Source organism: Abramis brama (genome assembly GCF_963993115.1).
Source record: "Abramis brama genome assembly, chromosome: 6".
Classification (NCBI taxonomy): domain Eukaryota; kingdom Metazoa; phylum Chordata; class Actinopteri; order Cypriniformes; family Leuciscidae; genus Abramis; species Abramis brama.
In genome coordinates, this window is record NC_139968.1 from 13,547,002 (window position 1) to 13,691,180 (window position 144,179).

Sequence of the window (144,179 nt, forward strand, 5' to 3'; positions counted from 1 at the left end):
CAACATTCGACACCTCTACACTCCAGACAACAACCCAGAGATCCACCACTACAGCACCCCTGGACACCAGCACCTCAACATTCGACACCTCTACACTCCAGACAACAACCCAGAGATCCACCACTACAGCACCCCTGGACACCAGCACCTCAACATTCGACACCTCTACACTCCAGACAACAACCCAGAGATCCACCACTACAGCACCCCTGAACACCAGCACCTCAACATTCGACACCTCTACACTCCAGACAACAACCCAGAGATCCACCACTACAGCACCCCTGGACACCAGCACCTCCCTGAACACCAGCACCTCAACATTTGACACCTCTACACTCCAGACAACAACCCAGAGATCCACCACTACAGCACCCCTGGACACCAGCACCTCAACATTCGACACCTCTACACTCCAAACAACCCAGAGATCCACCACTACAGCACCCCTGAACACCAGCGCCTCAACATTCGACACCTCTACACTCCAGACAACAACCCAGAAATCCACCACTACAGCACCCCTGAACACCAGCACCTCAACATTCGACACCTCTACACTCCAGACAACAACCCAGAGATCCACCACTACAGCACCCCTGAACACCAGCGCCTCAACATTTGACACCTCTACACTCCAGACAACAACCCAGAGATCCACCACTACAGCACCCCTGAACACCAGCGCCTCAACATTCGACACCTCTACACTCCAGACAACAACCCAGAAATCCACAACTACTGCACCCCTGAACACCAGCGCCTCAAAATTCGACACCTCTACACTCCAGACAACAACCCAGAGATCCACCACTACAGCACCCCTGGACACCAGCACCTCAACATTCGACACCTCTACACTCCAGACAACAACCCAGAGATCCACCACTACAGCACACCTGAACACCAGCACCTCAACATTCGACACCTCTACACTCCAGACAACAACCCAGAGATCCACCACTACAGCACCCCTGAACACCAGCACCTCAACATTCGACACCTCTACACTCCAGACAACAACCCAGAGATCCACCACTACAGCACCCCTGGACACCAGCACCTCAACATTCGACACCTCTACACTCCAGACAACAACCCAGAGATCCACCACTACAGCACCCCTGGACACCAGCACCTCAACATTCGACACCTCTACACTCCAGACAACAACCCAGAGATCCACCACTACAGCACACCTGAACACCAGCACCTCAACATTCGACACCTCTACACTCCAGACAACAACCCAGAGATCCACCACTAAAGCACACCTGAACACCAGCACCTCAACATTCGACACCTCTACACTCCAGACAACAACCCAGAGATCCACCACTACATCACCCCTGAACACCAGCACCTCAACATTCGACACCTCTACACTCCAGACAACAACCCAGAGATCCACCACTACAGCACCCCTGGACACCAGCACCTCAACATTCGACACCTTTACACTCCAGACAACAACCCAGAGATCCACCACTACAGCACCCCTGAACACCAGCACCTCAACATTCGACACCTCAACACTCCAGACAACAACCCAGAGATCCACCACTACAGCACCCCTGGACACCAGCACCTCAACATTCGACACCTTTACACTCCAGACAACAACCCAGAGATTCCCCACTACAGCACCCCTGAACACCAGCACCTCAACATTCGACACCTCTACACTCCAGACAACAACCCAGAGATCCACCACTACAGCACCTCTGGACACCAGCACCTCAACATTCGACACCTCTGAACTCCAGACAACAACTCAGAGATCCACCACTACAGCACCCCTGGACACCAGCACCTCAACATTCGACACCTCTACACTCCAGACAACAACCCAGAGATCCACCACTACAGCACCCCTGAACACCAGCACCTCAACATTCGACACCTCTACACTCCAGACAACAACCCAGAGATCCACCACTACAGCACCCCTGGACACCAGCACCTCCCTGAACACCAGCACCTCAACATTCGACACCTCTACACTCCAGACAACAACCCAGAGATCCACCACTACAGCACCCCTGGACACCAGCACCTCAACATTCGACACCTCTACACTCCAAACAACCCAGAGATCCACCACTACAGCACCCCTAAAGACCAGCACCTCAACATTCGACACCTCTACACTCCAGACAACAACCCAGAGATCCACCACTACAGCACCTCTGGACACCAGCACCTCAACATTCGACACCTCTGAACTCCAGACAACAACCCAGAGATCCACCACTACAGCACCCCTGGACACCAGCACCTCAACATTCGACACCTCTACACTCCAGACAACAACCCAGAGATCCACCACTACAGCACCCCTGGACACCAGCACCTCCCTGAACACCAGCACCTCAACATTCGACACCTCTACACTCCAGACAACAACCCAGAGATCCACCACTACAGCACCCCTGGACACCAGCACCTCAACATTCGACACCTCTACACTCCAAACAACCCAGAGATCCACCACTACAGCACCCCTAAACACCAGCACCTCAACATTCGACACCTCTACACTCCAGACAACAACCCAGAGATCCACCACTACAGCACCCCTGGACACCAGCACCTCAACATTCGACACCTCTACACTCCAAACAACCCAGAGATCCACCACTACAGCACCCCTAAACACCAGCACCTCAACATTCGACACCTCTACACTCCAGACAACAACCCAGAGATCCACCACTACAGCACCCCTGGACACCAGCACCTCAACATTCGACACCTCTACACTCCAGACAACAACCCAGAGATCCACCACTACAGCACCCCTGGACACCAGCACCTCAACATTCGACACCTCTACACTCCAGACAACAACCCAGAGATCCACCACTACAGCACCCCTGAACACCAGCACCTCAACATTCGACACCTCTACACTCCAGACAACAACCCAGAGATCCACCACTACAGCACCCCTGGACACCAGCACCTCCCTGAACACCAGCACCTCAACATTTGACACCTCTACACTCCAGACAACAACCCAGAGATCCACCACTACAGCACCCCTGGACACCAGCACCTCAACATTCGACACCTCTACACTCCAAACAACCCAGAGATCCACCACTACAGCACCCCTGAACACCAGCGCCTCAACATTCGACACCTCTACACTCCAGACAACAACCCAGAAATCCACCACTACAGCACCCCTGAACACCAGCACCTCAACATTCGACACCTCTACACTCCAGACAACAACCCAGAGATCCACCACTACAGCACCCCTGAACACCAGCGCCTCAACATTTGACACCTCTACACTCCAGACAACAACCCAGAGATCCACCACTACAGCACCCCTGAACACCAGCGCCTCAACATTCGACACCTCTACACTCCAGACAACAACCCAGAAATCCACAACTACTGCACCCCTGAACACCAGCGCCTCAAAATTCGACACCTCTACACTCCAGACAACAACCCAGAGATCCACCACTACAGCACCCCTGGACACCAGCACCTCAACATTCGACACCTCTACACTCCAGACAACAACCCAGAGATCCACCACTACAGCACACCTGAACACCAGCACCTCAACATTCGACACCTCTACACTCCAGACAACAACCCAGAGATCCACCACTACAGCACCCCTGAACACCAGCACCTCAACATTCGACACCTCTACACTCCAGACAACAACCCAGAGATCCACCACTACAGCACCCCTGGACACCAGCACCTCAACATTCGACACCTCTACACTCCAGACAACAACCCAGAGATCCACCACTACAGCACCCCTGGACACCAGCACCTCAACATTCGACACCTCTACACTCCAGACAACAACCCAGAGATCCACCACTACAGCACACCTGAACACCAGCACCTCAACATTCGACACCTCTACACTCCAGACAACAACCCAGAGATCCACCACTAAAGCACACCTGAACACCAGCACCTCAACATTCGACACCTCTACACTCCAGACAACAACCCAGAGATCCACCACTACATCACCCCTGAACACCAGCACCTCAACATTCGACACCTCTACACTCCAGACAACAACCCAGAGATCCACCACTACAGCACCCCTGGACACCAGCACCTCAACATTCGACACCTTTACACTCCAGACAACAACCCAGAGATCCCCCACTACAGCACCCCTGAACACCAGCACCTCAACATTCGACACCTCAACACTCCAGACAACAACCCAGAGATCCACCACTACAGCACCCCTGGACACCAGCACCTCAACATTCGACACCTTTACACTCCAGACAACAACCCAGAGATTCCCCACTACAGCACCCCTGAACACCAGCACCTCAACATTCGACACCTCTACACTCCAGACAACAACCCAGAGATCCACCACTACAGCACCTCTGGACACCAGCACCTCAACATTCGACACCTCTGAACTCCAGACAACAACTCAGAGATCCACCACTACAGCACCCCTGGACACCAGCACCTCAACATTCGACACCTCTACACTCCAGACAACAACCCAGAGATCCACCACTACAGCACCCCTGAACACCAGCACCTCAACATTCGACACCTCTACACTCCAGACAACAACCCAGAGATCCACCACTACAGCACCCCTGGACACCAGCACCTCCCTGAACACCAGCACCTCAACATTCGACACCTCTACACTCCAGACAACAACCCAGAGATCCACCACTACAGCACCCCTGGACACCAGCACCTCAACATTCGACACCTTTACACTCCAGACAACAACCCAGAGATTCCCCACTACAGCACCCCTGAACACCAGCACCTCAACATTCGACACCTCTACACTCCAGACAACAACCCAGAGATCCACCACTACAGCACCTCTGGACACCAGCACCTCAACATTCGACACCTCTGAACTCCAGACAACAACCCAGAGATCCACCACTACAGCACCCCTGGACACCAGCACCTCAACATTCGACACCTCTACACTCCAGACAACAACCCAGAGATCCACCACTACAGCACCCCTGGACACCAGCACCTCCCTGAACACCAGCACCTCAACATTCGACACCTCTACACTCCAGACAACAACCCAGAGATCCACCACTACAGCACCCCTGGACACCAGCACCTCAACATTCGACACCTCTACACTCCAAACAACCCAGAGATCCACCACTACAGCACCCCTAAACACCAGCACCTCAACATTCGACACCTCTACACTCCAGACAACAACCCAGAGATCCACCACTACAGCACCCCTGGACACCAGCACCTCAACATTCGACACCTCTACACTCCAAACAACCCAGAGATCCACCACTACAGCACCCCTAAACACCAGCACCTCAACATTCGACACCTCTACACTCCAGACAACAACCCAGAGATCCACCACTACAGCACCCCTGGACACCAGCACCTCAACATTCGACACCTCTACACTCCAGACAACAACCCAGAGATCCACCACTACAGCACCCCTGGACACCAGCACCTCAACATTCGACACCTCTACACTCCAGACAACAACCCAGAGATCCACCACTACAGCACCCCTGAACACCAGCACCTCAACATTCGACACCTCTACACTCCAGACAACAACCCAGAGATCCACCACTACAGCACCCCTGGACACCAGCACCTCCCTGAACACCAGCACCTCAACATTTGACACCTCTACACTCCAGACAACAACCCAGAGATCCACCACTACAGCACCCCTGGACACCAGCACCTCAACATTCGACACCTCTACACTCCAAACAACCCAGAGATCCACCACTACAGCACCTCTGGACACCAGCACCTCAACATTCGACACCTCTGAACTCCAGACAACAACCCAGAGATCCACCACTACAGCACCCCTGGACACCAGCACCTCAACATTCGACACCTCTACACTCCAGACAACAACCCAGAGATCCACCACTACAGCACCCCTGAACACCAGCATCTCAACATTCGACACCTCTACACTCCAGACAACAACCCAGAGATCCACCACTACAGCACCCCTGGACACCAGCACCTCCCTGAACACCAGCACCTCAACATTTGACACCTCTACACTCCAGACAACAACCCAGAGATCCACCACTACAGCACCCCTGGACACCAGCACCTCAACATTCGACACCTCTACACTCCAAACAACCCAGAGATCCACCACTACAGCACCCCTGAACACCAGCGCCTCAACATTCGACACCTCTACACTCCAGACAACAACCCAGAAATCCACCACTACAGCACTCCTGAACACCAGCACCTCAACATTCGACACCTCTACACTCCAGACAACAACCCAGAGATCCACCACTACAGCACCCCTGAACACCAGCACCTCAACATTCGACACCTCTACACTCCAGACAACAACCCAGAGATCCACCACTACAGCACCCCTGGACACCAGCACCTCAACATTCGACACCTCTACACTCCAGACAACAACCCAGAGATCCACCACTACAGCACCCCTGGACACCAGCACCTCAACATTCGACACCTCTACACTCCAGACAACAACCCAGAGATCCACCACTACAGCACACCTGAACACCAGCACCTCAACATTCGACACCTCTACACTCCAGACAACAACCCAGAGATCCACCACTAAAGCACACCTGAACACCAGCACCTCAACATTCGACACCTCTACACTCCAGACAACAACCCAGAGATCCACCACTACAGCACCCCTGAACACCAGCACCTCAACATTTGACATCTCTACACTCCAGACAACAACCCAGAGATCCACCACTACAGCACCCCTGAACACCAGCGCCTCAACATTTGACATCTCTACACTCCAGACAACAACCCAGAGATCCACCACTACAGCACCCCTGAACACCAGCGCCTCAACATTCAACACCTCTACACTCCAGACAACAACCCAGAGATCCCCCACTACAGCACCCCTGAACACCAGCACCTCAACATTCAACACCTCTACACTCCAGACTGCAACCCAGAGATCCACCACTACAGCACCCCTGAACACAACAATGGCCAAACCCAATCTGGTGTGTGAAAACAAGGGTACCTTACTAAATGGGACCTGCCTCTGCCCAGATGACTGGACTGGAACTACCTGCAACATCTGTAAAACCTATTTAAAATTTTGCATGATATGTAGACTGAATAATCTTGCTTTAGTTCTCAAGGTTACTGACAGTCTTGTCTTTTTTTACAGCAAACTTCTGTCCTCAACAAAACCCCACACAAACTAGTAAATTCACCTTTCCAAAAACGGTCTTAGGCCATTTTGCTTCCTCAGTTGAGCGATGCCCATCACATACACCAAATGGTATTTCAGTCTACCTTTCTGTATTTACAATATACTCTCTACTTTAAATATCTCTTCATTTAACATGAATGTTTTTCAGCTGGAATCCCCAAAGCTTCAGCCCTCTGTAATAGATCTACTCACTTATTTGATCCTCCAAACACTCTAGATTGTGGTTTGACCCTGGACACCATTAATAATGATGTAAGTAATCAATGTCTAATGATTGTAATATATAGTCATATAAAACATGAATTTTCCTCAGATGAAAACAGAAAAGCTTGCATGATTGCATAATTGATGTATATATTTTTTGTTAAATGAAGCTTTCTGGAGGTCAAGCCGATGTCCTCAAATTAGCCTCCAGTACCCAGATCCTCACATCCATACCGGAACGGCTAACAGCCCACAACATCACAAATGCTGTTAAAATAACCAACATCCTGCTCTCCCGTGATGAAACTGCACAAAGCACGGTACTTATTAAACGGTCTCCTGTCATGAGGGACATTTCCAGATTTTCTCAGTTTAAACTGTGTGTGTGTGCAGAACCTGTTTGGAAGTTTGGAAACATTACCCTTTTTTATGTTTTTGTAAGAAGTCTCTGTAAGGACACTAGCTCAAATAAAGGGGATATTAATAATGAATCAGGGGTATGATTCATGTATCGCATATACAGTTACATCAAATTATCGAAGTTGAAAATAGATTGATTGTATATATGAATAATCAATCACAACGAATTATAATTCCTCATTCATATATCAATAGTCTTATTACATATCGATTATATGAGATGACCCTTAATGGAATTAATTTAGTTATCAAACAAACTGTTTGTCCCGCAAACTGGCCGTAAGATCCCTCTATCAATTCTCAGGAAAAGTGATCCTTTTATAGACTCTCACGAAAAGGCTATTTTTCTGGCCACGAAAAATAACTTCTCTGTTCTATAAAAATACTAATTAAAGTATCAACAAATGTAAAGCTTGTAGCTTAGATCTAACATTTAAGGGACTTCATAATGTGAGCAGCAGACAGAGACAATCAAGAATATAATGGGTTTTAATAAACGAAACTACAACCTACAATTACACACGGAATAAATGTATATACAGAGTACGACCAGTAACCCAATACAAGACAAATGAATAACGAATGAGAGTGAGAGAGAGAGAGAGAGAGTGAGAGAGGAATAGGGAGAGATCACAGAATGATCACAGTATGGCAAAATCACAGACAAGGTAACCTTTGAGAGACAACAAGAAATCAAATCACCTTAAGCAGGGGCAGACAATCTTAACGCATTAAAAGCTCGATAAGCTGATATTTGCATATAATCTTTTGTGTTGCTGAGGAAAGAAGGTGCATGTGTCGGTCTTTCGGAGCTGGGCGTGTTCTTTCGTTGCTTCCGGGGCGAGCAGACTCGCGGTAAGTTTAAAGGTTCTACTTAAAGTTAAAGTTGCCAGCTACGCTCACTTCACTGAAAGTAGGAAAAGTCCGAAGATGAAAATAAAGACAAAGATTAAAGAAAAGAAAAGAAAAACGTAGGAACTCCTTAAGGAGTTGTGGAACCGGAAACCTCTCACTGACGAAGTGCTCTGGAGAAACTTTCTGTGTCAGTCTCAAATGGAGAGTCTTAGTTTACGCCTACTTCACGTACGTGGACCAACCACCTTCAGAGATTTCGGAGTGGGAAAATTTCCTTTGTCCTGTCGGGACGGTTCATCTACATAGTTTATGACGGCGTTTAGAATTTGTCATTTCTACCCAGAAAGATGGTACACACAGAATAATACATTTTACTGTAATCTCCTATGTATGAGTGGCTCAGTCAAACTGAGACGGTTAAAGGGATACCAAGAACAACAAGAAAAGGAGGTGGGATTACAAAGTTATATAAGATATGCATATTATAAGCATTTAGAGTTTGATTAACACACGATAAAATCGTAGATACCCTAATATGACATGGTCATATAAAATGCAACACAGAAATATATCATAAACATTTGGTAATGTCTTTATATGAGTAAGTCAATGGAAAGTCCATGTGTGTGTGTATGGAATGCTCTGTGTGTGTGTATGTGTGTGTGTGTGTGTGTGTGTGTGTGTGTATGTGTGTGTGTCTGGAATGTCACATAGAAAGTTCCGTTATCTCTCTGGCTGAGAGAGAGAGAGAGGTGCATTGGAATTCTTTTGAAGCTTGCAAAGCCAGGAGAAGATGCTGTGTTGTTCTGGTAATACTCCAAGGTGCCATAAAGTGTCGGGAGAGCCATAAAAGTTGCCACCAAGACTATCCAGCGCAGACTGGTTGGTGCCTAACGCATAACTTGTATTTGGGAGTTCAGAGGCTAGAGCTTGGATTTTAAGAAGGAATGTGCATTTGTGTTCAGATTCAACGAGCCATGATTAATTAATTCAGAACCAATGAATGAATGATCTGCTCATACGCTACATCTCTTATGCTCAGTAAGGCTGCATTTGTAAAAAGGCTGCATCATGTAAAATATTGCAAAAATATTATTAGAAATTAAAATAACTGATTATTTATTCCTGTGATCAAAGATGAATTTTCAGCATCATTACTCTAGTCTTCAGTATCACATGATCCTTCAGAAATCATTCTGATATGCTGATTTGATGCTCAAGAAATATTTCTTGTTACTTCTTATTCATATATAAATGTTTATAATGTTTTATTATTAGCATTATTAATAATAATTATTATCAAAATAATTATATATTATATATTCATTGTATAATTATTATGAGTCAATTTTTAAATGTTAATTTTTAGGGTAACAATATAGCAAGACAATTTGTACTTGCTCTTGTGTCTTTTTTCTTTCTCTCTTTACTCTGCACAACTTGTTTTTCATAATTTACATGCTGTTATTTTCATATGCAGTGTAAACATTGCATATCAGTGCCGAATTTTCCAAACTTCACATGAAATAGACAGATATACTAAGTTGACTACTCCAGGTACACCACAAAACACTATACATAATCGACTGCGCAGGTCCAGTTTTAGATTCTGCGTATGCAACCATGCAAGCACATATTTGTTTTTTGCACTCCTTTGCTAAGGTTTTTCTACTCAGCACTCATATTGAGATAAATCACACCCTTCTCCCTCATAGAACCAAAAGTATGTCTGCAACATGTTTATAATATTACTGTACACAGATGAGCAAAAACATTATGACCACATGCCTAATCTGCTGTTGGTCCCTCCGCGTGCTGCCAAAACAGCGCCGACCCACCAAGGCATGGACTCTACAAGACCCCTGAAGGTGTCCTTTGGTATCTGGCACCAAGACATTAGCAGCAGGTCATTCGAGTTCTGTAGGTTGTGAGGTGGAGCTGCCGTGGATCGAACTTGTTGGTCCAGCACATCCCACACATGCTCAATTGGATTGAGATCTGAGGATTTTGGAGGCCAGGGTAACACCTTGAACTCTTCATCATGTTCCTCAAACCATTCCTGAACAATGCGTGCATTGTGGCAGAGTGTATTATCCTGCTGAAAGAGGCAACTTCCACCAGGGAACTCCACTGTCATGAAGGGGTGGACTTGGTCTGCAACAGTGTTTCGGTAGGTGGCACGTATTAAACATGAAAAGCCAAATCCAGGGTTTCCCAGCAGAACATTTTCCAGAGAATCACACTCCCTCCACCAGCTTGTCGTTGTCTCACAGTGCATCCTGGTGTCATTACCTGTAATTTTTTACATTATAATTTTATTATGTAAAAAAAAAAAAAGGGACTCATTGGACCAGCTGACCTTCTTCCACTGCTCCAAGATCCAGTTTCGACGCTCAAGTGCCCATTGTAGACTCTTTCGATGGTGGACAGGGCACTCTGGCACTCTGACACTCTGACATAGACACTCTGGTCTGATCTACGCAGCGAGTGTGATGCACTGTGTGTTGTAGCCAGCCTTGAGTGCCCAACACCCTGTTGTCGGTTTGTGGTTTATCACATCTCGGACCACTGTTGGTAAATTCTCACCACTGCTGACCGTGAGCAATCCACAAGCTTTGCCATTTCAGAGATACTTGGACCCAGTTGCCTTGCCATAACAATTAGGACCTTATCAAATTCGATCAGATCTTTATTCCTGCCCATTTCTCATGTATCCAACATGTTGATTACAAGAATTGTTATTGTTTGCTTACCATCTAATCTACCCAGACCTTAATATGATCAGCGATATTTGCTCCACCTGTGACCAGTCATAATGTTTTGGCTCATCAATGCTTATACAAACCAGAGTTGTTTTAAGAAACTCTTTGTGTTCATTGTTCAGGATATTGCAGTGTCAGCAGTCGCCACAGTCAGTCAGCTCCTGAACGCAAGTCATGGGATGTACTTTTCCGTCAACCAAACTGCAATAAATGAGTAACAAAACAATTCACACTCAATGCACTGACACTGACATACAGAACAATCTCAACCAAATTCATAAGCACTTTCTTTTTGACCTGCTGTCTGACTTTTTAATTGTGTTTGTTTAGACTAACACAGACTCTACAGAAACTCTCTTTGCGTGAGAAGTCAAATCCATTGCTGGTGCAACCGAACATGGCAGTGCTGTCACTGAAGGAGGAAACTCCAATCCGACAAGTGCAATTAACCTCTTTTAAAGGCAAGTTTGAAGCTTAAATATACAACAGAACTCTAAAGAAAAAAAGTGCATTCACGGCATGTCAAAATGACAAGATTCCGACTTGTAAAAAGTGTTCATGAACTTGTAGAACTTGCATTTGCAGTTCTACAAGGCTCCAAATTGTACCACCAGGCCACTGCAGATGAGTTTTGCCATTAATAGTGTTACCATAGAGATGCATAATTACAAATCTAAGGACATGAACAGATCTGAGTAGAAGGTCACATGTTGTCGACTTGACCTGGTGTGAATGCAGCAAAAGAGGAAGAGTCATGATGCAGTGTTTTTATTTATGTACACTGCGGGTCAAAAATGTTGAATATTTTAGAAATGTTTATGTTTTCATAAGAAGTCTCTTATGACTGCTGCCAAGGATGCCATTTGCCCCAGGAGCCTCTGAAAATATTTCAGTGGTACCGCTGTTTTGTGCTTGAACAGGTTTTGTGAAAGACGTCCTGTCATGGGGATTGAGTCCAACTTCACACAGAGAAAAGAGATGCTCTGCACCGGGGAGAGCTTGCTCTTTTCCCAGTTTACCCAAAGTCCCAGTCGGGTAGGTGCTTGAGGATCTAGTCCCTGTGCGCAAACAACAACCCTCATGAGTGGGCTAGGATTAGATACCATGGTAAGGGTTAACTTACCTTAACGGTGCAGGGGCAGCCTCTGCGACTTCGTGAAGATGCGAGGAGCCAGGGACAACCCGAAAGGGAAGACTTTGTACTGGTATGCCCCTCCCTCTAGGGTGAACTGTAGAAATGGTCTGTGCCAAGCAAGGATAGAGACATTGAGACAAGTACATGTCCTTCAGGTCTATCGTCGCAAACCAATCTTGAAGTCTGAAACATGAGAGCATGTCTTTCTGTGTGAGCATCATGAATGGGAGCTTGTACATGGTGTAATTCAGAACTCGCAGAGCTAAGATTGGTCTCAACCCACCCCCTTTCTTAGGTTCGATGAAGTAAGGGCTGTAAAACCCTTCTTCTCGGCTGGTGGGACAAACTCTATCATGTCCTTCGCTAAGAGGACAGCGATCTCCACCCGAATGACAGCAGCGTTCTCGCATCGTACAGAGGTAGAAAGAACACCACTGTATCTGTGTGGGCGCCTGAAGAAAAGAACACCGAACCGGACTGTTCTTATGAGCCAGCATGACGGGCTAGAAAGCGCTAGACAATGCGTCCAGACTCTGTACTAGCGATACCAATGGAGCCGCATTTCATGTGAGGTGGGTAGCGAGGGGGAGCAGTGGTTTCCACGTTGGGAGCTTTTGCATCCCTTGGCACTCATGGCACTCACAGGATCCGCTGTCGAGGGGACTGCCTCGTTGATTCTCTCACACTTACCTTTCTCTCTTGCAACAAATTGCGGGGAGGCCAAGTGTTTTCTCTCCACTAGGAGAGAACCAGGATACGTGGTACGTATCCACCAAGGTTCTGGTGCGAGTATTTGATGTCTGGCCATCGTAAAAAAAACAAGGGCCATGAACATTGTGTGTGTGTGACCCAGGGAAAGAGAAAATTGTTATTTTTCTGACCATGTAAATGTCCCTCCCCTTCCATGGGAGTGAGGCTCGCCCCAAGTCTGATGCTTGCGGAGGCCCAGGAAGTCATGACTGCCAACTCGATGTCAGCCACAGACTGAACTATGACACCCGAAGATGGAAGTTCAGACGAGTCATTCAACTCAGAAGGCATAAGCCCGCCCTCTGATGCTGTGATTGATAACTCATCTTCCTCATGAGCCCAGATTAAGAAATTAAGTTCATCCGTGGATGAGCAGCCTAACTCATCCAGAAACTCGACTGGGGGACAAGAGTGTGCTGAGGAACAGGGAACCCGCATTATCCCGGCAGAAGCTCTCCTATTGTAACCTCCAGATCGTCCTGAGCACCTGCCGCCAAAGCCTCGTACCCAGAGGTAGAAGGACAGGAGAGAAAGCAGCTGAGGAGACTCTATGCCTCTTGAAGAAGTATGAGAGTTGCGACTGCAACGTTCCTATGGGCATGCTCTAGTAGTGAGTGTATGACCTATCCATGAACGCCATTTCATCATCAGGGTTCGTACCCCTTTTCCAAGGTTAAATTCAAGCACTTTTCAAGCATTTTCAAGGTCTATTTAAAAAAAAATTCCAGCACCTTACACCACCGTAAATTACATACAAATACATAGTCAAAATTATTATTTCGTGTTTTTATCACATTAAATGAGATAATGCTATAAACAGCCAAAATTTGGTTTCGTAATAGCAGAAAGATCAGATATTTAAGCAAATCACAAATTTTATTTTTCAAAATGTATCACTAAGTAAATAATGCCTATGAATAATACTTTTCATTATATTAATGTCCAAATATTGTTCCCAGATAATGTGATTTTCAGGCTGTAAAACTGAAGTAATTTCAAGGGCTGAAAATATGAGGACATAGGATCTGAACAGAAATATTTTACAGGCCTTGGTTTTGGGACACATTCTTGATATAGACAAGGTTTGAACAAAATCTGAGACAGTGCGGACAACAACCTGTAATTCCATTTTAACCCAGAAGACACTGACAGTGCACAGGCACCTGCCTGATAAATAGCCTATATTAAAAAAAAAAGTAATTGCCAAGACATATAAATTTATCTACTGGAATAGAGCAGTGTAAATATTGCATAAGGCCATCCTCAACCTTACAGTAGGCTACTTGTATGACACTCCATCTGGCCCGATTTCTGTTCAGCAATCAACGATTGTTGTTATGCACTGGGTTAACGTTTGCAGGTTTTAAATTGCGGGTAGTTAACGTTACAGTTCCTGTGCTGTAACTTTGGCTATGTTCACTGCATATTCCACAAACGAACGTGCCATAACGGACATGCATTACAAACATTACATTATCACACCAAGTACTCTGTCACTAATGGCCCTTTCAGACAGAACACGGAATGTGCTGTGTTATGAAACCCATTTATTTCAATGGCTTGCGCCGTGCGAGGACGTTTTGTTGCTGCGTCTACCAAAGGGGAGTGCAGAATTGGTGAGCTCACGCGCACGCCGCGGTCAAAGTTAAAAATAGTTCAACTTTTGCCGCTGCACTCTGTGACGAATACCCGCACAGCCAAAAAAAAAACGGGGCATCCAAACAAGCGCGGAAATCAAAATGAAAACTCCGCCTGCTTTTGCTCTGGCCAGCGTAGCGCAAATCGCTCTGTATCTGAAGGGCTACATTTTATTTCTCCATTTAATCAACAAACTTCAGTCAGATAGGTATTTGTTGTGAAAGAAATACAGTTACATTTTCAAGCATTTTATCCAAAATTTAAGCACTTTTCAAACCTTGAAAACACAACATCAAAATTCAAGCATTTTCAAGGATTTTAAGCTCCCATACAAACCCTGCATCATGAGCGTGGCCCATACAGTAAAAACATCACTCGTGGCCGTCCGAGAGAGAGAGAAATCGTCTGCACCCAGAAGGACACGGACGGAACGGCATATTTTAAAAGAGGCGATCTGCCGTGCAGCTCTTTTAGAGGAATTCACTCTTTTATTAAGGAAATTGCCTCTTTCAGAACACCACTGATGTGAACTCCCTACACTTATCTCTGCAAACACTGAGAGAGGCCGCTGATGTTTGCTCTGGTTCCACATGCCATTTTCATTGACCTTTTCTGAATACATCAGAGGTGATTGGGGCTCCCAAGAGTGACCCCTAATATCTGTATTTCGACACAACGTCAAAAAGGGAACTATCAGTATACCTACAAGTTCACTTATGCACTAAAAAAGTGGGGCAATTTAGACCCAAGTAGTTTTGAAATAGTACACTCAAGTATACTACTAGTATATTGATATTATTATACTTATACATTAAGTAAAAATATACGTGAATAAAATTGAATTATACTTTTTTAAAAAAAAATTTTTTGTAAGGGTTTGGCATGTTAGAGTGCTCCTAACAGTCATGTTTCTCTTCATTTCTTCAGGGCAAAGTGATACTTTTTTACTTGACAGAATAAAACTGGATACGACAAAGGCTGAGATTTCCAAAGATAACATTGACCTTCAAATGAAAGTCAATTTCAGTGAAGGTCTACTTTCCCCCTTGTTTTATTTTGTGATTATTCCACATGAAATTATCGGTTGAAAGTGATATTTTAACTATAGTAACTTTTTTCACTCTTTCTGTAGATTTTAATAAAGTTGGGTTTGTCCTCTATGATAGTGATCAATTCTTTCAGTCAAAAAGCTTTCAGTCTTCTCTGGATACCAAGAGAAGAGTAATATCTGCTAACCTTCAAGAAAATCTTGAATTTGACCACATTGAGTTTGCAATCACACCATCGGTGAGTCCAACATCACACTTCCCACTGGGCCGCTTTTGTGGTTTGTACCTTGCTGTAGCTTATTAATAATGAAACTCTTAAAAATAAAGGTTCCAAAAGGGGGGTTTGGTTCCCTTAAAGAACCTTTCAGTATATAGTTCTAAACAATTTTTTTTTTTCTTAGTGTGACATTGACGGAGGTCGGCACAGGTATGGTGTTCATGAATTAATACACTGTTGAACTTTCAGGTCGATTCCACACTATCCCTCAACGACTTTGCATGTGTGTTTTGGAGTTACACTAAAAATGACTGGAGCCCAGAAGGCTGCTCCAAAACAAAGAACCCCTCAGGTCATGTAGGATGCAGCTGTCAACCGAAAAAATTTAAAAATGCAAACTTTGCCATTCTGATGGTAAGATATATTTGTAAAAGGATGTAAATATCATTGATATTTGACTTAAATGGGTCAGTACACTCTAAAAAATAAAGGTGGTTTTCAGAGCAATGCCATAGAAGATACATATTTGCTTCACCAAATAACCTTAACTGAACAATTCTTAAAAGAACCATTTTTTTCTTAGTGTAAAGAACATTTTTAATAATCAGAAGAACCGTTCTCCACTATAAACCTTCTGTGCAATGGAAATGTTCCATGGAATGCAAACGAACCAAAGATGCCAATAAAGAACCTTTATTTTTAAGAGTGTAAAGTCTATGATGCTGTGAATTAAAGTCCATTGGAACTTGAATTTTAGTGTAATTTTCTGCAGACATTTGATATCAACTATCAGTATTCTGAAGCCTTGCATTGGATGAGCATCACCGGCTGCGCTCTGTCTGTACTGGGTCTGTCTGTCACAGCTGGGTACCAAATCATAACCAGGTAAAGGCTTATAATTTACACTGTTAAGCATAGCCACAGCTATTTGAGTGGTGAAACTTTTATAACTTATATTCATGCACTTTGCCACAGGAAGTCAAGAGGAGGCAATCCTACTCTGCTAATGGTGAACATCTGCATGAGCATGACGGTTTTCTACCTTCTCTTCATCTTCGGCATAAAAAACCCTGTCCAACATCTGAGAGTGGCAAAGTTGTCTGGTCAGAACATAGTTCCTGAGTCAGACCATCACAAGTACCCAGACGAGGGTCCCTGTACAGCATTTACAGCTCTGCTTCAGTACTTCCTGTTGGCCACGTTCACTTGGAACACTCTGTACGGCATTAATGTGTTCCTCCTCTTCAAAAACGGAGTGTCTGGAACACCTCCATGGTTTCCAAAGGTCTCCCTGGCTATTGGATGGGGTAGGGGACATTGAACAAAACACTAATGTATTGTGTAGTTTGTGACTAACGTCTTGGTTTTCAGCATGGGTTAAAACGATATATGCGTAAATGCATCAACTGGTATAAATATTCAAATATTTTAGTGCCGTTATGCCAGTGTTACCTGTGCCACTTTTCTGCTGCTGAATCATTAGCGCCACAGCAAACTAAATCCTTTTTTTTAAATGTCAAGAAAGCTTTGCTTTCTGTCGAGTTTTCCTCAATCATTTACTCAAAATTTCTCATAATTTACTCACCCTGGTGTTGTTCCAATGCCGTATGCCCTTCATTCTTTTTGTGACCACAAAAGGAGAATTAAAAACAAAATGTCCTGCTCGTGCTCGTCCATACAATGGCAGTGAATAGCAACCAGCATCAAGCTTTTTAAAAAATATGCAAAAGCATCACAGAATGATCCCATGCGACTCATGCCATATATCCCAAGTGTTCTGGGAGTATACTATAGGGTTTGAAAAAACAAACAAAAAAAACAACCAGAAACTTGCAGAAAAATTCTGACCTTAGCTGTTGGTCTTCTGTGCACTACTGGGCGACGTGTGAGTTTGAGACTTCCCAGAGATATTTAACTTGGTTAAAATAGCACACAGATACTTTTTTTTTAGGGAAATTTCTAGGCATTTCATGTTGTGTTTTTGTTAATCTTGATTTCTCACAACTTGTGTGCTTTTTCTGGGCAAGACGGAGTGAACTGTGGCACTAATAGAATGCACACATTGGGTCTCATTCATGAAACATTTGTAAATATACGAGTAAATATGTGAGTGATTTGCGCGTAAAGAGACCTTCCCGAAAACTCTTCTCCTGATTCACAAATACTTCGTAAACGTCAGATGTGATAGTGAAATGTGTGTGTGTGTGTTAATGAATTCCAATCAGTCGTAAATAGGACGCGCGTGCACGCTCATTCTCAATTACCATAAATCCCGCCCATTAAATCCGACTGACAACTATATATGGGCATCATATTATGACACCAAACGAAGGATGGTTTGAAATCATGTGCTTTTCAACATGTCTTCTCAAAATCGAATGAAAAAGAGAAATTTCCCAGATGCAGAAATTGAAGTTTTATTATCAGAAGTTCATTCAAAACGCCACATTTTATTTTCAAGCATACATAGTGGCATATCAGGTCCTAAAAGGAAGCTTGGCAGCATATTACAGATGCAGTTAATGGAGTTTCATCTGTTAATCGAACAGTCCCAGAAGTAAAAAGAAAAACCGTATGTAATTACTATATATCATTTTTTTTCAAAAATATAATATAATATAATATGTTATATAACAAATAAAATATTTTTGCTGTGTAAATATGTACCCGATTAAGGTGAATTAAAATGCAGCCCAAATGAGCAAAATGTTCGGATGTTAAACGCACTATTTACGCGTGGCTGGGAGCAGGTGTAGATTTCTTTCGTACCAACTAACATTTGGAAAATACGAACATTTTAATGAATCCGAAAATTTACGCCAGAACCACTTTACACACGATTTACACAAAAATTCGTTCTGCTCGTGTTTCATGAATGGGACCCATTGCGCAGCCGTGCAGAGAAGACCAACTTCCAAGGTCAGGATTTTCATTTAAAAAATCATCTAAAGTAGTGTATGATTGTGTGGAATTGACCCTCACTGTGACGTTTTCTTACCAGCATGAAGAAGTGATAACGGTGAGGGAAGTACCTCAGTTATTATTAAAGGAGTAGTTCACTTTAAAATGAAAATTACACCATTATTTACTCACCCTCAAGCCATCCTAGGTGTATCTGATTTTGCTGATATTTACGCTACGCCATGCTACTTCTGTCGTCGTAAGTTGCGCTTTAGACGCAATTAGACTGCTTTTGGCTAGAGGCTAGAATTTTAATTTGTAACATGTTAAATTTGAATATTGTTCTTACACAAAGTCATAGTTTTTCTTCATTAGGCCTTTATAACCCCCCCAGAGCCATGTGGAGCACTTTTATGATGGATGGATGCACTTGCAATCCACTGCCATTATAAAGCTTGGAAGCGTCAGGGTGAGTAAATCATGGGGTAATTTTTCTTTTAAAGGCACACTGTGAAACGCATTCAAGACGGATTTGGATCCGATCACTCAAACCACTTCAGGAGGAGGTCTGAGACGCATTCCAGACGAAACTGGACAAGTGTAAATGCATCTGGTTGTTGAAACCACATATATAAATTGTACTTCTCTCAAAAATGCTAAAAATAAAAACGTGTGAGAGCGTGTTATAGGCTATATGTTATAGACAGATATGACGACGCTACTGGAACACGCATCACCGCAGATGAGCAATTGAGCATAGGCTATTCATCAAGAGAACGTGCAAACTATCGCAAATCAAAGTGAAAGTAAGTCGCAGACGCTTAACACACAATCATCATCATTAAAAGTAAAGAAATGAAGTGATCTTACCAGGGCTGTTGCCGCTCTCTCTTATTGCGGTCTTTGATTTTGAAATTTTAGCTGATGATCAATAAAATGCTGTTCATATCTGTTGCTTTCGGTGACGTGCACTCCATTAAATCTGCATACAGCGCGGGAATTGAAGATCGGATTTAAATCCGTTTCGCAAAAACACATTTATGTGACCAGGTGTAAATGGAATCGTTTTGATAAATCAGATAGCTATCCGATCTGAGAAAACGCATGAAGTGACCAGTAAATAAATCTCTTATTTGTAAACTTGTTTGCATTCTATGTTGTATGTTGTTGCGCTTGCTTGTAGTATGTTTTTTTATATGCTGTTCATTCATTTATTGCTGATAATTTGACCAGTCCAGTAATTTCCACATGTCTAGCTAGCTTTCGATTATCAGAGCTGTTAACAGACTTGCTAAAAAAACACTCATTTCTCTTACGTGTTTTTTGCGTTATGTTTTATTGCCTAGCTTGCCTCACGAACTAGTTTGCCAGCTGAACTCAGGTGTTGTGAGGTGTATTTATCACGTAGTCCTGAGGGATATCAGACGACGCTGTTGACGTTGATTCTTGCGATTATCATGAGAACAGTTTTTAATATCTCACATAATTATCAGGACATAAATAAGCCTAACGTAGAGGTTGTAAATAGTGTAAACGAGTACAATTTGCAAACTATTATGATAAATTGCAATAATCATGTCTTCGGAGTCTATCTGTGCCTATTCCATGCCCGATGCAGGTACCGGTGTACAGGGTGGGAGGTGGGGGGTGGAGGGGTATTTACGACAGTGCAAGTATTCCATAGCGACTCTAGGGGTCGCTGTTTGACAAAAACACAATTCCTTCACAGTGTGCCTTTAAAGTGAACTACTCCTTTAAGCATTATCATTTTGATAATGGAGTAACCATGCGTTTCGAGCATGTCAAGTATTAACATAGGCCTATATATAGTCGGCAAAAGGTTTTCAGTATGTTTTTGAAGATTACAAAGTTGAAGAGGCTTCAGAAATCACTCATCTTGCTTAAACTAAATATGAATAAGAAGTCTTGCTTGTATTGGGAAAAAAAACACTATTGACTCAGTGAGAAGATATTATAAAACTGTATTTCAAATGATTGTTTAGTTATATTGATCAAGTAGCTTTACTGGAGTTTACATGACTGTATTTTAATTAAAACGTTTTTCAGCATTTTTAATCACTTTTCCAAAAATGAAAGAAAGAAAGGTAGGTGTATACTTGTGTATATTGTTATCAACTAACATTTTTATGAATATTGGTAAATCATTTTTTCTTATTTCACCCACCCCTGCATCCTGGGTATTAACTGCAAAATCAAACATAAAACTAAACCCTAAATATGAAATAATACATCCAATATATAATGTCATTAAATGTCAATACATCTTTTTCTGTTTAGTTCTACCTGCTGTTATTGTTGGTATCTCATTGGGTTCCACCTACAGTGTGAAAGATCCTTTAGGTTATCGACAAGAAGAGTTGTAAGTATCAAATATTTCCATTTTTTTAAAACTCAACTTTATTACTTTTATGCCCAGACTCACAAACAAGGCTTACGCCTAGTCCCAGACTAAAATGCATGTTTGAGCTGTGCATGTCAGTGCCATTGTTTTGTCTAAAGATGCACACTAATGTTTTTTTATGGCACCATTAATTTTTTTTAAGATTTAAGACCTAACCCTGGCTCAATCTAAGCCCTGCCTGCGAAACCAGCCCTTAGGATAGTTCACCCAAAAAGGAAAATTCTGTCATCATTTACTCACCCTCACATCGTACCAAACCCGTAAGACTTTCATTCATTTTCAAAACCCAAAGATAATTTGAATGAAATCTAAGATATTTATGTCCCTCCATTGACAGTCTACGCAACAACCACTTTGACACTTTGAGCAAATTTAATCACTATATATGATGAACAGATTGAATTTAGGCTTTTATTCACATATGAACATTGTTCAGCGAACATAAACAGAAGCTCAAGCATCCTTGCTTGCGTCGCTGAGAGCGTCAGGCTCGAGTGAAATCCTCCACTGTGTCGCAAACGCTCAAGACTGGATGATTGGTATCTTGGGGTGGGGCATGCTGAACAGCAGCTTCCCACTCCAGTGCCTTTCCTCCACACCCTCGATGGTTGGGTGGGCAAGGGGTACATGGGTCTCCCCCCAGTGGAGTGTGCCGTTGCGATGCAGCTATGGCTTTAAAATGCTGCCATCTGGCGGGGTAATACGCATTTCCCATTCAAGGCCTGTAAGTTTTCGTCCATGATTATGGCCAAGGCTTACAGCAATGATGGACAGGCGTCTCTGCCTCTGCCCTGCACACCATAGCCCTCCTGCTAGTGTATCAGGCCAAGGCACTCAAAGAGTTGCACGAGAGTAGTTCTGACCCAGGTTGATGCAGGAACTGCACACAGCGACAGACCTCACCCTATGTGCGTGAATGAACCTCATTGGTGCTTGCTGAAGCTCAAACGTGCTGTGTAACACGAGAATGAACCTCACTGGTTCTTGCTGAAGCTTAAACGTGCTGTGTAACACGAGAATGAACCTCATTGGTGCTTGCTGAAGCTCAAACATGCTGCGTAACATGAGAATGAACCTCATTGGTTCTTGCTGAAGCTCAAACGTGCTGTGTGCATGTGCAAGCATGCTTGCTTCCATATACCATAACTGATGTGTACTTTGATGAATGTTTATATGTGAATAAAAGCTTAAATTCAATATGTTAATCTTATAAAGTGATCGAGTCATTTCAGGAAATTTGGACTGAACTGCTCAATTCATGTGGATTAGTTTCATGATCTCTTTATGAACTTTTTGAAGTGTAAAAGTGGTAGAGCATTACTGTCAACGGAGGGACAGAAAGCTCCCAGATTTCAGTAAAATATCATCATTTGTGTTTCGAAGATGAACTAAAGTCTTATGGGTTTGGAACGATATGAGGTTGAGTAAATGACAGAATTTTCATTTTTGGGTGAACCAACCCGTTAAATGTAAAATATCTTTTTTTACTTTATTTGTGTGTTTTTACATTGTTCTCTCTGGATTTTAGTAGTTCAGTTGTCACTCTTCTTTGATGCAGTTGCTGGCTGGCTTCACTGGACCACAAACAGAAGTTCAGTATGTGGAAACCCATGTTTTGGGGATTCTTGCTCCCATTAATGCTCATGCTGCTCTCAAACATGGCAATACTGGTGCACTTCTCTCACAACATCTGCAGGACCAACCCTAACTTAAACAGGTATGTTTATTTTGGGACCAGAAAAGCTCTATCAGTTATCAACCAAAAGGCATTTATGAGAATATATTTAACCAATAACACTGTTGCTGTTTAGTTCACGGAAAACTCCTCTAAAGAAGAAGATTTTGAGTAGTTTCTCTCTGGCAGTGATGCTCGGCCTGTCCTGGGTCACCGGCTACATTTTGATCATCACCCATGACAAAAATGTCAAACTTATTCTGAGTGTGGTTTTCTGTCTCTTAAACACAACACAGGTGTGTTAATGCACATTGCACAAAAATGCACAAAATCTTATAATGGATTATAAATGAAATCAGCAATGTTTCTGTTTTTCTTTCCATTTCTAAAGGGTGTTCAGATATTAATTTTATTCACTCTGAGGCCGTTATTAAACTCAAACCCAGCATTTCTGGACAGTCTGCGTGCATTAAACATAAGCTTTCACAGGAAGGCTTTCTTTTTATGGAAAAATAAGAAACCAGAAAGCAACGAAAGCTACAGATCCACTGATTATGAATTGTCCTGATGGGCCATCAAAGGTAATAACCAAAAGATGATTGTTTTGAGACTAATTCATTTCAATGAACTTGTGCAAAGTGCCCGTGAAAAATCTGTTTTTGTGTGTGTTTTTAGTAATTGTTGGTTTGGTGTGTTTGAGTGCTCATTGTTACAATTATACAGCAAAAGTTCAGTGGCATTTTTATTTGTGCATGAAAATTGAACTACATGGTTGAGGGAGAAGGCTACACAGTGAACTCAGAGAAAACGCTATGCTTGAGCAAACAGTTTGTGAATAGGCTACTACAAATGATGGCCGTGAAAGAGACTGTGAACGCATTGAATAGGATATGTTTAGTTGGTGAATAGCATAGGCTACTATTAAACAGTAGCAAGGGTGTAACTTTGGTTTGAGAAGTGGGGGGGACACAAAATGGGGGAAAATGTTTTCGCACTTTAAAAAAAGCTAATACTGCCGTACTAGCAATTTTATGTGTATGTGTGAATTTTGGGTGTATTTGTGTGTTTTAACAAAAAAAATGTTCTGAATTTAAGGTGTATGTGTGATATATTTAATGTATATATTTTAAATGTTTTATTGTATGTGCCATTAGGAGATTTTTGGGCTTTGTTCACACTGTACACAAAACTGATTTGGTTTTAAATTTCAATCTTTAGGACTTACTGTTGAAACATTTTTCAGGTTATGAAATCTGCCCTGCTAATTACAAAAGTAGTTATAGGCTTCTATTCACCACTAATGAATGTCATATAATTCACACGAAAATGTGCCACATTCCAAATGATGATTAAAAACTGCTCGAAATCTGATCTGAGGGAGAAAACAATCGAAAACAACAACAACAATAGATATAGCTTTGTTAACACCTGATTTCATTGGCTTTATAAATAAATTTCAGCTGCCAGTTCTGTTTTTTTTTTTTTTTTTTTGCAATGTTTGATTTGCTCTAATGTAAAATAATATAAATGTATTGTAAACACACCAATCTTCACACCAAGTTTGGCTCATTTCTTCTTTTTTACTAATCACTGTTGACATATATTAAACATTGATGAAATGACATATAGACTGTTGATCTTAATGAGATTATATGTATGAGTTTAGGAATTTCTTTACTTTACAGTAGTTACCATGGTCATTTTAGTTGATCATATTAGCGGTTAGGAAGTTTCTGTAAAGCCAAGTCAGGAGAACGTTTCCACCAGGGGGAGCCGTTTACAAGAACATACTTTTGTGATGCCTAGAAGATACATAAACTGTAGTTGACCTAGTTTGCATTAAGCACATACAGTGGCTATTTATTTCCACTGTATGTATTTATATCTGACGCAGATCAATTTTGTATTGAGACAAGGCAAGCTAAACAAATGGGAAGTTGCTGTCATGCAATTTATCAGAAAATAACATCTTCAACATTTTAAATGCTATATATTTAAAATTTTTAACTGATGTGAAGTGGTTACACACACACACACACACACACACACACACACACACACACACACACACACACACACACACACACACACACACACACACACAGAGACAGATAGGATAGTAGCTGAGGAGGGTGCAAAAGGAACTTAAAAAGAAAGTGAAAGAAGGAAAGGACAGATACAAGAGAAAGATGGAGGGGCAATTACAAAAGAGAAATACAAGGGAGGTTTGAAGGGGATTAAAAACAATATCTGGATATGATAGTAAGAGGGATCCTGAACTTGGAGATCAGGAGTGGGCAAATTAACTGAATCTATTTTTAATAGATTTGCCATCACCAGCCCATCAGAATTTAGAACAGTCTGTATCTCTGCCATGTCATTTCTCACTGCCAGTGTGACCGCCCTGTATATTTGGGTCACAAAAGTGTTTGTGTTTATATATATATATTAGGCTATTTTGTATTTATATATGTCTATTTCAATTTATTTACAGTTTATGTATGTTTTATTTAAACTATTATAATGAGTTTGCATTGGACAATTGCATTTTCTGAATTCGGAGTGGCAGTTGGAAGTTGAGAGTTGCCATGACGACTGTGGCATCCTCAAACAACACAGAGAGGACCACTGAAGTAACAGTTTTCGTCTCTCTCACTCTCATTTATTACTAAAGGGAGTACTACAAATTTTGGAGGCACCGCTGGGATGTTTATAGGGTGGTTCATCTTCTTGACCAGCAGAGCCCCATCCTGTAACATTCATACTTATCTACTGGAAAAGCAGCAGTGTGAAGCAGCTGAGTGAAGTGGTCATAGTTACAAAACTGATTGAGCAGCGCATGTGCTTGGAGTACAGTGATTACTAAAGGCAGCCTAAGTCAAGTCAGTGAGGTAAACATCCACTTTCCACATACTGTCAGCCACTGCAGATAGAGATGGATACACTCCAGAGCCTTCAAGAAGAAATAGGTGAACGACTATGCACACTAACACGAGGAAAGCTCATAGAACTCTGTCAATTCTTAAAAATTTCCTCAGGGGACATTGGAAATTCAACATACTTGTCTTTAGTAAATCTCCTCAGTAATCATCTATTAAGAAAATAATTAGAAGAACTGGAGGATGGAGGCATGTAGTGGTGCACGATATATCGGCCGCCGATATAATATCGGCCGATATGGTAATTTTTTTACACATCGGTATCCTTCCGATGTCAAAATATGGCCGATGTGAACAGGCCGATATTTGACGTGTGAAGTTGAAGATGAAGTTGACGATGCTGACTCGCGATCTTTGCAGTAGTGAACGCACCTGAGAGAAATACACATTTCATACAGATGACATAAGCAGAGAACAGTCTGTTTTCTTTCGTTTTGAATTATTCTGTTTAAAAATAGACATTTCAAGCTTTCTATATATGTCTCAGGTCTGTGAGGCAGGTAGGTTTCGTTTCATTTATGAGATGCGCTCCAGGTTCACGCACCGTCGTCTCCGTGTCCTGATTAAATATTTTCTACTATATTTACTTATTTATTAAATCCAGGCAATTGGTTGATGAAACATTGATCAAAATTAAGATACAATTAATACAAAACGAAATTAAATTTAAATACAGGCTTTGTGCTTTCTGTTTGAGGTCTCTGTGAAAGTTTTAAAGCAGTCTTTTAGTGCCGCTTTCAGAGCGCTCACGTCCATAAAGGAGAACTGTCCTGTCCGTAACATTGTTAGCGCAGTCCAGTGCGACATAAATATGTTTTTTTCCTCTTCATTTTTGACTGATCGTTTTTTGACTCGTAGATATTTGAATATATTGCTTGATATTTGATACCCGTTCGAATTTGATTTTTCTCAAAAGTGACAGCACGTGTGATTTGTGGATTACTGATAAGCGTGAGTGGAGAAACAGGCGTTTATTTATTCATTCTCAGTGTTGAGAAATGTAGCCTTCATGTGTTACGTTATTGTGTTAATAATAACTAAAGTAGCCTACCTAATTATGTTACATATTTATTTTGTATGAAAACTAGCGCGTTCGTTACTTAGGCCTATGGATTAAAAAGTAGGCTACCATTGTATCAGTGCTGCGCGAGCTCTCTCTCTCACAAACACAGACGCACGCACACAGAGAGAGAAGATCATTGTAAAATGAAAAATTGGTGGGCTAAGTTTAAATTTTGTTCTTGCTTGTTTTTTTTTTTGTCAAAATGTCAGAAAGCATTTTGTATTATCCATCCGTGTTTTTAAAATTCGTTAAATGACGGACGTTTTACTGTTAACACAGCCCATATGTCGGATTCGTCTTATAGCCTACTTGTTATTATTTTTAGAATAAGTGATTCGTTATGCTATTATTGGACTCCTGTCTATTCATTGTCAACTGTTTTCTATAAATATGTTTGTATTGGCTAACATTTATTCAGCTAATGCGTGTCCTGTTTAAAATGTGCAATGTTCAAACGCAAGACAGCACGTCACAAATAGAAGCCCTTTTCCCTGTGGTATTTTTTAGTATCGTATTTGGATATTGGAATAATAAATTAAGTAGCCTATCCTATACACAATGTTCCTATGTTTTTTTTTATACTGTTTTCTAGGGGTTTCTTAATTTTAGACAAGTTGACCAGCACACATTATATGCAATGCAATATATGTGTGTTTTGGAAAATAGATTTTTATTTGATTATCATAAAAATGTGTTTTCTATACAGAGATATATCGACATCAGTAAATATCGGTATCGGCCATAACAGCAATATTAATATCGGTTATCGGTATCGGCCACAATTTTCACATCGGTGCATCACTAGAGGCATGAGCTTCTCAGCATCAATGAGCAATGGGCTACTTGCACAACTACTTCCGCGTTCTACTTATTACATATCGGGAGATTCCGGTTAGAGCGTTCAGCGCACATACATACATGAGAATGCAGATTATCACTACGTTTTATGGATGCCAATTGATTAAAACAATGAATAATGATCTCTGTATTAATTATCTTGAGCCTGCTGAAATGTTCCTATAAATATATTTTCTTAACTGTTCATTCTGAATAATAAATAGGCTAAATATATTTATCCACTAACCTGCAGCAGTCCTATATGTCTTCTCATTAACAGAGTTTTTCTCTTAGCCTACTTATACCCGTTTAGTTTATATTTTTTAATGAATTTGACTAATAAAAAGGATTGCTTGTGTGCATTGGTGCTTTATTACAGTCTTTTTAAAATAGTTGAATGAATGAATGCTCGCGAGGTGCCTGTAACAATGTTAAATTGGCTAGGCTATTTAATTAATCTTCAACAGTAACGCACACAGCGTAGAGGAGAATGACAGTCAACTTCTTTGAATATTAATTAAGCATTTTGGGCATGAACATGTAAATAGTAAAAAGATTGACATTGAAAAATGACTCAGAATGTTTAAAATATTTAATCCAAATAAATAAATGTTGGTTTGTACTGATGTTATTCATCTGTTCTCACACACTTCAGGGTCGCGGTCACTAGTGTAGACGAACACTGACACCCTGTGGTGAAATAATGCGTATTTTTAACAGCCGCAGCTTTCTCAGTTTGGCTTGGTTTGGATTAAAACTTCATGTTCCGATGAGTTTGGAAAATTCTGCACATAGTAAACATCAGAAAATCCCTTCTTCTGTCAATAAAAATGTCCAAATTTTTAAATCTTATCGCAGACACTCATTTTAGGTGGTGTTTGTACAACTCATTGACCACAGTACATTGAAAGTAAACATAACCGGAAATAAGTGATATGTATTGTTTCCAAACGGAAGTGCGTCACGGAGTTCAGTGGTCCATAAAGTGTGATAATGACTAATGTAAATGGGACTGAGCGGAGGACAGCGTTAAGACCACCTGAAAAAGAGATAACGGTAGCTCAACGACAATTTCGACAACTTATGACTGTAAATTTCGAAAGTATGACTGAGTCTGCCTTGTACTTAAGCCCTGCTGTCTCACAGAGTACAACAACACGACAAGAAGCAACTGATCATACACTGGTGGATGCTCCACACGCATCATAGAGACAAATCGCACCAGCCATATGGCTTAAAGACTTAAAAATTTCAGGTCTCATTGGTGAGCCAGGTCAGAAGGATAAATTGTCATTCTCTAGTCTTGCACGTCAAATAGAGAGTGGGTTGAATAAGGGCTACCTCGAGCAAGACATTATGGATTCGGTCATTCAAGCGATCACACCTGGGCTTCAGTTACGTAGTTATCTCGATGGAAAAGCAGACCTCACGCTTCCAACTTTAAGAAGAATTCTCCGCTCTCACTATCAAGAGAAAAATGCCACAGAACTATACAAACAGCTTACTTCAGAGGCTCAGCGTGCTAAAGAATCACCACAAAGCTTTCTCATTCGTGTTCTTGATCTAAGACAGAAAATCCTGTTTGCTTCACAAGAAGATGAGTCCGGCTTAAAATATGACCCAGCTCTAGTCCAAAACATGTTCCTTCATACTGTTCTGATTGGCTTACAGAATGACCGTATTCAGAGTGACCTCCAGCCATTTCTGTCTGACCCCACAATTTCAGATGAAGTGTTGTTGGAGAGATTAAATGTTGCTTGTTCCCATGAGTCTGAAAGACAAAGCAAAAGGAAATCCGAACGTAGTGCTGCTGTTCATGTCACACAGTTAAATGAACCTGTTCATGAACCAAAACACCAAACGAAACAGACAAAGTTTGACCTGATGTCACAACTGAAAAGGTTAAGCGAGGAAATAATGCAAATTAAAGAAACAATTCAACAGCCCTCACCTATCCCTCAGTGTTTTGCAGTCAGTAATAAGACTCCAGTGACGATGACGATGATTCACCAGCACTCTTGCAACATCCAGTCTCAACACCAGTGTTGGGGTAGTTACTCAAAAAAAGTAATTAGTTACTAGTTACTAGTTACTTCTGTAAATTGTAATGAGATTACTTTACTAGTTACTGCATTTGAAAAGTAACTTCACTACTTGTCCACAAATGTCCGCGGTGGTAGACACATAATCAGGGCTGGACTGGGACCAAAAAATTGACCCTGGCATTTTGGCCATAATAATAATAGCACACTAATAGACATATATTGTAAAACAAATGCACTGAAAAATAAAGGAAACTTTCACAATTAGTTTTGTACTAATTTCTATACTTGAAAGATATATAAGCACATGATCTTTTATTTTGACGGAAACTGCATCAAGCTTTTATTTTGGCGGAAAACATGGTTTACAAATGCGTCTCATTAAATTTATAGTAAATTACGGTAATCGTCAACTATGCAGAAGTGGAAATAATGCATTACTGGGTAATGGGTTCCTACACTCATGACATAGCCTAAGTGTTTTGAAGTAACTGTTAGTTCTGCTTACCGCAGGCTCTACACTTTCTCATCTCTGTCCTGATCCTCCTCACTATCTTCATCATCAGCCACTGGAGCTGATGAAGGTCCTGCTGCTGCAGAAAAAATTTTGACACATTTTACAGCATCTGCTTGAAGGGCCTGTGTCTATTTTTCACGCTATTTCTCTGCACATTCCTTGCGACAAAAAACAGAAAAAGAAAAAAGTATGAGATGTCGGCCCAAAAGGCACGTCAGCCCACTGGGAATCTCCCGGTAGTCCCGATGGCCAGTACTTGCTGCCTGGGCATAGAGTGCATTTCACTGCATTTCACATAGAGTGCATTTCATTTCCTGCTTCCCTTTGCACCAGCAGCTACGTCACTCAAATCGATCTCTATGACAACGGTGCAAGCACACACACACACACACACACACACACACACACACAGGCATGCACGTACCACTTAAACAGATCAGAGCTTTACACGCAGGCAAACATGGCTTGGGTAACGCAGGAAAGCGCGTTCCTATAGTTTAGTAAAGTAGTGTAGTTACCGATATTTTTAGTGTAATGCGTTACTTTATTTCGTTACCTAAAAAAGTAATATCGTTACTGTAATCCGTTACTTTGTAACTCGTTACCCCCAACACTGCTCAACACAGTATGCGGCTCAACCATCACTATATGCCTCACCACAGTTTTACCCACCACAGCTGAACACAGCGCCCCAGCAATTTACATCAACAATACCGACACCACAGTACCCTCAGCAGTTTCGACAGCCACGTCCTCAACGGACAAGACAGTGCTTCCATTGCCAGCAAAGGGGACCAGAGGAACTATCTACTCATTGTTACTGTTGTGGTAGCAGTGAGCACTTTTCAGCAGGCTGCAGAACCAGAGGTGCAAGATTTCAAAATATAACTCCTTTAAACAGGAACGGGTTGCCTCCACGGGACAGGGACTGACCCAGACAGCCAAAATGTCCCACCAATGTTCAAGGCAACACTTGGAAAATTCACAGCAACACTCTAAGTTTCCTCCACTTGATAACATCTTAACAGCTTCATGTCAAGTCAACAAATACTCACCTGTAACTTCTCTCGTCGGCAAACAATGTCTGGTAACCTGCTACTTACAAGGGCACAAAACTGAGGCATTATGGGACACAGGTTCCCAAGTATGTATTGTAGACAAACAATGGAGGAACAAGTACATACCTGAGGTGAGACTGAAAGACATTTCTGAGGCAACAGATGCCCCAGATAGCCTGCAGCTTGTGGCAGCCAACGGGACCAATATGCCTTATGTTGGATGGGTAGAGATAACCTTCAAATTGGCTTCCCCTGTTGACAGTGTAAAAGAGTTAGTCATTCCTGTTCTTGTTTTAAAAGATCAAAGGTTATCCAAGCCAATCATTGGCTACAGCGTGATTGAACAAGTGATGAGGCAGAATGAAATTAATGAAAACAGTGAAGAGAGTAAAGGACATTTGCAGAAGATTGTTAAGTATGCCTTCCCTGGCATGAAGAAAAATAAGATACAGAGCTTCATTAAACTTGTAACTGCTGAGAATCCGAGTGAATACTTGGTGAAAACGATGAAAAACTCTGTAAATATACCAAAACACACAATTATGCAGATACAGTGTCAAGTTAAAGTGTCATATGTGAAGCAAGACGGTGTTCTCCTGTTCGAACCACATGTAAATCCACAGTGTCCAGATGGCCTTGAACCCATGGAAACTCTACTAACTCTGAAAAAAGGAAGTCACCCAGTGGTTAAGATCAGTGTGCAGAACATCATGGACTATGATATCAGGCTTGCAGGGAAAACTGAGCTTGGGACAATGCAGTCAATAAAGTCTGTACTACCAGCTGCAGCATCACATTGTGCAACAACTGCAATTATCAGTGATGGTAAAAAAGCCACCAGCACGGACATAGGTAACAGGAATTGTGGGACCCACCTGTTGATGTAAGTCACTTACCTATGCACCAGCAAAACAAAGTTAAACAGTTGCTGCGAGAAGAGTGTCAATCGTTTTCAAAGTCAGATGACGATATTGGATGCATCGAGGGTCTTCAACTAGGTATCTCCTTGACTGACAATACGCCTGTTGTCCGCATGTACACTTCAGTTCCTAAGCCACTGTTTCAGGAAATGAAGGACTACCTGCATGACTTGATTTCACCATTCGCTATCGCCCAGGTAAAGAGAATGTGGATGCTGATTCACTATCCAGAATGCCAACAGATGCAGAGACAGTAATGAGAGAATGTACGGAGGAACTCTCGTCGGAGTGTGTGGGAGCCACAATTCAAGCTCTGGATGTTCAGAATGATCCAGATCCACCCCTTACATTAGTCTGTCAGTGTACACCAGCATCACTGGAGATGGGTGATGAACCTTACAACTCATTATCAAAAAAAGGAGATACAACAAGCACAGAGGGACGACAAGAATGTCAAAGAAATTATAGACTACTTACAGTTAGAAAGTAGACCTTCTTCCAAACAGTGCCGGTCAGCCAATCCTACAGTAAGAAGTCTAATACGTGAGTGGGACAAGCTGGTGTTGGACGAGCATGGCATAATGTCCTGCAAAACAGCACAACGAATGCAGCTAGTGTTGCCTGCCCAGTTTAAGAGAACTGTCTTGAGAGAACTGCATGACGAGATGGACCAGCAAGGCCTTGACCGCACAACCAGCCTCATTAGAGATCGTTTCTTCTGGCCCTATATGCAAAAGGATATTGAACACTATGTGCTGAGAACCTGTTCATGCATAAAACAAAAAAAAACATGCAGAGAGACAAGGGCACCCCTCAAGAGCATTAAGACAACCCATCCATTTGAGTTAGTATCCATCGACTTCCTTCACTTGGATAAGTGCAAGGGGGGTTATGAGTATATCCTTGTTATTATCGACCATTTCACTCGATTCGTGCAGGTGTATGCTACAACTTCAAAATCAGGAAAAACTGTAGCAGACCGGTTGTTCAATGATTTTGCCCTGAGATTTGGGTTTCCCTCACGAATTCACCATGACCAAGGCAGGGAATTCGAAAATCAGCTCTTCGACCAACTCCAAAAATACAGCGACATCACTGCCTCCAGGACGACCCTGTACCACCCGCAGGGAAATGGACAAGTGGAAAGATTCAATCGGACTATCTTGGAAATGCTCAAAACTCTCACAGAGAAACAGAAATTGAATTGGAAAGAGACACTGAATAAGTTAGTTTTTGCCTACAATTGTACTAAAAGCAAAGTGACTGGATTCTCACCTTTCTACCTCCTGTTTGGTCACTCTCCAAGACTTCCAGTTTTGTAGCGATCCGACGCATTGTTTGGCCTCAATCCAGATAACAGTTCCATAAGTCAAAGTGAATATGTGGAGAGGTGGACAAAGGGTATGTAAGAGGCCTATGAGATTGCCAGAGAACATGTGAAAAAGAATACTGAGAGAAACAAAAGACATTATGACTAAAAAGTAAGGTGTACAATTTATATCCGAGTAAAGCCTTACCAGTTTAGGGCCCAACAAAATAGTCATAACCAGATAGAAGTGGAAACCACAGCACAACTGTTACATACCTGTGAAAAATCATCAGAACAGTCAGAGGAAATGTTTAACTCGAATGTGTTGCCACATCTAGCTGAATCGGAACAAGATGAACTAGCAAATGTCGAGTCACCTATTAAAGAACAAAAAACACCTACTGAAGAACAACAGTTACCTGAACAATACTTACCTGAACAACAGTCACCCACTAAAGAACAAAAAACACCTACTGAAGAACTACAGTTATCTGAACAATACTCACCTGAACAACAGTCACCCACTAAAGAACAAAAAACACTTACTGAAGAACTACAGTAATCTGAACGATACTTACCTGAAGAAAAATGTACCCGCTGAAGAGCAACATTTACCTGATCAACACCTAACTGTGCAGATGAATCCTGAAGAGGAACCATCTGGAGCTCGACAACGACGGCCACCAGAGAGATTCAGATATGAAAACTTTGGAACTCCTACATAACTTTAACCCACAACCTTTGAACTTTAACTCACACCTCATACACACATGGACACCAAATATGAATTCTTGGGTACCAATGTCAACTTACTACTCTCAGCCCACACTTATCTGTTATCCAGTCAAGGAAAGAAACTGAATGAACTTTCACTTAAACAGGTTTCAGATGGGATTGCAGGATTGGAATGACACAAATTGCCATCATACATTCACTGACTGCCTTAATTAATCGCAATTAACTTGCCAAAAAAGGGACTGTTGCACTCACACAGGATAAACTGTTGTTAGGCTGAGAGAACATGGACTGTTAAAAGCCAAGAGAACATGGACTGTTTAAAGTCAAGAGAACATGAACTGTTTAACGGCCTAACAAACTAATGAAATGAACACTTTGAATTTTCCTTGAACCTTTTTTTTTGTGAGGCATCGGCCTGGATAGGAGTACTTTTTGCGCTTGAACTTGACTGTTTCCTGTATGGACTTTTTCATTCTCAATGAACATTCTTTAGTGCCTTGATTCTGGGACTATAGTTTGAGGCACTAGCTCATCGGACTTAAACTCAGAGAAGCTGTTAATCAGCCAACAAGGACTGTCTGTAAAACAGGAATATGTCACGCATTTATGGAATACTGTATATGCATTTCTTAGAGAAAATATGCATTGCAAAACTATATGTGACCTGTTACTTTTATTTGAGAGTAAAGTGAAACTAAATTGGTGGATTGGTTTATGACTTTGTGTGTATTGATGTCGGGACGACATCTTAGTTTGTTGGGGAGAGTGTGACGGCCCTGTATATTTGGGTCACAAAAGTGTTTAAGTGTTTATATATATATTATTTTGTATTTATATATGTACAATTTATTTACAGTTTATGTATGTTTTATTTAAACTACTTTAATTATAATGAGTTTGCACTGGACAATTGCATTTTCTGAATTCGAAGTGGCAGTTGGGAGTTGAGAGTTGCCATGATGACTGTGGCATCCTCAAACAACACAGAGAGGACCACTGAAGTAACAGGCTGCGTCCGAAATCACGTACTATGTGAGTAGGTACTACATTTAAATTAGAACGTACTTCGCGACCGTTAAAAAAGTACGTTCTATATAGTATGAATACGGGTAGTATGAATGGAGTCCGGACGTACTACATGCGCCATGTTGGAAATGTCACGTGACATACGCTGTCAACAGAGCATGTCACGTGACATACGCTATCATAACAGCGCGAAAATTTAAAGAGCCCATTCCACTGACTGCATCAACTGCAAGCGATGTTTTTAGTTCTGCTTTCTGTTTTCATCAGCGTTTTTACGTCGTTCGAGCTTACAATCCGCGTCGGTCAGCTACTCGCAGATCACGCCTTCGTCGAGAGCCTTTACGGAATTTCTCAAATAACGTAAGTATCATCATTTATTTAGCTGATAAATTTTACCTCAGAAAAACACACAAACCTGTGAATGATGACAGATGTTGATATTTGGCAAGGAAAAAGTAATTTATTTGCTTGTGCTATTACCATCGATGAATAAACATGAATGAATCAATAGAGATAACGTTATGTAACTTATGTGTGTGTGTGTATCTCTATTGATTCATTCATTGATGGTAATAGCACAAGCAGTGTGCCTGTATGCGTGTATATATATATATATATACAGTAGCGTACCGTGGGGTTTCAGTCAGGGCCTTCAGTAACGATCTAACCCCCACCCCCACCCCAAATGCAAAATACAATCATGCACTGTATGCACTGCGTAACATCAACGACGAGACAGCTGATCTTCAACCTCAGCGCACACGCACACCACTGTACGTTATAAAAGCGGAGCTGAAACATTTTGCGCACGGATGTACCTAATACAAATAAATAAAACATCTCCGGTTAACCAGCAGGACATTAATTTTCGTTTGTTGAATAAGATGCATTCTAGCGCTGAAATGTGTTGTTCAAGCTGAGTGCTCGTTGCCGCTGTTATCAGTGGCGCGGATACAGTGTTCTCTTGTGGCTCGCGCACAGTTTTCACTTAGATGCGCGCTTCAATCTATCGGCGTTGCGTAGACTTTCTATTCGTTGAAATCTTACAAAACAAAATGTACACAAATGCCCTGCTTGATATACAACCACTGATGAACATATTCGGTAAAATAAAAATAAAAAACTATACGAGTGTGGATTCGAACCCAGAACCTCTGACACGCTTGGCAAAAGTTCTACCACTAGACCATCGCAGTACACAAAAGTTTTATAAGTATCAATGCATCTAGTCACGTGGAAATTCTCGGTACTAACAATATTAGTAGATCTAGAATGACAAATGTACCCAAAATGACCCAATGTACTAATGAAATTTATTTCTGGACATCGTAATGTTATTTTTACTGAAAATTGTTATTGTACACAAACATGTATTGTATCTGCCCACCCATGTCGATGACATCAGCGCGGGCTAGCCGTCGACACATCGCTGGGCCTCTGGGGCGTTCTGTCATACGCATCACAATTTGATTGGCTGATAAAACATGTCAGTCAAAGTTATGATCAAATGGAAAACGGCAGCTTCAACGGAAGGCTAGCTAACGTTATACTACTAGTGCTGGTCCACGGAGCTGCGTTTAGATGTAAAATCCAGCTCAGACTCACAAAAAATAACCATATTCTTTCTGGAAATATAATTGTAACGTACTGATAGACAGTAATTGAATTTAGACATGTTCAGACACACATTAATTTAATTATAGAAAAAATATCTATTTTTCTATTTTGACAGGGCCAGCAGAGAAGGCCCTGCTGGCTCTGACGGCACACTATATATATATATATATATATATATATATATAATGTACAGCTTGTGAAATTACCATCAATGAATGAATCAATAGAGATACATTTTTATTTAATTTTAATGGCAATTTTAAATTTAATTTTAATGGCAATAGCTCCTTTTCATTACCATTAGTGAAATTACTGAACATAAATATACAAGCTTGATAAAAATAATATTTTAATTTTTAATATTTTAATAATTTCTCCTATAATTCTAGGATAGAATTTCAATTGGCAGTTAGAGGCTTTTACATCTGATGTCTTCATTATATTTATAATATATACACATACATATATTCAAATACATCATGCATAAGAAATGGATTGTATACATATAAATACAGACATACTATATTTATAAATAAGCCAACACAAGAAACAAGTATCTTGTTAATTAAAATTGTATTCTAATATAAAACTATATACACGTTTACAGATTGTGACCCCTACAACCTACTGCCACCTGAATGCTGCTGTGCCAATTCTTCGGCTGTATTTTGAAGATGGAGCTGACCTCCGCCCCAACCTCCGACTTCCACGGCAGTCCATCCAGTCCTTGATTGCTGCAGTGAAGCCTGAATGCGACCATGGGTGGGAAAAGGACGTTGAGGTGCTGGTTTTCCTCTACTGGCTGGCCCATGCAGCATCATACCGGGTAGTGTCACTCGCCTTTGACATCCCGAAGTCTACTGTGCACGACATTGTGCACAGAATGAGCAAGGCAGCCATCGGCATTTTGAGGCAGCTCAATGCTTTCCCCAGTGCAGATGACCTGGAGGTGGTGGGAGCAGGTTTTGCTCAGCTGGCAGGGTCTCCAGCTTTCAGGGTAGTAGCTGGGGCAATAGATGGCTGTCACATCCGCATCAAACCACCAGCAAGTGACGTGCAGTGCTACTTCAACCGGAAGCTGTTTAATTCTGTACAGCTGCAGGCCATCACTGACCACCAGGGGAAGTTCCTTGACATTTTTGTTGGGTATCCTGGGTTGGTGCACGATGCCAGGGTGCTGAAGAACAGCCCTGTGTACACTGGCCGCCTGTTTCCACCTGCAGGAAAATGCATCCTTGGAGATGGTGGGTATCCTTGCCTGAGTGCACCCATCTGCCTCATGACGCCATACAGAGAGCCTGTACAGAATGCTGTACAGGCTCGCTACAACAGGAAGCATTCTCGTGCACGGAACATCGTCGAGAGGGCCTTCGGGATGCTGAAAACGCGCTGGCGTTCCATTTATTTCAAGGCACTGGAAGTCAGCCCTGCTTTTGTGCCAGATGTTGTTGCATGCTGCACGGTGCTCAACAACCTCTGTCTTCTAAATGGGGACATAGTTGATCCAGAAGTTGCAGAGGATGACGATGGCCCACCTGAACCCCGCAACACAGAAGCCAGCGCAGGAGAGCACGTGCGGGACAATTTAGCTGCAGCGGTGTCTGCACCAGGCAACTGTGTGCCTGCTCTTCATGAGCACGATTACCTGTAGGACAATTAACACAGGTTAAAATCAGTTCTTGTTCTTAGATTGACAGTGTTCCAGGTTGTCTGTTAGTTATGTTAGTTATTATGTAAATAGTTAGGTGTGTGTGTGTGGGCACAGCCCACGGGGTGCTGTGATGCGTACAGTGCAGTAGTAGTAGTTAGAGAGGTGCATGGCTATCTGTGTGCATCCCTCTGTCTTACAGCTCACTGCCGCTGGACAAATCCTCTCCATCACCAAGACTCCAGTCGGGCCACCTCGCGGCTGCACATGGTAACTGGGGATATTGCAGACCCAGGCTAATCGACAGGGGATCTCGGAGCTACAGTGGTCCCTAGAGGTGACACCCACCAACCACTGGCACACTGCCTTAGGCTGTGTGTGAATTTGTATACCAAATCTTTAAAATTATAACTACATATCACATACTTGAGCTTAATTACAAATTATTTACTTCAAATCCAAATCCAAAATTACCCAAGGTGTAAAGTCCTCATCTTGTACACATGCTTTGAAATAATCATATATTGAATTATTTTAAAGTGATGCCCTACAAATGAGATTGCTTGTATCAAAGTCCCTTTAGATCGTTAAGAAACCTGTGAAAATTACCTTACTGAAGCTGCTGAAGTTCATTTTCTTTCCTCATCATGACACTATAATAAAAATGTTATTTCCTTTTGGTGGTGCTTTAAGGTCTATTATACTACTTTATGCCAAAGTTGTGATTTTGTTTTATGCTTTGTATTCTGTATCCATTTAAAAGTTATATACACAAAAATAAAACAAATACACTTTAACAGTGTCTGGAGTGTGTGGGTATTTCTCTACAGTGTGGCACTTGTTTCAAAAACCATCTGGAATCTGCTACAAAACACACACACAAAACACCTAAAAAATATGAATTACTCAATGCCACATATTAAGCACTTTACAACTGACAATCTAGCTACTGTAAATCCCTGGGAATTAAGTGTTTTGTAATAAAACTAGCAAAAACAGCATGACACAGTGAACTTACTAACAAATAAATGAAAAGAGAGTGTGTACCATTTGATTCCTTTATTATTTTTTTTGCAATTATTTCTAACAGCTGAAGAAATCTTTCCTCTCTCTCTTTTGTCTCCCTTTCTCTCTCTCTCACTTTTCGGTCTCTTCGTTCTTCTCTTTCTCTGGCCTCCTGTTCTAGTCTCTTCTCATGCTCTCGTCGCTCTCTTTCTTTTCTTTCCTCCTTTTCCTCCATCTCTCTCCATCGCCTCTCCTCCCTTTCAGTGGCATCTCTTTCTCTTTCAGCTTCCCTCTCCTCCATCTCTCGAATCAACTCCTCAAAATCTTTCCTTTTCCTCCCTACTCTTTCCCGCTCTGACCTCACTGAGGGTGGAGAGGTAACAGCAACATCCGGGTCAGATGAGGCAATAAGGGTGGGTGGTGTGATGGAGGGTCTGCCCCCTATTGCCTCATCCATGGCAGAATACCATTTCCAGGATGCTGCTGTTACCCCCCCCCCATCCTCAGTGCTCACCCCAGTCTGTGGACATTTCAGATCCTACAAATATTTGAAAACAGAATATCAAGACAGTCAATTACATTGTAAAACATATGATTTGTTAAATGATTGCACTACAGGGCCAAACATGAGCATGATTCAATCATGACAGAATTCTCATTTTAGGGTGAACTACAATAATAATAATAAAAAATCTTACTTTATATTTCTGTTTAAGGTTCTCTCATTTCTTTTTAATCTGAAGAGCAGACATTTTGCCCTCTAGCCTCTGCTCTGTGATAAAAACTCTGCAATAAATGCACAGAAATCAAGCATAAAAGGAATGCAGTAAGAGCTTAAGTGAGTAGAAATGTTTACATCTACAACTAACTTACCATTGAATCTACACTTGAATAAATTAACATATTACATTTGTCTTGTATACTTACTCAAAACCTTTAAACGTACAGTATGGAATTTTTTCTCCACTAGGGGTCGCTAACCTATTTACAATAACAAAGGCGTAGTTTGATGACGCAACATTTGCTAAGAATTATGGATCTTGTTGTCAACGTCAAGCCGACCGATCTAATCATGTTTATGGGTAACTGAATACATCAATGTTTTTATCATGACTGTGATATGAAGCAGTTCGGGATTGCTAAGAGACAGCTATCAGCTCCACACGCGACGCGAGTCCCGCGGATATAAAAGGAATATGGACATTTCATTCTACCGAACTACATGTGAGTGCAGAATTACAACTCACAGGTCAGTTTATTAGACAAATTAAACTTGTGAGGTAACGCAGCGCTGTTTCACTTGGTCTAACATTACACTATCACACTAAACTGCATTTGAATGTGTTGAAATGTATGTGTTAGTTTGTCTGTATGAGACTAGCAGTAAACTAGATCAACATTAGAATAACATACAGATCATATTATAACATTTTATCATTGTTGAACTATATAACATTGATTAGTTTTATGTAAATGTGCTCACCTGTTTAATAAAGTACATGTAGGAGCGGTCAAAGTCTCGGACGTGGAACTCTCGGCATCTCGAAAACACCGCGCTGATATTGATTCTCGTTTTAGTTCTCCTTTTTTATCCAAAGTCTGCTTGCCATGGTCCATAATGTTTTAACGAAACAACAACAGCGTGCAGATAGACATTGCGAACTACAGTGGTCCACGTCTGTCTTCTTGGTTACCATCAGAGGGCTCTAGTTCATAGCTCTGGTTACCATGGCAGCACGAGCGGAAACCAGGGACAACGCGGATATGACGCCATTGACTGCGACAAAACGGAAATAAAGAAACGTGCCGTGTCTTCGAATTAAATTAAAATTTCTCCTGGTTTGAAAGTTGTTGGAAACAGTCGGGATAATGTAAGTAAACAACTAAAAAAAAATATATAACATAGATATAGTGATTTTTGCTATTTTTAAAGCAAAAAAGTTACATATTGTGCCTTTAATTGCAGCGTTTCTTTTTCCAGTGAAGAGGGCTTCATTAGCCTCTCTCCACTCAATGAGAACACGTGTGTGTTCATCAGCCCCTGCAAAATCAACACAAAATTGAACGTGATGAACCATGGTCAATCTATTAATACTGTTAACAAGTGTAACTTTACACTTGTTAACAGTAGCTTTCTATGTAACCAACAAATATTTCATAATATCAACACTGGTAAAGGAGAAATAAAATTGTTTTAATTTACTGTAGTTTTGTAACCATCTCATTAAACTGCTAAACAACGAACATCTTTGTTTAAAGAAAACAGTGTTAGCTAGCTGATTTACATTAGCTCGGACTATTCCGTAATAATAATGATAAAACTATATTTTTCTGAATTGGCTGGAAAAGAACACCCTCAATTTGCATTATTTAAACTTTTAACAAGTCAATAGTTTACTTAAATGATGTTAAAATAATACGATTTAACCACAAAGAAACAAAAACTGTTTTATAAAGTACTTACACTTGAAAACAGCCGCGTCTCCGCTTTCCGCCATTTTCAAATATAACTACGACAACTCCTCCCCCGTGGCATCATGGGATAGTAAAGTGTCCATCGTATGCGCACTTCGGAATCTCGCCGGATGTAGTAGGTCATGCGGGTACTTCTCGCCTACTGTTTTTCGAATTCTATGATTTCGGACATACTACTCTGCTCGCGTACTGTTTTTCGCATACTATATAGTAGGGAAGTATTCGATTTCGGACGCAGCCACACAGTTTTCGTCTCTCTCTCACTCTCATTTATTACTAAAGGTTAGTAAAAATTATAAGATTTCAGAAAAAGGACTGTTATTAAGATGTTTTGGCGTCTACTATTTTAGTTCAGTTGGATGTTTGTTTTATTAATGATTTTGGTTTAGTTCTATTATAGAAAATCTGTTAGTGTATTGATCATCTATGTGTGAAACAACTGTGAGAGAGTCTGGAATATTGTATTTATTATTATTATTATATTTGTTGTTTTCTTTGTGTGTATATTTGTTTACTTATTTATTGAGAATTACATTTGTTTCATGACATGGAAAACTATGATTAAATAATAAAAACAACACAGAGAGGACCACTGAAGTAACACAGTTTTCGTCTCTCTCACTCTCATTTATTACTAAAGGGAGTACTACACCAGCTTCATCCTTCTTTATAGCACCCATGACGTCTTCTGTGCCACCCTCATATGTCTACACCTCTCCATCCCACTGTGAAGTCGGGAGAATTACATATGCCTCACCTACCCTCCATCAGCCTGCCTCCTCATTATCCACCCTCACCTCTTCTACGAGTCTCTGTATAACTAAGGATCAGGTAAGAAGAGAACTACAGAGAATCAAGGTGAAAAAAGCTACAGGGCCAGATGGTATTGGCTCAAAAGTGCTCAGGGACTGTGCAGAGAAGCTTTGTCAGGTGGTTCTGTACATTATTAACAGTAAGCTGACTGCGTGGACCATTGACTACCTCACAAACAGACCACAGTACGTGAGGCTTCATGGCTGTGTGTCTTAAAAGGTGTTCTGCAGCATAGGGGCTCCACAGGGGACAGTGCTCTCTCCTTTCCTGTTTACCCTGTACACATCAGACTTCATTTATAACACTAGCAGTTGTCCTATCCAGAAGTTCTCAGATGACACAGCTATTGTTGGACGGGTATCGGATGGGAATGACCTGGGGCCTCATTTATAACCGTTGCGTACGAAAACAGGCCCTGAAAGAGGCGTACGCCCCTTCTGACGAATAATTTGTGATTTATAAAAACAAATTTGACGGGAAAATTTGTGCACCTGCACGCAAACTCTGACCCATGCGTACGAACATTTTGGAGACGGAGCAGTTTAGTGACACCGATGGTGAGCTGGAGTTATGTCTTTTTGGTCACTTTTAGACAGAAAATGTAAAGAAAATGATACATATACAGAAAGATAATACAAATATAATTTCACTCAGCAAGCCTATCACTTTGAAGCAAATATCCATCCCTTCTTAAATGTCCGCGCCAGCGAGTGCGTTGGGCCGTTTAGTGAAACTGACGTATATAGCCTACTATCTAACAGCAGATGAAGTAAAACCATAAATCTTCATTATGAGTCCTAATCATAATTACAATGCATGTTCACAATAAAAGTTTAAATAAATAAAATAATGATTTAAACTATGTTTTACTCCTGATATAAACATTCAGATTAAATATGCCATTCTCATTAATGGAGTTAAACACTTAAATTAGAAGAAGTTAATTTTTTTTAATATATTCAATCAATAGAAATATTTGTTGTGGATGCGATGCTCTGTGAACACCTTTCCTCTGGCATGCTGTGTTTTAATGTTTTAACTACAGAGAGAATTGCTTATCATGATAATAGCAGATTGTCTGAGAAAATATTTTCGTGGAAATAATGCACAACAAAGGCCTATCTGTTTCCATTAAAAATATAAATCAATTAAAAATACGATTTGGCCAGTGGAAAAGCTTGAGAAAAACTATATGAAATGTATTTTATACTATTTGATTTACTTGTTCAAAAACAAGGCAAGGATAGGCTACTAAATGATTTTTTATTAATGTAATGTGATGGTACATCCGTATCTCATGTTTTCCAAATGTATTGTAACGCTATGTTATCACGTGGATGAATATGCATATGCAAATTATATGCAGATGAGGATATGCATAGTAAAACTAGGCATTGTAAGCTCCATAGATGGTTATTTCGGGGTGGAGACGCATGTGCGCACAATCTTCCGCTGACAGGGATTTATAAAGTGAATTCTGCGCAGGTTCTGGCGTACGCACGGTTTTATAAGTCTGAATATCTGTTTGTGTACGCCATTTTTGGCTTTCGGGCACACGTACACTTAGTAAGGATCCTACGCACAGTTTTATAAATGAGACCCCTGGAGTATAAGAAAGTGATCATGGACTTGATTGGAGTGAATTTAATCACCTTCACATCAATGCTACCAAGACAAAAGAATTGGTGATTCTATGGTGACTTCCATAGAAAGGCCTCATATGCTGTACCGGTAAAACATCCAGGGGCTGGACATTAAGAGGGTGAATGTGTACAACTGTTTGGGTGTTCATATTGTTGTGGAAAATATGCAATTGTCCTGTTACAAGTATGCCTTTTTGTCTGTAGAACACTTCTGTATTGTGATCAACCACACTTGAAACTTGTTTATTAAGAAAGTGGTTTACGAAGTAAAACTCCACAAAAGTTATTGTAACTTGTTTATTAAGAAAGTGGTTTATAAAGAAAAACATACCACACTTAATGTGGTAAAGAACTGAATAAGAATGTAAAAATGTGTATGAAATGCAATGTCAGAAATGACATGCAGAAATTGAAATGCAATGTCAGTCGCTTTGGATAAAAGCATCTGTCAAATGCATAAATGTAAATGTAAATGTTTTAAGCATTTATTAAAAAGCATATGAACAAAACTTGTATTAGAAAGAGCTTTGCTAAAGAAAGAAAAAAAATGCAAGCATTACCATCGGATGTGTTGCGGACGAGGCACAGAATTCAACAAAGAAGAAAAAGTCTGAGAAGGAGGACGAAGAAGCCAAAGGCTTTATAGACAGGTTCGAAAGGAATGTCCAGAACTTACTGTATGACAGTTCAAGACTTCGGATTGGATAAAGACTAATGAAATATTGGGGGATTTCCAAAGATGACGACCTAAAGAATTCAGATTGTCTATAAAAGGCTGAAAGGAGAAGATGAAGGCAGACACCGATTCTTAGGAATGGCCTCTCCGGTGTTAGATTTGAAGCATCTGACAGACAATGCTTGTAAACTGATTGTAAAATGCAATGATTTACTTTTGATGTTGTTTTGTATTTTAATATATTAGTAGGCCCTACTTTATATGTAAATTAGTTAACCTGTAAATAATAAAACTATATTTAATTGAAACTAAGAAAGCTTGCCTGCCAAAAGTCTTTGATTTCTACAAAAGTGAGCTGAACAGACCACAGAGAAATCTTCTGACCTATGGATTGTGTGTATGAAAATTCAAATGCTTATGATTTAGGACAGATTTGACTTGCTTTACCTAACCTAAGAATAATCAAAATAAGGTTAAAGGTGTCTAGAAATATGCACCATAAAAAAAATAAAATAAACAATACATTGGACTGGTCAGACAACACGAGTGCTCTGTATAGGAAGGGCCAAAATTGCCTACATTTGCTGAGGAGACTGAGGTCCTTTGGGGTGTGTAGGACACTACTGAACTTTTTATGATATGACAGTTGCATCAGTCATTTTTTATGCGGTGGTCTGCTGGAGTGGTGGAATCACTGATGGATAAGAAAAGGCTTGAAAAAATGATTAGGAGGGCCAGCTCTATCGTGGACTGGCCTCTGGACTCAGTGGAGCAGGTGGGTGAGAGGAGGATGTTGGCTAAGCTATTGAACATCATGAACAACCCCTCCCAACCTCTGTATGAGACAGTTGGGGCCTTGGGTAGCTCTTTTAATCAGAGACTGTTGCTCCCCCGGTGTAAGAAGGAGCGCTACCGAAGATCCTTTGTTCCAATAGACTTTTTAATATGAGCATATCTTAGTATTGACACTACCATGGGAAAATATATATACCCATATAGTTATATTTAGGATATTAATTTATTTATGAAACTTTTTTCATTTATATTTAAGGATATATCTATTAATGTTTTTTTTTTGTCTCCCTACATAATTTATCTTCGGAATACAAAGTTTCCATATGTTTTTTTGTCTTAAAGGGATAGTTCACTTTGAAATTAAATTTTGGTATATTTTTTAGCTTACCTCAAGGGCATCCAAGAAACACGAAACGAGCGGTTTGTGTGAGAAAACGAACAGTATTTATATCGTTTTTACCTCTTGTACACAACCAAGTGTCTGGCTTAGTCTGCGCAAGTGCCAGAAAGCGCCAGAAGTGATCTCTCGCGCGTGTACATCACTCATTGTTTACACAGAGATTTCGGAAGTTACCTTTTCAGTTACCTTCACAGTTACCTTTCACTGTGAAGATCAAAACATATTTAGACGTACAGGAAATCCCAATGGAAGACGATTTCGATATATCAACAGACAACATTGAATTTTTGCGCAGACTAAGCCAGAACGTGCGCACACGTCACACACCAGGAAGCACGCGCACCCTCAGATCACTTGGATGTGGTTGTGTACAAGAGGTAAAAACTATATAAATACTAGGTAACACTTTATATTACGACCCGCAAACAACTGCGTAAGTAAACTGAAATTACGGTGTACGTTTCTGTAATTATAGTGTTCTTCCGTGTAGGTATAAGGGAACAATATGTTAAGTTTTGGGTAATAAAGGGGTAACAAGCAGATATACAACCTGCAAAGAACTTCGTAAGTAAACCAAAATTACGGTGTACGTTTCTGTAATTATAGTGTAGGCTACCTCCGTGTAGGTATAAGGGAACAATATGTTAAGTTTTGGGTAATAAAGGGGTACAACCAGATATACAAGCAAATTATTTATAATGTAATTATTTTAAAACTAACAGGTACCTATTCTGTTAATGTATTCCAGGCAAAAATTGTACGTCTGTTGTATATAAATGTTTTTTATCACATTTCTGGCAAAATATGTTCTTGTGCTTTGTCTCGTAATCGGTCCTCATTTATGTCCAAGAGATTCAATAATAATCTTTTTTCAATAATAATCATTTTAATCCTTTAATTTTTCATATTATAAAAAGGGTTGTGTGCGCATCCATGTGTGATAAGCAAACGCGCATTGTCGTCCCGTATGGTCCCGTATTACTAATGCGCTCATTAAATAACAAAAACAATATTGCGCCATTTACTTTAGACTTTAGAGCAGGTTTTAGTTGGTCAATGGCGTAGTCTATTTTAGTTGCCTCAAAAAACAACATGGCGCTAAACGTGAAAATGATCATTGCGCCCAGCTTCGGAAGAAAATTGAGGACATGAAAAAAGAAAATAAGCTGCTACCTATAAAAAATAAGTTTCGGCATTGATTATTTTTTTTATTTTTTTTTGTACAATTTGTTTAAACCAATTGTTTGTTTTCTCTGTTCATCTGTTGGCGATTATTGTTATTTATACACTTTGTACAGTGTGATTTCAAGATTATTTCTGTTCTGTTTACAGTTTGTACAGTGTTGATGTCATTTCAACAATGTGATTGTTTAATGTTAAACTTGTTTTAATAAATGGTTTAATTGTGCTACTGTTCTTTTACAAGTACTAATTTAGAAATTTGTTGATAATGCTAATGGTAAAGCTAGGTTTGTCTGTTTCAGCATACTGGTTTAATGTTGTATTTACCCTGTAACTACACAGAACAACCCCTAACAAGCGCCACTTTAATTTACAGCCCGCAGGAGTTACACTTACCCTGTAAATACACAGTTGAAACGGGTAACAAATACTACTTACTATGTAACAATACGAAACAACACTATTTGCACAGTAATTACAGAGAAAGGTACTCTTATTAAGAAAAAAAAAAAAAAAAAAAAAGTTTAATTTACAACCCACAGATGTCAAAATTACCCTGTAACAACATTGCACAAGAACATATTTTGCCAGAAATGAGATAAAAACTTTTTATATACAACAGACGTACAATTTTTGCCTGGAATACATTAACAGAATAGGTACCTGTTAGTTTTAAAATAATTACATTATAAATAATTTGCTTGTATATCTGGTTGTACCCCTTTATTACCCAAAACTTAACATATTGTTCCCTTATACCTACACGGAGGTACACTATAATTACAGAAACGTACACCGTAATTTCGGTTTACCTACGAAGTTCTTTGCAGGTTGTAGGCTATCTGCTTGTTACCCCTTTATTACCCAAAACTTAATTATTGTTCCCTTATACACGGAAGTACACTATAATTACAGAAACGTACACCGTAATTTTGGTTTACTTACGAAATTCTTTGCAGGTTGTATATCTGCTTGTTACCCCTTTATTACTCAAAACTTAACATATTGTTCCCTTACACCTACACGGAAGTACATAATTACAGAAACGTACACTGTAATTTCGGTTTACTTAAGCAGTTGTTTGCGGGTCGTAATATTAAGTGTTACCAAATACTGTTCATTTTCTCACACAAACCGCTTGTTTCGTGTCTTAGGCCATCAATGTGTAGGCTACTTACGATGGGGAATTGTTTAATTTGGACTTCTCTGTGCATGCTCTTTATCCAAGCTATTTCCTGTAACTGTGCAATACTTCTGATTCATTGATTGCTTAGCTATAGTTTAGCTTAACTAAAAGAATGACAAAGTGCAGAAACCCCCCCCCCCCCCCATTAAAACCATTGGTATTTGTGGTAGTTTTGCTACAAATTGTGTTTATGAATACAATAATACATTTTAAATGATATGACGAAGAACAGTTTGCGACATCAAGCTGCATAACAGACGTAGTGGATGTATTGTTCAAGAAACAACAAATAAAGATAAGAAGAATAGCTGGTACTTTATTCCATGTGGAACACAAGCATATGTCCATTACAACTACACTTCCTCTAGCAAATGCACATCATCTTATACAACACATTACTGTCATCTGCTGGAATCAATTAGTACTCATCACATAATAGATCTAATCATTACAGTGCACAGCCAAAATATGTGTAAGCGGAGCACATTCAAGTTACAAAAGTGCCATATTTGATTTTTAACAGGAAATAAAGCGAACTGTGAGCGATTGATATACATCTCTTCAGTGGGTTGTACTGTTACTGTTATGTTCTGCTGACGAAACAGCTGCAAAAAAATATCTTTGCAAAGAATTTCAGTAAACAAAAAAAAAAAAAAAAAAAAAAAAATCCAGACAACATCAGCTGTGGTAAATACAGGTTTCTGGTCCTCTTCAAAATTTATTTATTTTTTTTACAGCAAATGTTATTGAAAACACGGTAAGTGCGTCACAGCCATGGCACTGCTCTGAAGATCTATTAGTCTACATTAAAAACAAGGTGGATACCCCACATTAAAATATGAATTTTATTTGTAGTATAGGCCGCAAACTAAATATTTTTTAAATGTAGAACATTACACTTACACATCCCAGTATTTCTTGTTCTCTCTTTGTCCTGTTTTAGCTGTTGGCTGGCGTCTCTGGACAAGACGGGAACGTTTGATCCGAAGCGGCCGATGTTGTGGGGTCTCTTGCTCTCTCTAGCGGTCATGTTGTGTTTTAACACAGCTCTGCTTGTCTACTTCTCTCAAACCATCTGCTGTATGACGAGTGGATTGTGCCAGACTACCCTGAAGAAGGAGAAGGAGTAGTCTACCCTTGCGTCGCCGTCAGTCCATGTCTATTTTTGAATGGGATTAATAGAGACGGCAGACGAGACCGGCGGCGACGTTTCAGTAGGAATGTAACTGACGGCGACGTGGCGACGGCGTATGTGAGAAATGTTTACAAAAATCATGACATCTGCATGTCTTTCCAATAGGCTCTTTAATATGACTTTGCTATATATGGCGCTTACTCCGTGCCAAAATCAAACATCCGAACAACCGACCGACCGATCCAACGTCTATCCGAACTAGTGATGGGTCGTTCGCGAATGAGCCGGATCTAAGAGCCGGCTCTTGTAGGTGAACGACGGGAGCCGGCTCGCATATCTGAAGAGCCGACTCTATTTTTAAAAATATAGCCTATAGAAATTAAATCATTATGTAGGCTAATAATGAAATAATGAATGATTTTAAATGCATTTAAAATAATTGACTAATTCAAAAACCAACAAAAACAATTATATAGGCCTAAAGGCGCACACACATTTGTTTCGACTGTCTGATCAGCCTCACATTCTGTTCCTGTCAATCATACACGCGATGTCAACCAATTAAACTGCATGAGGGAGGGCCGAGCAAACTCACACACACACACACACACACACACACACAGAGAGATGCGGATAAACCGCGGATCAGGCGGATGACGTGACGAAAAATAATATTTTAATTAAATTCGGGCGGGTGGCGGTTGAACCAATCAAATGAAAAAAGTTTGCCACTAAGCAAACCTGCAAGCTATGCCCAGCTGTCAGTACTATTGGAGGAGGCCTAAACTTATCTTAGATGAGACCGCCTGGGTTATTTTGTTATTTTGTTTCGATATTAATTATATTTTACAGCCAATCGTAGCCTACTACCACTGTGGAATATGCATTTAAAAGAGAGACAGATTACGGTCTGATATGACTCAGAAATGACATCGGGCAATTGCAGAGCAAGATGTTCAGAAGAACGCAAGAGCTAAACTTCTACAAGCTCAATAATATCCACATTAAAAAGTAAAAAAAGAAGGTAAGAAAAATAGTCAGTCATAACTTTGCCCATTAATTAGATGTGCAAGGTAAGCAGGCTAGTTTTTGGGTTGTTATGGACAATTAAAAATGTGAATATTCACGTTGCACAGTTGTGTGATGGACTTTCAGCGAGTTAAAACATATATTTTTTAAAGAGCCGTTTGTGAGTCAAAAAGAGCCGGCTCTTTTCAGTGAGCCGAGTCAAATGAGCCGGCTCACGAAAAAGAGCCGGAATGCCCATCACTAATCCGAACGTCTTGAACTTTCAAACGGGTGACCCACGTGACGACCTGACGTGACGTCAGCGTCTTGAAATTTGCAGCTTTTTAACCATACAAGTATACAAGCTGATGTGTAAAGACTAAATGGACATGATAGGCAATACATACAAATATTGTACCCCAAAAACAACTTTCCTGAATCCTGTGCTTGTGGGGCTATGTGTTTTACTTACAAAGAGCAGAAATACTGCCTATATAGGCTACAGACATTCAATAGTCTTGACCAGTATAATCATTTTAACTATTGACTATTGATATTTTTTACTTTTTGATCCAGAAGGTTTTCATATTAGATTTATATATTTGGACTGAATGATCTAATGAATGCTCTGTAGTGTTTATGATATTGAGCTGTGTGTATGATCTGAAAGCATTGTTTGATTTTGAGCACAGATAAAATGGTTTTTAGTAAATTTCTTTATTTTGACAAGCGTCAGATGTTCTCTGAATGTAGTTTGAAGATTTGGTTTTGTGTTTAAGGTTTTGAGAAAGTGGGTGCATGATGGTTCCAAGAAATGTATTTTAGCAATTCAGGAAAACTGTATAGATTAAACCATGCATTATTTTTTTATACATAATATCAAACAAATAAAGTAATAAAAAGTAAATATAATCAAGCATGATTTTTTGTTTCAAGAACCTAGAGATCTCAACACTTACTCAATCTTAATACAATTACTAAATTATCATAATCTGTCACAAATAAACATCATAAATGTTAAAGTGGAAAGGTTTATTAAAAACATATGTATAATAGTTCTAATATTACATTTAGACAAGATCAGCTGAATTTACTTTACTTTGTAATTAAGGTTCGTTGATTTTCATGTCTGCCACATATAAACAATGAGCCAAAAAAAAATAAAATGTAATGATCATTTAAATAAAATCATATGTAACACGTTCCTACATGTGCTTAGTGTTGTTACCGCGTTCCCATGGCGACCGGTCGGAAGTGCGAGTAACTGATCGTCTTCCCAACGTGTTGTTTACGTGTGATGACACGTTGTAACACGTTTTTTATTTTTTTTTTACCTTAGTTTAACTTCTTATTCTTCGGTTGTATCCTCTAACTAGTCCGCATTTGATTACTGCATCAATGGCTGATTTAAAAAGTTATGTACGGTGTATTATTAAAGTTAAATAGGCTAGCAGAGGCTAAATATTATTGACAAACCTGACATGCTTAAACGGTTATTTTGGAAAAGCACAATATTCTACATAATTTTTCTCCTTCTCCCATTAAATCGGGAATAGATCTAATTTCGGAATGTGTCTTATTGTATAGAAATACACTGTATAGCGTAGGCTATTCAAATGCAGCAAAAACGGCAATCATAGGCTATCCCATCTGCTTTACCTAAATATAAAAATAATAGGAAATTAATTATATATAGTAGGCTACATAAAATATGCTAACCATTTATATCAGACAAATTGACATTTTAAATACAAAGCTGGCCTACATGTCTACGTTACTTTATGATACCCTTAAAGGGTTAGTTCACCCAAAAATGAAAATTCTGTCAGTAATTACTCACCCTCATGTTGTTCCAACCGCGTAAGACCTTCGTTCATCTTCGGAACACAAATTAAGATATTTTTGATGAAATCTGAGTGCTGGATCACTTCTCCATAGGCTGCTAGGTGACCGAAACTTGCTGGCCCAGAAAAGTTATTAAAGAGATCGTTAATATAGTCCAAGTGACTACAGTGGCTCAATCTTAAGTATATCAAGCGACGAAAATACTTTTTGTGCGCAAAAACAAACAAAAATAACGACTTTATTCCACTATTCATTTCCTTCTCTCTGGGCCTCTAGTTGGTTCACGTAGTCGTAGTGTTTTTGCGCAGCGCGTCTGTGTTGCACGTCACCACGTAGGCTCACTATTGGCCGACGCTGGTCATGTGTGTGATGCGTGTTGACATGTAACACAGACGCGCAGCGCAAAAACACTACGAGGCCCAGAGAGAAGGAAATTAATAGTGGAATAAAGTCGTTATTTTTGTTTGTTTTTGCGCACAAAAAGTATTCTCGTCGCTTGATATACTTAAGATTAAGCCACTGTAGTCACTTGGACTATATTAACGATCTCTTTAATAACTTTTCTGGGCCAGCAAGTTTCGGTCACCTAGCAGCCTATGGAGAAGTGATCCAGCACTCAGATTTCATCAAAAATATCTTAATTTATGTTCCGAAGATGAACGAAGGTCTTACGCGGTTGGAACAACATGAGGGTGAGTAATTACTGACAGAATTTTCATTTTTGGGTGAACTAACCCTTTAAGGAGTCTCTCGTCTCAGGGGGACATGAGGGAGGAAAGCATGCAATTCGAAAATCCTACAGGTTTTCTAATAATACAAAGCTTAATGCTAAATCCTGAAGTATCCCTTTAACTATCAACAAAAAAGGATCTTAATATGACAGTTTTTTTCTACTTGTTACATTTGTTAGAAAAGTATTTTTGCTTTTGTTTCTCTTTGTTTGCCCTGCCTATGTTTTGCCCCCTCATGGGTTTTGCTTTCCTTGTTTTCAACACTACAATAAACTGTTTCACCTAATTCTGTATGTGCTTGGGTTCGTATCTCAAAACCCTGACATATATGTATATGTATATGTATGTCTATTATTAGCACTCTTTAATGTTAATGCAATCTTACAGAAATCTTAAGAGTATAGAAGTAACAAGAGGCGAAACTCCGTTGCAGTTTTGACAACAATCGCTAGATGGCGCTGAAGTCGCGCCGTCGCAATTTTGGACTGAACCAGCGGCTTTACCGTTAGCAGAACTACCGTATACACTACAGCAGTAACATTATGTCTGTAAATTGGAAACAAAGAAAACAGTGTTCTGCCATCAACTGTAACAACTATCAGTGTACAACAAAGCAACTAGCATTTCATAGATTCCCCAAAGATTCAGAGAGGTAAAGTAGAAAAGTTTTTTATTAACGTTAAAGTGAGCTAACGTCAACGATAACAGGTGCTGTAACGTTAATGTAAGCTATCCCATAACCGCAGTAACAGTTTGCTAACATTATGTATTTGGTCGAAATTGAGTCAATACTCGAAATGGGCTTTTTAAATCGCATATTTTCAGAGATATATGAACACCTAACCTGGCAAATGACCGCTTCATTAATTCATTGTTATCACTAAATTAACCCTTTAACTGTCACCCTTTTTTCGCACAAACACGAAGATCACTATCCAAACTTAAATGGTTGTAATTCAAGAATGCTTTGGAATATAGACCTATGGTTGGTCTTGTTTTAAAGTAGACATTTGCCAGATTATTGTTGAAATAAATTATGACAGTGAAACAGAAAAAAAGTTATAGAAGTTTGAGTTTATTAAAATGTACAAATTAAAAAATATAATTATTTTTATTTTATATAAAATATATATATTACAAAATATATTTTACTCTATAACTGCAAGAAAATGAAAGCAAAAAAGTTGTGTTCCACATTTTAGGTAAAAAAAAAAAAGAGCTTTCAGTAAGATTTTATTTGGCCATAGTACCAAAACTTTTTCACTAGATGGACAGCCAAGCTTTCTTACTGACCATAAGGGCTCCTCTATTTTCATATATGTTTTGAGTGATCTGAACCATGTATTTCCATAATTTTCATACAATTTATGAAGTAGACATCCTATTCAGAGGTAGTATGGATGGTTTGGCAGTATTTGATTTGAATTCAACCTCTAATAAACACATAAAAAGAGCACATATGTGCAATATCCACTCTGACAACTTTATGATAATCCGATTTATGATCCCATTAGGGCTGGGTGATATATCGCATGACATTGTTAGGCGCATCTCGTCACTTGATTTGTAGTAAATCGCCATCACCTGCTTTCAGATGGAGCGGCATTTACAACACAGAGACAAGCTGAGCCATATCGCATTAATTATCACGGACGTATCGCCTGCGATAATTAATGCGATATGGCTCAGCTTCTCAGTGAACTACGGCTCTGTGTTGTAAATGCCGCTCCATCTGAAAGCAGGTGATGGCGATTTACTACTAATCAAGGAACCGGCTTTACTGACGAGATGCGCATAACAATGTCATGCAATATATCACCCAGCCCTAGATCCCATTGAAGTTTTTTCAGCTCCAGTAAAGTTAAAGTTAAAGTTAACGTTAACGTTACCAACAGTTAATTAGGTGCACCTCCGAAAAGTGAAATGAATGAAATTATGTACAACATTTTGAAGGTGTGCCAGATGGGTGCAGAACCTGAGGAATGCTACATTGACAGGGATAAGCTCCCAGCAGCTCCATCAGAGCTACAGGGTGTGCAGTGCACATTTCCACCCCAGCCAGTTTAAAAGGCCATCAGATGTGTATGTATAATTGAAAATACAGTAATAGTATAATCATAGAATACTGATATTGAAATGTATTTTATAAACATCAAAGATTTTATTATAAAAACAGCCATGCAGGATTGAAATGTAAGCTTAGCGTTAAGTTCTGCCAGGAAGACTCAATCAGCGCGTCATGAATTAACTCACTTCTAACCAATCATGTGTTAACACTCTCAGTATAAAAGAATGGTACTTAGAATGTAAGAATGGTCTGAGTTCGCAGATACTGACGGCGCCAATTACCTCCATCCTCCCCAACCACCTCCAAGATGGTCCTTTCCCTCCATCCTCCCCACCACCACCAGGATGGTCCCTTCCTTTACCACCAGGGGGTCGGCTGCGCCCCTGCCTTCATCTTCAGGCGGGATTTGCAGATTCCGTTACCCTCGCATTGCTTGCTAAGGACGGGGCCTACGCCAAAGACTTTATAAAATTTATGCTTGCTGAGCTATTCATAAATTTACTCTTGTTATATCATTTTATCTCCCGAGTCTTTCTGGTAGAACTGGAATGCAGTGCCCCTGGGTTAATGCCCCTTACCCACCGCCACCACTGGACATAGTGCACAAGAGAAAACCACCAAAGACACGCCAGGAGTTGCCACCAAAGAAACGTAAGAGTTTATATTATGTTACAGGTTGACTTATTCTCAGTCTTAATGTCTATCAAATAGTATCAACATCTTGTTCTGCTGTTGAATAATTTAATGTTTTTTTTTTTTTTTTTGCTGTAAAATTATTCAATTATGATCTAAGTTACAAATATTGTGCTTTTTATTTTTTACAGGGAAACAGAGTCACACCACTGGTTCATTTTTTGAGGAACATAGCTTGCCTGATGATGATGCTGTTGCAGGTCCTTCGTCGCCACCATCATCACCAGATAATAATGCTGTCGCAGGACCTTTATTACCACCACCAGTGCAACCAGACCTGACAGGCGCTACTAAAAAACATTCTATGAATATCAGGTCTCTGATGTCACAGATATGCAAGCTGAAGGCAAAAGTAAGGCACCTCACTCGCCAGAAGACCAGCAAGACGGATGTGATGAATGAACTGAAGAGACAGTTACCAGCCAAGTCTTATGCTTTTTTCAGCACTCAGTTACGGATGTGCCAGCGCAAGGCTAATGGTTTCCGTTGGACCGTTCAAGACAAAGCCGTTTTCTTGTCTCTCCTGCATGCCAGTCATGAAAGCTTTAGCATAAGTTCTGCCGGGAAGACTCAATTACTACGTCAACTATTGCTTCACTTCTATCCAATCATATTCTTATGCTCACTGTATAAAAGCTCGTTACTTACACATGTTTGAGTTCGCAGATACTGAAGCGACGATTACCCCCTTCCTCCCCACCACCACCACCAGGATGGTCCTGTCCATACCTCCCGGGGGGGTCGGCTGCGCCCCTGCCTTCATCTTTAGGCAGGAATTGCAGATCCGATACCCTCGGATTATGCACTATGGACGGGGCCTACGCCAAATGACTTTGTATATTATCAGCTTGCTGAGCTGTCAATAAATGTACGATTTGTTGAAATAATTCTCCCGAGTCTTTCTGGTAGAACTAAGTGTTATCGGCTACTCTGCAAAGTCTTTTCGATGCATCTGTCTGCACACTGCAGAAGGTCATTAAGTCTCTTGATTTCAAACCTGGTTTTAATCAAAGCATTCTGTCCACCATGAAGAAGGCAATGGAGACCATGACGCCCATGGACAAGGTATGTGCCATCATCACGGACAAGGTATGTGCCATCATCACCGACAAGATGTCCCTCAAACAGGCAGTCCATTATGATGAGCCTGCAGATAGAGTTAAAGGCTTTGATGATCTTGGAAAAAGTCATCGTAGTCCATTTGTGGCAAACTATGCCTCAGCATTTATGGTAAGAGGCCTTTACCGGAAGTGGAAGCAACTGTTTGGATATTGCTTCACAAGTGGGCCCATACCACATTCCCGCCTTCAGTCATTGCTGCTTGAGGGAATTTGTGAGCTGAGGAAGGCTGGAATGGAGGGCATAGTCTTCATTTGTGACCAGGGTGCTGGTAATCGTGCAATGCTTGCTCGCCTTGGGGTGACAAAGGAGCAGCCATACTTTGAGGTTGATAATATCAGAGTGTTTTGCCTGTGGGATCCACCTCATTTGATAAAAAACATACGCAACAACTGGCACAGCCACGGCTTTGCATTGGATGGAGATGAAATCACCTGGGATGTTCTGGAAGATCTATATGCTTACGACAGCAGACAGGAGATCCGATTGTGTTGCCGTCTCACAAAGAAGCATGTTTATCTCCATTCTTTTGCCGCCATGAGAGTAAAGTTAGCTGCACAGGTCTTGAGTCACTCAGTTGCTGCAGGAATCAAGACACTGGCACAGATAAAGCAGCTCAAAGCCCAACCACAGAGAAACTACATGGCCGCTGCCAAATTCTGCGAGAACTTTGATGGCCTCTTTGACTGCTTCAACTCCCAGCACCTCAAGGATTCTCGCAAGCTTAAATCTGCCCTCTCTGATGTATCCGCACATTTTCCATTCTTTGATCAATGTATGGAGTGGCTCCCTCGTCTGATGCTTATTGGTGCTCCCCCCGGAACCAAGCAGCTCCCATGTGTGGAAGCAGAGCCGTCGCAATGGGGTAGGCAAGGTAGGCAGCTGCCTAGGGCCCCCAGCTGAAGGGGGCCCCCGATGGCCGCACGGTCGTTTAGGTTGTGTATCTGCCCTCGTCAAACAGTATCAACCATTGTAAACAAACAACCACAGTGAGACAGCGCTATCACTTTCCAGTACTGCTCCGTGAGAGGGCCCCCCCAAACTAGAGGGATTCCCCCTATGCAACGACAAACACTATGAGTGCCCTAATCACTGTAATGTTGAAGTGACATCCATCGTCGCGCACCCCCCATCAGGTCCCCCACTAGCTGTCAGTGGAAGAGAAACACTCAGCGCTACGCGGGCATTTCAATTTAAAAATGTCATCATGAAGCGTTCATACCCTTCACGATTTTCCAAAACACAGAGAAAGAAAGAAGAAGAGGAAAAACGCCAAAGACACAGCGGCAAGTAAACCATTATTATCTCCAAATACAGCTGTCTGACGTGTTTTCACATCTCTGCGAACATAACCTTGACATCAGTGACCAAACACAACGGTAGATGTGAGCGTTGTTAGAGGGTGAAAAAGTTCAACTAATAGTCATACACAACTTTGTTCTGTTTGCAGAATTTAAGCATAAAATACACACTAGACAACTTCTCATCACTTCACTGTGGTAGCTAACGTTACAGCGTTCGAAAACTTCCTTTGAGCTAAATCCTCTTGATGCACGAGCCCAGATTACGATCGCATGAGATTTTTTGCCATGTAACTTATAAAGGCAAAAGCTAGAGAAGTGTTCTCTTGACGGCTGTGTCTGCCCGCGGCTGCGGTCACGGTAAAAACTTTGTCAATTCCAAACAAATAGAGCTGGTCCTATGACTCCCATGCAGTTAGGTCCAAACAAAATAATCCATCAAGTCCGGTTACATTTTAGATGTACGCAGGCTATCAATTTCCGTTGGTGGTGTTTCTATTCCATCTGGAGAAAAATGCCCTTTTTCCTTCGCGTTTGTCCTTCTATTCAAGTTCTTTTCCTGTAAAGTAAATATCGAATCCTCCACACTTCACTTTCATGATATGCTATGAGAATAACAATAAACGTATGGCTATTCACCAATTTTTTTTTTTTTTTTTTCTTTATTAGGTGCTTTGCTTAAATTTCTGTCTGTGCCAATTGATAATTCATGACTCTTAAAATGCACCAGAATACAAGAAACCCCATCTGAATTTTACAAATTTTCCTGAAGGAGGACTTGGGACCTCACTTCACTCTTTTGCCTAGGGCCCCCAAATATCTTGAAACGGCCCTGTGTGGAAGGATGGCAACATAACATCTTGTGCCTCAAAATGCTCTGGAGGGATATTCGTGAACGTCATCAGGTGTCTTACCTGTTGACCAATCGGCTGAATCAAGACTGCCTTGAAAATGCATACTCATCCATTAGAGGTATATAACATCAATGTTGTACTCAATATATACTATATATCAGTGCATTGTATTCACCTTGCCTTACATGTTATTTACTTGTAATCGGGGATGTTCTTCAAAAAATAAAAAACCACAACACTCATTAAGATTGAAGTGTATTCAGTAATATATATATAAATATATATATATATATATATATATATATATATATATATATATATATATATATATATATATAATGCTCTCAGTACCAAATTTAATTTACAATTTTGGTATTAGTTTGAATTGGGGAACACCTTTTTTAAAACACTTAGGAATTTAAAATTGTTGGAATATGACTATCTCACCGCTTAGATTGAGACTCGCTTACCTCAAGGGAGGTGCAGTCCCCTCGCCTATGCCCCGATCTAGCGTTTATTCTGAATAAATAGACCTAGACCTACAGAATAGACCGCAGAATAGACCTTACTTCGGTGCATGAATAGGGTAATCTGAGGATTACCGTGAGGGCTTCCCCGTCGAGTCAACCTCCCCTCACGCCTCAGAAGCGCAACAGAAAACTTTTAAAGCTAAGTCATCTGTAAATCTGTACATTAACTCTCTCTTTCTGTATCAAATGTAACATGTGTTGTACAAAATTTTTATCAGTCAAGATTAATTAAATTATAATAAAACTAAAGACTAAAACATATAGAACAGCTAATATACTTCCATTGTCATTCTATTTATAGTAAATGTGTGCACTTCACTTGCACGATGTTTGATTTGTTGTGCTTAATGCAGGCAGAAATGATGTGGTGATCTACTTACCATCACCATTTTTATTAGTTAATTTTGTTATGATCTTCTATTACTATTAAATATTCTCTCTTGACTAATGTGTTGTCCCTTTCACCTACTCACTGTTCATTGTGTTTTGGCTTTTTTAAGGAATTTGTCAATGATTTCATGAGGAACATGGGCTGTTGTTACTTGTGTTGTAAAATTGTGCTGTGTATGAAAATGGGAGTTATCCCCAAAAGTTATTTGGGTAAATAAGTAGCCCATTTGACAGCTTCATGCTCTATGACGAAATTGTTAAATTATAAACCGATCCATAAGCATTATTTTGTTGTACATTATTCAACACGCCGTTTTAGTTTAGGATATAATGCAAATGGGTTAATGCATATGATCCAGCATGTGTTCGGTCCAATATTTACCCAGCGCTGGGTTGCCAAATAGCCCATAAATGGTTATTTTGAACCCAGCATTGTTTAGTGTGTTTACAAGCTGTTAAAATTTTGATAAAACTATCATATTATGTTACAACCATTAATATACTCTTGCACTCCTCCTTTGAGAAATAATAGACCTCGTTTGTGAAGTGGAGTTATTTGTGATGTCGAGGAAAACCACTGACATGCTGACAGGCAAGGACGTAGATTTGGTTTGAACATTGGGGGGGTTGAAGTTTGGGTATGCCTCCTGATGCCTCCTTTTCATGTGGTCATGGTATAAATATTGGGGGGGTTGTAATGCATAGATTTAAATATTGGGGGGTTATCTCCCCCCAACCCCCCCACAAATTACACCCCTGCTGACAGGAAAATACTCATCTCGTCTGAATGTTCACGTAATCCAGCACGTGCATTTAGGCTACTAATTATTTCTGTACTATAAAGATGGAAATGTTTCTAAATTATGATAGTTTACTACTTTTGGGGTTTTTGCAGTATAGAGAGATTCGCCGTTAATTTGCCTGTTCAATGGCGTATCTGAAGTGCGTGAATGCTGACAATAATTTGCATCTTAACACAAGGCTCACTTTGAATAACAAAATTAAATTGAGAAAAAAGTAATAAATCTTTAAAAGTGTGACATACCTCAATCTTAACACAATGAAGTGTTTATTTGGACGTGAATTCAGTTTGTTTATCGTGACTGTGATTAATCGCGTGCGCCTGCTTTGAATCTCTCCATGTTCTACACAGATTTATTATTCTGCAAAGACATATAATGACGTGTATACAAATATTAAGTTATTCACATAATATCTGGCCCATCTAGGCACATTTGACATGTTAATTTAAAATCCTTAAAGGGATAGTCGACCCAAAAATAATAATCATTTACTGACCCTCATCCAGAGATGGATCTGACTTTTTCTTCAGATGAGGCTGGTCATCTGAAGAAAAAAGTCATTTATATCTGGGATGGCATGAGAATGAGTAAATAAGATGATTTCATTTTGGATTATATTTAGGCCTACATGACACTTTTATCCAAAATAGTTACTAATGTATGCCTTCTTATAGGTTCTCTTATTATTTTAGTTCAACAGTACATTGCAGTCATGTAAAATGCTATCACTGTCAGGTTTATTGGCACGTAATGATTTAAATAATTTTGCCATCCTGTATACTTAAAGCCAAGTAATGATACCACCTGCCTGACCCATGTTTCTTTTGTTTTTTGCAAAACATTGCCCATTACCGTGTCCATAGCTTTTCCCCCCCTTACAAATGCAAATATATCATGTCAAACTCAACATCTGAGATCCTCCTACATAAGTCATAACCAGGCATGCTCAAGAACCAGCTCATTAGTGGGGAGATGATGGATCGGAACGTTCTGCTGCTCGTATTTCTTGTAACATTCACTCGTAAGTTATTGTAACATTACAGATTAACTTTCAGAAAAATAGATGTAGTGCAGAGATTTTTACCTATACATATGGAGACCGTGCTCTATATAGCTCTCATTATATTTATATATTCTATATTAACATAGCTCTCATTAAATTATACACCTGTTTTATAAATGTGTAAAATGCAATTCAAATGTTTGGGATCGGTAAGATTTCTTCATGTTTTAAAAGAAGTCTCTTATGCTCAACAAGGCTGCATTTATTGTTTTATTAAAAACAGTGATATTGTGAAATATTATTACAATTTAAAATAACTCTTTTCTATTTGAATATATTTTAAAATGTAATGTATTCCTGCAATCAAAGCTGACCAACTTTTTATGTTGAAAACTGGTGTATAATTCTTTTTTTTTCAGGATTCTTTGATGAATAGGAAGGTCAAAATAATGTTTTGTAACATTATAAACGACTTTACTGTCAATTTTGATCAATTTAATGCATCCTTGCTGAATAAAAGTATAAATTTCTTTAAAAAAAAAAAAAAAATCTTACTGACCTGACTTTTGAACAGTACTGTAATGTTAAAAAACCTTTCTGTTTCAGAAAAATGCTGTTTTTTGTTGTTGTTGTTGTTGTTTTTTAAACACTTTCTATTCATCAAAGAATCCTGAAAAAATCATACTCAACTCATTTCAACATTGATAATAATAATAATAATAAATGTTTCCTGAGCAGCAAATCATCATATTAGAATGATTTCTGAAGGATTATGTGACACTGAAGACTGGAGTAATGATGCTGAAAATTTAGCTTTGATCACAGGAATAAATTAGTTATTTTAATAATATTTCACAATATTACTGTTTTTTATTTATTAATTAATTTTTAGTTAAATAAATGCAGCCTTGATAACTTCTTTTAAAAATATTTTTAAAAATCTCACCGATCCCAGTATGTTATGTTATATATTATTTTAGTATGCTATTGATTCAAGATCATGGCAAAAATTCCAGAGCTTAAAAAATTATATTGAATCATTTAACAAAAACATGTTAGTGTAAAAGCAGAACCATTTATTTGATTAAGGTTTAATCAATTTATTTGATTAAGGTTTAGGTGAGACGTACATAAATGTTAAGTTTTTTGAATGCCAAAACTTTAATAGCCCAAATAATTTTATGAAATATCCAGTTTGGCAGTGAAGGATTCAAATTTAAGAATCTATTTCAAATATGCTTCCTTACATAACATCACGGTAAATAATATTGTATTTAGTGTTTAAGGGTAAGATAATGATTCTGCTCAGCAAAGTTGCCTTTCCTGTTTTCTCCTCATTGTCTTTAATGGCTCTTTGAGTCCCAGTATCACTCAGACTGATGGGATTAGCACACGAATGATTCACTGAGAATCTCACCTTTTGTTCTGCAAATGGCTTTCAGACCCAAATGGCTCTTGGAGCCTTATGCTGATTGAATTAGGATTGGCCAGACCCTCACAGTCTAGGGTGTTACCTTAACCTGTATACTCATTTACATGCTTTGTTTGAATTTGTCTCCACCCCCAAAAGTCCCTCCCCCTTGGAAGGTATATAACTGTAAATGTATAATGTTTGAGTTAGATGTTGGACGTTTCTACAGCCGCGTACGGCGGAGTTCTCAATAAAGAATAACTTCCGTTGAACGCGATCCCAACTGTCTCACTGGTCTCTGCTTCGAACAAAGAAAAACTTTACAACAGATGGTGCCTTGTGACCCGGATGGAGAAGAAGGAAACTCAAAGAACTGAATCTTAAAACTTCAAGCTTCCTCCAGATTGAAAACTTCAAGCTCAAAGATCTCAACAAAGCTGACTGAGTTCCAGACGAATGTTTTCTGTACAACCAAAGACTCGGTGAGTTACACTCCATTCAAAGAACCAATGCAGACCAGTACAAATGTTTTCCTCTGCGCCGTTCAGAGAAGTAGTTAACAAACAGCTGTAGAGTTTGGTTAACTAAAGATAAGCCTCTAAAAAGTTTTATTTTAGAGATGAAATTGATCCTCTGTTGTTGGCAGGGAAGATTAACAGTTACATGTTAATATTGTGTGTATGCTCTTGCTAGAGAAGACCTATCTGTAAGCTAGAGAATTAGCTTTAGAATTAGATTTAGCCTCATGTGCTAATAAGATTGTACCCTCTGTTTGCAAGACAGTAGAGAGAAGGTTTTTTGTTTTTAGTGTTTTGTTTGTGGTAACAGAAATTCACAAAATGTTTAGGAAAAGTACTAAACAGATTACACCTTTTTGGACAGATAGCGAATTCAAGTCTTTGTTATCAGAGCACATGGACTCAATCGTGACTGAGGAAGTCAGATTGAATTTAACAAAGAAATTTAGCATTGATCCAGGCAAAGTTTGGTCAATCGAAGATTGTAAAAAGGTACTAGGAGAAAGTATTCGCAAGAACAGTGTCAAAGGCATTATCTTCTGTCACAGAGAATTCGGTTTAACCCTAGCTACAGAACAGTCTAAGCGCAACTCTGAGCTAGAGAAACAGATCAAAGAGCTCCATGCTAGAATATCTTCGTTGACTAAGAAAGTAAACCGCAACAAAGATGCAGAAAAAACTGATGTGGAAGAAGTTAGTCAGCCTGATAACAATTATCCTGCCTTAAAAGCTTTCATTGAAACAAATGTAGCCATCCAATCAGTAACTGATCAGCCTGTAGATTCAGTGCAGGTTTGTGGGGCTAGGAGAAGATCTCAGGGAACTAAAAGTGTTACTCCGAACTCTTCTGTTGTCCAAATACAAACGGTTGCCAAAACATCTTTAGGTCCTAAGGATATAGATAGACTCTCCCAGAGTTTACCCTCAGCACGCACAAATTTTTCTGAATTTAGAAGAGCATTGTTCAGTAAAATGCATCTTTACGACATGTCGTTGCCGGAAGTCACACAGCTGATGTCACAAATTCTAACTGAATCTGAATTCAACAATTTTGAGTCTGCTGTTACTTCCGAACTGCAACATGTCAGTAAAGGCGATTTGAGAGAAGGTGTTTTGAAAATCCTAAAGAATATCTTAGGACCCAAAATCGATTGGTCGAAAATTACCAATTGTGTACAGAAGAAGGGGGAAACTGTTTGTGAGTACACAGAAAGATTTTGCCAGACCGCTGCCGCTTACAGCGGAATCGCTGACACTTCAGAGCAGGTGCTAGGTGATAATGGTCCCCTAGTTTGCGCATGGTTTCAGGGTCTTCTGTCAGAACATAAAAAGGCCTTGCCTTACTTAGAACTAACATGGTCCAGTAGAACCCTGCAAAGCAACTTGGACAAGTTAGCTACTTGGGAAAGAGACTCTGATGTAAAGGCAAGAGTAAAAATTGCAGCAGCTTCCTTTAAGGTCAATTCAGAGAAACAGAAACGCAAAAGTCCTAGAGAAGCCAGTTGTTCTTACTGTGGCAAGCACGGACATTTTGGAAAAGAATGTAGAAAAAACAAAAATAACTTAAGACAAGTTAACAACGTTATGCAGATTGTACTACATTTGTTTGCTACTTTGAAGCAACCCCTCCACTCGTCATTGGACTCGTGGGTAAGCTTTTTGAGGTGTTAACCATTTGGGCTGTGATTGCTTAATCTCCCCAGTAACTCATAACAAAGATGAAAGACTTATTGACTGTCACAGCCTTTGTTTGGGGGACATTCAGTATACTCACAGCCGTAAATGTTACTGCAGAACACTACAATCAGACACCATCCTCTGTTAATGATGTTTATTAGGACTGATGTTTCACTGGAGAATGGAAATGTGCCAATGTTCTCACACACTGTACAGTGTGTACACAACACAGGGACAGAATAGGACACGGACAATGAGGAGCCCTGGGAAGAACTGACGCAACAGGCGTTCGGGGGTGAACCCAGGGTGAAGACACTACCTCATAGGCCTTTCCCGATTTAGTCCATCCTTACCTCACTGGTCCATAGGTGTCAAATAAATTAAGAAATAGGGAAAGAATGAAACGACAACAGTAGACTCTGAAAACGATAGAACCATAGTGTTTAAACTGCTACAACCGTAGTGTTTTGAAGAAATACTGCTCTCTGTTTTTCTGTTTTCTGTCTTACAGTGTGCAGATAAAACTTGATGGGTTTTTTTCGAGATCCATATGCAACGACCGTCTCACCTGCATATGAAGCCACAACCTCAAGAAAACAACTAGACCCACTGCAGAGCCAACCAACACAGAAGAAAAATACACAACGCAGAGACATACGAAACCTTCAGTCATCCATCGACATGATCAAGACTACAAGCCTGCACCATTACATGAGTGCTGCACCGGGTTAATGTCAAGTTAACCAACAAGCAATCTTGATCTTTCAACAAAATTACACACCAGATGACTGAAGATAATTCTTCATGGTTCAGAAACTTGTTCACGAGAAAATGAGTTCCAACCATAAAAGAAAATGAAAAATACACAACGCAGAAAATTCACGGAACCTAAATTGCATGTTTTGTTTCTGTGTCAGCATGCAATTACAGATGAACAACACAGAGCAAGTTATATGTGCCTGTAATTTACACCAGTTACAAGAATGAACTTTATGTGTCTAAATTTGTATTTTTGTGAGAGTTTTTAAGAACTCTCAAAGAGGGGACTGAAGGATTCAAATTTAAGAATCTATTTCAAATATGCTTCCTTACATAACATCACGGTAAATAATATTGTATTTAGTGTTTAAGGGTAAGATAATGATTCTGCTCAGCAAAGTTGCCTTTCCTGTTTTCTCCTCATTGTCTTTAATGGCTCTTTGAGTCCCAGTATCACTCAGACTGATGGGATTAGCACACGAATGATTCACTGAGAATCTCACCTTTTGTTCTGCAAATGGCTTTCAGACCCAAATGGCTCTTGGAGCCTTATGCTGATTGAATTAGGATTGGCCAGACCCTCACAGTCTAGGGTGTTACCTTAACCTGTATACTCATTTACATGCTTTGTTTGAATTTGTCTCCACCCCCAAAAGTCCCTCCTCCTAAAATGCCTATAAGATACCATGTAAAGTTATGTTAGATTAGATCATGTTGGAAGTTTCTACAGCCGCGTACAGCATAGTTCTCAATAAAGAATACTTCTGTTTGAACGTGATTCCAACTGTCTCACTGGTCTCTGCTTCGATGAAAGAAAACTTTACAACAGCAGTTTTTTAATTTTATTGGCTGGCATCCTAATTTGGATTGTCCAGGTTTGGCTGATTTGCATGTGTCATGGTCATTTAAAGAAGTATGTGCAGGAATTTCACTTGCAAATGACCTCGAGGTGCAGAGCTGTCATGGGGTGGTCTATCTCTATAGTATACGGCACTTATTGGGCCAGGGAAAAAGCGGCCCACCCATACAAATATTTTCTTGGCCCTATCTGGGTGCATTATGGCATATAAACGGCATAGAAACCGTCAATAGATAGAGCTTTCATTATTTAAAAGGGTTTACCAAACAATATTTGAAATCACATTGTACCAAACATTTTTTGCTGATCCTAATCAAATTGTTTCTTCTTTTTTAACAGCATTTACAAATGAGGAGTCACTGACTGCTGAAAACAGTGATGCAACACTGACTGCTGAAAAAACTGATACAACACTGACTGCTGAAAACACTGATGCAACACTGACTGCTGAAAAAACTGATACAACACTGACTGCTGAAAACACTGATGCAACACTGACTGCTGAAAAAACTGATACAACACTGACTGCTGAAAAAACTGATACAACACTGACTGCTGAAAAAACTGATACAACACTGACTGCTGAAAACACTGATGCAACACTGACTGCTGAAAAAACTGATACAACACTGACTGCTGAAAAAACTGATACAACACTGACTGCTGAAAAGACTGATTCAACACTGACTGCATCTACTACCACACCTACTACCAGTACTACCAATCCTACAACCACTACTACCATTCATACTACATCTACTACCACTCCTACTACCTCTACTACCAATCCTACAGCCACTACTACCATTCATACTACATCTACTACCACTCCTACTACATCTACTACCACTCCTACTACCAGTACTACCATTCCTACTACATCTACTACCACTCCTACTACATCTACTTCCAATCCTACAACCACTACTACCATTCCTACTACATCTACATCTACTACCACTCCTACTACATCTACTTCCAATCCTACAACCACTACTACCATTCATACTACATCTACTACCACTCCTACTACATCTACTACCACTCCTACTACCAGTACTACCACTCCTACTACCTCTACTACCACTCCTACTACATCTACTACCAATCCTACAACCACTACTACCATTCCTACTACATCTACTACCACTCCTACTACATCTACTTCCAATCCTACAACCACTACTACCATTCCTACTACATCTACTACCACTCCTACTACATCTACTACCAATCCTACAACCACTACTACCATTCCTACTACATCTACTACCAATCCTACAACCACTACTACCATTCCTACTACATCTACTACCACTCCTACTACCTCTACTACCAATCCTACAACCACTACTACCATTCCTACTACATCTACTACCACTCCTACTACCAGTACTACCACTCCTACTACCTCTACTACCACTCCTACTACATCTACTACCAATCCTACAACCACTACTACCATTCATACTACATCTACTACCACTCCTACTACATCTACTACCACTCCTACTACCAGTACTACCATTCCTACTACATCTACTACCACTCCTACTACATCTACTTCCAATCCTACAACCACTACTACCATTCCTACTACATCTACTACCACTCCTACTACATCTACTACCAATCCTACAACCACTACTACCATTCCTACTACATCTACTACCAATCCTACAACCACTACTACCATTCCTACTACATCTACTACCACTCCTACTACATCTACTTCCAATCCTACAACCACTACTACCACTCCTACTACATCTACTACCAATCCTACAACCACTACTACCATTCCTACTACATCTACTACCACTCCTACTACATATACTTCCAATCCTACAACCACTACTACCACTCCTAAACCTACAGGTACGCATTGCAGAGGTGTTCTCTGAAACCACATGTCAAACTCAGCTCCTGGATGGTCACTGTCCTGCAGAGTGTAGCTCTGACCAGCTCCAAAACACCTGCCTGGAAGTTTCTAGTAATCCCGAAGTCCTTGATTAGCTGGTTCAGGTGTGTTCAATTAAGGTTGGAGCTAAACTGATAGGAACCCTCCAGGAACTGAGTTTGACATCCCTGCCTCAAAACCAGGCCTGTAAAACCATGGGTGCGTCTCAATCAGCTCCCGAGTTGTGAATCAGTATATCATGTACAGAAATCCGGGCACTGGTAAGAACCCTAGTCACTACACAATGGGACAATGATTACTCAAAGTCCGGCGACGTGACTACGTGCAACGTCAACGTACAATGTTATAGAACGTTACCGCTGGTATTAATCAACAAAAGGCAGGACCGATATCTATGTGACGTAATTTCTAGTAAGGGAGAATAGTGAGCATCACTGCTCCCTGGTTTTTGCGGTATACATTGTGGGCTTTGTTAGGGAGCGAACTGGAAGGATTTTGCGAGTCGCGACTGAGACAGCCCTTATAATGACCAACTCCCTGGTCAGTGTCCTGCCTACTGAACTAGGGAGCTGATTGAGATGCACCCCATTTCAAGTTTTGGTCCAGGATGACGTTGACATAACAGTACCCAAAATGATTCTGTTGCAGGTACTACCTGTCCAGAGGAAACACTCAACGGTTTTACCTTTCCACTCACTGTGATCGGCCAGTTTAATTATTCAGCACAGCTATGCCCTCCAGGAACAAGCAGTGGTATGTTATATTATAAAGTAAATAAATAAGCATGGTGTATAATACATAAGAAACCCCAATATGTTTTACACTAACTGTTCCAAAGTGTGGGATCAAAAAGATTTTTTTTAATTTTTTTTTTAAAGAAATTCATACTTTTATTCAGCTAGGATGTATTAAATTGCAAAACTCAATAGTAGTAGTAATACATTTATAATGTTACAAAATATTTCACTTTCAAGTAAATGGCTGTTCTTCTAACATTCTATCCATCAAAGAATCCTGAAGAAAGTATCATGATGTCAAAAAAAAAAAAAAAAAAAAAAACTGTTTTCAAAATGTATAATAATAAATGTTTCTTGAGCATCAAATCATCATATTAGAAGGATTTCTGAAGGATCATGTGACACTTAAGACTGGAGTAAATGCATCACAGGAATAAATTACATTTTACAATAGAAAACACTTATTATAATAAAAAATATTTATTATTATTTATTTATTACACAAATTATTATAATATTTCACAATATTACTGTTTTTACTGTATTTTCTCTGATTGGTCAGATGGTCCAATCTGTTGTGATTGGTCTAATATGCTCTGATTATTTTTGGTCAAATAAATCCAGCTTTTGTGAGCATTAGAGACTTCTTTTTGAAAAACAATAAAAATCCACCCCCAAACTAATAAATGGTTGAATATGTAAAGCATATATGTCTGTGTGTGTATGTGGCTTATATCACTAATTATGATATAATGTTGACAAACTACACATTATTAGAAATGTCTTTTTTTGCAATAGAAACCGTATAACATCTGTACAGTGATTTAACTTAATTTGTGTCAGAAGTACATACAAAAATAGTTTAGGTTTGTAATTTTCTGTTTGTGTTCTTAAGTTAACCTGTTTAACCTGTGTTGTACGTCTTATATGTGTCCTTTAGCTGGTATTCCTATGGCTTCGGCTCAGTGTTTGAACTTCACACTCTTCCACGCATTTGGTGAACTTAAACTTCTGAACTGTGACTTGATCCTGGAGCTGTTCGAAAGCAAAGCCAACGTCTGTATTTACATCTTTGAAAAGTTTGAACAAATTCACAATCATTTTGAATGACAAAAGTTGATACTGCCGGTTTTGTTTTATGTTGGGAGCAAAGTTGCACTTTGTTAAATATTATATGATATACATTTTTCAGGTCAAAATTGCCCTCTATTCTATTTATTTGTTTGTATAAAATACAATTATTATATAATTAATATATTAATATTTTATGGCAGTTTAATGGTTTAACTAACAGTTTCATTACTGCTGGCAAACAAACATAGTCCATGAAGTGAAATGTAAAAAAAATATTCGGTTACACTTTATTTTAAGGTAATTACACATAAAGTACTAAGTAATAATAATTGGCTATGTGTACTTACTATAGGGTTAGTTGTGTGTAATTATGCATAATTTATAGTCATCACTACAGTAACTACATGTAACGTGTAACATGGACACTGTACATTAACTGCCTCTGCTTTACTGTAGTCATGATAGTCAATAGTTTGAACTCTGCCATTTTAATGTGCTTTTGATTACACACCAGATTGACACAGTGGTTTTGATTTAGTTAACTCTGGAAGAGAATATGCATGTTGCCTCAAGTGTCCAGATGTTAACATCCAAACCTGAGCAGCTGACGTCCCAGAACATCACCTCTGCTGCTACGATTGTCAATAGCTTGCTGTCCTCCACAGTGCTAAATGAGGCAAGAATCCTAGATGACTTTCAGCACATGTAGAAACATTAAAGTACCCCTATTATGCTATTTTAAAGGGTCCTAATTTTGTTTTGGAGGTCTCCTACAATAGGTTTACAAGCATCAAAGTTAAAAAATCACTTTGATGTTCTCAAAATTGCACATCACCACTTTTCTCAGAGTCTGTAAACAGTCATTCAAAGATTCAGTCTCTCTAAATCTCTTCTTTCTGATTGGTCAGACGGTCCAGTCTGTTGTGATTGGTCTGCTCTGCTCTGATTGGTTAGACGGTCCAGTCTGTTGTGATTGGTCTAATATGCTCTGATTGGTCAGACGGTCCAGTCTGTTGTGATCGGTCTACTCTGCTCTGATTGGTCAGACGGTCCAGTCTGTTGTGATCGGTCTACTCTGCTCTGATTGGTCAGATGGTCCAGTCTGTTGTGATTGGTCTACTCTGCTCTGATTGGTCAGACTGTCTAGTCTGTTGTGATTGGTCTGCTCTGCTCTGATTGGTCAGATGGTCCAGTCTGTTGTGATTGGTCTACTCTGCTCTGATTTGTCAGACGGTCTAGTCTTTTGTGATTGGTCTGCTCTGCTTTGATTGGTCAGATGGTCCAGTCTGTTGTGATTGGTCTACTCTGCTCTGATTGGTCAGACGGTCCAGTCTGTTGTGATTGGTCTGCTATGCTCTGATTGGTCAGATGGTCCAGTCTGTTGTGATTGGTCTACTCTGCTCTGATTTGTCAGACGGTCTAGTCTTTTGTGATTGGTCTGCTCTGCTTTGATTGGTCAGATGGTCCAGTCTGTTGTGATTGGTCTACTCTGCTCTGATTGGTCAGACGGTCCAGTCTGTTGTGATTGGTCTGCTATGCTCTGATTGGTCAGATGGTCCAGTCTGTTGTGATAGGTCTGCTCTGCTCTGATTGGTTAGATGGTCCAGCCTGTTGTGATTGGTCTACTCTGCTCTGATTGGTCAGACTGTCTAGTCTTTTGTGATTGGTCTGCTCTGCTCTGATTGGTCAGATGGTCCAGTCTGTTGTGATTGGTCTGCTCTGCTCTGATTGGTCAGATGGTCCAGTCTGTTGTGATTGGTCTGCTCTGCTCTGATTGGTCAGATGGTCCAGTCTGTTGTGATTGATCTACAGGAAGTGAGACTGGATTTACTGATGACTCGTTTCAGCAGTTCAAAATCAATTATTTCTTTTAGGAGACAAAAACTTTATTCATCGTGCACTTTGATCTTTGAAATTTTGCAGAACTTTTACATTCACAAACAGCTATATTACACATTGCATGAAAGGTAATATTCGAAAAAAGCATAATAGAGGCACTTTAAAACATGTTAGTACGTTTGTCTGACAATGTTTGACTACAGCAAAATCATTATGTATAGATGTAATATAAAATGTTTTTTATTGTACAGACAGTTGCAGTGTCAGCAATGGCCACCATCAGTCAGCTCATGCAAACTGATAAAGAACAACACTCTGAAGACACTTATGATTCCCTTGAGAGGTATTTACACACTACACTCTATGTAATACATTTTGATATTACAAAAAAATAAAAACAATAACCTGGTCAACCAAATGTAATTTTCTTGATCAGGTTAACCTCACATTTTAATGTTTATTTGAATTAAAGATATTGAAAACAATAACAATGTACCCAAAATAGTTTACGGGCAATTAATACACTCCTTGATAATAGGTCATTGGAGATAAAATATAGAGGATATTTACCATAATGTGTTCAAAATATAAGAAAATGATGCTGATCACATGGTTTTGGGTTAAAACATTATTATTATTTTTTCAGGGGGGGGGGGGGGGGGTGTTTGGTTAGTAACAAGACAATTTTTTGCAGACATTAATAACATGAAATATTTTCTTATTTGAAATTTTATTTAATCTCAATCTATTTTTAGATTGTAGAAAAAAAAAGATAATCTTGACTTGCTTTTAACTAAAGACGGACATTGAAAAAAAAAAAAAATTCATTTATTTACTTTTCATTAGGATGGATGTGTGTTTAACTTTTTCATGTGTATTATATCTGTAGACTCACTAAGACTTTGGAGGATTTTGCTTTGAATGTTAGTAGCATGAACTCTAGTGCACTGGTGCAGCCAAACCTAGTGGTGCAACACATCAAGTTGTCAAATTGGTCCCCGGAAGTGCAATTCTACGCTCAAACAGGTCAGAGCAGAAACATAAAGAGCAAATAAAGCTTCACATGTAATTGTTATATCTTTGTTGATATTAGAAAGACATTTCTACTTCCTAAACTAAGCTGCATTTCACTAGGACTGTCAGAGAAATTTACTCCAGAAGGAATAGGTCTGGGTGGAGGCGATGCTAACATGACATCCCCTTCAGGACATCCCGTTGATCTCATGTTATCTATCAAACTGCAAAACATTTCCCAGAAAGATTGGGGTACCGTTTATGTCTCTGTTGTTGTTGCTCTTGGTTTGAGGAGCATAATTAAACTCAAAGTTTTGAATACATTTCTCTCCTTCTCCTTCCCTGTAGGGAACAAAAATCTAAGTATCGGAATGGTGCTTTATGAAAACGACCGCTTTTTCAACTCAAAACAGTTTAATAGCCAACTAGATACGGAGAGAAGGGTGATCTCTGCAAGCCTCTCAGACAATAGCTTGCTTGATAATGTGGAGTTCGCCATAAGGCCCAAGGTGAGTGAGCGTAAACTCATAATAATTACATTACATATAGCGGCTTCTCTGAATCACTCATGTTACCAGTCAATAAAACACCTACACATGGAATAACTGTTCAGTTAGCCTTTCGTTATCACAAAATAAACCCTGTCAGGGTTATGAGGATCAGGAATGACCAGTTTGCATACTATCCTGCTAATTTTGCTTAGACTTGCCCAGAAAATATATCAATTAACATGAACTATGGATTATTTTCTGGTCAAATTCTGGTCTCCACCCAGAATTTGTAAAATTATTAATACACTACAAGTCATTGTTTGGGAAGAAGTCTCTTTTACTCACCTGAATTTATTTGATGAAAAATACAGAAAAAAAGTGAAATATTGTGAAATATTATTACAATTTAAAATGGCAGTTTTCTAGTTAAATACTGTATATTTTAAAATGTAATTTATTCCTGCAAATCTGAATTTTCAGCATCATTACTCCAGTCTTCAGTGTCACGTGACCCTTCAGAAATCATTCGAATATGATGATTTGCTGCTAAAGAAACATTTCTGATTATTATCAATGTTGAAAACACTTGTGCTGCTTAATATTTTTGTGGAAACCACAATACACTGCCATTCAAAAGTTTGAGTAATACTTTTCTTTATTTTACTGTGTCCCTGTTACACATATTACATGTACTTACTATAGTAATACCATTAAATTATGCATAATTACGCAACACAATTTATTGATGAATTGCATTATAAAATATATTAAAATAGAAAACATTTCTTTTAAATTGTAATAAAACTTTACAATATTACTGTATTTTTCATCAAATAAAGAGAAGAGACTTCTTCTAAAAACATGAAAAACTCTTAATTATTCCAAGCTTCTGATGGTAGTTTTTTTAAAATATGTTTATGTTTTCAGAATATATCCAGCTTGACACTTGGCGACTTTGCATGTGTGTTTTGGGACTACGCTCAAAGAGACTGGAGAACAGAGGGCTGCGTCAAAATACTAGATCCCAGTGGTGGCCAGTGTAAATGCAACCACACCACCAACTTTGCAGTTCTAATGGTTAGTTTAACATACGTGTGTTAAATAAACTCTTGAAACTTTGCTCTAAACCTATAGTGATCACCCTAGATAGGCTGAGTAACTAAAGTGCAACATGGCTTCCTGTGGAAACTTTCTAGTATACAATGCTCCTCAAGTAAAGGACACAGACGAGACTCATATTTGATGTCGTTAGCATGATGCTAAGCTAACACAATTTGTTATGTTAACTTACCTGTAATGTGGTAGTAAAAATACACAGTACACTTGAAAATGTGGTGAATCTAGGTGAACTATATTAACTATCAAGATTTCTCTCTCCTTTTTGTAGAGCTTTAGAGCAGACTATAATTATTCTGAGGCTTTAAACTGGATCAGTATTGTGGGGTGCAGTTTGTCTATTGTGGGTTTGATCCTCACTACAGTTTATCAAATTAAGACCAGGTACGTACTAAAGCACTATATTAATAATAGAGTAATATAGTAATAGCATTGTACTTTGATAACAAGTTACTATATAATCACCATATTCATATACTGTAATTTTCACATGGTAATCAAATGTACTTACATGTCCAAAGACCTTGGTATTTTGTCTTGTTTTTCAGCAAAAAACATACTTAAAACAAGGTAGATTTATTTTGAAACAAAATGCTATCTTGTTTTTGAGAGAGTATATCTTGAATCAAATATTTTGCTTATTTGGCAATTATGCATTTATTTTTTGTCAAATAGGTTTTTTATTCAAACATCAAATAGCCTTGAAATAATTACAGGTTCCAGGATTAATTTTCTTATATGCACAAAAATAAATAAACGTAATAAAATCGGAAAAAATAAATAAATAAAAAACATTACTATAACCAACACCCCATCCATGCATTTATTTTTTTACCGCACAAATCTAGCTCATTTTAGTAAAAATAACATTTTACCAATAAGATGAGAAAATTCTACAAAAATAAATTTAAATTAAATTAAAATACATTCTAGTTATATAGCATTGTTTTGCTTGATGTTATTTTTTGTTTTTGTTTTTCGTTTTGTAGATGCACAATATACTATATCCACATTATGAAGGAACCATTTTAGATTACAGCACCTTGGCATTTACCATTCACAGTCTGATCACCTTGTTGAACAGTTAACACAAACATACACCATCTGGCACTCTCATGTTTTTTCTCTCTTTTTTTATATAATTAAACTCCGTGAACAGAGTTAAAACAAAAACGAACTAGGAAGGTGGGTAGACTGCCATCCTTCCAGTGAGTCCCAGAGCACATTCTTGCTCTGACTTGAGGGATCTCACCACTATTTCACAAAGTCTTTCAGATAAGCAGGAGTCTGTCTTGTGCGCTCGGAACGGCACAACACAGGTAATGGATCTACTCCTGCTTTTGTCTGTTCAACAACTGAGGGGTGTGCTTGGGGCTGTCTCAGAAGCAGTCATTCTCTCTCTGACCGAAGTGGTGACAGCTGAGTCTGCAGGCGGGGCCTCCAATACTGTATCTGAGACCTGAAGACTGGTAGGCTCCTCCGTCCTCTCGGGCATGGGCGTTTCACCGTTCACTATTGTATGCCTTTTTCTGATTTGATCGACATGATGCCTCATGACTCGTCCATCTCCTGTCTGTATAGGATACAGGTCCTGTATTCTCTTCAATGACCGCTGGTACCCAACGGGGTCCATGACTGTAGTTTCGGGTGTACACATCATCCCCAGGAGAAAAACTCCTCCACTTACTGTGTGTGTCGTGTTGTTCCTTCTGTTGAGCGCAACCTCCTGGACATAAGCATTTCAGCTGGTGACAATCCAGTTGTTGTTTGCAGTGTGATTCTGTAATTAAACAAAAATCTAGCTACTTTTGTTTCCAAAGAGTCTCCCTTTATTTTCTTTATTCCTTGTTTGAGCGACTGTACAGCTCTTTCCGCTAGACCGTTAGACGCCGGGTGGAATGGTGCGGATGTTATGTGCTGTATGCCATTCTGTTTTAGGAATTTTTGAAACTCTTGGCTTGTGAAGAAAGTTCCATTATCTGATACTAAGGTCTGGGGCAGGCCATGTATGCTAAAGCACTGTCTGAGCTTTTCAATGGTAACTTGACTTGTTGCTGTACTTGCTGGATACACGTCAATCCATTTGGAGTGTGCATCTACAATGACAAGGAACATTTTCCCTAGAAAAGGGCCGGCGTAATCCACATGCAGTCTGCTCCAGGGTGTCTCCGGCCACTCGCATGGATGTAGCGGTGCCCCTGCTGGAGGATTTCTGCTTTCCTGACATGTATGGCAGGACTGCACTTTCTTTTCAATTTCGGAGTCCATCCCTGGCCACCAAACGTATGAACGTGCTAAGCCCTTCATTCTAGAAATTTCTGGGTGTGTGTGGTGTAACTGTTTTAAAATGGCTTTCCTACTCCTCTGTGGAACGACCACTCTAGCCCCCCAGAGCACACACCCATCTTTCACACTCAGCTCTCTGTGACTGTAGGGTTTGTACATTGTATCCACCTCCCTTGGCCATCCTTTCAGACACCAGACTAGCACTTGGGAGAGTGTTTCGTCCTTAGCTGTCCACTGTCTAACCTGTTTTGTCGTGATTGGTGGGTCCTCCATGACCTCCAACATGAGGACCTGGTCTGTCTCGTCCTCTTCCCCTGTTTGTGGCAGTGGTAACCTGCTCAGTGCGTCTGCATTTGCATGTTCCTGCCCAGGTTTGTATATGATTTTGTACTCATAAGCTCTGAGGAGTGTTGCCCACCTCTGCACTCTTGGTTACCCCATCTGTAGTCTCGCGTAGCCAGACCTTCAGACTGACGGCTGAAGGTCTGGACTCTATCGCAGCTTTTCTTGGCCAAGGACCGCCCAAGAGGACGTTTGACTGACATGTAACGCAACCAATCACAGTTCGCTTTGTTCCGCGTCATGTTTAGGGGCGTGGCAATATAATGTCGACGTCCCTACAATAACAGACCGGTGTGCACCTAATAAATTATTCATTCAAGAACGTTGTGCAAGTTTACTGCAACAATGGAGCCGCGAACTTCATATACTTTTTGAAAATCCAGCGTTTAATTGATCCTGGCAAGCGCTCATTGCCACAGTTGTAAACACAACGGCTTTCTTCTTCCACGAGGGGTTTTGGCATCACAGCATTTGTTTCCAGGCGGGCCGATAAAGAATGCGACACACACGTCTCCCGGACATCCTGTAGAATTCAACCAATCAGTTCGCGACTTCGAAACTCCTGAAGTGTTTCCAGAAAAGTGTGCCATATGCATCAGACGTTCAGCCAACGTTCCGTGGGCTGAACGTCACGTCTGAGGCTGAGACTACCCCATCTGTGGCACTGGCTTTTTTTCATGAAACCGTGATATCAGTGGCTTGTGGTCAGTGCTGATTGTGAATGTTCATCCGTAGATGTACTTGTGAAACCTCTTGATCCTGAAAATGATAGCTAATCCCTCCTTATCGAGCTGTGAGTAGCGCTTTTCTGCTGGTGTTAACGTGCGTGACATGAAGCCTAAAGGTTTTTCACTACCGTCTTCCATGACGTGACAGTATGGCGCATAAGTACGGCGAGGCATCACAGGCGAGCACTAAGTCTTTGTCTGCTGAACAGTGACCCAGGACTTTAGCTGACTTCAGCAACTGTTTTGAGTTCTGAAAAGCTTCTTCCTGCTCATTGTTCCAGGCCCATGAAACATCTTTCCTCAGCAGCTAGTGTAACGGGGCTAAGCGTGTAGCTAGACTAGGGAGAAACTTATTATAGTAATTCAAGAGACCTAAATAGGCCTTTAGCTCAGTCACTGTGGTTGGCGGTGGAGCTTCCTTGATGGCTCTCACCTTGCTCTGTACGGGATGTAAGCCTTCAGCATCGACTACATGCCCTAGGTATTCCACCTCATTTTGCATAAACGCACATTTGCTTCTGTGAAGGCGCAGGCCAGCGTCTTTCAGTCACCTAAGTACCTCCTCCAGAGTGCTCAGATGTTCGGCTTCGTCTCTCCCCATCAGAATTATGTCGTCTAAGTACACAGCTACTCTTGGAAGGCCTTGTAACAGGTTTTCCATCGTTCGCTGGAAGATGGCGGGAGCTGAAGAAACTCCGAAAGGTAGCCTATTGTAGGTGAACAGGCCTCGGTGGGTGTTTATTGTGAGGTATTTCTTTGAGGCATCATCCATTACAATCTGTTGATAGGCGTGGCTTAAATCGAGGTTGGAGAACTGTTTCCCTCCTGACAGAGTATTGAACAGGTCTTCGACATGGGGAATAGGGTATTGCTCTAGTGAGGAGGCACTGTTAACTGTCAATTTGTAATCCCCGCATATTCTGACCGACCCGTTTGGCTTTATGACAGGAACTATGGGCGGCGCGGCCCATTCAGTGTATTTAACGGGAGCTATAATGTCCTCCTTCAGCAGCCGATCTATCTCCTCTTCTACTTTTGCCCTCATGGCATAAGGAACTGAGCAAGGCCGATAGAATTTAGGATGTGCTTCAGCGGACACTCGAATGGTTGCTTTCATACCTTTCAACGCCTAACTCCTGCTTGAAAACATCCTCATTTCTCATGAGTACTTCCGGTAGACTCTGTGCCTCTGTTCTCACATTTTTTATTTCTTCCCACTTCAGTTTAGAGCCTCTAGCCATCCTCTTCCTAACAAGCTAGGTCCTGTACCTTTAACCACCACTAGGGGCAATGTCTTTACTTGCCGCTCATAGTTGACTTCCACTTTGGCTACCCCCACTACTTTGATTTTCTCCCCTGTGTATGACTTAAGTAAAAGTTTAGTTTGTCTTATTTGCGGGCGTTGCTTTTCATTCCACATCTCATTCAACTTCATCTCATTCATTATGCTTACACTACATCCTGTATCAATTTCAAAATGCACTGTCTTCTTATTCACTTAGTCACTTCAAACGGTTTTATTCTCTGAATTGATGTCTCCGTTTCCATGCAGTTTAATGTGAATGCTTTCTCTTCAGATCTATCACCTTCCTGCTTTTCACAGTCTACATTATATGATCGATGTGGACGTGAACGCCGCTCTGCTCTGTATGCTTTCTCTGCTCTGTATGCTTTCTTTTCATTGGGGCATGCACCTTCTTTATTTCTATTTCGGCAAGCCTTAGCTATATGCCCTACTTTCCCACAACAGTGACACTTTGCCTCCTTAAATTTACACTCGGCTGCGCTGTGTTACTTCCCATGACATCGGTAGCATTCCTTATCTCTCTTTTTCCATTCACCCTCCTTTTTTCGTGTACCCTCCGTCTTCATGCTGTTGCATGCTAATGGTGCCTTATGGAGGTCTTGAACATTTTTACTAGCAGCTTCTGCAGCTACTGCAATTTTGAACGCTCTCTCAAAAGTCAAGTCTGTTTCGAATAGCAAGCGTCTTTGAATCCTGTCGTCATTAATACCGCATACCAGTCGGTCTCTTAACATCTGTTCCAGTGTAGTACCATAGTTACAATCATGTGCTAAACGTCTCAATTCTGCTACGTATGCACTGACGGTCTCCATAGGTTGGCGGGAGCGCGAGTCAAATTTGTATCTCTGCACTATTTCGCTCGGTTTTGGGTTGAAGTGCTCTTTCGTTAAAGTTTTCAACTGACCGTATGTTTTCGAGCTAGGCTTATCTGGACTCACCAGGTTCCTTATGAGCTTGTATGTGGTTGGTCCCACCACGCTGATGAGGATAGCTCTCTGCTTCTCTCCGTCATCAATTCTGTTAGCTTCAAAAAACTGCTCTAGTATCTCACAATACTCTTCCCAAGTCTGCTCCTTTACGTCAAAAGCCGACAGAGTGCCTATCATCGTAGTCATCTTTGCGTTTGTCTCCGTGAATCCTCCAGTCCAACGCTAGCCCCTCGCTCTCCCACCGTCAGCTCTCTGAACTCATCCAGTATCATCCGTCTTCAGACCGACGCTTATTTCAACCTTCCAATATCCTCGTCGCCAATATGTGGTAACTTTAGTAATATAAGGACTGAATCACGCACTATAACTGTACTTAGTATTTTATTGCATTACTAGCGTAACAGAGCATCCATACAACAGGTTATCACTTCCTCTATATGTTGTTTACATCATCCCACAGAACCCACATGATCCTGAAGGTCAACTGCACCTCTTGTGGTGTGGAGTGGAACTGCCGGTAACTATAACATAAATATCAGGATACCACAAAAGTAAACATCATTTCTTAATTTATCTTTGTAAAGAAACCTCATTGCTGAACTGGCTACTCTCTGTTGTCTCAGACGACGGCATCTTTTCCTGTCGGCCACCGTAACTTCTGTTAGTTGCAATTCGTAACCTCACCACTAGATGCCGCTAAAAATCACACACTGCAAGTAGATTTGCACAAATTTGATAACACTGCTAAATGTAATATCTCACAGTGAATTCCCTTGTAGCATTTAAAACGATTCATTTTAGATTTTAAGTATTTAATTTTTTAATTATTTGGACAAAATAGTATAGATTTTAATATCAGGCATGTATTGGTTATCAACCTTAATTGTAACCATACTTATCAGCTCACCAGTATCAGCCAGAATTTAATATCAGTGCATTGTCAATATTTTTTTACTGGAAAACAAGACAGATTTTTATTTTTTTTTCCAGTGTATTTCCATTCTATCATGTCTAGCCAACTAATGGTATTTCCATGGTTCCGGTTTGTGAAAGAGTGTCCTCTTAATTTTTCTTCCCATATCAAATAAACGTAATTCTTTACAACTCTACAGGAAACTGAGAGGAGCCAACTCCACTATGCTCTTAGTGAACATCTGTTTGTGCATGATCACCTATTACCTGCTGTTCATTTTTGGAATCAACAATCCCATCCAGAGCTCAAAGGCCTCTGTTTCCAAGCAGAACGTTATTCCTTCTTCAGATATGCAACAGAAGGTCGATCAGGGTCCTTGTACGGCAATCACAGCTCTGCTGCAGTACTTCCTGCTGGCCACGTTTGCCTGGAACATCATGTATGCGGCTCACGTGTTTTTCCTCATCAGAAACGCCCTCAATGGTCCACCACAAAGTTTCCGCACCATCGCCATTACAGCCGGCTGGGGTACATTTAATAAAACTCACTGATATTAAAAGACATGACACTTTGATTCTGTCTGCATAACTGTAAACAAAGATATGGTATTAAATATGTTATATATTTAGCCTATTTTAAAATTCTGGCTGATGATTGCATGTTACTGCTGATAACCAATAAATAGGCATATTAGACCTATATTCTATTTTGGCAGTGTACTACTATAACAGTTTAGGCATAACATCATTTTCATTTACAGGATGAAAATGGATATTCATTTTGAGGTTTACTAAAGAACTGTTATTAAATTTGTACTTTTATTTAAGATTCACTTTAAGCGAGAAACCCAATCTAAATGTAGAAATGAGCATGCGGATAACACTTAAAAAAATAACTCTTTGAATGAACATAAAAAAATCATGGAAATGATTTTCACATGATTAACTTGCTTCATTTCAGCATTATGCAATTCTGTTATTCCAATTTAATGTACTTACATTGGGTCAACTTAATTTATTAAGGTTGATTCAACTTATTTACTATGGTTGGACACAGCTTAATTTAATAGTGTCAGCCCAACTAATTTGCAATGTTTTGGACCAACTAATTTACTTAATTTGCATTCAACTTATGTGTTTGTTATTTTCATTCATCCATTAATATTTCATTTATTTTAGTGACACATAATTAAATTGATAGACTATAGCTAGCTATTTGCTAACAGTAGCACATATTAGCATCTTAAATGCTAAGATTTACATGCTCCTTCAACCAAAGCAGTTAAAATTAACCATATCAGTCCACAGCCAAACAAAATGCTGCACACTTCTCCACAATGGTAACCCACTGTAATTTAAATGGTTCTAATAATTCGAATGTAATTGAACATTAAACACAATTACACACTATCAAGTCTTCCCTTTTCTCATTTTCTCAAAAAAACATAAAATAACACTTAATTTTTAACCTTAATTCAACCATATGCAAAGCATGCTGGGAACCAACAAGCACTGCCCAGTTTCAGTTAATGCAACACAAATCATTCATGTAATCCAACACAAATGGATTAAGTAAACTTAAATTTTACATATTAAGCAGATTGAACACAATCAAATTAAGTTAGGGCAAAATGGCAGTTGGCGTCGCACTATACTGCTACCTTCTGGATGTAAGACATTTTTACTTAACATAAATGGTTTGTGTTTAGACAACACGTTAGGATTTTGTACTGTTAAGTTGAGACATAATTACGTGGACCTTAATAGAAAAAAACATTTCAAGTCAACAAACACAATTATTATAAGTAAACTAAACATAAATATATTATGTAAAGTGCACAACCTTCCTAGTTCATTTTTTTGAGTGAATAGGCTAACATTTAATCGTTTTGATCCATTATAATGTCTTAGGTCTGCCTGCTGTTATTGTCGGCATTTCGCTGGCCACAACCTACAGCTTTAAGGACCCTTCAGGTTATCGACAAGAAGAGTTGTAAGTGGAAAATCATTTAGCTTTATCCAAGCTATTTCCTGTGACTGTGCGAGACTTATGATTCATTGATCGCTATAGTTTAGTCTAACTAAAAGAATAACAAAGTGCAAAAAAACCCGAAATGGTAAAACTAGTTTTGCTATACAAATTATGTTTATGATTACAATAATACATTTTAATTGATATGATAAAGAACAGTTTGCGACATCAAGCAGCATAACAGACGTGTAAGCGGAGACACCGGAAACCTCGCACGTTGTAACAAAAGCGCCATATTTGATTTTTAACAGGAATGAAAGCGAGGCTGTGAGATATAGAAATGTATCTTCAGTGGGTTGTACTGTTATTTAATGCGTTTTGTTCTGTTCTGCTGACGAAATGCTGCAAAAAAATGTCTTTCCAAAAAATTTCAGTTGACAAAAAAAAATCCAGACAACATGAGCTGTGGAAAATTACAAGTGATCAAGGAGCTTTACAGCTTTCTGGTCCTCTTCCTCTTACTTACCCATTACTTACACATCCCAGTATTTCTCGTTCTCTCTTTGTCCTGTTTTAGCTGTTGGCTGGCGTCTCTGGACAAGACGGGAACGTTTGATCCGAAGCGGCCGATGTTGTGGGGTTTCTTGCTCCCTCTAGCGGTCATGTTGTGTTTTAACACAGCTCTGCTTGTCTACTTCTCTAAAACCATCTGCTGTGCAAATCCCAACCTGAAGAGGTACGTAACTGAACCGTGAACAAATGTTCCGGGTTTAAATCAAGTCAAAGGTTATAAAGACATTCCTTTAAGATTTGATTCGGATTGGAAATAGTTTATTGAAGATAATGTAGTAGGCCTAACTACAGTAGGAGCTGTTTCTCAGAGCGTTGATGTTTAATGGCAACATAATATTTGCAGTTCAATAAAAGTTCATATTGTCTGTATTATTTTTTGGTTCTTTAGCTCACGAACCACTCATTTAAAGAAGAAGATTTTGAGCAGTTTCTCTCTGGCTGTGGTGCTCGGTTTGTGCTGGGTCATTGGTTACTTTGTGCTCATCACCCATGACAAAACACTCTACATCATTCTCAGTGTGGTCTTCTGTCTCTGCAATACAACACAGGTGTGTTATTACACAGTTAATAATATTTTTGACACATTATTAATACTAAGGACAGTACATTCTTATTGGATTTATTCAAGCTGTCTTGCATTGTTTGGTGACTGACGACCTCATTTTCTGTCTTTCAAAGGGTGTTCAGATTTTCTTTTTATTTACACTGAAGTCTTTTCTAAAGACGAGAGCTCGACATAATCTGGATTCTAAGACTGAATCAAGGGGAGAGCTTTAAAACATGGAAAATGGACACAAAAAGCCAAGGACAAGACAAGACGTCTGCTGACATTTATTTTAGTTCAGTTTAATATAATTTAATAGATTATTCAGTTATCTCATATACTCTCATTAGGTACTGTACAAGTTGATTGTACTTAAACGTATAAAATCATTTCAACCTAAATTACATTAAATTAATTAGTTGAACCTTGTATGACTTAAACAAAAAGTAGAAAATTGTATAACTTATTTTGATGAGTTAAGCAATGTAAAAGCATAGGTTGTCATTACTTATTGATCACATCATTTTTTACAGTGTATAGTAAACTTAAGATATTATAATATATATAATATAATATGCAAACAGTCTTTTCAAAAACTTTACTTTAGTCTTTGATTTATATCAGACTTGCTTTAGGACAAATTATGGATTTCATTTTTTCTTACTGTTTATTAAAAAAGTTTATTTGAAAATATGTGGTTTGTTTTATTTATTCTTTACGGCTCTAAAGGCTCAGCGATGGTGAAACCAAATATAACTACAGTTTATAGTGATATTTGTCAAATGCTGATGTTTAATGATTCAGTAAAGTAAATATTATACATCTAGAGATAAGGACTTTTATTACGTCTACATGTCTTTACTTGCATAAGAAAATGTTTGGTACAATGTCCTCGTGTTCATGTTATACAGGTAAGGTACAGGTACCTTTAGGGAAGCTAATCATTACCTTAAAAATTCATTCATACTTCTTGTTTTGTGGTGATTAATTTAACCCCTTGTTTGGGTCTTAAATATAGACACCTTCTACCTTATTTTGTTTATTCTCAGGTTAGGTAAAGTCAGTCGAATTCGTTCTAAACAATAAGTATATAAATTTCCATACTTACAATTCAGTCGAAAGACTGCTCCGTGGTTTAGTTCAGCTCAATATTTTGTAAAACAGAGACTTAAGGCAGGCGAGCTTCTTAATTTCATTAAATACCGGTTAACTAGTTTACAAAAACGGTACTAATATATAAAATAAAAATAAAAGTAAATCAAAACCAAATAATTTACAAGCTTTCATCTTCATGAGGCACAATGGCAAGGCATCTAACACCGGAGAGGCCGTCCTTGGTGAATCAGCGTCTGACTTTGACATTCCTTACTATACTTTTTATAGTCCACACGCCCTCCGCACAGATTCAGTCCTTTACAGACAATCTGTCCAATCTGAAGTCTTGAACTGTCCTCCGTTCTGGAAACCCCCTTACAAACTTCATATATAAAGCTCTTTCCTTTGTTCTCCTTTGCTTGCTGGCTCTGGATCCTCTGCCTTTCTCCTGTGCCTCATGCTCCTCATCAAACGGGTATTGCTTGCCATTTCTACTTTGGTAAGATACATGCTTTCTACTACTTAGTGTTATTACTACCTACTGTAGTTTATTCTTTCATTTGATTAAATGCTTAAACATCGAATATAGTATAGTCATTTCTTTCATGCATTATCATAATAAAAAACTTTGTAAAACGTTGCAGTGTTTTTTCTAAATAAACCTGATTCACAATAAAACCTTTACAAAAACAAATTGCAGTGTTTTTCTTAATAAACCAGATTTATAATAAAACCTTCACAAAAACAAATTGCAGTGTTTTTCTTAATAAACCAGTTTCATAATAAAACCTTTACAAAAACAAATTGCAGTGTTTTTCTTAATAAACACTCTCTCTTACAATTAACTCTCTCTTAAGTTACAATTGTGGTTATATCATATATAAGCCTATACATATGAGGCATTAGTTATCACCGAATAAATTACATATATTCCACTTACAAGGTTACAATTGTGGTTAATATCATATCAGCCTATATATATGAGGTATTATAAGAGAATAAATTGCATGTTCACTTAACATTGTAGAAAGTAGAAACTGTTTCGTTTTTAAATTCCTCTACATCATTCATGAGTGTCAGCATTAAACATGTTGACAAAGGGTAAATAGGATGAATTAATGGATTATTGAGCTTTCAGTCTCAAGACACAATATCCCTCCATAATTTTGCATGCATTTTTTGGAGATACCCTGAAAAAGATTGGTAAGAAATATATGTGCTGTGCCTGAGTGAATAACACAGAATAATATGTAATATACTGTTATCATTTAGTCATTATCATTTATCATTAATCCTGCCTCATTTAGCTCTGTCTGTAATGCAAGTTTAATTGGAAATGATGGTTATTTCCTTGACTGAAGGACTTCCCACTCCAGCAAAGATCCAGCCCTTTATAAACCAGACAGGAACAAGAGTTCATATTAGTAGTTAGTTTTATGTTTATCGTGTGTAATGGATCACTTTCTGCTCTTAATCTTTACTGCAGGTAAGGTTATTTACCGTTGTTTTGAACTTTCTATTCATTATAGCATCATGAAATAAAAATGTAAATAACTGTTTTCAACATTGATAATAATCATAAATGTTTCTTGAGCATCAAATCATCATATTAGAATGATTTCTGAAGGATCATGTGACACTGAAGACTGGAGTAATGATGCTGAAAATTCAGCTTTGATCACAGGAATAAATTACACTTTACTGTATATTCACATAGAAAACAGCTATTTTAAATTGGTATAATATTTCACAATATTACTGTTTTTGTTTGTATTTTTAATCAAATAAATGCAGCCTTGGTGAGCAGAAGATACTTCTTTTAAAACATTAAAAATTGCAAACGGTGCAAAAAGTGAACATTCACAGTTGTTATCTTGAGCTATTTCTGGTCTGACCCATATCAATTACTTTTATTGATATAGTCCAATGTATTCAAGTCATATCAAATAGTTTTTGACTTAATTTTGATGTTTTAACTAAAGTTTTGTTTGAGACTACACACTTCTGCTAATATTTGATGTTATTTAAATTAGGTTTTTCAACCTGCCTAAAGTGCCTAAATGGCACTTAGAAATCAAAACAAACTGAGATTGGTTGTTATTTAGGTTAGTTAGACTAATTTTTCCTGTCTTAATGGCTGGTTCTTGGAATAAGTTGGGAAGCTGGACCAGATTTATACAGGGACTTTGGTTCTGTAAAGGCTAGTGATCACAGGTTGATACTGTCAGGGATCTCAAGGAAAAGGACTCAAATGTGACTCAAAATTTATTGAGTTATAACAGTCAATCAATGTCCCAGCAAAAGATCAAAGTCCATACGGGTGGCTAGATAACAGATGAAGAGGTCAGGAGGCAAAAAGATGAGCACGTCTTGACTCTCTGTAAAAAGGTCTGTGACTGTGGTGTTGTTGGGCGCCCTCTAGAGTCAGCTCTGAACAGTGCTCAGAGACAGGGCAAATTGTGGGGTTTTTCACAGTCTTTTCAGAAACAGTCTTTTGCTTGGCATAAGCTTTATGGGCTAAGTCTCGTAACTGTTGGGTAGACATGCTACGTGGACAAGCCAAAACTCCTAAATGATGATTTATTGTGGGATTCAGGTTTCGGAGGAACAGAGTTCTGAAGTTAAAGTCTTCCTCCATGCTTGGTTCATGGAGTCGAAGTCGGCTGTAGAAATTCTGTGGGGTTTCAAGTCGACCTTGCTTGAGGTGCATGGCGGTGATGAGCCCTTGGTCTGATTCTGGATCAGAGAATTCATGAATCAAAGCTTGTCACAGCTGCTGGTAGTCCGTTTTGACAGTCTCTGGTTGACGGTCTAGGAAGCTGCGTACGTCACGGCTAGACGTAATTCTGAGCACCTGACTGAACAGACAAACTTAATTCAAATTAAATTCAAACAAGTTTAAATTAAATTTAAATAAGCATGTAAGGAAAAGTAAAAATCAAAATATCTAATAATAAACAAGATAACAGTAAAGTATCAGTAATAAGAATAAAATAATCAAAAGAGAAAAGTAGAAAATAAATGAAACACTTGAAACAGAATGAAAGGAGGAAAAGAGTGACAAACCGACTTGGTAGGGAAGGCCACACAGTAGCATTGTTTCCCCTAAGTGGATATCAGTGGCTGAATAGACAACTCAATTTAAATTCAAATTCAAACTGGTTTAAATCAAATTTAAATGAGCATGTAAAGAAAATGTAAAAAGGAGAAATCAGAATAATATCCTACAATAATTAACAATAATAGTGAAGTATCATCGATAATTATACAATAATCAAAAGAGAAAAGTAGAAATAAAACAATTCACAACAGAATTGAAAAGAGGGAAGAGAGAGCTCAGTAAGCCGACTTAGAAGGTGGCGGCCACAAGGTGGCGTGGTTTCCTCTAAGTGGATATCAATGACTGAGGAACTTGATTTAAATTTAAGTTAAAGAAAAATGACCTTTTAATGAAAACATTTATAACAGTAATCACAATTCACATGCCCTCACGGGAATGGAATGAAGCTTGTTCCAGAAAAGAGTAATAGCAGAAAATAGAACTATCCGAAAATACCCACAAGATGGCGATGTCGAGCCCACCCAGAATAAAGTTAGTTCAGAGAAATGCTCACAAGATGGCGCTGTTGCGCCCACGTGGAATGAAGTTAGGGTGGTGCGTAATCTGAGAGCTGTTAAACACTTAAAGACTACCCTCTGGTGTTAGTCAGCAGAATTACAACCAACTTCAATGTGATTTAAAATCTGAGAGCGTTTCTACGCATCGATTTTCTGCAAAAATCACAAGTATACAATTCAGATCTCGGCAGATCTTTGGTGCTATTAATACTGCACGAGAGTATGGCGGGTTTCTTCGCAGCAAATACACAAATGTGGACAACAGGAATTTTCCATCTGTTGTTTTAAAGGACAAATCCAGTGAAAAATGAACCTGGGGTTAATTAACACATGGTTACCGAGTCGATCGTTCCCTGCGATGCGTTTTCATGAAAATCGAATGTAAAGAGTTTTATCTTTAAAAACAGATTAGCTCATAACACTAGTATATGGGGCACAGAGTAAGTAAAAGTAAATCGCTAGTTAATACCACTAACAAGGCTCAAAATAGCCTCACACTAACACGGTAGCATAATGAGGGTCCCTACATGCAAACCGAAGCATTGAGAACTTTGTAAGTGTACAGACAGTTTAATAAGAAGATACTTTATAAAGACAGTACATTACGCGTTTACATGCAGGAGCCATCTTGGAAAACAGTCTCGACTAATCGAGCCACGAACGGCGTGCTAAGTGAGCTTGTTGATAGGAATTACGTTTGTGAAATCTAACGTAGCACGGCGTTCGTGGCTCGATTAGTCGAGACTGTTTTCCAAGATGGCTCCTGCATGTAAACGCGTAATGTACATTCGATTTTCATGAAAACGCATCGCAGGGAACGATCGACTCGGTAACCATGTGTTAATTAACCCCAGGTTCATTTTTCACTGGATTTGTCCTTTAAACTGTCCTTTTTTCACAATAGCACTAATGATTTAAATGTATTAGGTTTACAATTGGGTAGCTAAGCCAATTTTTCGACCAGGAGTTACCGTTATCTAACGATAGAATGTAAGGCCTTCTACTACTGAATCAGAGGAACATCGCTCTCAATCAGATTTACGTCACGCACTGAGAGAAGATTTCTTCGTTCTAACATGTGGGTTTGAATAATATTAAAATGTACCAACTGAAAAGAGATTTCTTCATCTTTACAGGAACAGTTTTAATATTATAAGACTGCAGTTTACTTTAACAATACAGTGGCTAATATGTTAGACATATTTTAGCATCTGTTAATATGCTTGAACTGAGATCGGCTTTGTGCCTTAGTCAGTTAGTGAGTTCGCATTGCGCGACTTGTCTCACAATTCGAAGCGCGCGTGCACAAATTAAATACCAATATACACATAGATTGAAACTGAATTGCTCACAAAACTAAGTTTAAAATGTTGCCCGCATTCTCCACCAAACTGTAAGGACACTAGCTCAAATAAAGGGGATATTAATAATGAATCAGGGGTATGATTCATGTTTCGCATATACAGTTACATTAAATTATCGAAGTTGAAAATACATTGATTGTTTATATGAATAATCACTCACAACGAATTATAATTCCTCATTCATATATCAATAGTCTTATTACAGATCGTTTATATGAGATGACCCTTAATGGAATTAATTTAGTTATCAAACAAACTGTTTGTCCCGCAAACTGGCCGTAAGATCCCTCTATCAATTCTCAGGAAAAGTTATCCTTTTATAGACTCTCACGAAAAGGCAATTTTTCTGGCCACGAAAAATAACTTCTCTGTTCTATAAAAATACTAATTAAAGTATCAACAAATGTAAAGCTTGTAGCTTAGATCTAACATTTAAGGGACTTCGCAATGTGAGCAGCAGACAGAGACAATCAAGAATATAATGGGTTTTAATAAACGAAACTACAACCTACAATTACACACGGAATAAATGTATATACAGAGTACGACCAGTAACCCAATACAAGACAAACGAATAACGAATGAGAGTGTGAGAGAGAGAGAGAGAGAGAGAGAGTGAGAGAGGAATAGGGAGAGATCACAGAATGATCACAGTATGGCAAAATCACAGACAAGGTAACCTTTGAGAGACAACAAGAAATCAAATCACCTTAAGCAGGGGCAGACAATCTTAACGCATTAAAAGCTCGATAAGCTGATATTTGCATATAGTCTTTTGTGTTGCTGAGGAAAGAAGGTGCATGTGTCGGTCTTTCGGAGCTGGGCGTGTTCTCTCATTGCTTCCGGGGCGAGCAGACTCGCGGTAAGTTTAAAGGATCTACTTAAAGTTAAAGTTGCCGGCTACGCTCACTTCACTGAACGTAGGAAAAGTCCGAAGACGAAAATAAAGACAAAGATTAAAGAAAAGAAAAGAAAAACGCTCTGGAGAAACTTTCTGTGTCAGTCTCTTATGGAGAGTCTTAGTTTACGCCTACTTCGCGTACGTGGACCAACCACCTTCAGAGATTTCAGAGCGGAAAATTTCCTTTGTCCTGTCGGGACGGTTCATCTACATAGTTTATGACGGCGTTTAGAATTTGTCATTTCTACCCAGAAAGATGGTACACACAGAATAATACATTTTACTGTAATCTCCTATGTATGAGTGGCTCAGTCAAACTGAGACGGTTAAAGGGCTGCATTTATTTCATGTAAAATATTGCAAAAATATTATTAGAAATTAAAATAACTGATTATTTATTCCTGTGATCAAAGATGAATTTTCAGCATCATTACTCTAGTCTTCAGTATCACATGATCCTTCAGAAATCATTCTGATATGCTGATTTGATGCTCAAGAAACATTTCTTGTTACTTCTTATTCATAAAGTGTAAACATTGCATATCAGTGCTGAATTTTCCAAACTTCACATGAAATAAACAGATATACTAATTTGACTACTCCAGGTACACCACAAAACACTATACATAATCGACTGCGCAGGTCCAGTTTTAGATTCTACGTATGCAACCATGCAAGCACATATTTGTTTTTTGCACTCCTTTGCTAAGATTTTTCTACTCAGCACTCATATTGAGATAAATCACACCCTTCTCCCTCATAGAACCAAAAGTATGTCTGCAACATGTTTATAATACTGCTGTACACAGATGAGCAAAAACATTATGACCACATGCCTAATCTGCTGTTGGTCCCTCCGCGTGCTGCCAAAACAGCGCCAACCCACCGAGGCATGGACTCTACAAGACCCCTGAAGGTGTCCTTTGGTATCTGGCACCAAGACATTAGCAGCAGGTCATTTGAGTTCTGTAGGTTGTGAGGTGGAGCTGCCGTGGATCAAACTTGTTGGTCCAGCACATCCCACACATGCTCAATTGGATTGAGATCTGAGGATTTTGGAGGCCAGGGTAACACCTTGAACTCTTCATCATGTTCCTCAAACCATTCCTGAACAATGCGTGCATTCTGGCAGAGTGTATTATCCTGCTGAAAGAGGCAACTTCCACCAGGGAACTCCACTGTCATGAAGGGGTGGACTTGGTCTGCAACAGTGTTTCGGTAGGTGGCACGTATTAAACATGAAAAGCCAAACCGAGGGTTTCCCAGCAGAACATTTTCCAGAGAATCACACTCCCTCCACCAGCTTGTCGTTGTCTCACAGCGCATCCTGGTGTCATTACCTGTAATTTTTTACATTATAATTTTATTATGTAAAAAAAAAAAAAAGGGACTCATTGGACCAGATGACCTTCTTCCACTGCTCCAAGATCCAGTTTCGACGCTCAAGTGCCCATTGTAGACTCTTTCGATGGTGGACAGGGCACTCTGGCACTCTGACACTCTGACATAGACACTCTGGTCTGATCTACGCAGCGAGTGTGATGCACTGTGTGTTGTAGCCAGCCTTGAGTGCCCAACACCCTGTTGTCGGTTTGCGGTTTATCACATCTCGGACCACTGTTGGTAAATTCTCACCACTGCTGACCGTGAGCAACCCACAAGCTTTGCCATTTCAGAGATACTTGGACCCAGTTGCCTTGCCATAACAATTAGGACCTTATCAAATTCGATCAGATCTTTATTCCTGCCCATTTCTCATGTATCCAACATGTTGATTACAAGAATTGTTATTGTTTGCTTACCATCTAATCTACCCAGACCTTAATATGTGCTCTTGATAGCAGATGATCAATGATATTTTCTCCACCTGTGACCAGTCATAATGTTTTGGCTCATCAGTGATTATACAAACCAGAGTTGTTTTAAGAAACTCTTTGTGTTCATTGTTCAGGATATTGCAGTGTCAGCAGTCGCCACAGTCAGTCAGCTCCTGAGCGCAGGTCGTGGGATGTACTTTTCCGTCAACCAAACTGCAATAAATGAGTAACAAAACAATTCACACTCACTGCACTGACACTGACATACAGAACCATCTCAACCAAATTCATAAGCACTTTCTTTTTGACCTGCTGTCTGACTTTTTAATTGTGTTTGTCTAGACTAACACAGACTCTACAGAAATTCTCTCTGCGTGAGGAGTCAAATCCATTGCTGGTGCAACCGAACATGTCACTGATGGGGCAAACTCCAATCCAACAAGTACAATTAACCTCTTTTAAAGACAAGTTTGAAGCTTTAATATACAACATAACTGTCAAATGTCAAAATGACAAGATTCCGACTTGTAAAAAGTGTTCATAAACTCGCAATTGCTGTTCTACAAGGCTCCAACTTGTACCAACAGGCCACTGCAGATGAATTTTGCCATTAATAGTGTTACCATAGAGATGCATAATTACAAATCTACGGACATGAACAGCTCTAGAAGAAGGTCACATGTTGTCGACTTGACCTGGTGTGAATGCAGCAAAAGAGGAAGAGTCATGATGCAGTGTTTTTATTGATGTACACTGCTGGTCAAAAATGTTGAATATTTTAGAAATGTTTATGTTTTCATAAGAAGTCTCTTATGACTGCTGCCAAGGATGCCATTTGCCCCAGGAGCCTCTGAAAATATTTCAGTGGTACCGCTGTTTTGTGCTTGAACAGGTTTTGTGAAAGACGTCCTGTCATGGGGATTGAGTCCAACTTCACACAGAGAAAAGAGATGCTCTGCACCGGGGAGAGCTTGCTCTTTTCCCAGTTTACCCAAAGTCCCAGTCGGGTAGGTGCTCGAGGATCTAGTCCCTGTGCGCAAACTCATGAGTGGGCTAGGATTAGATACCATGGTAAGGGTTAACTTACCTTAACCCCCTGAGGTCGACGGTATCGCCGGCGATACCAGCTCGCTTTTTTTTTATCAGTGTAAAAGAAACTCATAAATACTCTGTTGACTTTGATTTTCCATAGGAGTTTCATACATCAATCGATTCTGTTAAATGTGTATTATTTTTGTGTATACTCACAATAAAAACAAAGTGTTGTGCTTTTTGCCAAATAAAGAAAAATAAACACGAAGCGAGTTCTGCCTTCTCTCTGCCAGTGTAGTCCATTCTGAAACGCGCCCGAAAATGAAGTGTAGCTCAGCGAATACTCAGTCAAACAGGCATACAGGCACACAGGCATGAAGCTTGAATTCTCTTCTTTTAAATTAAGTAATTTATATAAAAAACAAATATTCCCATCTTGTGAAATCTGTATTAAAAGAGAGCGATTCCAGTCGAGCTCATTAGAGCTAATTCAAATGTAATGTGACTCCACCCACGGAGAGCGTGCGCTATTCAAACGCAAATGGCTGAGGCAATCAAAGCGCAATCCTGTGAACGCCCACATATCAGCTCGAGAAAACACACAAGTTTATTCAGATCATTACATGTTTACACCGTCTTGCAGCGCTGTGAGGAATAATAATAATGGAAAATGTCCCTCAGAAGTGCGGGTATATCAAGGAGCGAGCTGAGGAATACTAGTAAGTTTTTTCCTTCTCACGTGAATTTCTTCACGTGGGTTTCTGTTTATGAATGAACGGCAGAGATGCGCGCTGTTTACCACAGCTGGCAAAGACAGTTTAAATTTAAATCGCGTGTGTGAATGAATGATGATGTTTTAGCAAACTGTATTGCTATACTGAGATGAGTAAAAATCGACTGAAATATGTTGAAATAAAATGTAGGCTATTTGTATAAGCAACGTATTAAACTGCAAATTAACAATATGCCCTAATATTTCATGAAAACAACGTTACAGTCAGGCGAAATATGAAAGACAACATTTTGTTTAGTAGATTTGGGTACAGTTTTTACTGTAGAATATACTGCCTCGTCAAATAAGCTTTTGTTTAGCAATTTCTATATATAAAATACTATTTTTGTCAAAAATAAAGTAATCAACTAAGATGTTAGCTGTTCCAATGTTGGCTATATTCAAACTAATGAATACATAGATAAAATGTAGGCCTATAATCTTTTTTTTTTTACAAAGAAAGAGTACACTTGAAATATTGTTGAAATTGTAATTATTGTTGTAATTGTAACCTTTTTAATAAAATAGCAAAACATATTTACAAGATAGATGTAAGCAAAATCTTAAATGGTCAATATAAGTCTTCTTCTAAATATATATTTTGTCCTTGCATTGTGGCTCAGTCAGTTTCACACCTGAGTGAATGGCTCATCATTATGCAGAGTGGGTGGGACAGTGTATTTCTCAGGTGTAAACCACTCCTCGTTCACGCCCCCCTCGCATATTGGCTTTCCAAGCAAAACCTGTTTTACATCAATTTAAATCAATGTATGGTTTTATGTGAACGATAAAGCAAGACTATTTTCATATAATTTTGAAGAAAAAACTATAGGCGACGACATCCATTAGTCAAAAGTCTTATTGCCACATATTTAGTATGTGTTTTGTGGCCTTATTTCTGCAACTTTCATTTTTATTTTTTCCAATAACCACGCATAAACATTATTCTCTTAAAAATTCAAACATATACATGCATGTTGATCAGATATTTTGGTAGCCCTGTTTGTGCTATATAGAGTGAATTTACACCTTTGCCATTAACATGTTTATAAATAACTGAAAAAAGCACAAATGTCAGAGCATGTCAGAACACCTCCAGGGCCCAGAAAACAGCTCAGACTCCAGAGGGTTAATGGTGCAGGGGCAGCCTCTGCGACTTTCATGAAGAAGCGAGGAGACAGGGACAACCCGAAAGGGAAGACTTTGTACTGGTATGCCCCTCCCTCTAAGGCGAACTGTAGAAATGGTCTGTGCCATGCAAGGATAGAGACATTGAGACAAGTACACGTCCTTCAAGTCTATCGTCGCAAACCAATCTTGGAGTCTGAAACATGAGAGCATGTGTTTCTGTGTGAGCATCATGAATGGGAGCTTGTACATGGTGTAATTCAGAACTCGCAGAGCTAAGATTGGTCTCAACCCACCCCCTTTCTTAGGTTCGATGAAGTAAGGGCTGTAAAACCCTTCTTCTCGGCTGGTGGGACAAACTCTATCATGTCCTTCGCTAAGAGGACAGCGATCTCCACCCGAATGACAGCAGCGTTCTCGCCTCGTACAGAGGTAGAAAGAACGCCACTGTATCTGTGTGGGCGCCTGAAGAAAAGAACACCCGAACCGGACTGTTCTGATGAGCCAGCACGACGGGCTGGAAAGCGCTAGCCAATGCGTCCAGACTCTGTACTAGCGATACCAATGGAGCCGCATTTCATGTGAGGTGGGTAGCGAGGGGGAGCAGTGGTTTCCACGTTGGGAGGTTTTGCATCCCTTGGCACTCGTGGGCACTCACAGGATCCGCTGTCGAGGGGACTGTGCCTCGTTGATTCTCTCACACTTACCTTTCTCTCTTGCAACAAATTGCGGGGAGGCCAAGTGTTTTCTCTCCACTAGGAGAGAACCAGGATATGTGGTACTAGACATGTGCCGGTATTCGGTAATGCGATAAATCGCGGTAATGAATATGCACGATATTGTTATCGCGGGCACTTCAAAATACCGTGAAAAATAATAGATAAGAATTTATATTTATAGAACGCGCATTAGCTTATTTTCCATCAACCGCTTAAACAAACACTGCGTATATGCTGCGCGAAACACGTGCGCACTCTGATGTAAACAATCCCCACATGTAGAAGCACTGTGTGCATGCGGCGCAGTGCGCGCTCTAGTCTAATGTAATCCTCACATGGAGAAGAAGCACGGCGGAAGGAGGAACACTGCCGACGATTTATCCCCCTTCTAAAAGCAGGGCTGTCAACTCTACGCATTCAATGTGAGACTCACGCAATCAACACTTTTCACACACTCTCGCGCCACACATCCATTTTCTCACGCACAGAAAAATCACGGAGCAAAGAGGACACTGACACCGACAGACTGGACAGAGCAGGTTACTTTTGATATGAAAAAAATTCTCAGCTCTCATGTTCTGTCCATTTTATTACGAAATTCAGACAATAAATACCGTTTTGGCGCTTGTAAATGTGACGTGACCGATCGCTGTAGCGCCTCAGTTCAAGCAAACCGATCCTCTGTTACTTTTTATTTAAAGATACAGTACAACTTACCGAAAGGTATTTATGCCTCATACATAATATCGATCAGTGTTTTTCAACCAAAGAAGTCAATAAAACTGCAGGTGAACAATTATGTCACAGAACGTTACATTTACCTCAGGAAAGCCATTTAATGACCAACACGTTAGTTGACTAGAAAAAATAGCTAGGAGTATTTTGCTAAATATGTGCACTATATTACATTTGTATTATATTTTTACTTGTGTCATAATTTATTATAATGAAAACTAAATTGTATTTAATTTAATTTGTTAATTTTTAACCTTTAATAATTATAGCAATTAAAATATCGTGATAATACCGTATACCGTGATAAAAGCTCAATCAATTAATCGCAGCATGAAAATTTGATACCGGCACATGCCTATGTGGTACGTACCCACCAAGGTTCTGGTGCGAGTATTCAATGTCTGTCCATCGTAAAAAAAAAAGGGCCATGAACACTGTGTGTGTGTGACCAAGGGAAATAGAAAATTGCTATTTTTCTGACCATGTAAATGTCCCTCCCCCTTCCATGGGAGTGAGGCTCGCCCCAAGTCTGATGCTTGCGTCCGTGGATGAGCAGCCTAACTCATCCAGAAACTCGACCGGGGGACAAGAGTGTGCTGAGGAACAGGGGACCCACATTATCCCGGGTGAAGATCTCCCATTGTAACCTCCAGATCGCCCTGAGCACCTGCCGCCAAAGCCTCGTACCCAGAGGTAGAAGGACCAGGAGAGAAAGCAGCTGAGGAGACTCTATGCCTCTTGAAGAAGTACGAGAGTTGTGACCGCAACGTTCCCATGGGCATGCTCTCGTAGTGAGTGTATGACCTATCCATGAACGCCATTTCATCATCAGGGTTCGTACCCCTTTTCCAAGGTTAAATTCAAGCACTTTTCAAGCACTTTCTAGGTCCATTTAAAAAAAAATTCCAGCACCTTACAACACCGTAAATTACATACCAATACATAGTCAAAATTATTAGTGTTTTTATCACATTAAACGAGATAATGCTATAAACAGCCAAAATTGTGTTTCGTAATAGCAGAAAGATCTGGGCCCGTATTCATAAAGATTCTAAGAATCCTCTCAGAAAACTCTTAATTTAGCTTAAAAACTTTTACGTAGGAGTCTTAGCTTAAGAGCGATTCGGGACCGATCTGAGAGCAACTCTGAGTAAGGAAAAGACAAAAACTTTCATCTTAGTAAGGAGGCGGGGTTGACCCCGTTGCTATGTATGACACAATCTTTTGAAGACTGTGATTGGTTGGTTGTCCAAAAAGGAAAAAAAGAGTGATTTTAAGTATAGGGTCTATTCTAAGCCTTCACTTTGAAATTAAATGCGTAATTTTTCCTATTTGACTGTTCTCTCACACACACACACACATTATATATGTGTATATAAATCCTTTTTTTTATTTACCATGCTGTTAATTTCCTATAAGGTATTTGATTGGCTTATAATGATAAAAATTGTTCCACTCTTTCCAGTTGCACTGATTGCTGGCATGTCTATTTAAGTGGTGGTTTGAATGTTGGTTTTAATGTATCAAACATGGAATCAAAACCAAGAAGGGCGAGAAAGCCCAACTGGACAGAGGAACAGTGTTTACTGTTAGCCCAGTTAGTGGATGAACACAAGGCCATTCTTAAAGGAAAATTCGGGCCTTATATTAATATCTAATCTATAGCGTCTTATTAACTCACTGTCATCCATTGTCTGCAACACATTTCTTCTCCCTCTTCGTCTTTCTGCCATTTTCTCCTCTGCTAAAGAAACTCTTAAGCCTCTTAAAAGTCCTCGTCCGTGCTCCTAACAATTTTGACCTTAAGACCTCTTTTAAGGGTTAAGATGCTTTCTGAATTACTTTTTTCTTTACTAGGATTTTTTCTTTAATTTTAAGAGTAAACGCCCACATTTCTTAGAATTTTCTTAGAATTTTGTCAGAACAGTCCATTTCATTAAATGAACCCAACACCGCATTCCACAGTTCGGAACGATTCCCCATCGAACCATTAGTAAGTCATAAAACACAGTCATGGTGCCGAGATGGCTAAAGGAGATGTCACCCCCCCTTTCCCTTTTTGTGCTTGTCTAATCTCATACCAGCGATGCCAGGACAGCAGGAAAAGATTTCTCTTTGTTCCCCAAACTTAAGACCAAATGGCCAAGAAACCCTGTGGTGACCCCAATGCATAAATCCACAGCCTTATCAGGAAACGAAGGATGCTAGGGCATTCCTATGGCCCAGAATCACCACAAACCTTAAACCAGGGGACACCTCCTTTCTGCAGCTGTAAATTCCAGAGACTTTTGTCTCCAAAACCAATAGACTGAAATTAACCCACTTGTGGTTTAATACAAACAACGGTCTCAAAATTGCTTCCAATAAGCTGAATTGATCACCAGTATTTACCTCACATATAAGTATCATTTATGTTTTATATAACCTGTGGAGTTCTTTCTGTGTGTTTAACTTTCATTACAGCCTCTTCGTAGGGTTTTCTACCTCAGTTATAGGAACTAATCACCAGAAGTTGCCTCATACATGTGTATTCTCTGTATTATGTATGCTTTATATTACTCAAGTTAATTTTGTGTGTTAAACGCTTATCACAGCTAAATCCTTATTTACTTCCACCTCAACTATGGGAAGTAGGCTATGTATTTTGGTACCTACTTGATGGGTAAATGATTTCTAGAATTTTGATATAAAGTAGATGTGTGTAGGATGCACCATATTTAAACTATTAAGTTTGCTTATTAAAGCGTTTAACTAAACTCTCAGGAGTTTAGGCACACGCGATCACGTGGACATTACGCTAATTACATGCAAGAACCGGAGAACGGGGCGTAGGTCCCGCCCAAGACAATATCTGATTGGCTGTCGCACTCGGAAGGACGGGTCAGATGGACACGCTTATAACCCAATGACAAGCAGCTATGAGTTGCTTTTTGCCTTGCTTTTGCAGTGACTTTTGCTCTTGCTTATGTTTGTGCTGACCTTTCCATCGTCCAGCGTGTATGCTATACTCTTAAAACCACCAAGAGCTCACTCAAAACTCATCAACTCTTCCGTAAGATCCTTCGTTGAACTTCGTCAAAGAAAACCCTCTCAGACTCAGAGTCCTCCAGCAGCTCCTCCAGACTCAAAGGAAACTCCGTTGCATAGCAACCCGCAATCCAGGAAATCCCGCGAACGAAGCGCCACCCGGCAAAGCCAACCAACCACTCACCATCGAGTGCACCAATCGCATCATCGACCGACTGCCAGCCAATCAGCGCCGAAGAGATTCCCTCTCCAGCAACTTCGTCACAGAAGGGAACGCACGCGAATCCAAACGCAAGTACACAATCTCCTAATTCTGGCTGAACTGGTGCAAATCTTATTAAGAAAACGAACTAAGATTAAAAGTGCTAGTAGATTGATTCTCTCAGGTTGCGATCAAGAAGGTCTAACGCTAGACATTTGGGACTCCATTCACCCTCCGTTAATAACATCACTTTTCTCTGTCACTAGCTGTTTGAATGAATGTTTGTGTGTTTTCGTTAGTTTAGTTTGTGTGTATTAGAGTAGTTCAATAAAGTCTTGGTTGATTTTACATACAAGCGTCTTGTGCTGTGTGCTTACAAGTTACTGCCTTAAACTGTAGATTTTGTTACCTTGCTCATAATCAGTTATCATAATTTATGATATTATTTACCGTAGGCCACGGGATAATATTCTGTCCAGAATTGATAAAATACCCTAATCTCAATTTATCGGTGGACGAATAGTTGATAAAGTGTTAAATATTAATTCTGAACAATTTGCATATTAATTCGGTTCTTATTCACTGTAATTCAATCCCTTTTGAGTTATATTGATCTTAATCCCCTTATTAATCTTACAAAATGTATCACTGTCTAAGTAAATGATGCATACTACTTTTCATTATATTAATGTCCAAATATTGCTTCCCAGATAATGTGATTTTCAGGCTGTAAAACTGAAGTAATTTCAAGGGCTGAAAATATGAGGACATAGGATTTGAACAGAAATATTTTACAGGCCTTGGTTTTGGGACACATTCTTGATATAGACAAGGTTTGAACAAAATCTGAGACAGTGCAGACAACAACCTGTAATTCCATTTTAACCCAGAAGACTCTGACAGTGCACAGGCACCTGCCTGATAAATAGCCTATATTAATAAAAAATGTAATTGCCAAGACATATAAATTTATCTACTGGAAAAGAGGAGTGTAAATATTGCATAAGGCCATCCTCAACCTTACAGTAGGCTACTTGTATGACACTCCATCTGACCCGATTTCTGTTCAGCAGAATTGGCGAGCTCACGCGCACGCCGCGGTCAAAGTTAAAAATAGTTAAACTTTTGCTGCCGCACTCTGTGACGAATACCCGCACGGCCAAAAAAAAACGGGGCATTTGTTGTGAAAGAAATACAGTTACATTTACAAGCATTTTATCCAAAATTTAAGCACTTTTCAAACCTTGAAAACACAACATCAAAATTCAAGCATTTTCAAGGATTTTAAGCTCCCATACATACCCTGCATCATGAGCGTGGCCCATACAGTGAAAACATCACTCGTGGCCGTCCGAGAGAGAGAGTAATTGTCTGCACAGGAGGACACGGACAGAACGGCATATTTTAAAAGAGGCGATCTGCCGTGCAGCTCTTTTAGAGGAATTCACTCTTTTATTAAGGAAATTGCCTCTTTCAGAACACCACTGATGTGAACTCCCTACACTTATCTCTGCAAACGCTGAGAGAGACCGCTGATGTTTGCTCTGGTTCCACATGCCATTTTCATTGACCTTTTCTGAATACATCAGAGGTGATTGGGGCTCCCAAGAGTGACCCCTAATATCTGTATTTCGACACAACGTCAGAAAGGGAACTATCAGTATACCTTCAAGTTCACTTATGCACTAAAAAAGTGGGCCAATTTAGTCCCAAGTAGTTTTGAAATAGTACCCTCAAATATAGGCCTACTACTAGTATACTGATATTATTATACTTATACATAAAGTAAAAATATACGTGAATAAAATTGAATTATACTTTTTTTTTTTTTTTTTTTTTGTAAGGGTTTGGAATGTTAGAGTGCTCCTAACAGTCATGTTTCTCTTCATTTCTTCAGGGCAAAGTGATACTTTTTTACCTGACAGAATAAAACTGGATACGACACAGGCTGAGATTTCCAAAGATAACATTGACCTTCAAATGAAAGTCAATTTCAGTGAAGGTCTACTTTCCCCCTTGTTTTATTTTGTGATTATTCCACATGAAATTATCGGTTGAAAGTGATATTTTAACTATAGTAACTTTTTTCACTCTTTCTGTAGATTTTAATAAAGATGTTGGGTTTGTCCTCTATGATAGCGATCAGTTCTTTCAGTCAAAAAGCTTTCAACCTTCTCTGGATACCAAGAGAAGAGTAATATCTGCTAACCTTCAAGAAAATCTTGGATTTGACCACATTGAGTTTGCAATCACACCATCGGTGAGCAGCTAGTCCAACATCACACTTCCCTCTGAGCACGCTTTTGTGGTTTGTGCCTTGCTGTAGCTGAACTCTGAAAAATAAATGTTCCAAAAGGGAGTTTTGGTTCCCTTAAAGAACCTTTCAGTATATAGTTCTAAACCATTTTTTTTCTTAGTGTGACATTGACGGAGGTCGGCACAGGTATAGTGTTCATGAATTAATACATTGTTGAACTTTCAGGTCGATTCCACACTATCCCTCAATGACTTTGCATGTGTGTTTTGGTGTTACACTAAAAATGACTGGAGCCCAGATGGCTGCACCAAAACAATGAACCCCTCAGGTCATGTAGGATGCAGCTGTCAACCGAAAAAATTAAAAAAATGCAAACTTTGCCATTCTGATGGTAAGATATATTTGTAAAAGGATGTAAATATCATTGATATTTGACTTAAATGGGTCAGTACACTCTAAAAAATAAAGGTGGTTTTCAGAGCAATGCCATAGAAGATACATATTTGCTTCACCAAATAACCTTAAACTGAACTATTCTTTAAAGAACCATTTTTTTCTTAGTGTAAAGAACATTTTTAATAATCAGAAGAACCTTTCTCCACTATAAACCTTCTGTGCAATGGAAATGTTCCATGGAATGCAAACGAACCAAAGATGCCAATAAAGAACCTTTATTTTTAAGAGTGTAAAGTCTATGATGCTGTGAATTAAAGTCCATTGGAACTAGAATTTTAGTGTAATTTTCTGCAGACATTTGATATCAACTATCAGTATTCTGAAGCCTTGCATTGGATCAGCATCACCGGCTGTGCTCTGTCTGTACTGGGTCTGTCTGTCACAGCTGGGTACCAAATCATAACCAGGTAAAGGCTTATAATTTACACTGTTAAGCATAGCCACAGCTATTTGAGTGGTGCAACTTTTTATAACTTATATTCATGCACTTTGCCACAGGAAGTCAAGAGGAGGCAATCCTACTCTGCTAATGGTGAACATCTGCATGAGCATGACGGTTTTCTACTTTCTCTTCATCTTCGGCATAAACAACCCTGTCCAACATCTGAGTGTGGCAAAGTTGTCTGATCAGAACATAGTTCCTGAGTCAGACCATCACAATTACCCAGATGAGAGTCCCTGTACAGCATTTACAGCTCTGCTTCAGTACTTCCTGTTGGCCATGTTCACTTGGAACACTCTGTACGGCATTAAAGTGTTCCTCCTCTTCAAAAACGGAGTGTCTGGAACACCTTCATGGTTTCCAAAGGTTTCCCTGGCTATTGGATGGGGACATTGAACAAAACACTAATGTATTGTGTAGTTTGTGACTAACGTCTTGGTTTTCAGCATGGGTTAAAACTATATATGCGTAAATGCATCAACTGGTATAAATATTAAAATATTTTAGTGCGGTTATGCCAGTGTTACCTGTGCCACTTTTCTGCTGCTGAATCATTAGCGCCACGGCAAAAAAAATCCTTTTTTTTTTTTTTTTTTTTCAAGAAAGCTTTGCTTTCTGTTGAGTTTTCCTCACAAACTTTAATGAATAACTTCTCATCATTTACTCACCCTGATGTTGTTCCAATGCCGTATGCCCTTCATTCTTTTTGTGACCACAAAAGGAGAATTAAAAACAAAATGTCCTGCTTGTGCTCGTCCATACAATGGCAGTGAATAGCAACCAGCATCAAGCTTTTTAAAACTACTAATGCAACTAGTGCAACTAATGCCATATATTCCAAGTGTTCTGGGAGTATACTATAGGGTTTGAAAACAAAACAAAAAACAACCAGAAACTTGCAGAAAAATTCTGACCTTAGCCGTTGGTCTTCTGTGTACTACTGGGTGACGTGTGAGTTTGAGACTTCCCAGAGATATTTAACTCGGTTAAAATAGCACACAGATACTTTTTTTAGGGGAATTTCTAGGCATTTCATGTTGTCTTTTTGTTAATCTTGATTTCTCACAACTTGTGTGCTTTTTCTGGGCAAGACGGAGTGAACTGTGGCACTAATAGAATGCACATATTGCGCAGCCGTGCAGAGAAGACTAACTTCCAAGGTCAGGATTTTCATAAAAAAAATCATCTAAAGTAGTGTATGATTGTGTGGAATTGACCCTCACTGTGACGTTTTCTTACCAGCATGAAGAAGTGATAACGGTGAGGGAAGTACCTCAGTTATTATTAAAGGAGTAGTTCACTTTAAAATGAAAGTTACCCCATGATCTACTCACCCTCAAGTCATCCTAGGTGTATATGATTTTCTTCTTTCAGAATACAATCGGAGTTATATTAATAAACACTCTGACACTTCCGAGCTTTATAATGGCAGTGGATTGCAACCATCAGTTTGAAGCTCAAAAAAAAGCTTCCAGTCAAACGAACATACGGATTCGACTTAAGTCTAAAGCGCAACTTATGGGAATAGTGCGACATTGCTGATATTTACGCTACGCTATGCTACTTCTGTCGTTGTAAGTTGCGCTTTAGACGCAATTAGACTGCTTTTGGCTGGAGGCTAGAATTTTAATTTGTAACATGTTAAATATGAATATTTTTCTTACACAAAGTCATTGTTTTTCTTCAGAAGGCCTTTATGAACCGCCCAGAGCCATGTGGAGCACTTTTATGATGGATGGATGCACTTTTTTTGAGCTTCAAACACATGGTTGCAATCCACTGCCATTATAAAACTCGGAAGCGTCAGGGTTTTTATTAACTCCAAATGTATTCGTCTGAAAGAAGAAAGTCATACACACCTAGGATGACTTGAGGGTGAGTAAATCATGGGGTAATTTTTCTTTTAAAGTGAACTACTCCTTTAAGCATTATCGTTTCGATAATGGAGTAACCATGCGTTTCGAGCATGTCAAGTATTAACATAGGCCTATATATAGTCGGCAAAAGGTTTTCAGTATGTTTTTGAAGATTACAAAGTTGAAGAGGCTTCAGAAATCACTCATCTTGCTTAAACTAAATATGAATAAGAAGTCTTGCTTGTATTGAAAAAAAAAAAAAACCCACTTGACTCAGTGAGAAGATATTATAAAACTGTATTTCAAATGATTGTTTAGTTATATTGATCAAGTAGCTTTACTGCAGTGTACATGACTGTATTTTAATTAAAACGTTTTTCAGCATTTTTAATCACTTTTCCAAAAACGACAGTAACGGTGTATACTTGTGTATATTGTTCTCTTACGAGAGTCCTCTCGTACTGCGTTTTTTGTAAAAACGCTATGGGAAAAACTCTTTTTTCACGAAATACTGAAGCAAAAAATTATCCTTAATTTTCCATATATGTAAAGCGCGTTGCAGCAGTACACAGCTATGGCGAGACAGCTTGCTCGCTCATTGGCTGTTCTGCGGCAACTGCATAAGCCTATCGAGCGAGGCCTGAAGTGACGTCAGGCCAATGAGGGCGCTTCGCGCCCTCCTTGCCACTTCCCGCCGAGACGGGTGTGGCTAACCTCTATAAAAGGAGCTCGAAAAGGCTGATTCACTTGATTTTCATCTCTTCAGCGAAGCTCACGCATCGCTGGATCACGAGGAAGCACACGTCGTCTGAGGCAAGCACTTCAGCGGGACGAGCCCTCGAAGCCGCTGGCCAACGCCGCCTTCTACCGCCGTACCTGCTGCGCTTTCCGACGCCATATCCTTTCTTTATTATTGTTCTTGTGTGTGTGTGTGTGTGTGTTCGCCTTGCAACACTCACCCCCTAAAAGAGCTGCGTCTTTCTAAAGATGCCTTCCTGCGGCTCGTGCCGAGCCCCACTCACCGAGGGAGACCGTCATGTCATCTGTGTCTCCTGTTTGGGTGAGGATCATGCAGCGCTCGCGCTCGCTGACGGCGGCTGCCCTCACTGCGAGCTTCTGCCGATGGTGACTCTGAGGACTCGCCTGGCATTTTATGTCATTTTACATCAGAGCCTGCACTCCCCGCCGCGCTGCCGCGCCGTAAGAAGCGCCGCTCGCAGCGGGTCCCGGAACCCGCTCCAACCCGACCAAGCTCGCCGGTTCGCCCGCCTGCTTCACCGGCTTCCCCTGAATCACTTCCTGATGCTCAGCGCCCGCAGTCTGCCGCCGCTTCATCAGAGGAAGTTGTTTCCGAAGCCGCGTCGGGGGAGAAAGATTCCTGCTCTCTGCTAGCTTCAGGCAGCGAGGACTGGGCGAGCTCCGAGGATCTCGCGCCTCCTGCCCGTAGGCCTTCGACAAGAGCTAGCATCGAGAAGGAGCTCATGCGAGTACTCGCGTTGGCCGCGGCGAGCCTCGGCCTCGAGTGGTCTGCACCGGAACTCCCTTCTCGCACCCGGCTGGATGGTAGCTTCCTCCCTGGTGAGCGCACCTCTCCGGAATCAAAGCCCGCTCCTTTTCTTCCTGAGCTTCACGAAGAAGTTGCGAAGGCCTGGAATGCTCCCTACTCAGCACGAACATGTTCGTCTGTGTCGCCAGCATTTTCCTCCTTGGATAATGCTAAAGACCGAGGCTACCTTTCACTTCCGCCGGTGGAACAGGCGATAGCGACCCACCTTTGCCCGCCCTCTGCTGGACGGCGGACTAAACCGGTGTTGCCTTCCAAAGCCTGCCGCATGACGTCGACGCTGCTCAGGCAGGCAGCGTGTCCAAAGCAGTGAATGTGCCCGTTTCCCGCCCACATTTACTAGCAGACAGCATGAGTCCCACGAGACTTTCTCAGCCCTCCCTCACTCAGTTAAGCACTGTAGTAGGGTCGAGGACGAGCGTTCTGCCCGCTGTATTAAGCGCGCTCCCCGCCTCGAATGTCACAGGCGTAATGCCTATGTTATTGCGCCCCGAAGCACCTCTGTCGCACGGCGAACAGAGCGCGCTTCGCATCCAACCCTTAGCCAGCCATGCAGAGGCATGGGCAGCGCTTCCAGGGGTTTCGGACTGGGTGCTAGACATTATAAAGAGAGGCTTCTCGCTACAGTTTTGTCGACGCCCTCCCCGCTTCACAGCGCGCGTCGAAACTACGGTGACTTTAGAAGTAGCACACCTACTTCGCGCCGAAATATCAAAACTGATGAGCAAAGGGGCGATAGAGCATGTATCCCAAGCTCAAAGCGAAGGGGGGCTATACAGCAGATACTTTCTGGTCCCCAAAACGGATGGTGGTATCAGACCCATACTGGATCTAAGATGGCTGAACAGAGCATTAGTGAAACGCAGTTTCAAAATGCTCACGACCAGGAAAATCCTCGCGCATATTCGCCGAGGAGACTGGTTTATGTCGATAGATCTGAAGGACGCGTATTTTCAAATACAGATAGCGTCACATCACAGGCGATACTTGAGATTCGCCTTCGAGGGTCAGACATACCAGTATACAGTCCTGCCGTTCGGCTTGTCCCTGGCACCTCGTACATTTACGAAGTGCATGGACGCAGCGCTCGCCCCACTCAGACTCAGAGGCATGCGAGTGCTGAACTATTTGGACGACTGGCTGATCCTAGCTCAATCACGATCACAGCTCGTGGAGCACAGAACCATTTTACTCGATCACCTCGAGAATCTTGGTATCACGGTCAATTGGACAAAGAGTTCGCTGAACCCCAGTCAAGCGATTTCGTTTCTGGGTACCATTCTGGACTCACAGTCTATGACAGCGCGGCTGTCGCCACAGCGTGTGCTGCACATTCAGCGCGCGGCGAGATCCTTCCGCTGCGGCGCGACTACCCCGCTCAGGAAGTTTCAAAGGATGCTGGGTCTCATGGCCTCAGCATCGCCAGTTCTTCAGCTGGGCTTGCTCCGCATGCGCCCTCTGCAGTTCTGGTTGAGAGCGCGGGTGTCCGGCCGGTTACGTCTCAAGGTCAATCAGAGCTGTGTGGCAGCCCTGATACCTTGGATGGCGGACGACTGGTACCGATCAGGTGTAAGCCTGGGGACTTCCTCGGGAGTGAGGATGGTGTCGACAGACGCATCCACCTCGGGATGGGGAGCGCTGCTCGAGGGCAGACCGTTCTTCGGCCTGTGGTCAGAACGAGAAAAGCTCCAACATATCAACTGCCTGGAAATGCTGGCAGTGCACAACGCGCTGACGCGTTTTTGTCCCCAAATCAAGGACCAACACGTCGTAGTCCGTTCGGACAACACGTCCGTGGTGTCCTACATAAATCGCCAGGGCGGTCTCAGATCCAGATCCCTGTACAGGCTGGCGAAACGCCTCCTAACATGGGCTCAGCACAATTTGCGCTCGCTGAGAGCAGTGCATGTGCCTGGGCTCCAGAATTTGGGCCCAGACAGACTGTCCAGGAACAACATTCCCCTGGGCGAATGGTCTCTACACCCACAAACAGTCCGGCTGTTGTGGGAGAGATTCGGCAGAGCGGAGGTGGACCTGTTCGCGTCCCGCGAAAACGCTCATTGCCCTGTGTTCTTTTCCAAGAACGACAGCGCGCTGTCCCGGATGTGGCCGCGCTGCCCGCTATACGCTTTTCCCCCCGTCTCCCTCCTGCCTCAGGTGTTAGAGCGGGTCAGGGAAACAAAATGCTCAGTACTGCTTGTAGCACCGTTCTGGAAGAACCAAGCATGGTTTCCAGTCCTGATGCAGTTAGCAGACATCGCTCCATGGCCAGTGCCATTGAGGAAAGATCTCCTCTCGCAGGCCGGGGGCTCGATTTGGCACCCACACCCGGAGTTGTGGTCCCTTCATGTGTGGGCGCTCAACGGATATCCGTTGATCTCGCAGAGGGAGTGATGAATACCATCACTCAGGCTAGAGCACCGTCGACTAGGCGGCTTTATGCCTCGAAGTGGTCGGTTTTCTCCGGCTGGTGTACAGCTCGGGGCCTATCACCCCTCGATTGTGAGGTGACGGAGGTTCTCTCCTTCCTACAGGAGCTGTTGGATAAGGGCAGATCCCCTTCCACGCTCAAAGTTTATGTGGCGGCTATTGCAGCGTTCTCTGGAACAACGCTAGGTCAGTCACTAGGAAGGAACGATTTAGTCATCCGCTTCCTCAAGGGAGCTAGGAGGCTGAATCCTCCCAGACCTCCTTCAGTCCCTATGTGGGACCTTTCTACGGTTTTGGCGGCCATGAAAGGTGCCCCTTTCGAGCCTATCCAATCTATTAGCCTCAAACATTTGTCTTTTAAAACAGTGTTTTTGATGGCTCTCGCTTCGGTGAAGCGCATAGGCGACCTGCACGCGCTCTCCATGAGCCCAGCGTGCTTAGAGTTTGGACCTAATGACTCTAAAGTCATACTCAAACCTAGGCATGGTTATGTGCCAAAATCCCTCAACACGCCGTTTCGGGCTCAGGTTATCTCCCTGTCTGCCCTGCCGGGATCAAGTGAGGAAGGGGACTCAAGTTTTCTTTGCCCCATTAGGGCTTTAAGAGCTTACGTGTCCCGCTCTGCTGTCTTCAGACAGACTGAGCAGCTCTTTGTCTCGTTCAGTGGACGTTCCAAGGGAATGGCTGTTTCGAAACAGAGCCTATCCAGATGGATAGTTGACGCCATAGCGCTGGCTTACACTGTCAAGGGCCTCCAGTGCCAGTTGGGCGTTAGAGCGCACTCCACGAGAGGCGTCGCCTCTTCGTGGGCTTGGTCTAGCGGGATTTCCTTACAGGACATATGTATGGCGGCAGGCTGGGCCTCGCCGTCTACATTTATTAGGTTTTACAACCTAGAGGTTCCCGCCTTGCAGGCTAAGCTACTATCGGTGTAGTCGAATCAGCTGTCTAACTAGAACACTGAAATCGCATGCGCAGCGCGCTACCGACTGTTTTATGGGCAGAATTGTGTAAGACCCACATTTCCCACATTAGTTCAGGTTCCCCACCCTGTCTATGTGATGTCATATTCGCGTCTGCGGACGCGGCCATATAAGGACGGAGGGATTCCCCTTTTGTCTCTAGACTCTCTCTGTGAGGTCATGTTTTGCGTCTGCGGACGCTACAATATAGGGAATTAAGGTCCCCCCCCCTTATTCCCAGACTCTCTGTGAGTCTATCTGGTGATTATGCACTGTATACCTGGGTTAGCTTCCAGTGATCGGTGTTTTATCCCAGCACGCACGGCGTTTTACAAGGGGTTCCCGTAGCGTTTTTACAAAAAACGCAGTACGAGAGGACTCTCGTAAGAGAACGTACTTGGTTACTAACGTAACCTCGGTTCTCTCTAGAAGAGGGAACGAGTACTGCGTTCTCTGCCGTGCGTACGGTTCACTCTGGTTCGCTTCGGCGATGAAAATCAAGTGAATCAGCCTTTTTGAGCTCCTTTTATAGAGGTTAGCCACACCCGTCTCGGCGGGAAGTGGCAAGGAGGGCGCAAAGCGCCCTCATTGGCCTGACGTCACTTCAGGCCTCGCTCGATAGGCTTATGCAGTTGCCGCAGAACAGCCAATGAGCGAGCAAGCTGTCTCGCCATAGCTGTGTACTGCTGCAACGCGCTTTACATATATGGAAAATTAAGGATAATTTTTTGCTTCAGTATTTCGTGAAAAAAGAGTTTTTCCCGTAGCGTTTTTACAAAAAACGCAGTACTCGTTCCCTCTTCTAGAGAGAACCGAGGTTACGTTAGTAACCGAGTACGTTATCAACTAACATTTTTATGAATATTGGGAAATCCTTTTTTCTTATTTCACCCACCACTGCATCCTGGGTATTAACTGCAAAATCAAACATAAAACTAAACCCTAAATATGAAATAATATATCCAATATATAATGTCATTAAATGTCAATAAATCTTTTTCTGTTTAGTTCTACCTGCTGTTATTGTTGGTATCTCATTGGGTTCCACCTACAGTGTGAAATATCCTTTAGGTTATCGACAAGAAGAGTTGTAAGTATCAAATATTTCCATTTTTTAAAACTCAACTTTATTACTTTTATGCCCAGACTCACAAACAAGGCTTACGCCTAGTCCCAGACTAAAATGCATGTTTGAGCTGTGCATGTCAGTGCCACTGTTTTGTCTAAAGATGCATACTAATGTTTTTTTAAGGCACCATTAATTTTTTTTAAGATTTAAGACCTAACCCTGGCTCAATCTAAGCCCTGCCTGCGAAACCAGCCCTTAGGATAGTTCACCCAAAAAGGAAAATTCTGTCATCATTTACTCACCCTCACATCGTACCAAACCCATAAGACTTTCGTTCATCTTCAAAACCCAAAGATAATTTTAATGAAATCTAAGATATTTACTGTATGTCCCTCCATTGACAGTCTACGCAACAACCACTTTGACACTTTGAGCAGTTTAGTCCAAATTTAATCACTATATATGATGAACCGATTGAATTTAGGCTTTTATTCACATATGAACATTGTTCAGCGAACATAAACAGAAACTCAAGCATCCTTTCTTGCGTCACTGAGAGCGTCAGGCTCGAGTAAAATCCTCCACTGTGTCCCAAACACTAAAGACTGGATGATTGGTATCTTGGGGTGGGGCATGCTGAACAGCAGCTTCCCACTCCAGTGCCTTTCCTCCACACCCTCGATGGTTGGGTGGCCAAGGGGTACATGGGTCTCCCCCCAGTGGAGCGTGCCATTGCGATGCAGCTATGGCTTTAAAATGCTGCCATCTGGCGGGGTAATACGCATCTCCCATTCAAGGCCTGTAAGTTTTCGTTCATGATTATGGCCAAGGCTTACAGCAATGCTGGACAGGCGTCTCTGCCTCTGCCCTGCACACCATAGCCCTCCTGCTAGTGTATCAGGCCAAGGCACTCAAAGAGTTGCACGAGGGTAGTTCTGACCCAGGTTGATGCAGGAACTGCGCACAGCGACGGACCTCACCCTACGTGCATGAATGAACCTCATTGGTGCTTCCTGAAGCTCAAATGTGCTGTGTAACACGAGAATGAACCTCATTGGTTCTTGCTGAAGCTCAAACATACTGTGTAACACGAGAATGAACCTCATTGGTTCTTGCTGAAGCTCAAACGTGCTGCGTAACACATGAGAATGAACCTCATTGGTTCTTGCAGTAGCTTGTGGCAGAACGGAATTCGTTAGCCACTTTATTATTATTATATTTTTTTCTTTAAACCAATCAGAAGAGGATAATCGGTGTGACGAACTATTTAAGGAGGGGAATTGTGAGCGGAAGTAAATTGGTAATGGGGAAGTGAAGTGTGTTGTTCGAGGAAGGTGCTGTTTGTTCGAGGAGCGTGCAGTTTGTTCGAGGAACGTGCAGAAGTATCATGCTTTAGTACGAGAAATGGACCTGCCTGGGAGAGAAGTATGACGGAAGTTTGCAGTATCCTGGAGGTGTGGTTTTATCTGGGTGCGGATGCCGTGACGGTGGAAATGAAAGTGAAACTGTGAGCGGTTTGGACGCTCTCTATCTCGGCTGTGGGTAGAGTTGCGTTGCCTTGGATTAATCTTCATCGCGTTTTCCTGGATTGTGCTGGAAACGAAGTTCCTGTACTTGCCAAAGGCCCAAAACGAAGACCAGCAGCATCGGGTACAGACTTGACGCACCCACAATACATGCACACGTCCATACACGCACACACAATTAATCGAACTTTTTCTTTTGACGGTCGGAGAGTATAAAAAAGAGTGTGAATTGAAACTAAGCTGTGAATTCATCGGTGGATGGGTTGCTTGGACATAGACTTCTTTTTACCTCGTATATTGTGACTGTCTGAGAAAGTTTACAAACTTTGCCCATGTCAACATCATTGCTGTTTTTGTGCAGATCATGTTTTTTCCCCTCTTATAAAGAGAAAATGTATATTTCTTTATAGTTTATACTGATTGTTTTTTTTTCCCTTATTCTTTTTTCTTGTTTTCCATGGAAGTGTGTTATTGACAACAGTGATGTTGGAATGTTTTTTCTTTGTGTGGAATTTAATTGGGGCTGAATTCCTAAAAATAAATGGTTAAATGAATCTGTTGGTTTCTACAAGTTTGATTTGAGTTTCCCTTTTTCAATGTCTTCATAAGTAGCTGGTGGGTTGTGAGAATTTATTTATTGCCAGGATTACATGCCTGGCTGGCGGCCGAACAAACCAAATTAAATATAAAAGTAAACATAAATGTTTATAAATGGGCCACCATCGCTACAGAAATGGCACCCGAACAGGGACTGAAATGTGGAAGTAGTAATCTGAAATTTAAATGGGAACCGAATTGAACTGAACCAACAGAGTTAAAATTAAGGGTCATTTAATTCAAGAAGTGACTGTTGATTGATTTTTAACTTGAAGGAAATAAATTGAACCGAAATTGTGAATAGAACTGAACTCGAGTTTTGGGAAAATTTAAGGTTTTTTTTTTTGGCCTTTGCTTGTGATTCTGAATGCAAAGTGTGGACTCTATGGTGAGCTTGAATTCCTGTCAGTGTGAACGTAAGCTTTGCATTATTTATATTTGCATTTTGGCATTTCTGAACTGAACTGCTGAATTTTGAGGGGTGGGTTATTTGACCTAGGTTTATTGTCAATTAACGTGTTTTGGTTTATATTTGAATATTGTTAGTTTGTTATGTTGGCCTGAATTAATTAATATTTGTTATTTTTGGCCAAGTTTGTTGTTTTGCCCTGTTTGTTATTTCCCCCCCCAACAAAAGACACACAGACTTTTATTTATTTTTACATACTGACATGACCACCACTCCACCATCCCCCTCAACTTTTGTTGAGATGGAAGTACCAGAAGTGGAAACCCCCCGCTGGCAGCCACAAATCCCTATCACTTCATATCCCTATATTCCCAATCCTACCCATATTGATCAACATGAATCACGAGTGCAGTTTGTATCCTCCCCTTTGACGGGCAGCCCTCCAGTGCAACACCTCACCTGGGAACCACAATCAGATCCTATGCAGATTTGCACCACCCCTGAAACTTCATCTTCTGTGGGACGGCAGGAGTTACCACGTGAACTTCAAACACCCGGCAGAGGAGTTCAGCTACTGACCAGACAAGTACAAGACGACTTGGACACTTTAAAGCGATTCATCAAGCAACAGGAGAATGCAGTTTCAGAACTTAACCAGGAGGTGAAAGCTCACATTGTAAAACATTCAACTCATCTTTCAACAACAGTGGCTAAAATGGAGGACAATCACCAACAATTACGAAAGTGTATCACTGATAACCAACAAAAAATGAAAACTGAAATGGAGCAATGGTCTAAAACCACCAAGCGACTGATCTCAGAAGATTTAAGTAAAGTGGAGGCTTCTGTCGTGTCTGAAGTACGGTTCCTGGTTCAACAGCTTCAAGCGGAAGTGCAGCAGGACTTTAAAGCCACATTCCAGAGTCTGAAAAACAGTCAAGAACAGTTCAACAAAGAATTTCATCAACACAAAAACCAAATGGATGCCTTTTGCAGTGATACTCAAAAATTTCAGTCAGACATGTCTGACCAATTACAAACCCAGGTTGAAAAGATTAAAGAGTTGACTACTAACCAACAGGAAGTATCGCCAGCCAGTGTATACTCATCACCAAGTGGTATACCAATTACTACTACCACTACATCTGTACCTATAGCTAAAAGTGATCATCTACGACTTACCTTTCCCACTTTCGGAAGATCACATGAGGATCCAGATCCGTTGAACTACTTAACTCGATGTCAAGATTTTCTGGCATTGCATCCTTTGTCAGATGTGGATCTACTAGCTACATTCCGTACCGTCTTGTATGGAACTGCCCGCGACTGGTGGGAAGTTGCACGTACCTCTGTAGTCACTTGGACTGAGTTTGAGGCAGCTTTTCTCTCTGCATTTCTTTCCGAAGATTATGAGGACGAGTTGGCAGAAAGAGTTAGAGTAAGAACTCAAGGCGAGAAAGAATCCATCAGAGACTTTGCTTTTTCATACAGAGCCTTATGCAAGAGATGGAAGTCAACGTTAACCGAGAATGAAATTGTAAAACTGATTTTGAAAAATATTAAACCTTACCTTGCCAGCCAGCTCCGTAGTCGAGTATCTACAGTGGAGGAATTGGTGAAGCTAGGGCATCAACTGGAGAAGGATAATGAACAGCAACTCCAATATGAGAGCAATTTTCACCACAAACAACAGTCTATGTCACCCCGAGCACCTGCGGTTCGACAGATAGAGAAGACACCAGTTCAGTGCTGGCGGTGTAAAGGACATCATCCTCCAGGAAACTGTCCTGGTTATGCATCTTCTAATCAATCATTTCAACCGTCACAGCCATCTCAAAGTAAGAGACCACATCAAAGTCCAAAACAAGATGGTCAACCCTCCAATAATGCTGTCTCGGTCGTAAAAATCGAACCAACAATGGCCCATGTTGATAACAACCCACAATGCACAGTACCGCAACAACTGGTTGTTCCTATTAATATTGGTGCCTGGAGAGGTAAGGCTATTTTAGACACCGGAGCCAGCTACACCCTCATTCATGAGAGTTTGTGGAGGGAACTTACACCTCAAGAGAGTCTTCATCCATGGATCTCAGGACCCCTCTATCTAGCGAATGGTGAGGCCGAAGTTCCGCTGGGATGGGTAAATGTACTGATTCTACTTCATGATCAGAGTTTTTCTTTGAGGGCTGCAGTCCTTACCTCAACATCATTGACATATGCAGCAGTCTTATGGCTGGATTTCATCTTTTTAAGTGGACTTCAACTCGACATTGCTGATAGGAAATATTTTTTTAAATGTGCCCCTGAAGTGGAATACTTTTTCCAACCGGGACAAGCAAGCATACCCATGAGCAGAGTTCCATGTCGCCAAAAACCAAAGAAATCTAAAAGTTTCCAGCAAAATCTTTCTTTAATGAGTTCTGTCCCCCCTCCTCAACCTCTATTGGCCTCTCGAGATGCAGATCCTACGCATACAGAGTAGGGGTGTCCCCGACTATGGATTTTCATAGTCGAATCAGAATCGTCATGTTTTGCTTATAGTCGACTAATAGTCGAATCATGTGTATGGGGGTGGGGCTGGGGGCGGGGCTTTAACATTTCAAAGACGCGATGTACAGAAAATTCACACAAAGATATAGAAGAAAATGTATCAAAACATTTTGGATCAATAAGACTAAGAAATAACATAAATAACTCCAGAAAGGCCACAGACAGGATTTGCATTTCACATACAAATCAAATTAAATCGGCTCTATACACCACAACATCGATAAACCGAAAAAAATCAACAATTAATTTACTAAATTAAATTAGAACAGAATATACCTTTCTAATAAATAAAAATACAAAACGAAATAAATCAGAATCAAGTCACAAGATGAGCAAATGTGTGCAAAACGCCTAAAGTGCAGGGGAACGTATATTCAAAACACAAGCCACAAATACTTAGATTAGATAACCCTGACAGATCAATAAATAAAATAAAAATAAAGAAATTATTAAAATAACGATAGTAGCCCATTTTCAACTTTGTCTTTTTAACTGCAGAAACAACAATAAATGCTAAACTGGAGTGGCAGTCTTTTTAGCTAAAATTGTTCACACTCACAGCATCCAAAAATCAAATTAGAACCGGCTAAAAAGTTTTGAAATCACTTGTACCCTAACGTTACCTGATCGAGAGAACAAATCCAATCTTTCACTCTGTCTGTGTCCGTTGGAGTCTTTTGTGCGCGCGGATAAAATACATTCTAACGTGAAACTTGTTAACGTTGGCCGGCAGAAGTGCGATCATGGTTTTCCTGATGCTAAATCCAGTCTGGGAGAATATCCTTTCTGACGGTGTACATCCACACTTTATATTTTCTTATCCCAGACATTGTTATTTTAAAGATTTAAATCCTTGCCGCCAAGACGCTCCTCTGTCGGTCACGGATTGAAAGTGAAACTTAAATCTGTCACGCGGACGCGGGGTGTTTGGATTTATTTACGCACGTTAAAAAATATTTCTTAAAAGCTTATTTCTTTGCACATTTTTATATACAACATTATCATAATAGGCTGAATATTAACGTATTGACAGAAAACCAGTAGTTCTATGTGAAATCAGACATTGAGCGCCCTCATATAGCCAAAGTGGCATGATCCTCGTTTCATAATACCTCTGCGAAGATTCGACCGTGAGATCGGTAGTCGAATCAGGCTCCTCCAATCGAAGCATCGAATCTTCGACTATTTGGGGTCACCCCTAATACAGAGGATCAAGTATTAATTGACCGTGCATTAAAAGAAGCGGCTCTACCACACGATGAAGAAGGCCAATTACGTCACATTTTGCAGACACATCAGGGTGTGTGTACTCGCCGACCAGGACGTACGAAGGTTCTTCAGCACTGCCTTTACACTCGTCATCAAGTACCGGTTAAACAGCGCCCTTATCGGCTCACACCCGCAAAGCAAACAATAGTAAAAGAACAGATTGAAGACATGTTACAGGCTGGCATCATAGAACCATCTTATTCAGCATGGGCATCACCTGTTGTGTTGGTTCCCAAAAAAGACGGTAGTCTCAGGTTCTGTGTTGACTACAGAAAGGTCAATGCTCTCACTGAAAGTGATGCATATCCAATTCCCAACATCACAGAGATCCTGGAGTCGCTCTCTGGTGCAGCCATTTTTTCAACTTTAGATCTTAATAGCGGATATTGGCAGGTCCCTATGGAACCTGAGAGCAAGTCAAAAACCGCCTTCATCACGTCAGGAGGGTTGTTCCATTTCAATGTCATGCCGTTTGGTCTAAAAAATGCACCGGCAACCTTTCAAAGGCTGATGGAGATCGTCTTGAGAGGGTTACTTGGAACCATATGTTTCGTCTATATTGACGATATCATCGTTTACTCCCCATCAATGGGCCAGCACTTTCTAGACATCCAGACCATCCTTCAGCGGTTACAAACAGCTGGACTGACGTTGAATCTAAAAAAATGCAAGTTCTGCCTTCATGAGATTACCTTCCTCGGTCATGTTGTGAATGGACAAGGTGTTACCGCAGATCCAAGCAAGGTGGAAGCAATTCGCACTTATCCAGTTCCCCGTAACCTTAAAGAGGTCCAGCGCTTCTTGGGTTTGGCTGGGTGGTACCATCGATTCGTGGCAGATTTCTCTAGGATTGCAGAGCCTCTCAACGCCCTAAAAAAGAAAGGACAATCGTTTATTTGGACATTACAATGCCAACAAGCTTTTGAGTATTTAAAAAACATGCCTTACATCACCACCTATCCTTGGACATCCCAATTTTCAGCTACCTTTTTCAGTGTACACTGATGCCAGCGACGCCGGCCTGGGGGCGGTGTTGACCCAGCGGAAGGAGCAGGGCAATGAAGAAGTCATCGCTTACGCCAGCCGAACCTTAAATAAAGCAGAGATCAACTATTCCACCACAGAGAAGGAGTGCCTAGCAGTAGTGTGGGCACTTGAGAAGTGGCAACACTATCTGGAACATCGTTTGTTCACCGTGGTTACGGATCATTCTTCCTTGCAATGGGTAATGAATTCCACTAGGACGACCAGTCGACTCATTCGATGGGCTCTTCGACTACAAAGATTTGACTTTGTGTTGGAATATCGAAAAGGGAAGTTGAACGTTGCTCCTGATGCTCTGTCACGGATGTATACTTTACCTGAGTGTAATATGTACACAAGCAGAAAGGAAGATCCAGAATTTCCCATCACTGTTGAGCGTATCTGGGAAGAACAACACCGTGATCCTGAATGTACAGAAATATTTCAAGTTTTGGCGAAAGATGAACTTACGGAGAAGGAACAGTATGCTGTGGTAGAAGACAAGTTATATCACGTTACTCACCTGGCTGATGGTCAAATTCAATACCGTGTTGTCGTACCCCGCATCCTTATTCCAACCATTCTCAAATTCTATCATTCAAGCCCCCTCAGTGGACACCTTGGAATCTTTAAAAGCTATAAGAGAGTACAAGATGTTGCCTACTGGCATGGTATGTGGACTGATGTTAAGAAGTATGTCAAGAGTTGTGTGAAATGTCAAACACTCAAGAGTGACAATAGAAAACCAGCAGGAAAACTTCAACCAATAATCACGTCAAGACCTAATGAAATGCTTGGAGTAGACATAATGGGTCCACTAACAAAAAGCTCCAAACAACACGCATTCTTACTCGTCTTTGTTGATTATTTCTCACGATGGGTAGAGTTATTCCCCATGCGACATGCTACTGCTCCAGCTATTGTTGAAATCCTGCGGAGAGAAGTGCTTACCCGATGGGGGGTGCCTGACTATGTTTTGTCAGACAGAGGGTCACAGTTTGTCTCAGCTTTGTTCACTGAACTGTGTGAGAAATGGAGTGTGACACAAATTAACCACAGCTTACCATCCGCAGACTAATATGACGGAAAGAGTCAACCGTACTCTGAAGTCCATGATATCTGCTTTTGTGGAAGACAATCACAAAGGTTGGGACAACTACCTACCAGAACTCCGTTTTGCACTCAACACTGCAGTGCAGGAATCCATTGGAATGTCTCCTGCTGAGCTTCATCTGGGTAGAAAACTTCATAGCCATTGGATAAACTGTTGCATGGACGTAACCTGTCTCCTTCTGGTCCTTCTTACGACATTGTCCATCAGTTGTCACAACTTCAAAAGAAGGCCAAGGAAAACTGTAAAAAAGCACAAATGAGACAATTGAGAAATTACAACAAAAACAGACGAGATGTAGCCTTCCAAGAGAAAGACAGAGTATGGATCCGAAATTTTCCGCAATCTAATGCCCAGCGCAATTTCAGTGCCAAGTTGGCACCTAAGTGGAAAGGACCATACCGCGTTATCCAACAGTTGGGTCCAATAAATTACAGGGTGTCTCTAGAGTCCACAGGAGAGGATGTGCGTAATGTTCATGTGTGCAATTTGAAACCCTGTTTTCCTACTGCGGAGGAATTAGAGTTTCACAACAGGGAGAAACTACAAGAGATTTTTCAGGAGACCTCGGATGAGGAAGAAGATTTCCTGGGATTTTAAGGTATCGCTTAGTCCAACAACTAGGAGTTGTTTTTCCCTGGGGGAGGGAGTGTGGCAGAACGGAATTCGTTAGCCACTTTATTATTATTATATTTTTTTCTTTAAACCAATCAGAAGAGGATAATCGGTGTGACGAACTATTTAAGGAGGGGAATTGTGAGCGGAAGTAAATTGGTAATGGGGAAGTGAAGTGTGTTGTTCGAGGAAGGTGCTGTTTGTTCGAGGAGCGTGCAGTTTGTTCGAGGAACGTGCAGAAGTATCATGCTTTAGTACGAGAAATGGACCTGCCTGGGAGAGAAGTATGACGGAAGTTTGCAGTATCCTGGAGGTGTGGTTTTATCTGGGTGCGGATGCCGTGACGGTGGAAATGAAAGTGAAACTGTGAGCGGTTTGGACGCTCTCTATCTCGGCTGTGGGTAGAGTTGCGTTGCCTTGGATTAATCTTCATCGCGTTTTCCTGGATTGTGCTGGAAACGAAGTTCCTGTACTTGCCAAAGGCCCAAAACGAAGACCAGCAGCATCGGGTACAGACTTGACGCACCCACAATACATGCACACGTCCATACACGCACACACAATTAATCGAACTTTTTCTTTTGACGGTCGGAGAGTATAAAAAAGAGTGTGAATTGAAACTAAGCTGTGAATTCATCGGTGGATGGGTTGCTTGGACATAGACTTCTTTTTACCTCGTATATTGTGACTGTCTGAGAAAGTTTACAAACTTTGCCCATGTCAACATCATTGCTGTTTTTGTGCAGATCATGTTTTTTCCCCTCTTATAAAGAGAAAATGTATATTTCTTTATAGTTTATACTGATTGTTTTTTTTTCCCTTATTCTTTTTTCTTGTTTTCCATGGAAGTGTGTTATTGACAACAGTGATGTTGGAATGTTTTTTCTTTGTGTGGAATTTAATTGGGGCTGAATTCCTAAAAATAAATGGTTAAATGAATCTGTTGGTTTCTACAAGTTTGATTTGAGTTTCCCTTTTTCAATGTCTTCATAAGTAGCTGGTGGGTTGTGAGAATTTATTTATTGCCAGGATTACATGCCTGGCTGGCGGCCGAACAAACCAAATTAAATATAAAAGTAAACATAAATGTTTATAAATGGGCCACCATCGCTACAAGCTCAAACAATGCTGTGTTCAAGTATGCTTGGGCTTCCATATACCATAACTGATGTGGGCTGTAATGAATGTTTATATGTGAATAAAAGCTTAAATTCAATATGTTAATCTTATAAAGTGATCGAGTCATTGCAGGAAATTTGGACTGAACTGCTCAATTCATGTGGATTAGTTTCATGATCTCTTTATGAACTTTTTGAAGCGTAAAAGTGGTAGTGCGTAACTGTCAACGGAGGAACAGAAAGCTCACAGATTTCAGTAAAATATCATAATTTGTGTTTCAAAGATGAATTAAAGTCTTATGGGTTTGGAACGATATGAGGTTGAGTAAATTACAGAATTTTCATTTTTGGGTGAACCAACCTAGCCTGACTACGTCAGACTTCGTACTTCCGCTCAATTTCATTTCGCTTCTGTATTCAGTCTGAGACAGCGTAATAGCTTTCCGTTTTCCTCCGGCCTGAAAACAGCCGGCCAATCAACGAACAGAGGGCGGGCTGAGAGCCGTGACGTAGACGCTGATTGTACCGTGGATGCGTAGATTTACTTCACATAATCTGCCAAAGTCGTTCACAGCCATGTTCACTCCGGTATTTCGCTCGATGGTTTTGTTTTCACATCATACATGTGTTTACAGTGGAAGTTAGATGCGGCTGAGCATGCGCATAACACACGCCATAACCAAACGTTATGTGATTGGCTTATGGGTAACCAATGATTTTAAACTTCAGACAAGCGCCCCCCCCGCAAGAAAGAAAACACTTTTCAATTATGCCATGCCAGACTCTGTCTATGAAGCAAAGCGAAGTAGCAGAGTTTGGTATTACCAGGCTAGAACCAACCCGTTAAAATGTAAAAAAAATTTTTTTACTTTATTTGTGTGTTTTAACATTCTTCTCTCTGGATTTTAGTAGTTCAGTTGTCACTCTTCTTTGATGCAGTTGCTGGCTGGCTTCACTGGACCACAAACAGAAGTTCAGTATGTGGAAACCCATGTTTTGGGGATTCTTGCTCCCATTAATGCTCATGCTGCTCTCAAACATGGCAATACTGGTGCACTTCTCTCACAACATCTGCAGGACCAACCCTAACTTAAACAGGTATGTTTACTTTGGGACCAGAAAAGCACAGTTATCAGTTATCAGTTATCAACCAAAAGGCATTTATGAGAATATATTTAACCAATAACACTGTTGCTGTTTAGATCACTGAAAACTCCTCTAAAGAAGAAGATTTTGAGTAGTTTCTCTCTGGCAGTGATGCTCGGCCTGTCCTGGGTCACCGGCTACATTTTGATCATCACCCATGAAACAAATCTCAAACTTATTCTGAGTGTGGTTTTCTGTCTCTTAAACACAACAAAGGTGTGTTAATGCACATTGCACAAAAATGAACAAAATCTTATAATGGATTATAAATGAAATCAGCAATGTTTCTGTTTTTCTTTCCATTTCCAAAGGGTGTTCAGATATTAATTTTATTCACTCTGAGGCCGTTATTAAACTAAAACCCAGCATTTCTGGACAGTCTGCGTGCATTAAACATAAGCTTTCGCAGGAAGACTTTAAAATAAGAAACCAGAAAGCAACGAAAGCTACAAATCCACTGATTTTGAATTGTCCTGATGGGCCATCAAAGATGATTCATTTCAATGAACTTGTGCAAAGTGCCTGTGAAAAATCCGTTTTTGTGTGTGTTTTTAGTAATTGTTGGTTTGGTGTGTTTGAGTGCTCATTGTTAGAATTATACAGCAAAAGTTCAGTGACATTTTTGTTTGTGCATGGTAGAAAGCAAATACTGATACTGACATAATGACATACAATAAATATGGAAAATTGAACTATATGGTTGAGGGAGAAGGCTACACAGTGAACTCCGAGAAAACGCTATGCTTGAGCAAACAGTTTGTGAATAGGCTACTACAAATGATGGCCGTGAAAGAGACTGTGAACACATTGAATAGGATATATTTAGTTGGTGAATAGCATAGGCTACTATTACACAGTAGCAAGGGTGTAACTTTGGTTTGAGAAGTGGGGGGGGGACACAGTACTGCCGTACTAGCAATTTTATGTGTATGTGTGAATTTTGGGTGTATTTGTGTGTTTATACAAATTTTTTTTTCTGAATTCAAGGTGTATGTGTGATATATTTAGTGTATATGTTTACAATGTTTTATTGTGTGTGCCATTAGGAGCTTTTTGGGCTTTGTTCACACTGTACACACTGTACACAAAACTGATTTGGTTTTAAATTTCAATCTTTAGGACTTACTGTTGAAACATTTTTCAGGTGTGTTTTTACTGTGTGAAGCATCTGACACTGCATTACGGACTACATAAACATTTATGCGGAGAACACTGTGCCCACCAAGACAGTGACAATAATAAACCTTGGGTGACCCCTGAATTGAAAGCCTTGCTTAATGAGAAGAAAATAGTTTTTAGATCTGGGGACAAAGAGGAGCTGAGGAGGGTGCAAAAGGAACTTAAAAAGAAAGTAAAAAAAGGAAAGGACAGATACAGGAGAAAGGTGGAGGGGCAATTACAAAAGAAAAATACAAGGGAGGTTTGGAGGGGATATTAAAAACAATATCTGGATATGATAGTGATAGTAGGAGGGATCCTGAACTTGGAGATCAGGAGTGGGCAAATTAACTGAAAATGTTTTTAATAGATTTGCCATCATCAGCCCATCAAAACTTAGAACAGTCTGTATCTCTGCCATGTAATTTCTCACTGCCAGCTTCATCCTTCTTTATAGCACCCATGACGTCTTCTGTGCCACCCTCATATGTCATATGTCTACACCTCTCCATCCCACTGTGAAGTCGGGAGAACTATATATGCCTCACCTACCCTCCATCAGCCTGCCTCCTCATTATCCACCCTCACCTCTTCTACGAGCCTCCGTAAGGATCAGGTAAGAAGAGAACTACAGAGAATCAAGGTGAAAAAAAGCTACAGGGCCAGATGGTATTGGCTCAAAACTGCTCAGGGACTGTACAGACCAGCTTTGTCAGGTGGTTCTGTACATTATTAACAGTCAGCTGCCTGCGTGGACCATTGACTACCTCACAAACAGACCACAGTACGTGAGGCTTGGTGTTTGGTGTTTTAAGCCCCCAACGGCGCCTTCCAGGCAGCGAGGGGATGGGTAGGTTTAAGGTTGAGGGTAGGGTTAGCTGCCTCTAAGGAGCCATTGGGGGCTTAAAACACCATCGAGCGTGAGGCTTCATGGCTGTGTGTCTGAAACGGTGTTCTGCAGCATAGGGGCTCCACAGGGGACAGTGCTTTCTCCTTTCCTGTTTACCCTGTACACATCAGACTTCATTTATAACACTAGCAGTTGTCCTATCCAGAAGTTCTCAGATGACACAGCTATTGTTGGACGGGAATCGGATGGGAATGACCTGGGGCCTCATTTATAACTGTTGCGTACGAAAACAGGCCCTGAAAGAGGCATAAGCCCCTTCCGACGAATAAGTTGTGATTTATAAAAACAAACTTGACGGGAAAATTTGTGCACCTGCACGCAAACTCTGACCCATGCGTACGAACCATAGACTGTAAAAAAATATGGACGACGCCCCTTCGCTCTCTTCCATTGGCGAGAACTGAAGCCGCCAGTGTCCCGATATGGTGCTGACATCTTGGGGCTTGAGTCTGCGCAGTAGCGATTTCGGGACCAGACCTGCGCAGTAGTGAGTAGGAAGTAAAGCCGCGAAATCAACGCTCCGCACTCACTCTCGCAGAATGCACTCTCCCTGAGTGCATTTTTTAAAAAATTGATTGCAGTACGACAAGAGGCTTGTTAAAATAAAGTAAATACAATCTCCTCAGTCCTCCGAAGATCCCGAAAAAAATGTCCGTTGGTGCTTCAGTGACTACTTTGCTCAGAGAACCTGTCAATCACAGCTGTCAATCATGACGTTACACCACCGTTTTTATAGCATCACGTAACTAAATAAAAACCAACTTATTTTTGAAACAGACACTTGAACTAACATCAGCGTGATAAAAACGACAGCAAATGAAAGAAACCACCTTTGGAAATTTAATTGTTTAGTTGGACTCACGTCCCGTTGAATAACACAGGGAGGCAGGGCTTATGACCTATACTAGGACCAGTCACCGGGGGGCGATCGAGACGTTTTGGCTTGTGCGGCACGCTTGGTACGAACATTTTGGAGACGGAGCAGTTTAGCGACACCGATGGTGAGCTGGAGTTATGTCTTTTTGGTCACTTTTAGACAGAAAATGTAAAGAAAATGATACATATACAGAAAGATAATACAAATATAATTTCACTCACCAAGCATATCACTTTGAAGCAAATATCCATCCCTTCTTAAATGTCTGCGCCAGCGAGCGCGTTGGGCCGTTTAGTGAAACTGACGCATATTGCCTACTATCTAACGGCAGATGAAGTAAAACCATAAATCTTCATTATGAGTCCTAATCATAAATACAATGCATGTTCAAAATAAAAGTTTAAATAAATAAAATAATGATTTAAACTATGTTTTACTCCTGATATAAACATTCAGATTAAATATGCCATTCTCATTAATGGAGTTAAACACTTAAATTACATGAAATCATTACTGAGAAGTTAATTTTTTTTATTTTTTATATTCAATCAATAGAAATATTTGTAGTGGATGCGATGCTCTGTGAACACCTTTCCTCTGGCATGCTGTGTTTTAATGTTTTAACTACAGAGAGAATTGCTTATCATGATAATAGCAGATTGTCTGAGAAAATATTTTCGTGGAAATAATGCACAACAAAGGCCTATCTGTTTCCATTAAAAATATAAATCAATTTAAAATACGACTTGGCCAGTGGAAAAGATTGAGAAAAACTATATGAAATGTATTTTATACTATTTGATTTATTTGTTCAAAAACAAGGCAAGGATAGGCTACTAAATGATTTTTTATCAATGTAATGTGATGGAACATCCGTATCTCATGTTTTGCAAATGTATTGTACCGCTATGTTATCACGTGGATGAATATGCATATGCAAATTATATGCAGATGAGGATACGCATAGTAAAACTAGGCGTTGTAAGCTCCATAGATGGTTATTTCGGGGGTGGAGACGTATGTGCGCACAATCTTCCGCTGACTGGGATTTATAAAGTGAATTCTGCGCAGGTTCTGGCGTACGCACGGTTTTATAAGTCTGAATATTTGTTTGTGTACGCCATTTTTGGCTTTCGGGCACACGTACACTTTTAGTAAGGATCCTACGCACAGTTTTATAAATGAGACCCATGGAGTATAAGAAAGTGATCATGGACTTTGTTGATTGGAGGGAATTTAATCACCTTCACATCAATGCTACCAAGACAAAAGAATTGGTGATTGACTTCCATAGAAAGGCCTCATATGCTGTACCGGTAAAACATCCAGGGGCTGGACATTAAGAGGGTGAATGTGTACAACTGTTTGGGTGTTCATATTGTTGTGGAAAATATGCAATTGTCCTTTTGTCTGTAGAACACTTCTGTATTGTGATCAACCACACTTGAAACTTGTTTATTAAGAAAGTGGTTTACGAAGTAAAACTCCACAAAAGTTATTGTAACTTGTTTATTAAGAAAATGGTTTATAAAGAAAAACATACCACACTTAATGTGGTAAAGAACTGAATAAGAATGTAAAAATGTGTACCTTGAAATTCAATGTCAGTCACTTTGGATAAAAGCCTATGCCAAATGCATAAATGTAAATGTTTTAAGCATTTATTAAAAAGCATATGAACAAAACTTGTATTAGAAAGAGCTTTGCTAAAGAAAGAAAAAAAATGCAAGCATTACCATCGGATGTGTTGCGGACGAGGCACAGAATGCAACAAAGAAGAAAAAGTTTGAGAAGGAGGACGAAGAAGCCAAAGGCTTTATAAACAGGTTCGAAAGGAATGTCCAGAACTTACTGTATGACAGTTCAAGACTTTGGATTATTGGGGGATAAAGACTAATGAATTATTGGGGGATTTCCAAAGATGACAACCTAAAGAATTCAGATGGTCTATAAAAGGCTGAAAGGAGAAGATGAAGGCAGACACCGATTCTTAGGAATGGCCTCTCCGGTGTTAGATTTGAAGCATCTGACAGACAATGCTTGTAAACTGATTGTAAAATGCAATGATTTACTTTTGATGTTGTTTTGTCTTTTAATATATTAGTAGGCCCTACTTTATATGTAAATTAGTTAACCTGTAAATAATAAAAATATATTTAATTGAAACTAAGAAAGCTTGCCTGCCAAAAGTCTTTGATTTCTACAAAAGTGAGCTGAACAGACCACAGAGAAATCTTCTGACCTATGGATTGTGAGTATGAAAATTAAAATGCTTATGATTTAGGACAGATTTGACTTACTTTACCTAACCTGAGAGAATAATCAAAATAAGGTTAAAATTGTCTAGAAATATGCACCATAAAAAATATATAAACAATACATTGGACTGGTCAGACAACACGAGTGCTCTGTATAGGAAGGGCCAAAATCGCCTACATTTGCTGAGGAGACTGAGGTCCTTTGGGGTGTGTAGGACACTACTGAACTTTTTATGATACAACAGTTGCATCAGTCATTTTTTATGCAGTGGTCAGCTGGAGTGGTGGAATCACTGAGGGATAAGAAAAGGCTTGAAAAAATGATTAGGAGGGCCAGCACTATCGTGGACTGTCCTCTGGACTCAGTGGAGCAGGTGGGTGAGAGGAGGATGTTGGCTAAGCTATCGAACATCATGAACAACCCCTCCCAACCTCTGTATGATACAGTTGGGGCCTTAGGTAGCTCCTTTAATCAGAGACTGTTGCTCCCCCGGTGTAAGAAGGAGCGCTACCGAAGATCCTTTGTTCCAACAGACATTTTAATATGAGCATATCTTAGTATTGACACTACCATGGGAGAATACCCATATAGTTATATTTAGGATATTAATTTATTTATTAAACTTTTTTTCATTTTTATTTAAGGATATATCTATTAATGTTTTTTTTTTTTTTTTGTCTCCCTACATAATTTATCTTCGGAATACAAAGTTGCAATATGTTTTTTTTGTCTTAAAGGGATAGTTCACTTTGAAATTAAATGTTGGTATGTTTTAGCTTACCTCAAGGGCATCCAAGAAACACGAAACGAGCGGTTTGTGCCCTCAGATCACTTGGATGTGGTTGTGTACAAGAGGTAAAAACGATATAAATACTGTTCATTTTCTCACACAAACCGCTCGTTTCGTGTCTTAGGCCATCAATGTGTACTTACGATGGGGAATTGTTTAATTTGGACTTCTCTGTGCATGCTCTTTATCCAAGCTATTTCCTGTGACTGTGCAAGCCTTCTGATTCATTGATTGCTTAGCTATAGTTTAGCTTAACTAAAAGAATGACAAAGTGCAGAAAAAAACCCCGAAATGGTAAAACCATTGGTAGTTGTGGTAGTTTTGCTACAAATTGTGTTTATGAATACAATAATACATTTTAAATGATACGATAAAGAACAGTGTGCGACATCAAGCAGCATAACAGACGTAGTGGATGTATTGTTCAAGAAACAACAAATAAAGATAAGAAGAATAGCTGGTACTTTATTCCATGTGGAACACAAGCATATGTCCATTACAACTACACTTCCTCTAGCAAATGCACATCATCTTATACAACACATTACTGTCATCTGCTGGAATCAATTAGTACTCATCACATAATAGATCTAATCATTACAGTGCACAGCCAAAATATGTGTAAGCGGAACATTCAAGTTACAAAAGTTACATATTTGATTTTTAACAGGAAATAAAGCGAACTGTGAGAGATAGATATACATCTCTTCAGTGGGTTGTACTGTTACTGTTATGTTCTGCTGACGAAATGCTGCAAAAAAATCTTTCCAAAGAATTTCAGTAAACAAAAAAAATAAAAATCCAGACAACATCAGCTGTGGTAAATACAGGTTTCTGGTCCTCTTCCTCTTCAATTTATTTTATTTTATTTTTATTTTTTTACAGTGAATGTCATTGAAAACATGGTAAGTGCGTCACAGCCATGGCACTGCTCTGAAGATCTATTAGTCTACATTAAAAACAAGGTGGATACCCCACATTAAAATATGAATTTTATTTGTAGTATAGGCCGCAAACTAAATATTTTTTAAATGTAGAACATTACACTTACACATTCCAGTATTTCTCGTTCTCTCTTTGTCCTGTTTTAGCTGTTGGCTGGCGTCTCTGGACAAGGCGGAGCATTTGATCTGAAGCGGCCGATGTTGTGGGGTTTATTGCTCCCTCTAGCGGTCATGTTGTGTTTTAACACAGCTCTGCTTGTCTACTTCTCTCAGACCATCTGCTGTATGATGAGTGGATTGTGCCATTTCTAAGACTACCCTGAAGAAGGATAAGGAGCAGTCTACCCTTCCGTCGCCATCAGTCCGTGTCTATTTTTGAATGGGATTAATAGAGACGGCAGACGACAGACCGGCGGCGACATTACGGCGTTTCAGTAGGAATGTAACTGACGGCGACGTGGCGACGGCGTATGTGAGAAATGTTTACAAAAATCATGATGTCTGAACTTGGCACGTCGCCTAATAAGACGCCTGATACACGTCGTCCCTCTGTATTTCGCCTTTAAAACATTTCAAAGTTTGCATTAGTAGATGTACTTGTTATAGGCTATTGCTTTTACAGTGATTAGTTAACTTATTTCCCAAAAAGGGTCACATGTACGTACTAACTATAATTTTATTCAATGTTTGATACATTTCCAGTCAAAAGTTTTTGAATAGTAAGATATTTTAAACAGTAACATTGTGAAATATTTATACAATTTAAAATAAATGTTTTCTATTTGAATATGTTTTAAAATTTCATGTATTTCTGCGATCAAAGCTGAATTTTCAGCATCATTACTCCAGTCTTTAATGTCACATGATCCTTCAGAAATCATTCTAATATGATGATTTGATGCTCAAGAAAAATGTATGATTATTAATCAATGTTAAAAACAATTGTGTACAATTTTGTTTTCACGATTATTTGATGAATAGAAAGTTCAAAACAACAGCAACTATCTGAAATTTTCCAGCACAGAAATAAATTGCATTTTAAAATATATTCCCATATATATATATTTTCCCATCTGTCCCTGGGAAAACCTTGGTGATGGTCCCAACAAGCCAAAGTCCTCTGGGAAGGTTGGAGTCAATGATCATCACAATTTAGTCACAGTAGCATTATCAGTGGATTTCCTCCATTTATGTCTCAGCTGAAGCCCTGGGAGGTACTTTTGGACAAAGCGTTTCCAGAAATGATCACTGATCACCTGACTGTGTTTCCATCTTCTGTTGGAAAGGGCATCATGAGGGCCGTACACTGCCTGTGGTAATGCAGCGTTGTGCCGCCCCATTAGCAGCAGGTTTGGTGGGCCACATCAGAGGAGGCATATCCGAGTGGTTTAGAATTAAGGAGCCCTTCAACTTCTATGAGAGCTGTTAGGAGCACTTCCTCTGCCACAACTTGGTCTTTCAGGACGCCTTGCAGAGCTGACTTAACAGATCGGATTTCCCTCTCCCAGGCTCCCCCGAAATGAGGAGAGTATGGTGGATTGAAGTGGAAGTTGATAGTCTGCTTAGCCAGTTGCTGCTGCAACTTTGGTGCCATGCTCTCAAAGGCGCTCTGTAGTTCTTTATGGCCGCCCCTGAAATTGGTGCCCCGGTCGGACCACAGCTCATACGGCTTCCCCAGCGTGCAATAAACCTGTGTAATGACATTAAGAAAGAGTCAGTATCAAGTACCCTGGAACTCAAAGGAGCAGTTAAAGACCACCCGAGCTTTGTTGTTATGATGTACAATGTAGTGTGGTACATACCAAGATTCAGCAGAGCTATCAATCTGCTTTACAACATATCCAGAATCTATCAACCTCTTGATCTCCTGGTTGTATGTGAGTGCCAGGTCAGAATTCTTAGCCAGCTTACGCTCAGTGGACCTCAGAAGGCCTTTAACTACTTCAGAGGAGACATGCATCTGTGGGAAGTCCTTCTTCCTGAGCAGGGGGATGGCATATCGCTCTACACCATCCACAGGTACTCTGATGGTCTTGGCCTCTAACATGGCTATGGTCTCTCTGTCCTCCTTTGAGCGTGTGACCTCCTTCCCAGGTCTATGGAGGGGAGCATCTAGTTGCCACAGACGCTGTACATCCTGTTGAAGGGCAATGGCAGGAGAAAGGCATGATATGTTCAGGCAATGCGCCTCCCCCTGCTGTGTGGGCATACTGCAGCTCGGACCCTGGATGGCCCACCCGAGCTTGGTGCAGAAGGCGACAGGTCCTTGGGCTGAGCCTCGCAGGATAGAACGGACAGGAGTTATGAGGTGAGCATTGTCAAAGCCGATTAACACAAGTGGCTGTATTTGATCGAATCCTTCAAGCTGCACTCGCTGTAGGTAATGATACTTCTCCTTTAAGAGCTCCACTGGGCATGACTGTTCAGCTAGGCTGAGCTGTTGGGCGGTAAAGGCACGCGTTATCTAGTAACGTATTTTCGGCTTGGCCTTTGGGAACACCTGGAAAGAGACATAACCTCCTTTAATATGAATCACATCTTGACGAATAGTACGCAGAGACAGAGTTTCCTCCTCCTGGATTAAGCCTAACAACTTGACAGCAGCAGGGAGTATAATGGTTTTCTCTGAGCCATCATCAAGAAGAGCATATGTGTACAGAGATTTCCTTTGATGGTGTAACTGGATGGGCACAACCTTAAGCATTACACGGCCAGAGTGACTGATAGGAGCCAAAAACACTCGGCTGGTGCTCACTGTTAGGATATTCGGGTCCCTCCTCTTCGCTTCAGCCAGGTCTTGAAGCACTAATAAGTGCTGTTCTCCACAGGTGCTGCACATCTTCTTAAGAGTGCACTGCTCGGGGGTATGTTTACGGCCACAGCGCCAACATTTGGATTTTTCCTTTATCCAAGAAGCTACAGCTTTGAGGTCTAGCTTCTTAAAATCTACACAGCCACTGAGGTAGTGCTCTGTCCCTTCACAGTATGGGCAGTATGGCTTAAACTGCTTCTTCTTAGAGGAGGAAGAATGATTAGTAATGTGTGCCTTAGTGTCCATCTTTGGCTGTGTTTGAGCGGGATCTGAGCCATAATAGATGGATGTAGACTTACTCTGTGCCCTGGACCCTGCAGAGGCTCTGGGGTTGCCCCTCTCTGGGCGTGGTCTGTCTGAGGGCTGTGGCTGAATGGCTTGCCGTGATAGCTGTAGAAATTGGGACTTGCGCTCGAGCCACCCGGAGAAGTCGTACATATTGTAGGTGCGACTGCTGCCAGTGCGTATGATACCACGTGTGATGCAGTACTCGATGAAACTGTCTCTGTAGCTAGGTGGAAGCTTAGTGAGTAACCTGTCTACGTGTGAACCACACTGGAGCTCACTGGCTGCTACATCATCCATAGTACTGAGGAGGCCCACTAGGCTGGACACCGCCAGGGAGAAATCTTCAAAGGCTTGAGGGTCACCTGCCTTAATAGGAGAGCAGTTAACCCTCTGGGGTCTAAGGGATATTTGGGTTCCTTGAGATGTTCTGACATGCCCTGACATTTGTGCTTTTTTCAGTTGCTTATAAACATATTAATGGCAAAGGTGTAATTACACTATATTTAGCACAAATAGGGCTACCATAATATGTGTTAGAATATAAAGAGAATATTTTTTGCATTAATTGGGAACTTCTTAAATACGAAATTGGGAAGTATTGTCGGAAATACAGTAGTTCGTTAGCAAAATTAAGAAAAAGTAATGAAAAACAGATTATGGCTAGAATTTTGGCATTATCATGTAAAAATGTAGATGATCTTACAGACTCAGAAAATTTTTTAGCTTGTTGATCAAAAACATAATTTATAGTATATATATATAAACGGAAGGCTGAAGGCGCCTTCATCAGATCTCGACGGAATTGGCTAGAGGAGGGTGAGCAGAATTCTGCCTATTTCTTTAGGTTAGAAAGGCAGCGAGTAAAAAATTCTATTCAGCAACTATGTATTTATGGGAATGTAACTGATGACTTTAAGATAATTGCAGACTTTTGTGCTAAATTTTATAATGATTTATATTCTTCTAAATTTTGCCAGCAGTCCACCACGGAATTTTTTGATCTCACATAAAACAAATTAATAATGAAGATTGTAGTCTGTGTGATGCACCCATTAGTCTTTCAGAAATTCTTGATTCTATAAATAATTTAAAAAGTAACAAATCCCCAGGTACTGATGGGCTATCTGCAGAGCTTTATAAAGCATTTAGTCAAAAATTAGCACCTTTTACATAAAATGTTTTTAGAGAGTATTAAGAAAACAACGCTTCCTCCCTCTTTATGTCAAGGGCTAATAACTTTGATTCCCAAGCCCAATAGAGATCCCCTTCTATTAGAAAATTGTCGCCTGATTTCCTTATTGAATACCGATTATAAAATGATTGCCTTAGTTTTAGCAAAGAGGCTAAAACTTATTCTTAAAGGGATACTTCAGGATTTAGCATTAAGCTTTGTATTAGTAGAGAACCTGTAGTATTTTCGAATTACCGTGCTTTCCACCCTCATATCCCCCTGAGACAAGAGATTTATGTATTTTTTGTCTGGAAAAAATCCTCCGATGACGCAAAAATCGTCATTTTGCGTCATCGGAGGATTTTCTGGCCAGAGGCTAAAGACTACAGCCAGTAGTAGGGGCTGTCCCGCATGTTTTCAACCCACCCATAGAGGGTGGGATCTCACTCACAGATGTTACACAGTGTCAGCCGTCTTTCTTTGGAAGCTAAGCTAGCAGGCTCTTGTTCTGTGGAGAAAGCTGAGTAGTAGGGGTTACCATCCTCTTTTTCCCGGACTTGTCCGGCGGGCGAGATCATTCAAAATGTCCGGGATTCGGCTTTTGCTTTCTGCAGTCGCCATTCATTGTTTACATGCACACCTTTTGTTTCAATCTAACTGAATTCATTCCGATCGGTGAATCTGAATTTAGTGTTTACATGAACGCTAAACAAGTGATCGGTTGATGTGCGTTTTACCATTGCTAAGAAAATTCCCGCTCCTCCGTGAGAGATACGAGACCGGCGCGTCTCAGTAATCACACCACCGGCCTCGCGCCGTTCTCCCACGGTCCTCAGCCTCGTCCTGCTCGCCACAGTAAACATGATGAATGGCAACTGTAGAACGCAAAAGCCGAATCCCGGACATTTTGGGCGGTCTCGAAATCCCTGGCAAACTCATCACGGAGTCTCAATAGTAGCCTAGCCTTGTTGTTTTCAACTGCGCTCTCTAACCGGTAGGCGTGGCTTGGGAGTGGCCTCCTAGGGTAGCGAAGCAAGTGCATTCTGGGAGTTGTTGTCTTTCATCCACATAAGCCAAAAATAAATTTTCTGGCTTTTCTCAGTCTAGAAAAATTTTCTTCACATTTCTTCTACATAAATGACCTATTTTAAATACACATTCATCTTTCCAGAGGTGACATTCTGCCTAGAATATGAGTATGACGAAGTCAGGCTACCAATTCCCAGTATCTAGTAAAGAATTTAATATAGTTTTCAAGGCCATCTCTTTGGAAATCTGTATGTTTAGAAACAATAATAGTGCTACAGTGACTTCTGTTTATCCCCCTAGCCCTGAATCCACTGTGGTTGTTACGAGACCATTAAATTATCTAAAATGGTACAACATAACATACAAAAAAAAAACAAAAAAAAACATAGAGACGCGGTGACAGTGCATATCAACTTAATTTAATGACATATAATGATTTGACATAAACAGAACATGGTGGTAAGAAAGTAACATAAAACAAACAGAAAGAAAACCCTGACCACACATCTCTGTTAGGAAAGTGAAACTTCCCTACCTCCCGACTAAAAACAAAAGACAAGTTTGTTGTGAGTCTTCCGGGTCCTCTAACTGCTGCACTAAACTAACCCTAAACTACATAACATGAAAACCCATCACCAAATACCACCATCTCTAGATATAAATTATAAACTAAAAACAACACAATTCAATCTCATACCGAGAACGTGCTTGTCAAACAAAATCATTAAATCGGCACAAAAAAACTCAAAGAACATAACGAGCCGTGCCAGCGAGACACCACGGAGCTGCGCTCCGTCTGCCGGGCCGGCAGAAGCGGATGGGAAGTGAGAGCGAGAGAGAGCCCGGACGTCAAACAGGGCGTCTTTATCAGAGGTTGCCCAACCCACAATCAGCAGCCAGCGGAACACCACGGAGCCTCTAGGGGAAACAGAAGGAACAGCAGGAGCATAAACGCAACAAAGAAGCACAAACACTCAAACACTGTTCACTTCACTCTTAATAGCGTAACATTGGTTCTATTTGTTTTTCAATGCATAAATCCAACTATAAAATCAGGTCATTATTTTTGGACCCTGTTACTTCAATTCCTTGCTCCATTTCTTATTGGAATAACCTTTTTGATGATATTAAATGGTCATATGTTTGGTCACTTCCTCAGAAATTCTTTCTAACAAATAAAGTTAAAGAAATATCCTATAAAATTATTCAAAGATTTTATCCAGTTAAATACTTTTTAAAGAAATTTAGAAGTGATATTGATACTCCCTGCTCTTTTTGTGAAGCCTCTTCTGAAACTGTTGATCATTTGTTTTGGGAATGTCCTTTTGCTCGGTCTTTCTGGAATAATATTGATGCTCTGATTGTCCAAAAGGTTTTGTGTAACTTTTCTTTATCATATAGACACATTCTTTTTGGGTTTTATGTCAAAGACAAGAATCTAATTAATGCAAGTTTTTGTAAACCTTCTTTTATATATTGGAAAGTTTCATATCCATAAATGTAAATATATGAAAAGTAAACCCCACTTTAGCTTTTTCAAAGAAGAATTGAAGATGTATTTTAATACAATTTCAACTTCTGTTAACAAGAAAGCAATGAAAACATCCAGAATTTGTGCCATGTTTAATATTCTCCCTTAATATGTTTTTCTTTTTTTGTGCCCTCTTCTTTTTCTTTTTTCTTCTCTTCTCTCTTTCTTTTTTTAAGACTATTGTTAAATAGATTTACATTTTTTTTTTTCACATTTCCTCTTTTAATGTATACTGAACCATAATTTCTCTTTTGTTTTGAAAGATTGTTTATATTTCTTGTATGTATCGACTTGTTCTGTTTGTTAATATTGCAATAAAAAGAAGAAGAATAAAAAAAAAGGTTGCTATCTCAGACTGAGTAGCGAACTGAAATTGAGCGGAAGTACGAAGTCTGACATAGTCAGGCTAGTCTTCCTTTCCTATGGACGTTCTTGTGCAGCACTTTCTGTCATCATTCCAAATACACTGGCATAATCTCACAGTCCGTTTTCAACATTAAACCATCGAATTGATGCATCTGTATTAAAAAAACAAACAAAAAAACAAATTAATTTCAGCCTGTTGGGTTATTTATTTAGTGGGCTATTTTTTATATATATATATATATATATATTTTTTTTTTTTTTAACCAAGTGATGTTTTCTTTCCACACATTCCCATTGGCTGCTGTTACATTCTAAAACTTTTACAAAATGTTTATTTTTTATTATTTAAGTAGCCTATTTTATGATTGTGAAAGACTGACTTGCAATTGAATAAAAAATATTGTATTTGAACTGATCATGTCCTATTTTATTTTTATTTAAAATGAAAAACCTTCAATATCAGGTTGACTGACCCAGCACCATCAAAAAACAACCCAGCAAATGGGTTAATGTAATTGTCCCAGCATGTGTTCTGTCCAATATTTACCCAGCGCTGGGTTGCCAAATAGCCCATAAATGGTTATTTTGAACCCAGCATTGTTTAGTGTGTTTACAAGCTGTATAAATTTCGATAAAACTATCATATTATGGAAGGCATTTTCTGCCAAATTTAAATAAATAAATTAAATGATTAAAATGAAAATTAAAACCAGATTAACGATTTCATTACAGAAAACTGTATGCAAAAAATGTGACAAAATTGAGAATGAAATTAAATGATTTTATTTTCACAGCATTATCCCTGTCAAATTGAAAAATAAAATGCAATTGGTGATTTCACATTTCATTTTCACTACAGTCGAGGCAAGACGGCCAATATTAAAATGAAAAGCCAAACGTGAAAAAGAAACTACAAATAGCCTACAGTTTTTACAATGCTCTTTAGTAACGCTCACGCAATAATAGTGACACAATTCAAATACAAATGTAAATTTTCGTTTTCATTTTAATTCCTCTTTTATTTCACAGTTTTCATTTTCGTTTTCATTTTCAAAGACAACCTGCATGCAAATTCTGTTAATGAGTGGGTGTGGCTTATTCTAGTAACGACGCTGAGACACGCCTTCTGTAAAGCTAAGTCATTGACGTCCCGTGTGCATGAGTTGAATGTGTGAAACAAAATTATTTAAATGTGATTATATTGTAATCGAGACGACAAGATATGGCGAAATCGGTTAGTGAGCTTTTGCGGGAAGCTGCCGCAGCATTAGAACATGGAAACAACCAGCCTGACCATGTTAGTTATGATGTTAGACTCAGACTAGACCATAATCGACGATGAGGTTCATTCATGTATATTAGGCTGTTTTGGAAATTCAACTATTTTGGTGTACAGAAGTCTTAGTAACACAATTTCTACAACAATTATAGCCAGACATTAATACCCACTGGCTTTAACCGAGAACCTCGGCCAATGTTTCATATTCGCGTCGTGCCTAACAACGCCCTTCAGCCGTGACTTATTCAGATAGGCTACAGCACTATAGAGTACCTTATTGCTTTTATAAAACGGTTACCACGCAATACAAATATTAATCCCGAAACATATGTTTCCCAGCTAACATGAGTCCAGCGGGCCAGTGGCGGACGACCGGTGGCAAAGTTGGCGGCCCACCGGCAGATCACTGGCGTTTTGCTCATCGTTATTCTAGCGGACCTCCAGCGGCAGCCGCCGCTTTCCCGATCGGTGGTCCGCTATCGTGCCGCTGGTTTATAATAAGTGTTTTCTGGCGGACCACGGTCGGTCCACGGTTCATAATCAGTTACTCGTGCTAAACAAAATTCACTATAATGGATAAAAAAGCAATGTACACCAGTCTCAATAGCAGTTGCAAATTAATTTTTATTAAATTAATTTTCAGTGAACGGATGAAATGGATACATTTGCATTACATTTATCAGATTATTTTATCCAGTGTGACTATTAGTCAAGTACATTATATAAGTTGTACCCTTATGAAAATTAACCATGGTTCCCTATCGTCCGGTCACTACGACGTACGTCGTGGTGAACGACGAATAGGAATCTCGCTAGAGAGGCCAATCTACTTCGAGTGAAACTAAACGAGCCAATGCATATTGGCGTGCAATCATTTGCATCAGCTGTGCAGCCTCGCAGCGCGGGTATTTAACGAGCAGCTGGTGCGATTGCACTTCAGCTTTTTGCTTCGGAGCCGAGCGTTTCGATGCTGTTTAATCTACTGGGTGATCAAACAACGAGCAAGCTCTTCAAGATGATCTCTCGTGTCTGGTGCGGGCGATACAGCGCAGCAGCGGGGTCGACTTTCTTTTTCTCTCTTTTGTTTTTGTGTTACTGAGCAAAACAAAAAAGCTGTTTTCACAGCTGGTAACGGTGCGCCAAGAGCGCTGAATAGCCGTTCTTATGGCTGGTAAGACCGCCGTGAAGAGAGACAGCGCACGACAGGTTGCATATTCCTGTCTGTGTCCGCTGCGACCGTTCCCCTGCGTGCTTCAGTACCAAGGAGAGTATTTCCCTGAAAGAGCTTACATGGGTGTGAGTTGCGTCTTTCTAAAGATGACATTCCACCCGTGTGTTTCTGGTTGCGGTCGTTTCCTGTCCTCACTGACGGCCACGATCACTGTCTCGCATGCCTGGGAAACATGTGAGACTGTGTTCGTGGGTGGTTCATGTTCTCGTACGGGAACATGACCACGTCGGCACGCCGGTCAACTCTTCTTTCTCCGGAAAGTTTGAGTCCCCTCTGTTGTTGGCCAGCCGCTGCTTGTGTGTAAAAGCACAGCTGCAGGTCTGCTCAACACTCTGGGGGACCGTGGAGATCGGCGAGAGCTTCCGCGGGGAAAACCCGACGGATCTCTCGCTCCTCAGCGTGTCGTGTGCCGTCGAGCTGCCGGGCTGCAGCGCGGGTTGTCACGGCAACCCAGCGCTCGCTCGGCGCTCTAGGTGCGCGGTCTCCTTGTCTATTCTCTGTTGTAGCGCCCTCCCTGGTGGCCACCAGGAGAGGTCTACTTCAGTAGAATGGCTTGGGTGATCTGAGAGCTGAGGGCTTCTCCTTCGGGGAACCAACCCCCTAGGGCCCCTCCCTCTCTAGCGCATCACAAGTTGTGCAGCTTCTGGATGGGATTGCTGGTCCTTCAAAATTGGAGGAACCTAGCGTTTCATTCAGGGCTCCAGCTAAGGGCAGATGTCGATTGCTGCATCGGAGAGAGGGCCTGTTTTGTTCTGATGCTGAGTTCCCACTGTAATAGTGTGTGTGCTTATGCTGAATCAGATTCAGAACTGACAGCCATGCTTTCCCGGGTCTTTCTCGGATGTGCATTGAAAACTTAGGAGTATGGAGCTATATTGGTGCCAAAATATGGAATGCCAAAAAGTGCCAAATTCTGCATAAGTTTTCACCTCTCTCGCTACCCTCGATGGTGGGGTGGCTGTGCCTCTGGCGAGCCACCTCTGCCCTGCATGCGAGGCCAAGGCACTCTTATTGCACGAGGGTAGTTCTGAGCCGGAGTTGAGCTGCGCTTGTCGACTGACCGTGTTCAAGTCACAGCGCAGGCCCTCGGCCAGACGATGTCCACCTTGGTGGTCCAGAAGCGCCCCTGGCTGCCCTTGCAGAGGTGCGAGACGTCGTCAAAGTACGCTTTCTCGATGCTCCCATCTCACAAGGTGGCCTTTTCGGCGACACTGTTGAGAATTGGCCCAGCAGTTCTCCGCAGTCAGCAGCAGACTGAAGCGCTTCCCCGACGTACCACCAGAGTGCCTCGTGGGCTGCCCCTCAGTCTACTCGTCGCCAAGGGTGTCATCCCCTGCAAAAAAAAAAAAAAAACACTCCGGCACAGCCTGCTCTACTGTGTCCGCTGCAGGAGGATGACACCGCTCGTCTCAGCCACTGTTTAAGTGGTCGGTGAAACAATCACCCCTGAGATGGGTGACCCGGAGATGGGTGGAGCTGCTCTCTTCCGGTGGAGGGCCGGGGAACGAATCTTTTGAGTGTTCCACCACTGGACTCACAGTGGTACCTAAATTCTCAAAAAAAGAGCAGTTCTTCTATCCCTGGGTCTGAAGAGGGCCAGGAGAGCAGTGGGAGGAGAGAATCCTCACCACTCTCATCCGCCTCTTCTATCGCCAGCAGGCAGCAGTGTGCAGTTCGAGAACGCAATCAAGCGGCCTCCTGCTCCTTATGCCTCGTGGAACCAGGTAAGTGTTGCAAAGCACACTCAAGACTCCGCTACGGGCCGCCTTCCAGAGAGAGCCTCCCGAGCCGAGCCCCTGTGTTCCACCTCGCTGCCCCACTCCGGGTACGCCTACGGTCCCTTTGGTCCTGCTTGTACGGTCTCTGCGAGCCTGGCTAATGCTCCCCAGTCCGTCTTGCTGGCTCATTCGGACCATCAGGCTCGGCTATGCGATTCAGTTCGCCCGGCGTCCCCCCAAGTTTCGGGCCATCCACTCCACTACAGTGAGAGCAGCCGATGCCCATGTCTTGCGCACGGAGATCGCAGTCCTACTGGCGAAGGATGCGATAGAGCCGGTCCCTCCAGCCGATATGAGGTCAGGGCACTACAGTCCCTACTTCATTGTACCCAAGAAAGGTGGTGGGTTACGACCGATCTTGGACCTGCGAGTTTTGAATCGGAGCCTTCACAAGCTACCGTTCAAAATGCTCACGCAGAAACGCATTTTCGAATGCGTCCGTCCCCAAGATTGGTTTGCAGCGATCGACCTAAAGGACGCGTACTTTCATGTCTCGATTCTTTCTCGACACAGGCCGTTTCTGCGCTTTGCGTTCGAGGGTCGAGCATATCAGTACAAGGTCCTGCCCTTCGGGCTGGCCCTGTCTCCCCGTGTCTTCACGAAAGTCACGGAGGGAGCCCTTGTTCCCATGAGAGAACAGGGCGTTCGCATTCTCAACTATCTCGACGACTGGCTCATACTAGCACACTCTCGAGATCAGTTATGCGAACACAGGGACCTCGTGCTCAGGCACCTCAGCCAGCTGGGCCTTCAGGTCAACTGGGAGAAGAGCAAACTCGCCCCCGTGCAGAGGATCTCTTATCTCGGTATGGAGTTGATTCGGTCACATAGACAGCGCGTCTCACAGAGCAACGCGCTCAGTCGGTGCTGAACTGCTTGAACACGTTCAAAGGCAGGACAGTGGTCCCACTGAAATTCTTTCAGAGGCTCCTGGGGCATATGGCAGCGGCAGCAGCAGTAACTCCGCTCGGGCTGCTCCATATGAGACCGCTTCAGCACTGGCTTCACGGCCGAGTCCCGAGATGGGCGTGGCATCACGGCACTCACCGGGTGGCAATCACACCGGCGTGCCGCCAGACCTTCAGCCCGTGGTCAGACCCCTCGTTCCTTCGGGCAGGAGTCCCGGCATGTTGTGGCATTCACAGATGCCTCTGCCACCGGCTGGGGTGCCACGTACAACGGGCATGCAGTGTCAGGGGTGTGGACGGGCCCCCAACTGCACTGGCACATCAACTGCCTCGAGTTGCTAGCAGTACGTATCGCTCTGAGCCGCCTAAAAAGGCCGCTACAGG

The 144,179-nt window shown here is 40.6% G+C and overlaps 1 protein-coding gene and 1 long non-coding RNA gene across 3 annotated transcripts; both read left to right on the forward strand.

The window, feature by feature from the left end:
* Positions 1-11,606: 11,606 nt before the first annotated feature.
* Positions 11,607-104,312, forward strand: LOC311084427. 2 transcript variants are annotated; one of them, XR_014606523.1, is made up of 3 exons: positions 11,607-11,701; positions 11,818-11,948; positions 103,959-104,312. It is a non-coding gene; the product is annotated as an uncharacterized lncRNA (long non-coding RNA). The 2 variants fall into 2 exon arrangements; XR_014606524.1 differs by lacking the exon at positions 103,959-104,312 and adding an exon at positions 15,938-16,042.
* Positions 70,027-85,884, forward strand: LOC311085152 (adhesion G-protein coupled receptor G7-like; the record flags this gene model as incomplete). The annotated part of the gene is made up of 14 exons (XM_084117584.1): positions 70,027-70,048; positions 70,437-70,541; positions 71,466-71,581; positions 73,690-73,781; positions 74,328-74,464; positions 74,801-74,961; positions 75,871-76,020; positions 76,331-76,443; positions 82,111-82,167; positions 82,763-83,091; positions 84,474-84,555; positions 85,112-85,270; positions 85,496-85,655; positions 85,786-85,884. The coding sequence occupies 14 exons, from the start codon at positions 70,027-70,029 to the stop codon at positions 85,882-85,884; spliced, it is 1,782 nt and encodes a 593-aa protein (XP_083973710.1).
* Positions 104,313-144,179: the final 39,867 nt, after the last annotated feature.